The sequence below is a fragment of the Pollachius pollachius genome (assembly GCF_949987615.1).
Source record: "Pollachius pollachius genome assembly, chromosome: 1".
Lineage (NCBI taxonomy): Eukaryota > Metazoa > Chordata > Actinopteri > Gadiformes > Gadidae > Pollachius > Pollachius pollachius.
Window position 1 is genome coordinate 6562020 of NC_136934.1, and position 141229 is coordinate 6703248.

The following is a 141229-nucleotide window of genomic DNA, read 5'->3' on the forward strand; positions in this document are numbered from 1 at the left end:
GCTTGACGTTAAGAATAGGAAACAACGTTTGATAAAACATGAAAATGTAAAATCAGTGTCCTTCTGTAATGTAAAACGTTTCTTCTCCTTAAGAGCTTTTGGGAGACCTTCCAAAGCTGATTTTGACTTCATTATTTTTTGTTAGTAAGTAACACACCAAAAAGACTGATAAACACATAGGCCCGAGCTACACACTAACGCTACCTCAACTAACTACACAGAGAGGCCAAAAGAACCACATGTTATTACAATACCAGTAGCCTACAGTAACAGCAACGTGACGTTCTCATTTTTAAAGGTGGATATCGTGGCAAACGTTAGAAGAAAATACCTACCATTCGAATGCCAGGCGCTTTTAAATGTTTTATGAGTTATTTTACCTTTTTCTTCCACACGGTGTGTCTTTTGTTAGTGGAGTTGCCAAGCAACCGAACAAGTCGACGTCGACGTGACACGTGGTTTGGTGACGCGTTACGCAGATCTGTGTCTCTATGGCTGCAAAGGACGCGAAGAAGATACTCAGCTTTTCCTAAACGGGTTATCTATCGTAAGCTAACATGGTTTACACACCCGATCATTATCGATTGGTTTGACCATTGTACAGTGAACTTCTGCTTAAGATATCGGTTAGATCCGATCATCTAAGAGCTTGCGTTACCTTATAAATCATGCAGTTGTAGTCGTACATTTTACTTTAACTAGCTTACCGCCCAACCCTCAAATACTGGTTCACCGATGGGTCAAGAAGTGGTGTTTTCATGTATTAAAATATCCCTTATAAAATCCCCATAGTAAGAAGCCAATTGTTCCTGTCTGACTTTGTGTCCTCCAGATCATTGTTCTTCATCAAAGGAACAACAGGTCGCCCGACCCCCTTATCAACAACAACCTAAATGCTCTTCAAGATGTACCGTAAAGAAAAGAGCTTACAGATCAAGAACAGCGCGTCGGCGCTCTACAACAACCTCAGCGTGCTGCGTATCGCCCCGCGAAGCCTCACCTACTTCACGGTGGTGCATGCCAACACGGTGAGCATAGTCAGCGCGTCCTGGGACGGCCTGAACACCTCCCACCGCCAGCTGCAGTCCAAGGAGCCCAATGTCGCCACCAGCAACTCTCTCATCATGCAGGTCAGCCCGTCATTCATAAATTCATTATTTAATTTGTTCACTTATTGGTGTGTGTGTGTGTGTGTGTGTGTGTGTGTCTTCACTGACCCAGTGTGTATGCTTTGCATATTGTGTATATATGTGTCTCTTCTGTTTACTTTTTACCAGAATCACGCAACCAATGTTTTCAACCATCAATGATTCAATTTGTAACAGGCAGCCTGGTGTGTTCTTCCCTCTCGTGACCTGCTGGTGCTCACGTCCCAGAAGGGTATTCAGGTTGTTATGGTTCTCTCTCTCCCCTTGTGTGTGTCTGTGTGTGTGTGTGTTGCATGTGTCTGTGTGTGAGTGTGACTGTGTCTACACTAACCCTAACTAATGGCATTTTCCATGTTGTTGTTTCAGATGTATGAGTCTGATGGCTCCATAATGGTGTACTGGCATGCACTGGATACCCCGGAAACCGCTACAGGTGTTCAAATGAAACAAATACAAATAGTTTTAACATTTGTTTCATTGACAATTGATGTTAAATCATTAAAACCAACTTGTTTTTCATGTTTGCATAATTGTCATGTTGTATTACGCTCAATAGTATGCTAATAGCTGTCTGTTTTAATTTGGCTACCTATAACAAGGGTTTGCTTATGTTATTATAACATTGTATTTTTACAAATCTGCTTTAGCCTTATAAATCATTATTTACTTATTTCTACCCCAGCTCAGGCAGTGTTTGCCAGAGGGATAGCAGCAGTGCGAGAGAATTACATATGTGTGGGTGAGTGTTTACTCATTACTGTGTTATTTCTTCCCTTACTTCGAGAAGCTTTGGATGATGTTTTCTACTCATTCTACCTTCTGGGTCTCCGATCCCCCGCCCAGGTGAAGCGTCTGGTGGAATCCTAGTGTTTGACATCCCCAGTAAAGGCGGGAACATCACCCTGTCTGAGGTGTTGGAGGAACACAAGGAGTCCATCACAGACATGGCATCAGAGTGTTCTGGCAGTCAGGTAGACCATAGCTAAAAGAAACCTCTTATTTACCTTTGGATATGCTAAATATATATATGTGTGTCCATCCAATATGAATGTTGTTTAATATGTTGTAAAACACAATCTTAAAGTTGGTATTTTTTACCTAATTACAATCTTAGATTCTTAGATTAAACAATCTCCTTATTCTCCTATTTACTATGAAGTCATTTAGTACCCTTACCACTGTGCTATCCTGCACAATGACTCCGTTGTTTTTAAATTTAGGAGTGTATTGCTGACATGGTCAGTGCAGATGATACTGGAACGCTCTGTGTGTGGAAGTCTGGGGAGGAATTCCAGCTGCTCAACAAGATCACTGGCTTTGAGTGAGTCGGTTTCACCACCGCTCCATTTTAGAGTCGGTAGATTGTGTCTTTCTGTCCCATTTATTATCAACACTATTCATCACAGGTTTACTTTCATATATATATATTTTTTCCCTTATTATGTTTTAAGTTTCATCATCATTATTTATTCCCGACTAGTCTATGTTATAATCGCATCAGTTGCATCAGTAAAATATCCCTCTTAGTCCTCTACCTTTCCTTCCCGTGCCTGACCTCTTCTTATGATCCACTTCCCTGTCGTCCTCTGTCTCCGTCTGTCCCCTCCCCTCGTCGGGTTATGGTCCACTTCAGCATGAGCTGCTCCTCAGTCAAGCTGTGGAAGGGCACGGTGGTGGCGGGCTACGGCACCGGTCAGATCCGTCTGTACGAGGCTGTGACTGGGATCCTGCATGCAGAGGTCAACGCCCATGCTCGCTGGATCTACTCGCTTGATATCGCCCCTTTCTCTGGGCTGGTAAGCACAACAGACCGTACTGTAATCGTACCTGCCCTTGAGTGGATGCTTTTATCCTGAGCATCTTACAATGCCTTGAGTGTGGAAACTTTTAGCATGGCTGGCCTCAGTGGTTTGATTTCCCACCTTTGACCGGCATCGTGACACTGTAACTCTGAATGTTATTATCACGAAATAACTTCTGTGTGCATTCGTTTAACACTGTTCATGTGCTTCAGCTTTTGTCTGCAGCCGAAGATTCGTTCGTCAGAGTGTGGCACCTGACAATGACGCCAGAGTCCAACACCGTGGAGGTAACATTCCTCCTCCCCTGACTGTGGTTCTCAGGGTTAGGGTTAGAGAACACAAGCCAACGTATAGCTGTGTACAGTTTAGGGCATGGTTCAATAACACTGCGTTTGTATCTCGTTCTAGATTTCCCATATGTACAATGAGTGTGTGACGGACACTCAGATTTGCGGCGCAAAGTTCTGTGACGGCGACGGCTACGCCTTCGGGGTGACCGGCTACGACCTCAGCGAGATCATCCGCTACACGCAGTCATAGGGCGTCGCAGCGAGAACAGGTACATCGTACTCTGATGTCGACACAGGAGGTACTCTGCTCCGGGAGCACTGTGGACCAGTAAGAATGTTTAATAGCTGCTGGTGGTCAGGTTGGGCCTAGGCCGGAGACTTGAGCATAAGGAGTCGCAGAGAATGTATAAACGTTGTGTATGTTTCTTGGTTGTTTTTGTTATGGTGAAGTTGATATTATCCACAAACAAATTTTATTTCATTAATATCAACAATGTTCACAACAAAGTCAGTGTTATTTTATAGTATACCTCCTCATCATATCATAATGCACTTTGTGTCGATGGTGGTTGAGTTTTGTTTGCAAAAAAGGGCATTTTTTTTGAAGTGCTTTGTTTATTCTAGAACAAAGTCAGAAGTGTATTCAGTATGATTGTCTAAACGGCTATAAATCAAGATTAAAATGTATTTATGAAGCATCTCGTTGAATTAATCGTAGATGGAGGTTAGTTTTGTTTTATTCAAAGAATGTGCACTTTTATTGCACATCACATATTTGCCAATAGATGGGGCTCTTGGGAAAGGAAGCGAAAACTTGACATTGTATCAGTCAGAGCATGACCCGTCACATAATATAAAACAACCACATCAATGACATATAAATACACACATACACATAAAATCACTTTCAATTTGATTTTTTGACCATGTGAAGTGATCTTTCATTATTGTGGATCCTTGCTTCTCCTGTGACCTTTACATAACAAGGTAGATAGGGTACGCAGACAAGGTTAAACATAAACAACACATCAAAGCACAGGGACTTTGCTGATTCAAAGAAACGGGATAAAGTGAAACCGGATTTCAAATTAAAGCAATCAATATTATTAATTCACAATATTATTGATACACAAATACATGAATGCAACTAATACAATTACTACTTTATTTTTGCTTGATTCTCTTTAGTTACCGTTTCCCAGCAAAATAAACTTCACCCATTCATCACAACAACAACACCACGGTTAGTTTTTGTTAACATCATCCGTCTCTCACAATATACGCTGCCTGAGTCGGATGAGATCAGTGGTCTCCTTTGGTTCTGTTAGTCAACAGTGGTCACATGACATCAGCTGACAAGGTTGTTTTTGAACCCATATATGTAAAGCTGAACGTTATGTAAGGCAGACGCCTATCGTGACAACAGACAACTCACGGGTAACACGGCAGTTTGTTGACCGTGTCAAATGATGAGTGTTTATTTACCAAAGCACACCTTTTGTACTATTTTTATACTTTTTAAACTCGTATCTCTCTCCCCCTCACCCAAGCATGCATGTAAGCACACACGCGCCCATACACAGACAGACAGACAGACAGACAGACAGACAGACAGACAGACAGACAGACAGACAGACACATGCACACACTCTGTTAATGTCTGACTGAAGAGGGAGAGATCAGGGGCCTATGTTATCAATATGTGGTGTTTATGTGGACATGACTGTTATGTAATGAACTCCATTGAACCTTGAAATACAAAGAAGTCGTACAAAAAACAAAAGGACAGAGGGAATGAAAATGGAAATGGTGGCAGACTCAATTTAAAGAGATTTAACGACAGCTGACAGCTGACATCCAGCTGACATCCAGCTTGAGGTCAGCAGAAGTTCACTGTGCTGAAACGTGAAGCAGATGAAATAAAGTACAGAGAGGACAAATGAAAATGTTTTGTCTTTTGTGATTGGTCAATAATCCACTGTGATGTCCCGGCCTCCCTGGCCCCGGGCCCACTCACTGGGCAGCACAGCTGTCCACTGTAGCAGCACTGTGATAGGCTACTCAAAAGCTGCCACTCATTGCATCATGCATATTTGTTATGAGGATAATAACTTCATCTTTCAATCACATGTGAGTATTGAAGTACTGTCAGGCGGCACTATATAGACCTATCCAAGTGTGACAACCACTTGTATAGTAATAAATAATAATACATTTATTTTGTATAGCACTCTTCAAAATGCTCTGCAGCAAGAATAAAATCACTTAATTCTAGACCAATCTGAAATAGCAGCATGGACATTATTTGGAATAAAAGAGTTATATTGAGACAGACAAACAAGAAAATATGAAAAACATGTAACCTTGTCTCAAACATAGAAGCATCAAACAAGCCAACCAGTTTAACCTGACCTCTAACCTTTCACATGCTTATGGTATGTATCCTCAAGCCATTTTTGAAAAAATGGTACTAGCCTGTTGCATGAAAGCCTAAAACAAATATGAATCGCCTCTTTGCATTTGTAATACACGTGCGTTCAGGTATACGTGTTATTGGACATGAAAATATAGTTATAACAAAAAAGAATTATTGCTATTCATTGGAAACTGAGTCTTAAGAATTGCCTGAGAATTACCATCGTCACTGCAATGCTGAATATTGGGTTTGTAAGCTGAATCACAGCAATGGCTTGTCTACTCTTACAGTTTTTCTTGATTGTATACACACAAAAAATGAAATTATGCACACAATTCTGAAAACTTGAAGCTCATGTATCAACTACAAGACTCCAGACTGCTGAACTCTAAGCACAATTCCACTGTTATCACATTTTTGCTAAACTCTAAGCACAAATCTCATCATTTAGCACACTTGGTTCACCTGGATCACACTGGCCTTCAAAACGCAACAACTGATTACCAATAAGTCTAACTCACTTCTCACCTGTTCAAACTCAACTGGCAAAACACTTTTATGCTCTGACACAATCATGTGTCAGAGCATAAAAGAGGACTTGGTGAGCTCTACTGTGTTGTAGATTTGGTCCTTTGGCCTGATCAGGATTGGAGGTGGGATACATACTGATTTACATGTAGATCTGTTTCACCTCATTTATATTCTTATTTTTATTTTTTGTTGGCCTAGCTTTTTTTGCAGTCAGTTCAGCTGAACATTTGACTCTATTACAGTAAAAAAAAAGAAAATTGCTTTGTTACCTTTTTGTACTTGTACTTGCACTGATTTCATCATTACATCCCTCGAAAGACAGTCTAAACATTTTCTTACTGTAGTATTTTTCATTGTACTTATCAGTGCAATCACTGTACTGTAATTTACCAAAATAGGTAACATTGGTGTATTGTCCGAACAATGTTGCAGTATCAACAATAGGTGTACAGTATGACTCTGGGAAGCTGGGATTGTGAGTTTAGCCCATTGGAGCTCATTGGATAGACAAATATGCATTGTAACCTATTCTGGTACGATTGTGTCAATGCAATATTTATATGATATATTCACAGTATTGTATTACAATATGGCAACAGTCTTTAAACTATATGTACCACCTAATTGTAACTTTAAAAAAGAAAGCTATTTCTAAACAATTTGATACATTGGAATATGGCCTCATAAAGCCAAAACGTGTAAATAGTATTTTGATGGAAGTGTTTTGAATTGATCACACCAGTGTTTAATTGATGCTCTCTAAGAGATATTCATTTGATAGCTGTGTTTACTGTTGGTGGAAAAAATCAGTTTTGAGAAGAATTTGTATAGTTTTGACAAAATGATTAACTCTTCTCAGGTTTGTGTTTAGAGTTTTGAGAAATTGAGCTATAGTTTCAGAAAACATGTTTAAACGATTGAGAAAAACAATAATACTTTATTTGTCTTGCTTATGACATTGATAGAGAGGCCTTCCAAAAAATATATATATTACTCCTCACATGCACGAGCCAACTTCAACAGACTTGAAAGACCTGGCTATGCATGTGAAAAATAACACACATAATCACTTGGCACCATTTATTTTTACCATCACAGAATCGTCCACCAATCAAATTCTTAGGCAAACTCACTTACACATGATTGCAGTTGCATCATCTTGAAGGCATGGGTAGGCATTGGGACTTAAGTGCATTACATTTGAGTAGAATAAACATGATCAGGGCCGGCCATCTGTACTGGGATGGCATGGTTGCTATAGCACCAGCCACTGTTTGGATGGATGAAGTTGTTGCGTGTGTGTGTGTGTGTGTGTGTGTGTGTGTGTGTGTGTGTGTGTGTGTGTGTGTGTGTGTGTGTGTGTGTGTGTGTGTGTGTGTGTGTGTGTGTGTGTGTGTGTGTGTGTGGGATGGCACAGCTCATGGTGATATATTTATAGAGCAAGTTTCCATATTAGACTGTTTTTTGTCCCTGACTAGAACTTGTGTTTCTAGATGTATGTTTTACCCACAAAAGTTGCATAGATAGTTTACTTTAAATTGAAGGAGAAATAAACCTTGAGAAATAAAAGAAAATAAACATTTTATACAGACACACTACCGGTATTCACATCTAATTGAATGGCCACACATGCTATCCATGAGCCATTGATAAATCACACAATTGATGAAAGATAAGCTAACTAAAAAAAAAGACGGATTTCTGAGGCGATTTACCCCATGGGCCTCTCGTCCATAACACAGATAACAACCATTCAATTAAATCGATTTCTCACTCACGAACACCATGCACACAAAACAGCACACCGGTTGCCTAGCAGGCCGGGGCAGCGTGAACGATATGTGATCAAACACATAAGTGATAAATAAGGCGGAAAGACCTACACTGCACTCGGTTAACGTCTGCTCACGGAAAAGCCCCGCTGACCCACGCAGGCTTCCTGGGGCCCAGCTGACCGCAGCCCCTAATTGAGGAGAGGGCAGCAGAAGAGCAGAGGAAGCTAGGGTTCACTGAGCAATCAGACACAGCTCCTCAGTCGTGGTGATGCAGTGTGTATTATTATTGGCTTGTTAGCATGTGTTGGTTCTGTCAGGTGTGGGCAAACCCCTATTGACATTGTTTGATTTATTAAAGCTTTATGAGATGGCTACTTGTTGGTTTATTAGGCGTCATGAATATTCATTTATTAATTAATACTTATTTATTGAGTTGATAAATTTGTACATTGTAATTATGAGTACACTTAAACAATATTTTTGGATGACGGCAAATGCTTCTGAGGTCCCGACTGAATGTTGTGGTTGTATTGTAACTATAGATATAAAGTAAATATTCTGCCTGCTATGGCCATTAGTATGTGATGGAACAAAGTAGTCCTGCAGGTTGATCCAGGTCGAATACATGAAACAGAGGTAGAAGGGATGACAGCTGGGGTTTTCACTCCACTTACACATCATATAAACACATCAACTACCCGGATGGAAACTCTAATCTCATAGTCCGCTCTGACAAGTTCCCATCTAAAGTGTGTTATGTAGCGGATGTGTGTGTGTGTGTGTGTGTGTGTTTATCTGTGTGAGAGAGTTACAGAGAGAGGTGGGAGGGAGAGACAAAGACAAAGACAAACCAGGTGGTGAACAAAAAAAAAAGCAGCGTGCTCGAGAAGAGCTGATATAAGGAGATACAGAAATAGAGGAAAGCACCAAGGAGGGAGATGGAGAGATAAAATAACTATCTTTCTCTCTCTCTTTAGCTCTCTCTCTCTCTGTCTTCAATAAACCCCAACCAATGGTTACGTGGCGTACACAGGGAGCTGTACTCATCCCTGTTTCCATGGCGACCATGCGTGACGCCGGTCGGGAGCCCTGCGCCACTCCTCGTCGAGACCACGTGCCCGCTTGGGCCGACGGCGGCTCGGGACAGAATCAAGCAGCTATTCATAGCGTTTCAGGAGCGCCCAGCAGGAACAGAGAGTTTGGCGTTGGCGGAAACATTGACAGAGCTTGAAAAGTGGGCGGGGGTAAGGCAGCATCCGTTGCCAGGGCGATGCACGGGTGGATGGGCGGCATAGGGGTCATTTGTCCTTTTGATCTTGCTTTCAGACTGACAGCGGGGCACCTGGCCCCACAGAGATCCCACATATGTTCGCTGCGAGCATAAGTGTCCCTAACAGTTAAACACATGCTGCCCTTTAGGGGAGACCATGGCTATTTTTGATTCATAGAAAAGAATGATAATAATATCAAAAGCAAAAAACAACAATTATACACAAAAATAGCAATCATTGTATTAAAAATACACAATATTTAGGGCATTTAGCAGATACTATTATCCAAAGCGACTTACAACTATTCATACACATATACATATATATATATATATACATATATATGTATATATATATATATATATATATATATATATATACATATATATATGGATGAGTAAACCATGCAAGAATTACATACACATATACACAGATACACACACACACACACACTCACACACACATATACAGCTGAGTCAACCATACAAGTATTAAACGCACACGTATACAGCTGAGTCAACCATGCAAGGTGACAACCGGCTAGTCAGGGACAACTCGACAATCAGCTGGGAGGAGCCGGAATCGAACTAGGATATGTAATTTGACCGGTCTACCTCGAGAGCTAATCCGACCTGACACACTAATCAGCTAGACACGCCAATGCACTTATCAAGTATCTGTTATTTTATAACAATAATTTGTCTTTCTTCCCAATTGTGTGACATGAGAGTGATATCATCATAAGTATCGTGTCCTTGATTGGCTGCAGTTCAACCACCTTCCTTGTTGCTTGTAAATCAATGCAGGAAATTCATTAATACTAACTTTTCCGCAGGAGTTACTCATGACAACAAACAACACATATCAAACAGCGGCAGTTTCATCTTAACCTGATGTTCCGGACAGGCTGACTTCCCGGTGACATTCCTGTAGGGGATAGTCTGCCTCTCTGGTTTCCTGAACCGTATCTTCCTGGAGTAAATGTTTCAAGTCCCACTGATCTCCCTGTGTTGGTGACTGTGATGACTCAAACAGGCTGACCTTGTGCTCAGCCATGCCCTTGCTGTGGGGCTGTGATGTCAGAGGGAAAGAGAGGAACACCCAGCAGGGCCAGTGGACTACAGTTGGTAGTCCTGTGCTTTGTGGGATCTGTCCAAGAATGAAGAGGCTTTGAGGCGAAGGGAAAGCTATTGTGGTCGGTTCACACCCACTGTCATAAGTCATTGTGGGCAGTGAACAAAGGGTGTGAACCCACCCTACCAGTGTGGTTAGTTGATGTAGATCAAACAATAACGATATAAATAGTGTGTGTGTGTGTGTTTGTGTTGGTGTACGTACACATGCATGCATGTGTGTGTGTGCGTGTTTGTGTGTATGCAGGTATGTCTGCCAGTGTGTTTATGTCTATGCACTCATGAGTGTGGTTACAATGCATACAACCACTCTTGCACACGCACACAAACAAACACACACACTCACACACACACACACGCACACGCACACGCACACACACACACGCACACACAAACAACCACACACATACACACACAATGCATCTCTTTGTTTTAAAAAAAAAAATCAGCTGACACGGGCCTCTTACACCTCTATGATCAGCATTTCACCTCCCTCAGGAGAGACGGAGGGAGCGAGGGACAGACAGACAGACAGACAGACAGACAGTAGTGTGAACTGTGTGGAGATGCCCATTGTCTTCCTATTGTGGCCCCAGGGCAGCATCAATAGCACTGCGGCAGAGGGCAATGGCGCTGGTGTAAAAAAGTGCTGTAGAACACACATTGAGATAAAAGTTCACCGTCCACCTGTGTGTGAGCAGCATGGAGGTGGGAGGGGACAAAGAGGCTGATGAGTGTGGGTAAATGAACAGACTGTGCACACAATCATATGACCCAGAGTGTGCCGTTTCTAGAGAGCACTGCATGGACACACAGACGCACGCGCACACAGGCACGTGCACACACACGCAAGCACGCACACGCATGCACACGCACGCACAACCACACAGGAACGCGTGCACCTGCCACAAACACACACACACACACCCTGAAAAAAGTCAGTGATCAGCAGCATTTATCAATGATAGGACACAAAGTGTATCTTTAAAAGGGTTTATTTTGTGCAAAAATTGCAATTACCTAGGCTATTTCTAAGTGCAGCACGAAATATATCACGTGAACGTTTTTTAAACAGTATATTTTCTCATGGCCTGCTGGCCATAACCTGAGGTCCAGCCTTTGGGATAAAATATACACACGCCAGATGAAGCAGTAGCAAGTCCCACTGGAGGTTTCTCCTGTCACCACAGTGGTTTAAGGTGATCTCCTGAACAGGTATCTGGAACATAGAGAGACATAGAGAAACATAAAGGTTATTTTTGATGTGCATGGAAGGAGGTAGTGCGTCATGCAAACTGACCTTCTGATAAGATCTAACAGGGTAAGGGCAAGAGATCCATCCATTGTTGAATTTGAATTTAGCCTCCGCTTACATTCAGGGAAATCCAGGAACAAGGTCAAATAGGCCCTATGCATAATCGGTAAGACCGTACACTGTATGTAGGAAAACACAATGGTAGGTTCTTGTCCATAGGATGAATGAGCACAGAATCATCCCGACATCCTGATTGAGTTACAAGTAGGGAAGGTTGATGAAACAGGACTGCAGGTGGATACATTAGAGCAGGGCTGAACACATTTCCTAAATGTCCAGTATATATATATATATATATATATATATATATATATATATATATATATTTATCAAACAAACTTTTAAAGCTACTGAGTATTAAAAGGCATCCAGCCAGGTCCCAATGCATTTGACTCATGCGTCAAATACATTAGTGAATGGACATGTAGGAACAGATAGACAAGTTGAGAACGTGTCTGATGACATCAGAGCCAACTGGGAGTAGTGATGTCCACCGAGGTGGGGGATTGCTGCAAGATTGCATTTTCAGACAGGCAAGTAAAGTATGTTAGATATGTGCAATGATCAGTAAAGCCGATAATCAGTTGTGAATATTTGCATGACTCAGTGTGGAAAATCCTGTTTGTTAGTGTGTGTGTGTGCGTGTGTGTGTGCATGTGTGTGAGATATAAAAATAGATATAACAGAGAGGGAAAGAGACAGAGAAAGAAAGAGTGAGAGGGTTAATTATTGAAGAAGCGATGGGGGGTCCCGATTATATTGTTTTAGATTAATGCCGACAAGTCAGATTTTTAAAAGTTCAAGTTAAAACATTTCAATTCTGACCCACGTTACATTTCACGGCTCCAAATTCAACCAGCTGCTTTCTGTACAGCTCCCCATCATTTAAATGCACAGCCTTGTCTCGAGGCCGGCCTCTCCAATTTATGAATGAAAGGAGGGGGCTGGAGGGGGATGCTCGTAAGAGTGACTGGCAATGAGCTGTCGTCACAGTGCTCGTTGATAGGCAGCGGTGGCGTTGGTCGATGTCTGGTCCAGAGTGGTGCATAAGTGGCTCTGCCACCACACAGACAGAGACGGAGAGCGACAGAAAGAGAGACAGCGACCCCTCCAGCGAGGACTAAACTTCTGGCGAGGATTTGGTGAGAAGCGCTCGTAAAGGCACACGCTGAACACACGCGTCAAAGTGCGACTGAAATAAGGGCGGAATCTAAAACACAAACAAAGGATTTTTTTTATTTTTTATAAAGTAGGACTAGCCTACAATACAGGCTCATTAAAGCACGAAAATAGGAATGCTTTTCTCGAACCTCCGTGGGTATGCAAGTGAATACATTGTCTTTGAGTGACAGCATATTAGGCTTCAGATATGGCAAGTCAATATTCTTTTTTTTTTAAATTGAGGCGCAGAGGTCAGCATTGCTGGGGAACGGGTAAGACGACAGTCCGGGGCAAGGATTCTCAAAGCTCCCGTCTAGGTGTGACAGCAACAACAAAGGGAAGGGAAAGGAAAAAAATAACTCCCATCAGCACCACAGGCTACCAAGACATTCAGAGTCCGAGACCGGCAGCGGGACAGACACGATCATTAGGGTTCTATCGTTTAATGCCGTTTACGGTTTTAGTAAAGTCTTTCCCAGACAATTTGGCGTCTCTTTTGATAAAAGTCGTAAGTGTTTTCGAGTTTCTTTTTTTAATTTATTAGTTTCTTTCTTTAAAAAGGGGCGATCGTTTAAGGTCGTCCCCGTTCCTACGGCGCAACTTTAAAAAAAGGATCTTCTAAGGTGATGCCATCCAGAGAAATCCTCTGACTTTGTGTGTGTTTGTGTGCATGTTTGCCCGTGCGTGTGTGCGCGTGTGTGTTGTGTCGTCTAGTTCAATGGGGAGAGCAATGAACGAGCGTTAAACCCAAAGTGAAATTAAAGACAGAAGGTGTGACCAGCCGACGACTTAAAGAGATATCCCACGCGCATTTAAGTGAGACTGCATGCTTTTTGAAGGTGAGTAACTTTTCATATTCATATTCCATGTCGATATGTCATTGTATTTTAGCGGTTGGTGCGCTGACCAGAACTACACTTGGTTTGAGATTGTATTATATAAAGTTGATGTGGAAAAGCATAGGCTCCACAAGTTTACTGTGGAGATGAAGCACATGCACGATGTGCCTTGTTAGCTTATAAAAACGACAGAGATGGTAGGGTAACCCATAAGTGAGGCCAAAGCTTTCTTACAGAACATGAGGAAAGTGTTATTTTTGCTGTTGCCAATCTCCAAACTGTCTATTAACAGAAAATAATATGTTCCAATATATTAGTATCAATATAAGTGTGTTAACCACAGTCAATTTAGGAAAGTTGCGATACTTTCAAAAAACAACCTCATCTTTGAACAACAATTTCACAAACTATTAAACTTTTATTTTGAAAGACGTTTTCGAGTAAAGTGTACAAACTAAACACGTGCCTTCAAAGAAAACCCCCTCCAGCGTTGTTTCCTGAAGTATTATAACACGGTTCATTAAATTGTCAGTCTGTAGTCTGTGCGAGTCTGCAGCCTCACAAATGCAATTTGTAAAGTCCATGACACTTTGTCCTTCGAAGTTGACAGCATAACAGAAAAGTTGCGTCACTCGGACAATTCATTCCCCTGACTCAAAACAATAGCCCACTGCACAGCAAGCACATAAACCACATAGCAGGAAACGTCGGATCAATCATTTTATCAGCTGTTCTGACAATCAGTCAAACAGTTTTATTTTTCCTGTTTCCCCTTCCCTTACTTGTGCGTTTGCTCCGTGTGTGCTTAAGAACTGGTGCGGTTGTACGAGTGTGAGGCGGGACAGGGTGGTCTTAAGCGGGTGACATCAGTTCCTCCTCCACACTGTCCCCCTTTGTGTGTTTTTCTGTAATCTGCGGAATTCAAACCATTCTGTGTCTGCGCTGGCCCTTCCCTATTATTTCATTACGTTTATTTAGCAGACGCATTCTGGAAAAGCGACTTACAATAAGTGTATTCAACAATGAATCCAGAATCATGCGAGTACAGACAATTCAACAAATAAACAAACTGCTCCAAGTGCTACGTTTTAGAAACAGCGGATGGATAAGGGTGATTTTTCCTGGGTCAAGATGCAACCTTTCCTCTGCCCTCTGGTTCCCTAGATGCAAGGTGGGCTCCAGTGATTGGTGGGGTCCAGTGAGTGATGGGCTCCAGTGAGTGGTGAGGTCCAGTGAGTGGTGGGGTCCAATGAGTGTTTGGGTGGAGAGTGGTGGGGTGTAGAGTAATAGACTGGGACAGAGGTGTTGAGTAATAGACTGGGACAGAGGTGTAGAGTAATAGACTGGGACAGAGGTGTAGAGTAATAGACTGGGACAGAGGTGTCGAGTAATAGACTGGGATAGTGGTGTAGAGTAATAGACTGGGATAGAGGTGTAGAGTAATGGACTGGGATAGAGGTGTAGAGTAATAGGCTGAGATAGAGGTGTAGAGTGGACTGGGATAGGGGACTTTCCAGCCGAGTTGTACACCAGACATTCCTAGCTGCTGTATAGGAGACGGTGGTCTAACGCTGCACAGCTGGGAAGCAGCTCATTTGAGACTACGTGCTGCTGTGTGTTACAACAATCACACACATGTGTGCAGGCAGACAAACACACACACACACACACACACACACACACACACACACGTGCATAAATGCAAGCAGGCAGAGACACACACACACACACACACACACACACACACACACACACACACACACACACACACACAAATAGAACAAGGCAAACAATGAACACACACTGTACATACAGACCTATAAACACAAACATAGACGCACACACACACACACACACACACACACACACACACACACATACAGTCACATGCACTGTTCCGACACACGCACTGTACAGGCACAAAGACCCAGACAAACAAAAACACCTACACTCTAGACAATACACAATCTTAAACACGAGCACACACACGCAGACACACATATAATCATCGTACTTTAGATAGAGAGAGGGGCCCGTTGTTTGGAGGTGATTATACATCTTTTTCTTTGTGTCTCCTGTCCTTCCTTTGGCTCTCTCTGGCTGCCTCCATGGTTGTTTTTGAACAGGGTGTCCGTGTGCAAAGAATGCGTTTGCGGAGAGCAGAGGGAGAGCTGTGAAAGTTCAAGGAGGCAAAGTTGGCCTCTTCTCCCGTAACAAGAAGAAAAGAGGGAGAAAGAGAGGTAGCAGAGAACAACAGAGGGGGGCACTAGGGCGTAGAGAGAGAGAGAGAGAGAGAGAGAGAGAGAGAGAGAGAGAGAGGGGAGAGAGAGAGAGAGAGAGAGAGAGAGAGAGGGAGAGAGAGAGGGAGAGAGAGAGAGAGGGAGAAAGAGAGGGAGAAAGAGAGGGAGCGAGAGAGAGAGAGACAAAGAGAGAGAGAGAGCGAGAGGGAGAAAGAGAGGGAGCGAGAGAGAGAGAGAGATCGAGAGCGAGAGGGAGAAAGCGAGGGAGCGAGAGAGAGAGAGAGAGAGAGAGAGAGAGAGAGAGAGAGGGAGAAAGAGAGGGAGAAAGAGAGGGACCGAGAGAGAGAGAGACAAAGAGAGAGAGAGAGAGAGAGAGAGAGAGAGAGAGAGAGAGGGAGAGAGAGAGAGGGCGAAAGAGAGGGAGAAAGAGAGGGAGAAAGAGAGGGAGCGAGAGAGAGAGAGACAAAGAGAGAGAGAGAGAGAGAGAGAGAGAGCGAGAGGGAGAAAGAGAGGGAGCGAGAGAGAGAGAGAGAGATAGCGAGCAGAGAAATCAGGCTGAAAAGGACCAATTTTGGGAGAAAAACAAATGCCAAAAGAGGGGTGGAGTGTGGATAAGAGAGAGAGAGGGAAAGAGGAGTGTGCTAAGGAAGAGGGACACAAAGGGGTTTTGGCTGAAACCAAATGCAAACAGAGAGACGGAGGGAGAGAAAGAGAGAGAGAGAGAGAGAGAGAGAGAGAGAGAGAGAGAGAGAGAGAGAGAGCACTGGAGAAGATATCAGAACTGACTGGTAAACAGAGGAACCATATTGCTTCCAATATTTCGCAACTTCCTTCAGCTCAATGAGGTTGAAGGAAGTCATGGAGGGATGACTTGAGTGCAACGTGATAATGCATGATAATGTACCACACACAACACCACTCCCTTCAATTTCTGAGCTTCAACACCTTCCATAGTGTCAGTTGTTACAGTTTGTAAAGTAGGACCAGGTCTTATCATGGGATACAACCACGACTCTAGACACTGACCAACCTGCATATTTGAATACTAAATAATACATTAATTTTAAAACACATGAGACATTGTTGCCACATACTGTAGTTTTCTCCGTGTGCTTATACAACTGCTTACAAGCCCTATGTTGAGTCGCTGTTGTCTGTCAATGTAAAACTGCTGTTCCTTGCAACCTTGACGATGAAAAAACAAATACACACACAGACACACACACACACGTATGCATGCACATAGAATTGGGCAGAAAATGTAGGCTACACTGATCTCCAGTGTATCTCTGGACAACCTGCCTGGACATATTGATATGAAACACCAATTACTGTGTCAGGTCATAGCTCATAGACAGAGACAGATAGCAATGTTTGTAAAGCAACCTCATTGGTGACAGAACACACCTAAGGACTTAAAGTCTAGGGCGGAAGAGGTTTCACGGCCTAAAGATTATCTTTTGCCCCATCAGAGATTTCGATTTCCTCACAGCGTAAGAATCCCATCGCATGCATCCCATCCTATCGACCAACAAGACAGAAACATAGTTGTATAAGGCCCTTGTTGAATATAATAAGAATAGCTTTAATTGACTTACATTAAAAAAAATATAATACCCCAACTGTTATGAATGTATCATTAACTATTATTTCTTTAGAATATTTTGCTTTTCTCTGTAAACATTCACTGACCTTTTAACAAGCCATCTTTTAGACCCTGTAAATATTTTCCCTAACTAATAGCTTCAGCTGACAGTGCCTGGGGCCTGCAGTAAGATAGATGCCTGGGTCAAAGTCAGGGTTGCTCAAGCATACCAAATATACAGCAGCTGCTTCGGGGAAACACAGATCTTACTGAACCCTCTTGGAGATGAGAGTTGATGGATTGAAATCTATCTCTCCTCATGAATTACTCTGCTAGTCCCTAATTATGTTTGTGTTTTTGTGTGTGTGTTTGTGTGTGTGTGTGTGTCTATGATTGCTCTCAGTTTAACTTAAGATCCAAGATCCAAAACAATTGTCAAGGGGGGGTAAACAACAAGGAACTAACAAGCAGAAAAATCAGTCAGCGATATTGACAGAGTCTTTTTTTCGGTTTTGCAGAGTCACAGAATATTAAGCTCAGGAGAGTTCCCTATTGTAGCATGCATAAAAGTATGTGTGTTAGCCGCTGAACAGTCCAACCCAGACCAGGTTTGGCTCATCCAGGCCAACCCTGTCTTGTGTATCTATGGATGTTACAAGCCATATTCCAGGCCTCTTAGGCAACCTCGTGGCAATGCGCTCTAACCATCTTGTTTTTCTTTTACTCTTTAGACCAATCTCCCGCCCACTAATTACCCATCTGCTAGCTCCTTGTCCCTGTCTGTCTGTCCCGCCGTCTGTCCGTCCCACTCTCTGTCTGTACCGCTGTCTGTCCCCTCCCCCGGCCCCCAAACGTATTTTGGGGGGTGAATCATGGCAAGCCACCAGCTTGCCATGATCACTCGTCTCCAGTGACGGTGGTTTTCATTAAATCTGAATTAAGAAATGCCATTAGCATGTCTTCCGTCACCACAGAGAGTGTGGCTGTGTGTGTGACTGTGTGAGTGTGTTGGGGGTAGATGTAGATTTAGATGCATGTTGTGTGAAATGTCTGCCTGGCTTATGTCTGGGCTCCAGTAAACCTCTGCTGCTTCCCCCGGGGCTCTGATGCACATGTTGAGACTGGGATAGGAAGGGTTGGGGGGGGGGGGGGGAAGCTAGAGATAGATACTCATTGATTTGGTGTTTCTTTGTACTGCTGTTTAGATTCCATTTGACAAGTGGACTTGACCGGTCTGTTAGTGTGCGATTGGTAATATGTCCCTGCCTATATATCTACCTCGCTCTCTGTCTCTCTCTGTCTCTTTGTCTCTCTCATGGTCTCTCTTTGTCTCTCTCTTCTCCTCCCTCTCTTTCTATGCCCTCCTTCCTGTTCTTCCTGTCTTAAACTATTACTTGTGTGTGTGTGTGTGTGTGTGTGTGTGTGTGTGTGTGTGTGTGTGGTTTTCTTTCAATCCCAATATTGTTGCAGGTATGTGGAATTGTGAGTTGATTGAAACTTTATAACCGCATATGACAAATCGTGATGGTATTCAAGGTGACTTCAGAAGGCATAAAGTATGTAAAGGAACTCCAATGGGTTTGCATCAGGAATGACACTCTTCGGTGTTTCCACCACCCATGAAACCAACAAACTCCAATGTCATCATATGCGTCTATTTTTAGCTTTTGCCAGTATTAGTGTGGCTGCAATTCCTGCGGACACAAAGCTTTTGCCGGTATTAGTGTGACTGCAATTCCTGCGGACACATGCTCAATTGAGAAAAAGTTTCCCAATCCATTCGTTTGTGTACAAGGGTTGGCGCTTGGACACCACTGGCTTACCAGAGCAACGAAAAACAGACACGTACACTCATTCACACATAGGGAAGATGAGTCGAGTTTTGCCAGAGTTTCCATTGCATTGTCCCTCCTCTCTGCTAGGCTGGGTGCTTGTCACTACGGTAAAACCCGCTTCAATTCCAAAATGCCTGCCTTCACAGACAAGCAGACATGCAGCAAAGACAATTCTTTTTTCATAAGCAATAACATTTAGGGTTGGGTTGAAAAAAGAGTTTGCCCATGGATTGTGGCAGTATTACACGTCTGACTTGATTCAGGCCACCTAGTTGTTGTGTCATTGTATTTATTGGCCCTGTTATGTGAGTAATATGATTGTGAGTAAGTAATTAAAACAGCAGAAGAATCATGCGGACGTCCATCGACAGACATTGGTGTTAATCTACCTTCAGCATTTATAAAATACTTTTTTAAAATCAATGAAACCCCAAAGATATTGCAATACACAACCTTATGAAATAATTATATTGCAATATATTGTATCATTATCCTTGATTCTTGATGTGTTTGATTCCACCAGATTATGCCAATAATCACCCCTAATATTACATTGGTTGGCAGTTAAAAATAATAATATATTAATAATCAAATAATATAAAAATAAATAATAATTTTTGAATCATGTGGCTTCTACTGATAGCCCTTCCCCCCCAGAGGTGCTTTGCCCTGGTTCTGAAGGTGAAAGTCTGTGTGTGGGAGCTGTCTCCCCACAGGTGAATGACATGGGGCTAGTGACTAGTGCTGGTCTACTGGGGGCGTTGAACCACAGTGCAGCGATGTAGAAATAATCCCATGTCCCACTATAGATTTTTCCATCTCTCTATTTTTGGAGGCCTCGATCTGAGCATAGCATATAATATAATTAATTGAGTGGAGTTGTCTGTGTGTGTGTGTGTGTGTGTGTGTGTGTGTGTGTGTGTGTGTGTGTGTATGTGTGCCCATGGATTTGTCTGCGTACATGCACACATTCACAACAGATGTGTTTGTCTTTTATTGGATTTGGATTGATTGTAATGGTATGTGTGTATTGTTGTTGCGGTGACCTGTGGTGTTTATGTTAGTATGGACACAATACTTGGAGCAATGACAAACTCAGCATGATAAACAGACAAACAACAAGAGGCTATTTGAGACAACAATCACAACAAAGACCTTCCTGTTATGCATTGGCTGCAGTTGGGGTTATGTAGTCAGCTTCTACCTCTTTCTGGTCATTTAACTGTCTATTTCTGTGTCTCCTCTCTCTCTCTCTCTCTCTCTCTCTCTCTCTCTCTCTCTCACTCTCTCTCTCTCTCTCTCTCTCTCTCTCTCTCTCCCTCTCTCTCTCTCCCTCTCTCTCTCTTTCTCCCTCTCTCCACTCCATTAATTTGACAGTATTCGTGTCCTGCAGGTTTAGACTGGGCCTGTGTGTGTCTGTTTGTGTGTGTGTTCAGCGTAGAGTGTGTTCTGTGTGAACAGGGCAGACCAACCGTTCAGCTCCCCTCATCCAACAGGCTGAAGTCCAGAGGTGTTTGCCTTGGCCGAGCTCGCTATTTGATCAGGCTGTTTTCTGGAATACACACTGACCTAGGTTAAGGCCGTATCACACTCTCACTCTCCCCCCCTCTCCTCTGTCTCTCTTCCTCTGAGTTCCTCACCTGTGCTTACTTTGTATCCACAGCTTAATAGCTCAGCTCAATCTGTTTTCATTGTCTTAGTAATATATGTCCTTGAGTATTAAAAGGGTTTTCTTTATGAAAGGCATGGAGCATTGAAGTGCAGGATAAAGATGTGATATCTTGAGTTTCCTGTGTCTAAACGCCTGGGGTCTCAGTGTAAGGCCGAAGGAGAATTAGGTTTGGCCTTGTCAGACCGCCGGCTTGACGTCTGAACTCATTGAGTTCAGACACACACACACACACACACACACACACACACACACACACACACACACACATACACAATCACGTACACACACGCACACACACACTTCTCTGTTTGGCCTCCACTCGCGAGATAAGCTCTCTATTGTTTATGTCATCATGCTAACAATGCTCCACCACGGCCTCTTGTTTCATGTCAACAGCTTTAATAGACGGTTTCACGGAATAATATCGATGACTTCCAATGTAAATAAATGTCAGTACGTAACTTTCATGGAATGAGGTTACACAATGGTTAGAAAGCACACGGACCACTGATGAAAGCACTTGCATCTGCGGTATTATGGTTCTTACGATGCCGCTGGTGAAATTCCAGGAGAAGATCACAAGCAGCACACATTTTGTGCAAGAGAACAAAACGAAAAATCTGCAAGACGACCATTTTAATGCACTTAAAAAAGTTAAAAGTGTTTTATCCAGCTGCATGAAATCTATTCAGGCAGGGGATCTTGGTTAATTTTTAAAAAATTGAAATTCCCTCTTGCTTACTTCCTCGTGACGTGTTGGAACTAGATCCCTCCGAGTTGAATTATGATATGTTGTTTTGGGGTTCTGGAAATAGGTTTGGCTTCAACAGGGGATAGTTGGGGGAGGAAATAGATAGCTTGAAGGGGCTGCAGAAGAGATCCTTAATAGGATTAAACTTCCCACTGACCTCTGTTGACTTGCAGGTCCCTATCCAACATAGATAGGATGTGTGTGTGTGTGTGTGTGTGTGTGTGTGTGTGTGTGTGTGTGTTCACGTGCACACACTTGCATTTATTTTTGCATTGATGATGCGTGATAATGTGTGGCCTTTTGCAATCATGACTCCTGCTTTAGGACATGCCCGAGCAACGTAGCTGCCTTCCAGCGAAGGGGTGACTGCTCACAAACTAGAACATTATCTGTGTGCACTTTTTCTCCATCAAAGCACCTGATGTCACTGAAAAATGCCATTCATCCATGCAACCTATCAACCTGAACACAAATCTACCTGAACCCCTGGCCCCAACCCCCTTTCAAACCGCCTCCATACATGACGTGCATCCCAGCTCTATTCTCTGTAGACCAAATAGGCTTGTTATTACATGAACAGATAACGAGAAGCATTGCACCACCAACGACTCCCAGAATGAGTAAAATCTACGTGTGTGTGCGTGGGGGTGTTTGTGTATGCGTACATGCATGTGTGTCTGTGTGTGTGCATGTGTGTGTGTGTGTTTTTATACGTGTGTGCAAGTTTGTGTATTTGTGTGTGTGTGTGGGTGGGTTGGTGTGCGTACGTGTGCAGGTGCATGCTTGTGTGTGTGTGCTGGTGTGCATGCACATGTGTGTGTGTGTGTGTGTGTGTTCACCTCTTTCAGCCCAGTCATGTCTGTTAGGGGCTCGATGGCGGCAACAGAGTCAATCAGGGAAGGCCAGGATGGCCGTGGCGCTGCACAGACGGGACACCGGGCCGTTGGATGGCTATGGGATTTGGAAAGAAGAGAGCACCGATAAGCCAGAGGGCATGGTGCTCTAAATGGACGACCGGGGCATGGTGGTGGGGCTGGGGAAGGGAAAGAGGGGGGAAGGGGGCTGCTGGGTGGTGTTTGCCTATCAAGATGCAGGCACTGCTTTGCAAAAGCCAGACACCTCTCTGAGAACGTTAACATTGGCACTAATGCCATAATTAGTGTCTGTGTATTCTCACACAGACAGGACTCACTTAAACAAAAAGGACAAAAAAGACTCACACGGACACACACAACACACATATGCACAACCAGACACACACACAAACACATACACACATTCCACGTGTACACAAAACACACATACACACAAACCAACAACACAAAAACTCACATACGCACACACACACACACACACACACACGCACACACACACACACACACCCAAGCGCGCGCACACACACACACACACACACACACACACATACATACACGCACACACACACACACACACACACACACAAACAGGCCTCTCTATGTGTAGGTTCCCCTTCAATCCCAAGTGCTCTGTCTCCATTCCGACTTGTTCCTTGAGAGCCAAACCACTCCGTCCTTGCGGTCCCACGGCCACTCCACATTCCCTGCATACCCCACCATGGCTGGCCCTCATCACCACCAGTGACTTGCAGCCCATCTCTCACCAGCACTGTGGAGCGTTATCTGCAACCCAAGGGTCGGTCTGCCCTGCCAAACGTCGGCTTACATTAATTTCACAAGATATGAGCGATGAATGAGGCACAGACGACAAATCATTGTTTTTTTTATAAGTCAATCACCAAGTCATCCGCTTTGGATCTAAAAGTGCAGTCCCACGGCCCTATGGATTGACATGTCAAAGTGACTTCCAGAATTTGAGTGTGACAGGCTGACTTTCTACAGACTTGGTTGAGCAGGCTTAGCAGCGTGCTCGGTTCTCGTTCTTCTAAGCGCTGGAGAGACTTTGTGTATCGCTTGTTTAGTCGGTGCACTCTGTCACCAGGCAGCAACAGCTGGCCGCACGCAGAGATCTTCAACAGCCTTTTGATTAGGCAGTGTAACAAGTCAACATCCCCCGTCGGCTGCTCGCCGCCTCTGTCTCCCAGCATTCATTACTTACCCGGCGTCCTCCCTGCGCCAACACCGTATCCATCATTTACATGTTCTCTCTAGCCTGCCCCTCCCTCCCTGCCCCTGACCACAACCCAGTCGGGTAAGAGTTATAATAACACACATTGTTTCACGTACCAGCTCTGCCAACACATCTCAGCCACTTCGGTGTGTCAACTGTGTGTGTGTGTTAAAGAGACAGTGAGTAAGAGTCTGAGAGTGACAGAGAATGTATTAACATGTGTGTGTGTTTGTGCATGCATGTGTGTTTGTGTGTTTTTGCGTGTGTGTGTGTGTTAGTGTGTGCGTTCCAGTGCGTTTTCAAGGACCTCTCCGGCCATCCCACTGAAACCATCTTTGCCCTTTGATTGGTTCATCCCTCTGCCTTATTCAACATCAAAAAAGATCTGCCCCATAATAACCCACAAGCACACAAATACACACACATACACACACACACACAAACACACACACGTGGCCTCTGTGTGTGTTTGCGTATGCGTATGTCTGAGTGAGAGAATGTCAGAGAGTTAAAGTGCGAAATGAATCTGTGATATTGTTATCTCTTCCGTGGTGCTGGAGGACTGAAGACCCACTGCAGCTCTGACCTACTTGCGTCAGTGTACAGGGCAGCGTCTAACTGATGCTGGGAGTGTGTGTGTGTGTGTGTGTTTGTGTGTTTGAACCCGCATGCTGAGGAGAGTTAGAAGCTGGGTGTTTTGACAGCTTTCGCACAGCTTGGGACAGGAGGTGTGTGTGTGTGTGTGTGTGGGGGGGGGAGATCCACGAGATTTTGAATTAATTCAAGCATCTTGATTTGAGTGCATTATCTCAATAACAAGGGAGACTAACATCATTACCATCCCTTTTTTAAATGATATAACAAAAAACATTTGTTATACACCCATATTGAAAATAATTTGTAAGGATTTGAGATTTGATATTGGCAGAAAGGCCTTCTGTCCAGAATGAAGTGAAGGCGACGGTTGGTTTATCTAAAAATGGCGGCCTGGAACTCTGTGAAGTTGATTCGTTGTCCAAACAGAGTGTGGGAGAGCTCCTCCTCCTTCTCCATCCCTCCATAACCAGCCAACAAGAAACGATCTCAGAGCATTCCCCCTTCTCCCCAACTCTGCTCTAAGCCGGGGGGGTGGGGGATGTGTGGGTGGGTGTGTGCGGGGTTGGGGGGAGTGAACTTCTCACAGAGTGAATCAAAGAGCGTTAAAGCAGTGGGTGATTCGTCTCCTCCTTCACTAGCGACGCTGAGAAGGACCCACAGTACCTCTCTGTGCAAGGTCCGTCAGCGCGGCTCTGTACACATCCATCACAAACCCCGCTACCAGGCCCTAGCCTTTGCCAACGTCAATGACCCCCCCCCCCCCCCCACTGCAGACTGTTATTCAATCTGAATCATTATGTGCCTGCCAGAAAGGGTCAGGGTTCATGGGTTTCTCAGGACATTGTGTGTGTGTGTGTGTGTCTGTGTGTGTGTGTGTGTGTGTGTGTGTGTGTGTGTGTGTGTGTGTGTGTGTGTGTGTGTGTGTGTGTGTGGGGGGGGGGGGGGGGTTGGGGTTGCTGACCAGCAAGAAAACATCAACATGACATCTGCAAAGCTTGGCTGTCTTCTGTTGTTGTTGTTGTGTTATTTGTGATTACAAGCGTTTTGATAACATCTATTTCCCTCTATGGATTCGTCCACACGGGACTTTAGTGGTAAATAATGCATGGCAGCTGCTGCTTTATGACGCTGTCAGGGGATTGTCAATACAGGCAAAGGGCAAAGGGCGGATACGTTGATTCCAGTAGCTTTCAGTTGCATCATTCTATGCATGTGGTCAATCTTGATCTATGCAGCCAGCTAATTAGGACAATGTTAATTTTATTTTTAACGACATTAATTAGATGTTATTTTTCCTTCCCACAACTCCGCAATCACCTGTGGCTTTACACCAATAGCCTAGCCCCCCTGGATTCGCACGCAAGATTGATCTAGCCTCATTAGAAAGCCTTTGTTTACGGAACAATCAGTACCGCACTCGACCAGTAGATGTCTGTCTTCTTTCGGCCATGGTCACTCTTTGAAATTGGATAGCAGTTTTTTCTGGGTTGCATAAGAACGACGGCCTATGTAATGCATGTCGTTAACTATGACTAAAAGTGAAAGCAACACACAAAAGGGGCTGATGCATTTACACTTAGTTAAAAATAAACTGCATTGACGTCAGGTTGAGTGGCTTCTAAAGGGCAATATTGACCAAGCTAAAAGGCCTAAATAGATTTCTCCCTCTCACTTAAATAACATGTTAACTGTGGCTAAAACTAATAAGTGTGTCTATTTCTGTCATGTGCATAATACAATTAGTAAATATTGGGAAAAGGCAAACCTGTTGCTGTGCCAGCACATACACATATAGTGACTCAATACAACAAACCATGGGTCAACAATTCTCTGAATAAAGCACTTTTAAGCACAACGAAGAGTAGGACTACCTTACATTATTATCTATTACACTGTTATAATCTGTTGCTAAAACTACTTATACTGAATAGTATAGACCCCACTGTTAGTGTTGCTCTCATGTGTCAATGTAATATCTTATTCTTCAATTGAATATGCTGCTTAATATATTAAGTTATATTAAGCCGCTCTAGTGACCGTTGATTTAGGTTTAGAAATAACACCTGTCGAGGTACCATTTCTTTATATTAACGTTGAACCGTGTTATCAGGCATGACGGAGTTAACGGGGCGGGAGGACGCGGTATCAGGGCCGGTCCAGTCGCACCAACTGTCCTGTGATTGGCCCGCCTCTCCCCAACTCCAGCACTTGCTCGCAGAGTTGTCTCTGACGCGCATTGTTGTGGGCGTGTCGCGGAGGCGGAGAAACAACAATAGAAAAGATGTGGCTTGGACTATTAACGCCTGTGCCTGGTCTGTGTTTCGATTCTGCTCCAAACGAAGGGATGTGACAATTATAGGTTCACGTCTGTAGCGAAAGGTCCAACCTACCACGTTTGGAGAAGTATAGGTCAGCCTAGCCGGGCGATTTATGCAATAGGAATATGTTGCCACTGTGACAAGTAGCCTACTTGTTCTGCGACATCCGCAAAAAGTCTATTTCCTCGCATCTGCACCAACGGTCTGCAACCTCTTTTTATTTCGAAAGTCCGTTTTCTTTCCGGTGCGGGACGCAGTTTGGCATGTGGGTCAATACTGGAACCGTCGGCAGGTAGGGCAACTCCTTCAAGACTCCCTGATGGGTCACATGCTCGACTTGTTATTCTATAGTGCACAAAGCAATAACGGGCAGATATCATGATGGCAATTAGTCTCTTCATTGAGACATCAGAGAAAGGCTGCCCCATATGTTGAGAATGCCACAATGTACACCCCACGTGGGCTCCCTCACAGGCGTAATGTATTATCGACTTGTTTTTGCTGTTGGGTGTGTGTGTGTGTATAACCGTACGGGCTTTGCGCCTTAGGCAAGGCGTCTGTCAATCTTATTGTGCATTGGACCACTTGGTGTTTTTGGTTCTTCTTATCTCTCTTCGACTTCCAGGCAGTTGATGCCTCGTTGGACGGACTTTATCTCGGTTATCGCCAGTTAGTTTTTTTGTTTTTCACTGAATCGCTCCACAACCCAATGAATGAGTCAGGTGGTTATGAATGGCTGCGGACAGACGAGGATTAGTTCATTGATACGCAGTGATTCTAGCAGTGTGTCAGCAGAGGTCTCAGCTGTGGGCACTTGGTATCATACTGACTAAGATTTAATTGTGGATGATTTAATACAAGATTGCATGCAATGGCTCAGCGTGTGTCATTACACGGTTGTTAATCAGATCCCCAAAGACCAGAAACAACTAATGGAATTGATGTTGCATAACCTTTCGTTTTTTTTTATTTGACTCTATCAAGTTGTATTTTCTCCTTGGCCTATATTGATTTGCAAGCAACTACATCTTTGTTATGCACAGGTTGGTCCGATTTATCTCTGCTTTTAAATCCTGGGTTGTATGTATTATTCTACATTATTTTGTTATTGAACCCAAAATCTTTAATTATGATATCAATGAAGGCGTGTAACATTATTCCTCATATGGATATCAAATGTAGAATAAACACAAGAATAGCCGCCCAGTCCTGGTACAAAACCCATCAATAGGTGGGCTTGTGCCAGTTGTTTAATTTTAAATGCACAAGAAGTGGTTTCTATGATTTAGAAATGAAAGAAGAAGTAATAAATGTGTTTACAAATGATATACCTACACGTTGGTACCCGGACGCTGCACTGTCTTGCACTTTATCGTGTTATTCTATTCTGCAGGCTTATGTTGGCCTTGAATGAGCACAGTGATATCAGAACACTAGTCGATTTGTCTTTGGAGTTGAGTGGTGTATCGTCGAGGAGGTAAATCAAATGCTTAGTCTTTGACCTGTTTCAACTGCCCAGGGAGATAGCCTGGGACGGACCCACATGGAATCGTTAGCCAAGATCACATGACTGACGAGAATGTTGTGATCTAAGGCACCTGTCCGTGTTGGACTGCAGCCGTAAGACATTTATGAGCTTGTTTATTTTCCACACCAGTGATTTTTAGAGTTGGTGGTGTGGGTAGGTGTGTTGTCTCTGTTCAGCCTTAAGACTGGTTTGTGTCCTTTTAACTATTTGTGGTTTATGATTATCAGCTTCAAAGCTCTTCATCTTTTTTTTGGGGTGTTTGGGAAAGGTTTTGAAGCCTTTCGAGGATGGTTAATACTGTAACGCACATCTTGGTTTATAACAACATGTGTAAAGATAACAATACAATTATAACTTAAGTTGGAAGACTTGAAAGTTGGAAGAGTTTTAAAGGAATGGGAAGAGCGATCTTAGGATGGTGAGTTGGAGATATATATGGACCCAGGGAGTTGGGTGGGGCAGGGATGATGGAAATGAGGTCAGCTGTTTGTGGAGCTGAGTTGCTATTCATTGAAGAGAGGAGTATGGGCGAAGTGGTATGAGATAATCTTCATTAACTGTGATCCATGTGTGGATCAACACATCAATATATAAGACTCTTTTACTCTTGGCATATCGTTAAGGTTGGTCCATACATGGTCTACCTAACTTAACTGATAAGGTAATTTAAAGCACACTAAGGTAATTGTAATGATTTACATATTATAAAATGGTGTATAGACCCAATGCTAGTCCATCCATCATGTGTCACTCCTCTTATCAGAATTTCCTATGCAGTGCTACTGTGTCGAATGCAAAAATGGAAGCTGTTACCAACTAGTTAGATGCATGGTCCTTAAACTTCTCTGCAACCGACCAAAGTGTGTGTTTGTGTGTGTATGCGTGCGCAACTGCACATCTGGTGCGTGAGACCTGAGGCCCTACACCAGACCAGAGAGGCTGAAGTTGACTGTCAGCCGCACAGGATGACAAGGCAACAGACAGATAAGTTATGTAACCAGTCTGAGCCAGCTGGGCCCCTGGCAGCTACTGTCCTGCGCACGCACACGCGCGCACACACACACACACACACACACACACACACACACACACACACACACACACACACACACACACACACACACACACACACACACACACACACACACACACACACACACTGTATATCAATCTGGAAATATCCATTCATTGGCTTGCCTTAAGTAGGGCAAGTTGTCATTGAAACCAGTATGGAATACGGTCCGAGTAGCAGTATGAAATTGAACTGTGTCTATGTCTGGCAAATCTGCGAGAGGAGAAACAATGGCCAGTGGTGGGGGGAGGGAGGGGTGTGGACAGAGAGAGACATGAAGCGAAGGGTGAAATAGTGTTGTGTCGGAGCGGGCGGGACGGAAAGGCTGAGTGAACAAGAGGAAGGGAGGGTATTGGTCAGTGGGTCAGACGGTGTGGGAGACTATTTAGCCAACAAACCAGACATAGCACAATAAAACAGGATTAAATGGAACTTAAAGCAAATGTTCAGTGACAGAATTATGGTTCTGAATGTAATGAATTGCCCCCTCTGGCTTGAGGCAAAGCACTCCTGAGACACACGCACACAAAACCCAAATTATGCATGAGTCTCTGTGTCTGTCTGGATCTCCTGTACCATATTCCCTCTGCAAACCAAACACATGCACGCACGCTCGCACACCAACCTAATTCAACACTCATGTCATAGCCTTTGCTTTTGCACCCGTTTTACCGTGTGGGTTATGTGAATAACTTGCACAGGCACATGCATGAATCTGCATGTACCCACAACCAGCCTTTGATGGGCCACCACACACACACACACACACACACACACACACACACACACACACACTCAAACAACCACAGATGTAAACAGGAAGAGCGTGTTTCATCACCGTTGTATTATTCTTTGTGAGAACGTGCTGTAATTAAACAGCTGCGGTCTTGACATCTGTGAGCTCTAGACCGAACTGATTTAAAATAAACCTGAGCTTCCTGCTACTTTCTGCGCCCTGGGCACCCTAGGCGGCCCTGGTGATGTCTGGTCGTCACAACGGCTGCCATCGGAAAGATGGGCGCATGTAAATGAACGTGCACGCCCGCTGTGTATGCACATTCATTTCCGCACGCACATCTTTCCTGCTGTGCGTCTGTTTGTTTCTGTGTATTTGTAATATGCATGTGTATGCAGTTCACATTGGTGTGCTGTATGTGTGCTCGTGTACAAGCTTGAGCCAGTGCTTATGTGTGCATTGTGTAAGTTCTTGGCCTACCACATGATCCATCAAACAATAGCCTGGGGGGGAGGGAGGGTGGCTGTTTCCTCTAAAGCCTGTTCTCTCAGAGCACTGGAGCCCTCGATCCCCCTCAGAAAGTTTCCAGACATCTTACTCTACTCTCTGTTACATAACTGCTCCCACATCCTACCAAGACTCATTGATTGGCCCTGAGCTAATTAACACGCATGTAGGCAGGCACATACGCACACACGCACGTTTAGCTGAAACCAGTCAATGATAGTTGATGCCTCCCTGACCTTTCACTGCACTCACTCTTTTCTCTTTTTCTGCATAGCTTCCTTTTTTGTCGAGTGCATGAACTGTGTGCAATTGCACAAACCAGAAATGACGTAATCACGGCCCTCGCTCACGGTGCATGTGGTGGTATGTCGCTTGCTGCACACCCCTGAAATGTTGAAGCTTGTAAAGCATCAGAAATCCTCCAATCATATCCACGATCTCGGCGACCGAACTGTGCGTCAGATGAAGACGTGATGCATGCTGTTACTACTTCTTACACTCCTGTTGTGATCGTTCTTGTTGTTGTTGTTATTTACTCAATAGGGACACATTTGAGCTGAGGTTGTGTCAAAGGCCTCCTATAAAAGATGACAATGACAAATTATTTCCTCCTCCGCATCAAGGAAGCGCAGCTCAGCATCAGCAATGATTGACGTAAAAAAACAGAGAACCGCTCCTACCATCTGCATGAGTTGACTTCCGTGTCCAGTGCCCTCTGTCGTCCACAAGAACATAGACTACGACCAAACGGCTACTGTGAAATGCCATGGCCGTCCGTGGACAGTAAGCACACTTCACACACACAGTGCTTCAAGGCAAACTGTACTGGAGCATTTAAGGTAGAGGAGCTGTCAGCAGGAAAGAAAACTGTGATTTCCCCTGAGCTGCCCAGTTACTGCTTGTACCAACTCTGTGGGTCCCAGCAGTACAACCGTCTCGTCCCAAACAAGACATGGCTTTGTACAAAGCCATCTGGTATACATCTTTGGCTATCTGGTATACCTGACGCACAGCGCACTGCCTTGTGTGTGTGTGTGTGTGTGTGTGTGTGTGTGTGGTTGGGTCGTCCCTGGAGATGTTGCATTGGTAGATGGGTAGTGACAGGTGGTGGTGGTGGTGCTGGTGTGTAGTGGACATATTATTCATAACTTTGGAAAGACACAGGCAAGACCATTGCACCTCCACATTGAGCACACTGACTGAACACAGACACAGTTTATTCCGATTGGCAGTCGCCTACAGGTCAGACAAATGAATGTAGGTGTGCTCCTTCTTTTTACACCTGTATTTGATTGTTCTTCTTCTTTAAGATGGCAGCTTTATTTTTTGGTTGTATTTTTCATGGAAATGTATATCCATGTATATGTATTTGTGATCAAATATTTAAGGGGCTTCCTCGAGCTTCAGCAACAGGCATCGTATTAGACAGGATGAAAGATGTGTTTGGGAGAAACTGTGGTTTGTGGTCACAGCGATTCATGGCTGGCTGGATTCTACAGCAGTGCACATGGCTTGCTGGTTTAATGAATAGATGCCATTTATAGACACTGGTGTCTGTCAATGCAGGCCTACACTAGCATCCACATCAATGGAGTAACACGCCACAGCCTTTATGAATGTTTCAGGGGCTCCATTTATGGGGATTTGGGTCTTTGTACAGTTGGCAAGAGCCAATGGGTTGGTTTGACTGGACTCTCGGTGCTGCAGTGTCAATATCACCTAAATAAATTAGCCTTCCCAAGGAATATGCTTGTATATGGGTCGTGAGCCTATTGTTGTGGCATGTAATGAATGCATGTAATCTGTTTAGGGCGATGGGGATTTGAAGTTGAGCTTTTCATAAGTTATGGTTTTGGTTCTCTAGCTCTTTTCTATTTCAATAGGAAAACTTGGTGTGACTTGGTGTGTGATGCCTGGTTCATTCTAGAAGACGATGATAGAACGGGATGAAAGCAAATCTTGCCATTGTCTTTGAGTCCACTAGGTCATTCAATAATTAATAAGTCACTCGGATTCATTCAAGTATCCTGTCCCTTTTTATTCAGCAGACATTATTTGCTGATTGCAGGGTTCCAGGAAAGATTAATCGTTACCATTTTTATTTTTATTTTTTTACCATAATTGAATACCATTAAATGGAAACAATGTAGTCTTGCATGTATGCAAAAACGCATGTATCGCATTTTGAGGAAACCATGCAAATGAAAAAGGATGTTTCACACCATGGAGGAAGTAGATGATACCAGGTGCAGAGGTATTTTATTCTAAAGTAGAAAAGATTTGCTTCAAGATAGCTTTCTCTCCCTGCTGCAAAGAGGCCAAGATATGTTTTTCGTTTGCCAAAGTACTGTAGATGCTTTATCACATACCAGTCTTTCGTTTATATATTTAAATCACTATGAGGGTGATGCTATCTTCTCTCTCTCTCTCTCTGTATGTCTCTCTCTCTCTCTCTCTCTTCCTGTGCTGGTACATAAATAGCACTGCTGTCTCCCCACTGCTCAGCCTGAAAACCTCCGTCTGTTCTGTGGAGGAGTTTGGCAGCAGCCTGGGTACACTGGTCAGTACAGCCATGGGGGCTTTGAGCCTTGGCAAAACCTGCAGAGCCAGGACTTGTTTGACCCCATGCGGGTCAGAGCAACCTCCTATATTTCGGGCTGTCGTTTAATAAAAACTGTAACTCCAACTCTGCAACCATCTAAATAAATGTTTTATTTCATTCTTTATTCAGTTTGAACTAAATGTGTGTACTCTCTCTCTCTCTCTCTCTCTCCCCTCTCCCTCTCCCTCTCTCTCTCTCTCTCTCTCTCTCTCTCTCTCTCTCTCTCTCTCTCTCTCTCTCTCTCTCTCTCTCTCTCTCTCTCTCTCTCTCTCTCTGCACAGGGCACTCTCCATGGATATAGACACTGACTATGAGCGGCCCAATGTGGAAACCATTAAATGTGTGGTGGTGGGAGACAATGCAGTCGGCAAAACAAGGCTCATCTGTGCCCGGGCCTGCAATGCCACCCTCACACAGTATCAGCTCCTTGCCACCCACGTGCCAACCGTTTGGGCCATCGACCAATACCGTGTATGCCAGGAGGTGGGCACACACACACACACACACACACACAGTCCTGTACATACACACACACAATATGGACACCACTTACATACACCTACACATACGCACACACACTCTCACACTAACATACACACACACACAAATCAATAAAATACACACATGCATGCTCACATACACCTACCCATGCGCACGCACACACAAACACGCACACACCCCAACACATCTCGCTATCATGACGTCTATGCTATTAGCATGCAGAATGGCACCACGGCAGAGTAAACATAATGATGACGGCTGTGTGAATGTAGGTGCTGGAGAGATCCCGCGATGTGGTGGACGAGGTGAGCGTGTCCCTGAGACTATGGGACACCTTTGGAGATCATCACAAAGACAGGCGGTTTGCATATGGCAGGTAAGAATGCACATGCAGGCACATACACATGCAAGCAAGCAGGAATGCAGACCGGGAGACATACGCATGCATGCACACACAAACACACACACAGACACAGGCACGTAGTCACGCAGTCATGCGCGCACACACACACACACACACACACACGCAGGCACGCAGTCATGCGTACACGCACATGCACACACACAGAAACACACATGCAGACATACAATCTGTCGCTCCCTGTCTAGTTCACCAAAGCTAAAATAAGGTTGTTGACCTAAAAACGTAATTTCTGGCTATCACACTTGGTTGACCCTATGAATAATCACACACAGACACATACACACTTACACATACAAACAAACTGCACTATTTAAAGTTTTTGGGGAACAAGAATGTGACACAGACAGAATGATTGTCTCGGCTTGTGTTGTGGAATTGATCTCACCTGAGCAAATTCAGGGAACTTTCAAGGAACTACCACACACACACACACACACACACACACACACACACACACACACACACACACACACACACACACACACACACACACACACACACACACACACAAGGCAGGCTCTTTGCAACGTAGCGCTTGCTATATTGGATCATTTCTCTCTACCCATTTATTCATCTGCCTGAGTGATCACCTCCTGATCCCCTTTTGTGGCTTCATCCAACTTACTAAGATCCTATGGGGTCAGAACAGTCTCATTAATAATGAATGCACAGAGAAGGATTCACAAATGTATTTTTTTGATTTATATATAAATGACTCTCTTCTCACCAATACAATGCACACACAAATGGATATCGGTATGTATAAATGTAAAATAAACAAAAATAAGTTTGTCTTGTTTTAAATAAATGTAATATAAATCCATAAATATATTAATTAAAAAATTATTTGCAATTTTCATAAAAAAATTATTTGGATGTTGTTACATTTATATACAAACTGTTACACTTGAATTTACAAGACACTTGTTTGCAATTGTGTGTGAACTGGCCTGTATTTATATGTGGATTTTTGAGACTCTCCTGACGTGGCTGGATTCACAAATGCATTTTTTTCAACAAGGAACTCTCTGTAGCCAATCAGATGCCTCCCTCGTTTTCAGCCAATCACATGACTGCAGTCCCGAACTCTGAAGAATAAGTTCAGCCTCCGAGCCCCCCGGTTCCCTCGGTCAAATGTCTATGGGAAATAACGTTTTTTTTGAGTGATCGTACAAAACAATCTCTTGGTGGCGAGAAGTAAAAGCTGCGTCACGTTTTGAACTACACACTTTTTACCATCTAGTTTCGACTGGGTTTGGGATTGTCGGTGCCTTTAAAGTAGTAAACGGCACCGACAATCTAAAAACCCAGTCACTGCAGTCATGTGATTGGCTGAAAACGCGGGAGGCATCTGATTGGCTACAGATAGTTCCTTGTTGAAAAAAATGCATTTGTGAATCCAGCCACGTCAGAAGAGTCTCAAAAATCCACATATAAATACAGACCAGTTCACACACAAATGACAACAAGTTCACAAATGAAAAGCGGCTTGTAATTTCAAGTTGTAAAACAGTTTGTATATAAATGTAACAACATCCAAATACATTTAGATGAAAATTGCAAATATTCTTTAATTCATATATTTATGGATTTATATTACACTTATTTAAAACCAGACACATTTGTGTGTGGATCAGAAATGTGTTTGTGAAACTTATTTTTGTTTATGGATTTATTTTGCATTTATACATACCAATATCCATGTGTGTGTGCATTGAAATGTATTTGTGAGAAGAGAGTAATTTATATATAAATCACAAAATACAATTGTGAATCCTTCTCTGTGGATTCATTATTAATGAGACTGTTCTGACCCCATAAGATCCATCCGTCCTATAAAAACCTTTTTAAGTAATCCTGACGCACAGCAAACACACACACCATGTGCACACAAATGAGACAGCAAGATTCCCTGCACAATTTCTATACAACTTACCCCGTCAATGTTTGAACATAACTGTGTGCTTACTCTATCTTTGGTTGTTTGCGTATGCTTATCAGTATGTCACCCAAAGCGTCCTGCCCTGTTTGTCCCCTTAAGTTCACTGTGTGTGTGTGTTTTTATCTGTGTCTGCTAGAGTGCTGTATGCCTAATCACTCTGCAGTCAGCTGATTGAGGAACGGGGCCAACTCAGCTGTTCGCTGCTCTTACCACGCTTCACCTAACCTTTGATGAACGAACACACACACACACACGCACACACGCGCGCGCGCACACACACACACACACATACAGTCAAAGACCCTCTGTACGCCTGTCTCAGTCTCCCTTTCACAACACACACACACACACACACACACACACACACACACACACACACACACACAGAGACCCTCTGTACGTCTCTGTCTCAGTCTCCCTTTCACACACACACACACACACACACACACACACACACACACACACACACACACACACACACAAACACAGGCGCGTTTGCTGGGCTCAGACGTCTGACCTCCTTCTGTGTGGCTAACATGCTCAGACAGGCCCACCTCCCCACCATATTATTCAGCCCTCATCTTCACAGCCCTTTCCTCCTAGATTCTATTACCCCTTCTTACCCTCTACCCCTCATTTCGGTATTTGGTATTTGGTATTTTGTTAATAGCAAACTCTAAAACAAGTTTTTTTTAGATAAAAGGCAAGTTAGTTCAAATGCTCTCAGCTCAATACGGGAAAGATCAGACTTTCCGTTCCCCTGATCCCGAAACGTGCGGCCTGTTTGCTCCGTGCTCACTTCCCATTCACTTCAAATGGAAAATCGGACTCATTTGTGTTTGCGTGCTGGTTACCTTACATAATCTTGTACATGAAATGACCTTTGTAATTTGAATCCACCGAGAAACACAGAAACACTTAATCACACACACACGCATGCACAAACACACATACACACACACAAACCCTACATTGTATTTTTCACAAGGTGTGGTTAATTATTGCACGATGACTTACCAATGTCTTGGCCATTAGGAAGATCTCTTGGGGACACCCATACACACGCACACCATACCAGCCCTATCTTCAGACTTCAGAACATGTCTATGTGTCGCTGTGTTCGTTCTACAACACAGTAACTGAAGAAAGAAGAATTTGTGTGTGTGTGTGTGTGTGTGTGTGTGTGTGTGTGTGTGTGTGTGTGTGTGTGTGTGTGTGTGTGTGTGTGTGTGTGTGTGTGTGTACTAGTCTATTCTTAGCCTGGTCTTTGTGCGCAGGGCCTTAGGGTTCTTATGTTAGGTTAGGCTTGGCTTTATGTAAGTAAGAGCAACAGGGGCTTCACCAGCCTTCAAGGGCCAAACACACACACGCGCACCCACACACAAATCGTGATTTGGGAACACCATTGTCATCATAAATTGCCCTAAAGCACATGGATTAGATCGTGTCATAAAAAATAAAACATTAAACATGAACATTCCTTCCTTACTCAATGTTTACAATTCTGGATGGTGTTAGATAAGAACAATTATATTTCCTAACATAGCCTTTACTATATACAAGCCTGCACATTGGTCAAACACAGATTGATTATATAAAGTGTAGCTCTACTTTCCTTCTTAAGTTTGTAAGTGCTTCCACACTTTGGATTTCAACTGCTAAACCCTCAGCTCTAAAAGGGTTCAACAGGTTTACCATGGTGTTCAATGATATTTTCTGTATACTTAAAGTGACAACAACACTAGTGGTTGTGTTTGCACGTATACACTCCCTCTGCAGGGCTCTAGGGCTGATGGCAGCTGACTCTACAAAGATACAAATATGTTTACAGCTGAAACTAAAATGTGTGAATTAAAAATTAATGAACTGTTATGAGCGCTCGACCCTCCCTTCACTCCTCGCTATGTATTCATGTTGCTTCTGAATTCTGAACAGCACCCACAAGAATATCAACAGGAAAATGACTCTAGTTCTTGACTGGAACAGGATCTTGCTTGTTGCCACTGTCCCTCCTACCTCGTCCCTCCTACTAGCCTTGGCAGTACATTTTTTAAAACAGTATATTTAGTTATTTTTCACGAGTACATGCATCTCACATGAAGCAACAGGAATTATTGCTGACTAACTTCTCTTCCATTTTACTTGAATTGTCTGTGTATACCTGACCCCCCCCACCTATCGAGTGCCCCTGTACCCCTTTATCCACAGGAAGTTATCAGTTTTCCAGTCGTCCAAATGCACTGCAGTCTCTGCATGATGAATTCTTATCGATCTCCTCCTTCCTTAAAAAGGTCTGACGTGGTGGTGCTGTGTTTCTCGCTGGCCAACCCCAACTCCCTCCGCCACGTGCGCACCATGTGGTTCCCGGAGATCAAGCACTTCTGCCCGCGCACCCCGATCATCCTGGTGGGCTGCCAGCTGGATCTGCGCTACGCCGACCTGGACGCCGTGAACCGTGCACGCCGACCTCTGGCCAAGTGAGACCCATTCGCTTTTCTGGAATGATTGCCCACTGTCTGTAGAACATGCAGGCGAAACACATGGACGATCAATACAGTGCTGTGAGGTATTTTTGCCGGGTCTCTAGACCCATTAAACCAACAGATATCCTTCCTCCGGAGCGGGGTCACGAGGTGGCCAAGGAGCTGGGCATCCCCTACTACGAGACCAGCATCGTGGCCCAGTTCGGGGTCAAAGACGTGTTCGACAACGCCATACGGGCCGCCCTCATCTCGCGCCGCCACCTGCAGTTCTGGAAGTCCCACCTGAAGAAGGTGCAGAGGCCCCTCCTCCAGGCTCCCTTCCTGCCGCCCCGCCCCCCGCGGCCCATCGTGGGCATCCCGGACCCCCCTCCCCGGGACGGCGAGGCCCCAGACACCCTCTTCTGCCAGCCTCTGTGCGCCGACGTCCTGTTCCTCCTGCAGGGCGGCGCCGCCCGCGTCTTCGCCCACAAGGTCTACCTGGCCACCTCCTGCTCCAAGTTCAACGACCTCTTCACCCTGGACCTCAGCGCCTCGTCTCTGGCCGACGGGGGTGGCGACTGCGACGACGACGACGACGACGAAGACGATGGCGGCAGCCCCGGGCCGGAGAGCGAGGAGCGGTCGGAGAGCGCCGACGAAGACGAGCAGAACCGGAGGGGAGCCAAGGAGCAGGCGGGCCGCACCAAGAGCCTGGACATCGACAAGGACGCGGCGGAGGGCGGAGTGCGCGGCCTGAAGCGCCCCCCGCTGCCCCTGCTCGGCCCCCTCAGGACGTCCCAGAGCGACAACGCGCTGCCCTGCCGCGCCCCCTGCGGCCAGGCAGCCCCGGGCAACAGCCACGCCCTGTCCGGCTGGGGGAGGGGCTTCCTGAGCGTGGGCGTGGAGCACGTGGATGACCCGGTGACCGGCCGGCCCCGGCTCATGACGGTCGTCGCCATGGACGCGCTCATACAGGAAGAGCCCTTCCAGGTGACCATGACTCCAGGACGCGTCCACAAACACCTGCACACGTTAGGGTTAGGGCTAGGGTTAGTCCTAACCCTAACCCTAACCAGGTCAATGTCTCTTTGAGGTTTAAAATCTGTCCCAATGCTTCCATATTCTAGGTCCATAATAGCACTTCTCAAACAGAATGCTCTTGGGTCATTTCAGCTGCAAAGAACACGCTGTTTTCTTGCTTTCCACTGTTGCACTGAACACAGAGACTGCACTGGTGTTGGCATCATCTTCTGCTTTTGTTTCCCCCTGGTTCCAGGCTGTGCTTCAATACCTCTACACCGGCAGTCTGGATGAGGGGCGAGGGGACCTGATGCAGGTGGCCACCATTGCTGAGCTGTTGGAGGTGTTTGACCTGCGGATGATGGTGGCCAACATCCTGAACAGAGAGAGCTTCATGAATCAGGAGATCACCAAGGCCTTCCACGTGCGGAGGGCCAACCGCATCAAGGAGTGCCTGAATAAGGGCACCTTCTCCGGTAAACCATTATGCTGGTACTTCTCCTTGTTTCGGTTCTTTATGATGGGACTTTGTAGGTCCAATCTTCTTGAACTGTGTATATAAACATATGTGTGTCAGTGGCAATAGGCATGGGGTATCATTTATGATATTCCATTGCATTGATGATGACGTTTACATAGAGCTGTCACTAAGGTTTGACGTTCCTTCAGAAGTAGTTTAAATGTTACTACTTCTACAAAAGATTGCTGTTCCTCCATTTCAAGCATTTCCACATAATAATTTCTTTAAATGTGCACCTAGCATACATTTAGTCATGTATTCAACGTTGTGCATTTGAAAGAAAATCTGCACATTCTCGTGATGAACATGTATTCATAACATGTATTTTGAAGTGTGTGAATAATCATCAAACGATGATTTGTTAGATTATTTGTTCAGTGAATCCTGTTTGGTGTTATCCTTTGTCCATGCACGGCTGTGTCCCTCGTCAGTGTGTTCATGTCTTACCCTCTGTCCTCTAGCTTCTGTGTCTTCATGTTTAATAACGTCTGCAGTCAAAGACCACCCTGTCCAGACTCCATCCCATTTCAGACAACAGGGAGCCACGCTTTTTCAGTTGCCTCTCTGGTTTTGTGTAATCTAGCATCAGGTTGCCCTTTTAATGTTGTGAAATCATACTATAAATGTAGCCTTCATTATTACATGCTGTTTAATTACTAGTAGCGGAGAATACTTTTTGAAGGTTTCAAACATTTGACCTAAAAGCTGATTAAATCTGTGCTTTTAACCGTAGCTTTGAGCTTATATAGGGCAGTTGTTATGTAAGTGAGGTAGCTGTAGCATTATATCCACTCCCCAGACCAGACCAATCAAACACATTTGAGTAGATCTGGACGAAAATACTCAATGACCTATAATGGCATGTCTTCTTTGTAGAGTCCACAACTCTCCTTCTCTTACCTTGACAAACAAAGTGCTGTCTTCCTTCCGTCAATTTATCTCTTTGTCTGTCTACCTCTGTCTATGTCTTTGTGTGTGTCCGTCTGTCCTTTTGCTTTCTCCTGTTTCTTTGTATGGATCTTTTTTGTCTGTCTGTCTGTCTGTCTGTCTGTCGGTCTTCCCCCCGTAGCCTCGGCTTCTGTGGCACAGCAAGAGATGAATGCTCTTTTCCCACCCCGGTTTTAGATGTGATGTTCAGATTGGACAATGGCAACCTTCCGGCCCACAAGCCCCTGCTCATCTCGAGCTGTGATTGGATGGCTGCGATGTTCCGTGGTTCCTTCATGGAGAGTTACATTGAGGAGGTGAGAAAGAGACACACAGATGAAAGTAACGCACACACAGTAAGATGTGCGATGGAGAGAGGCACACACTGATGAGATAGAGAGATACATGTCGAGGTGAGATGGAGAGAGACATACAGATAGATGAGATAGAGACATATAGAGGTGAGACAGAGTGATAACCACCTATAGGGGCGAGATAGAGACACCCACAGATAGAGTTGAGAGAGAGACACACACACGCACACACACACACACACACACACACACACACACACACACACACACACACACACACACACACACACACACACACACACACACATACTGATAGAGGTGAGAGGGAGACCCACACTTAGATAGAGGTGAGAGAGAGACGCACACACACAAACACAGATAGAGGTGAGATGGAGACACACACAGCTTTGACAGACGTTATTGTTGAGGTTGGATGAATACATGCAGGTTACTGACTAATGTATTAGCTGGAAAACTAGATGTGGATCTCTGTTGAATTGCATAACCTTGAGGGCAGGTTTCCTGCAAGCATGTGTTTGGCATCTGATCCTGTATAAATTACTGCCTGCCCTATAATGCATAATACATCATCTGTTCTGTTCTATAATAACAAAAGAAAGATGGCCGCCTTTTGTTCGGAGTATTTTAGGGCTGTCGGACCGATCTCATTTATCGATGACCTTCTCCACTCGGGGTTTGATTTCCCGTGCTGCTGCCGCTGGGTTGTCGCCTAATAGAGTCGGAAACGCTTGGCCAGAGAGAGGGTGTTCCTGTGTCTGACTGCGCCGTGACGAGGGTTTTCTAGGTGGCGTTGGAGAATCGGATCCTCTGGGGTACGGTTACTTCCTGGCTCGCCGTGGATTTGGGTCAGATAGATTCAAGCCTTGAGCTTGGAAAGAGAGAGAGTCTAGGTGGCGGGTGTCGAAGGAGCTCTCAGGGAGCCAACAGGGCAGAGCGGCAGAAGGGACCGACGGAGCAGGAACAAACCCTCACGGGTTATAATGCTTTGTCATTAAAGCGTTTTTTTCCTTCGGAGGTTGAGGTTAGGGGAGGGTTTGTGTTTTAATCGCACCTGGTAAAAAAGGCAGATCAAGACGGATAAACCGTTTTCTTTAAATTCCACCCCAAATATGTGTGTGTCCACTTCACAACATCCGCAAATAATCAGCCACTTTCCTGGAGACCTGCAAGCGCGTCCAGGTTACCCTGAACGCTGTGTGTTTCGGTCTGCCACCGTCGCGGGCATCCATTTGGCACGATACGGTGGGCAGGTGTCTCCGTCACAAAGCCTCAACGACCCAGCAGGCCGGCCAGGCCAGCTTATGACGTCAGCCTTCCACTGACATCTGAGCGCCATTGACTGGAGCTTTTTTTGTTGCGTTTGTTCATGGATTTGCATTTTTATGCCCTCCTCGAAAAGGGTGAGCTTCATTCAGTGAAGATCTTGAACCAAAACCTCGGCGGTTGCCTCCTGCTCTGCTGTTGCTCTCCAAACATAATGTCTTTTCAGAGGCACAGATGTAGCTTTAATCACGCCTGTTGCAAACGTCACCGGTGAGCTCTTAGCGAGATGCAATTGCCGTGCCGTCGGTTCGCGTTTCCGTCTTTCTCCGGGGCATACAAAGTCCTGGCTATTTTGAGATGCCGTCTGAATGGAAGTGAGCCGCACACTCTCTTGATGAGGCACTTGACACTGGTGGTTCCCAGAAAAGCCATGTTTCAAAGTCTGCCACAGTCGTGTGACCCTGAGGAAGCTTTGTCTCTTCCTCTCACTCTCGGGTAAGAGGCTGTACAGACGAGAAATGCATTGAAGAAATTGTGAGACTGGATGATTGAAAGATATAGAACTAAGCTCCAAGACCGAAACTCCTTTAAATACTGAAGGGGTATTTTGTCTCTTTTTTAAACTTTTCTTAAGGAAAATAGAATATTAAAGTATATTGTCAATAAATCTCTATTTGAGAGGTGTGAAATAATATATCGTTGGTTGAGGGCTTGTTTTTAACCTTTACAAAATACTTCACTACTATCGCCTGTTTCACCGATACTTTGTACGGAGTGAATAATGTCAAAATGCTAACAAAATAACCAATGACTTTCCATTAGGTTAATTATACTGATATTTGTTGAGACAGCCCAATCAAATATTCTGTCTCAACCAATGGCAGCCCCCTGCAGTCAGAAACGTTTGGAGTTTAAATAGCTCCTTTCAAAGCTCCTGTGGTTTGCTTTTCCCTCACTGACGATTTCCCTGAAAATTTGAATGCTAAATATGCCCCCCCTCCCATACCCATTGCACACAAAAACCCATTAATTCATGGCGGTGTTAGGAGAGGGGTGTCATCCACATTGAACCGGAAGGACGCACTACAAGACACTACAATTAAACCATGTCATTTGAATGTTAATATTAGGACTTCCCTATCATTCACCCCCTCCTTGTGTGTGTCAGCATCGTGACATTTCAGCCATAGCGAGAGGAGGTCACCGGCGGGCTGACATTCTTCTAATTGGTTGTGGATCTGTGTGGTGAAGGGCACCTCAGTGGGTACTGTTGTCGAACCCCTGCTAGCCTATCACGTGCTTACCTTGTTCCGGTCACCTGACTTTTTATCTTTGACTTGGATTCAAGTCTCCCCAATACCAATTAAATAGTGCCATTAAGGATTTCTTATTCATTACAAACATCATTATTATTTTCTCTTTTTAACACCCAGGCCCTGCTGGGATCAACTTAATAGCATAGTGACCCCTAGGGGTTTCCACTGGTACTGATATTTCACAATATCCTCAAATGATAGGTGATGCATCTCAAAACAACTATATTGGTTTAGAGGCCCTATCTACTGTTCAAGTCCAGTTGTAACTTTATGGTAATATTTCATTGAGTTGGTTCGATTCCCGAGTCTGCAACCTCCCTGCAGGCGGCCTTGAGCTATCCACATCCTCTCCACCTCCTACCTCCTAAATCACAAACAGAGTTCGTCCCCCCTGACGTGGATTTGCTCTCCCCCTGTCCCGCCCCCCCCCCAGGTCTCCATTCCTGACACCAGCAGTGCCTGCATGCATGGGGTGCTGGAGTTCCTGTACTGCGGCCAGCTGACGCCAAGCCCCGGCCTGGAGCCCATCGACCTGATCGTCCTGGCCAACAGGCTGTGTCTGCCCCGCCTCGTGGCTCTCACAGGTACGCTCGGTCCTCGCTGCACTGTTGTTCTTCACTTTCGTGGTTTTTAGTTAGGTCTTTTCCGTACTTGACATAGGGTATACTCAGTAGGAGCAAAGTAAGGTTGTGGCTTTTCAGAAGCAACTACAGATGGTCAATGTAGCTGGAAATAAGACGCCAAGTTGTGTTTTTGAGACAGGCATCACTCAGTGTGTGTGCTTCTTTGCTTACTTATGAAGCTAAAGCTGAAGCAAAAATAAATATAAACCAACAACATTTGATTGCATTGCCGTTACTTAACACATGTGTTTGTTAGCATGTCCACCACTGGTAGTTTTTTTTAACAGATATTATTGGTTTGGTACACAATCGTATTTCAGTAGTGAAAATATGTTGTCACATGGGCTATTCAAAAGATATATGGCAGCAGCATTGTATGCAAAGGGGATAAGGAAGGCTTGCTTGTCTCCGTATTCTGCAGAACAACATGCTGTTGATGAGCTGCTCCAACTGGCTGTGAAGGGAACAGACATTGACGGACAGGTGTTGGCTTACCTCGAGTTGGCTCAGGTGTGTGTCGCTAAAAATAGACCAATGCCTGAAGATGTGGCTCATTAGCATACGTCATGAGTAGTCCAAAGTCAAAGATAAAAAACACGTAGAAAGTACCTGTTTCGTTAGATGTTCATTTCGATTCGACCGCTGATATGAATCTATCTTTAATGTGTCGTTAATCTCGTGTTATCTCTAAATCACTTTGTTGTGTTCCCTCCATCTGCAGTTCCATAACGCTCAGCAGCTATCGGCCTGGTGTCTGCACCATATATGCACTAATTACAACAGCATCTGCCGCAAGTTTCCTAAAGACATGAAAGCCATGTCTCAAGGTACAGACATTTCTCCTGCAATTATTTATTAGTTGGACGCTGATCCATTTGCTAGCTCATATGACCCCAGACTAGTGTTTCTTTAGTGATTCAACACTATGCAACAACTACGCTGTTGTGCAATTGTTGTGTAAATAAATGTATAGTATGCATTTTGTCAAAGTGCATTTAAATGATTGTATGAAACATTTAATATCTCTCTTGCTCCCTGTCTCTCTGGCTCGTATCCCTCTCTCTTTGTCTCATGTCTCTGTATTTCCTTCTCTTTGTCTCATGTCTCTGTATTTCCTTCTCTTTGTCTCATGTCTCTGTATTTCCTTCTCTTTCTCTCATGTCTCTGTATTTCCTTCTCTTTCTCTCATGTCTCTGTATTTCCCTCTCTCTTTCTCTCATGTCTCTGTATTTCCTTCTCTTTCTCTCATGTCTCTGTATTTCCTTCTCTTTGTCTCATGTCTCTGTATTTCCTTCTCTTTGTCTCATGTCTCTGTATTTCCTTCTCTTTCTCTCATGTCTCTGTATTTCCCTCTCTCTTTCTCTCATGTCTCTGTATTTCCTTATCTTTCTCTCATGTCTCTGTATTTCCTTCTCTTTCTCTCATGTCTCTGTATTTACCTCTCTCTTTCTCTCATGTCTCTGTATTTCCTTGTCTTTCTCTCATGTCTCTGTATTTCCTTCTCTTTTTCTCATGTCTCTGTACTTCCCTCTCTCTTTCTCTCATGTCTCTGTTTCCCTCTCTCTCTATCCCTGTCTCTCTCGCTCCCCCTCCTTGTATTTCCCTCTATCTCTCCCTGTCTCTCTCGCTCCCCCTCCTTGTATTTCCCTCTCTCTCTCCCTGTCTCTCTCGCTCCCGCTCCTTGTTCTTCTCTCTCTCTCTCTCTGTAGTTAACCAGAGGCACTTTGAGAAGCAGCGCTGGCCTCCCGTGTGGTTCCTGAAGGAGGAGGACCGCTACCTGCGTTCTCAGAAGGAGCGCGAGCGCGAGGAGGAGATCCTGCGCAAGCAGAACACCAAGCGGGGTTGGTGCTTCTGGAGGCACCAGCCGTCCTCCTCGCCCCACGTCTCCTGAGCCCCCCCCCCCCGGCTCCTGACTCCGTTCCAGAATGTCCCCAGTGCTCAGTGGTATGGATGTGCTGGTTTGCCTGCTCCCCCCACCTATGTGCATGGGATTTGTAGTTGAATGCGAGGATTATTTTACTTTATTTTTTAGGCTTGTGTGACAGAGCAGAGAGTGAGTGAGTGAATGAGTGAGTGAGAGAGAGAGAGCGCCTTTGTGGCTGTGAGCATGTGTGTGTGTGCCACCGAGCCACTTCAGTACCATACGGTCTCCCTTCACAAGACCTCCTCCTCCTCTTCCACCTCCTCCCCCCCCCCTCCTCCACCTCCTCCTCCTCCTCCTCCTCCTCCACCTCCACCTCCCCTCGACTCAGAACGACCCCACCCGGAGTGACCTCCTGAGCTATTGGGGCTTTTGATTCCACTTCCCATCCTGCTTATTGACTTGATTATCACGTTGACCACATGCTGATCCATGTAGGTCCAACCCTCAGAGCCACTTTAATACACCAACACCGGATCACCCATCCCATCACTTGGATAAGGTTTTTATTAGTTTTGGTGGATATTTTCCATTTTCTTTGTTGTCTACGGTGATAACTGTGGTTATTAGTTATCAGTTATCACCCTTATAACCTCCTTCCATTGACTTGATGAACTATTTTACAAGCCCACACACATCCACTCTCCCTGGAGAGATGGATTCAAAGAACTAATTCCACAAAAGTGTTGCTCGATGTGAAGAGTCGACATAAACAGTCCCTCAACGTGACATGAACAGTCCCCGTTTGAATACCACTGCCAGGGATTCATGATGGATGCAATTTCTTTGAACAGATTCTAAGAACAGCTGTGTTCTTCTCAATGTCCTTCCTTGACCACTAGGTTGTGTTGAAGCGCCTAAGCCAGCCTGCCTTTCCACCCCTGTACCACTAGGGGCAGCACTGCTCAGGGCACAAGCACCAACCTTCACATAAGGAACTCATTTGTTATTTTGCTATTTTTTTTAATTAACTTTTAAGGTGACAAGGAGCCTTTTTTATTACTATAATCTTAACAGTGTTGAAAGAACACAAAGCACACACACACACACACATTATTTTGCTCGCAAGAAAAAAAAAACTTTTGAGTTTGCCTTTACTGAAAACCAAAGCTGTGATTTGCTTTTACTTATTTTATTTTGGGACCGCCCCAAAAGAAATAAGCAAAAGAAGGGAGAAATAGAGACCAGACTTACAGACTAGCAGACAGCGGGAGAGGGGGCTCAGTGTGTAGTGATTGTGGTGTCTGTTAAAAGTCTCAACACACAATGACATAGCCTTCCATTCTACCTGCTGGGATTGAAAATGGTGCATATGGCTTTTCCATGGTTACACACATGCAAGCAACCACACACAAATGTACATGTTTGTATCCACACACACTAATATGTTTATATTAATTATAGTGTCCATGCACATGATTTCACACAAGGTGATGCACACATTATTCTGTCATGTTTAGTTATTTTTCAATATTATTCAATAACAGGCCTATTCCAAATACCGTTTTGCAATATTTGTTGAATGGTCATTCATTTCTGAATATATTTTAAATCACTTGAATATAATATCATTTTAACAACCCATTTCATTAGGCTGTGTTTGAATCATCCTAAAATAGGTCTGTAGTTTTTCACTGTATATCAGGATGTTTTTGGTATGAAATTGCAATTTGGATATAGCTTTAAATGCCAAGAATTGTAATAGTATCTCTATGATAACCTCTTACTATTATTGTAGTCATTATTTTTATTATTATTATTTGGCTCTTTGGTAGTGATTGTGAAAGCTTGGATTCTTGTGGTTGCATTGATTCTTCTCTATGAGCCCTCTTTTCCTTTATTCCCTCCTTCTGTGCTCCGCTCTGATGGGGAGGGCTAGGAGACCCAGGGCAGGAGACACAGTGTATAGGAGACGGATGGGGTGGTGTGAAACATGTGGCGAGATCCACCAGCTATCAACAGCTCCCAAAAATAGACGTTAGATAGCATCTCATGAGACCTGGTGAAAATTGAGCTGCTTTCTTCTTAAAGGAAAGAATAGAAAGAGAGAGAGAAAGAGAGTGAGATCCGAGGCACCTTGGCCCGCACTCGCTTCCCATCGACCTACAGTATTTTAAATATGTTTGACGTCCGTAAAATGTACAGTATCCAATACTTTTGGATTCAGACATTTATATTACAAGGAGGAGAAGATGTCAGACTAATACATTTTCATTTTATTTCCCCATAGACTTGATAGCCTCAGCCATGACTTTCTTGGCTTTGTGTGCCTTCTAAAGGACACACCAAATCAGAACACCTTTTTATGGAGGGTGATTTGGGTTCAGTATTGGGGAATTTGGCTGAGATGTTCTTCTGCGTTGGTCAACATCATTGCTTCGACATGTAGTGATCATTCAATCAATATTATAGCGTACAGATCTAGACTTTTTGAACAATGCCATCCTCACAGGGGGTTATGAGCTTTACAAACTGGGGCCTGAGTAGCAGAATCCTTCCAGGAACCTTCTAGATAGGGGTCTAATCAAAAGGGCCACTGATCTGTACGTCTCCTCTACTGCATGGTTTGTGGCTTGAGACCATGCTTGGTTGGGGGCCCGAATGAACTGAGCAATAATACGATGGTGGTGCTCTCTAGGATGCTGTCAGACCGCTTCTCATACCCAGAGAAGGCTGGAGCATTATTTTTATTTCCTTATTTTTTGAGCTGAGCACTAGCTGGCCTGTGTGTTCAGAGCAGAAACCACTTTTGGAACGTGGTTTTATTTGGAATGGGTTTTTCTGAGTTTTTATTTTTTATTTTTGGTGGAACTCTGATCATGCGTCACTTTTACTGTGTTTGGTATTGGAATGCACTTTTTATCTTTACTTAATGGACTCTGCCTTTTATATGTGACGGCATGACTTGTTACTCCTTCAAACTTGTGAAAGGGTCGCTCTTGGGAGAACTCTTTCATTGAGATCCGCGCTTTGTCGACGTTAAGTTGTGTAAAGAATTAGCTTGATGTGTATACTTTCTTTACGTTTGCTCTCCAGGATACACACAGCACAGTATTATCCACTTGAGATAACCCCATACACTTAACCACTCTAAAGTGTTCTCTTAATTGCACAATAATTTGAGTGTACAAGAATACACTCAAATTGGAGAAAGAACTGGTGTATACCTGTCCGCTTACAAAATAATAATTATTTTTAATTTAAAGATAATGGTTGAATGCTATTGTAAGCTAATGAAATCCTCCAAAAATTTAAATGACTGGAAAATCCAAATTCAAATATTATGCAGAAGAAATATTTAAAAATGCATTCGATGTCGGTATGTGGTTTAGCTCGGTCTAGAATCAGACGTATATAGCACAAATAGAACTAATTGGTCATGATGCATGTCTCTGCTAGAGGTTCGACGTTTATGTAAAGAGGAATGGAGTTCCGTCAAAGCTTCCCTCAAACCGTAATACTTGCATTACACTGACCCCTACTGGTTGAATGGGTTTATGATTGTTCACTCTTTCAACCATTGTTACTCGCAGTACCTGTATTTTATTTAAAAAATAATTCGATTTTTTATGTGTACAGTAAATGTCATTGTTTCTTTCAATCCCTGCTGTGCCTTTAAAGGAATTCCATATAGTTGGGTCTCCACAGGGTTACAATAACACCGAAACTATTGCCTTCGAGTTGGAAGTGAAATGTGTTGCTGGACAGGCTTTTAGAGACATTCCTATGTGCAAGTTGGGGAATTCTAGAATCCTGTCACCGGAGGATGGGCAGACACTTCCTTGATATTCCGATGTAATGTTTCCACCAATGAGCCACATGTAGCTACAAGGGGGAAACTTCCGATCTCTTTCCCCAACACAGCTTTTTAAACCACTTTGAAAATACAAATTCACCTTTTGCACACATTTCAACGCCCGCACTTTCTATTATGTAGCCTTCTGTAAAATGCCTTTTATACCATGTTGCTTCTACGACCACGGGCGGTTAGACAACTAAAATGTTCTCCTTTTTCATCCAACTCAAGTATATTTTCCCCATAGTTTTTGCAATTATTTAATACAATTTGTATAACAATCCTGCATAACGTCATATATGTTAAGTTTAAATACAGGAAGAGCTCCACCCTTTGAACTACTGTGTCGAGTAAGATTAAATATTCACTAGGAAAAATAAACGTTATTTAAACTTTATTCATCATGCTATATTCAAGATGTGATGCAACATGCATTTGATATGCTATACTCTATATGTATGGTATATATGGGCTAACTATAAAGATTTATAAAGAACATTGTTTGATTAATCCCTGCTCTGTACTGTAATTTTTCTGAAGTTATAAACTTTATATTGTTTTGCACTTTTGTCTTTTATTTTGTTTTATTATTAACCCTTCATGTGTTGCAGTTTTGACTAGGTTTTTGAAGATATCGAAAAGAGCACAGACCACCTTCACTCTATTAAGGGCTTATATACAACAATCAGAATGTTTTGCTTCAAAATAATATTTGAATGGTCTTTTGTATTATTTTTGAACCAATGTGATTTTTAGAAAATTATAACAAAATGTTAAGGAAAAAAAGTTTTGCCATTTCAGTATTCTAATGTTTGACCTTTTAATAAAGTCTGGTAATCTTTTGAAATGGTATACTGTCTTACATTATGTGTACAGCTGTGTCTTCATTTTTTAATGGTATATGATATGATTTTTTTGTTGTTTTGTTCAATGTCAAAGATGGAAGTGAAGTGAAGTGATTGAGTGAGTAGTTAGTTACGCCACACCCATGATGTATTAAGGGTTGGATCATTGTCAAGGTTAGATCATTCGATCATAATCTCACATTAGTTATTTCTGATCAGGATTGGAATCATCCCTTCTCTAATACTGTTTCAATAAGTTTCCTTACTAAATGTGAAGGAACAAATATGTTTATAAAGGACCAATGAGGTGACAGAAGATGGTGGACTCAAGGTAACCAAGATGAGGCTAAAAAGCATCAGGGGTTCTTCAAAATCTCAGGTCGAATTCCTGCAAGGGTGAAGGTTGTGATGATTATAGTGATCTTAAACCAGCATGACATCATGTTTATGCTGTACACACTATTCAAACCAAGGCCAGCATCCAATGGTGATAAATACACTCACAGTACACAATATCTATAAGTGAGACAACTAGGGTTCAGGATTCAGAGTCGGCAAATAATATATTATAATTCAATAAACTCCTAAATCCCAGCATCCTCCTATAACACATTGCAGCTTGCTGCATGTATTTCTTGGCCTGGCCTTGTGTCCTGGCCTAGAGGGGTGGGGCCACAACCCTATGGTCAGGCCCATTGCGGGAGGCTGCATTCCGTGCGGATGTTCTACGGTTGGAACATGGGTGTGGGCGTGAGTGCGCTGATACTGGCACCAGCCAAGCGTATACCATCTCATTAAACATATAATACCGGCAAGACAGCCCCCTTAAACTCTTACCAAGCAATGACGTACCACAGTTTTTTCCTCTCATTTTCTAGTAAACGGGTGACTTTACTGCTGTGTTTCCCATGGCAGTGACCACAGAGCACCCGGCTTGACGTGTGTACACGGGGCGACGTTCAGAAAAGCTCTGATTACAGGCCGTGACGCTGTGTGTCAGCTGCTCTGTCCATCCCTTTCACACACACACACATACACACACGTACATGCACGTGTACACACACACACACACACACACACACACACACACACACACACACACATGCGCACAGACACAGACACACACACACACACACACACACACACACACACACGCACACACGCATGCACACACACACACACTCACAAGCAAGCACACAGAGACACAAAGACACACGCAGACACACGCATACACACGCAGCATGGCCTTAAACGCCGCAACCTCCTTGAGCAGCGGCTGGGATACCATGACAGGGCCATGACATCACCACATGTGGATCCAATTTCCCCACCCCCCCTTCCCCCCAGTGAGATGGTTCAAAGACAAGAGCCAAAGAACAACACAGCCGTGTAGGACGATGTAGGTGGACTGCACAGGTTGAGCGTTTATTTGTTTATCCAATTTAACCGAGCGTGTCGAGCGAACACAGATAACTCCTGGATTAGATCCTCCTCGATGACGGGCAGGAAGGACGTCTCCAGTGAGAGGGAGGCGGCCTCCATGTGGATGGCTGTTCCTCTACTGGGTTGGTTCCTGGCATTGACTCTTTTGAATGTAAGGTTGAGCCTCAGTGGGACGCGTGAATGGATCTCTTCCAGAGTCAACAGAACCCTGGGGAACGCCACACGCACATGGGAGTAGACCCTGTCCCCGGGACACAAGCACCTCTTGTGAGCAGGGCCAACTCTGCTGCACTGTTTCTGTCTGAACTAATCTCATAGTGCATACATTTAGCACGCACACACACACACACACACACACACACACACACACACACACACACACACACACACACACACACACAATAACCCAAGCACACACAAACACGCACTGACGCATGCACATACACAGGCACACAGGTACAAACCGCACACAATGCACACACACACACAGGCACACCAAGCACACGCTTATACACATGAATACACACATGCAAGCACACAGACACACACACACACACACACGCACGCACACACACACACGCACGCACACACACACACACACACACACACACACACACACACACACACACACACACGTCATCCTTCATATGTGTATTGTGTGCACAGTCCACTGGTTAAATGATTTCAGCTCATTTCTTTACATTTCTGTTCCGCCAAAAGCAACAGTAAAATAATGTTTTTCATGTTTCTCTGTAAAGATATCAACATGCCAATTTGAATGAAGTGCGTAGAAACACTCACACAAAAACACATTGAGCTCCACCAGACACACCTACACACACACACACACACACACACACACACACACACACACACCTAAAGACACATAAATACACACGTTGGAGTGTGCGCTAACACACTGACTCTCCCGGGTAAGATATGTCTGGCAGGGCTGGGATGAGGTTGCATAGCTAAGCAGTGACCTCACCTCAGAGCTTAGCCAGCAGACTCCCGCATTCACACAGAGCCCACTCCCTCTCTCCCACTCTCCTTTTCTCTGCTGCTATGGTCACTTACAGCAGGAGAAATGAATGTGTGTGTATGTGATGTGTATCGTGTGTTTAGCTCACAACAAACCCGTTTAGTGTAATGCATGGAAACCCCGTAGTCTCTTCTTCTCCTTCTTTCTGTTGGCTCTTTCTTTGAGACTTGTGGGCACAATCTGTTTATGTCTCTGATGGTTTAGGTTCTTGTCCGTCTGTCTGTTTGTAGGTCTTTCTCTGTGTGTTTATGCTATATCTCTGGCTCGGGACATTTATTTATTTGTTGATTTGACAGGGACAGAGCCCGTCAATTAACATCAGTAAAAATGTAAGATGTAAAAGATGTGGGATGTAAAGATGTAAGATGTTAACATGCCGGAGTTGAGCAAATATGCTCATTTACATCCATACTCAAGGATAGACAAGGAACGAAAACAGAGGCATTAGAGACAATATATATAAAAACAATAAGGAGAAAAAAATTTAATACATATTAGGTTAGAAGAGATCACAGTTCTGGATGGGTCAGAGCAAGGGCGTAGGAACCGGGGGGGACGGAGGGGACATGTCCTCTCCAATATTGGAGACAGCCGCATTTGTCCCACCTAAAAATTATACCGGAACTGTCAGGTTTCCGATATGTTTCCCCCCCAATGTTAAACTCATTCCTACGCCCCTGGTTCAGAGTGTCATACTCCGCCCTTGCTTATGTACCAAATGGTACCATCCCCATTATATCTAGTATTTCAAGCATGGTGGATGGTATCATCCAACAGAGATACAATAAACTTACCCCTACCACCCAGGTGAGGTAGTTGTGATCTAGTAACACATTGTAGTGCAGGCCCTCTGCATATGATTGACCTCCTGTGGATGCTTCAACAAAAGCTAGCAGTATTAGCCTCCTAGCTACTGTACAGCATCAGCTTCCTAGTTTCTATCCAAAATGAGCTTCCTCGGGCTGATTCTTCCCTGGCCGTATCGTACATTACTAGAGACATTCTACGTGTCACAGCAAGGTCTGACATGTTTTAAAATGTGGCCTGCTTGGATGACCTTCAAAAGTCAGCACACATTCCAGCAGTTAATCATAACAAATTCTAAATGTACATGACAGCTACAGGGTAATACTTAGTTAATGGCTAATGTTGAATATAAGTCGTAAAACCCAATAAAACGACTTCAAGTGACTGTGTGTGTTACCTGAGTGTGTGTGTTTGTGTGTGTGTGTGTGTGTGTGTGTGTGTGTGTGTGTGTGTGTGTGTGTGTGTGTGTGTGTGTGTGTGTTTGTGTGGGTGAATGGTCATGTGTTTGGGTGTTTCAATCAGCGTGTGCATAGGCATGCATTCATGTGTGTGTGTGTGTGTGTGCCTGCGCGTGTGCGTGTCTTGTCGCCTTCCCGATAATCAAAAACACACTTGCAAAGCATAATGATCACTGGAGGACAAAGAACAACCTGTGACCTCTGAACCAGAACACTTATACCAGCCCTTTATCACCATCTGTCAGCTCTGGACCCACACATAAAACTGCCATGCAAGCCTGGATGTGCCCCATGGAACCACGCACCATGTAGGCAAATTTGTTTAAACAAGGAACTCGAACTGCTTCGAGTTGCAGTGGCGGGCCGCCGTGCTGTGTTTGTCTTGTCACGTTTGTCTCAGTCTCCTTATAATTTGTGATTTGAGCTTCAATAATGGACAGACAGAGCTGCAGTGAGTCAAAGAGGAAGCCGGGGTCCGGGGTCAACATACCCCCCGACGCTCTATCACCCTTGCTTGTGTTTATTCAGGCTATTCTTAGACGACAAGAAGCCGGGCAGAGAGTTAGTTACGTTTTGAGTTTTCTTAAGTAATCTCCAGAATGTCCAGAATCCCATAAATATGCCCACAAACGCATACACGCACACAGACACATACACACACACTCTCACACAGACACAGACACACATACACACACACACACACATACACACACACTCTCACACAGACACAGACACACATACACACACACACACATACACACTCCCACGCACACAAACACACATACCCACACACACACACACTCTAAATCTCTCGGATCTGGTCCCCCCCCTCCTTGTAGAACAACGGACGCTGCCACCCACCCCACCCCCAGCAGAGGAAATGCCGGAGTCCTCAGAAGTGAAGCAGAGCAGCACAACAGTCTGCAGCCATGTCCAGGGCCCAGGGACAGACGCTTATAGCAGGAAGTTGAAAGAATAATAGAAGAATGGGGGTTATGTCAAACCCCCTGTTCCTCCAAATGCTTGTTTGGTATGCTGGTGTCTGGGTCTATGCGTGTTTGTTTGTGTGTGTGTGTGTGTGTGTGTGTGTGTGTGTGTGTGTGTGTGTGTGTGTGTGTGTGTGTGTCTTAGTCCTTTTGACTTTAGGGTTGTGTTGACCTATGGTTTGCTGTAAAACGGTGTTAGTGTCACATGCTTGGCACTTTAACGTAATCCATCACACCGGAGATCATCTGAAAACACATGTTCACTAAACCAGCAGTGGCAGTTGACGCAATCGTAGCGCGGTCACTTCTCCTACCTCCTCATCACAATACAGTACTATAGTAGTATAGTACAATACTCGGAATCCGGAAATAATCTACAAAGGGCCAAGACAGAGGATTTTTGCCTTATAAGGAAGTGTTTTCGCCGGGCTCGTTTGATGCCGACATGGCCTGGGAGGACTGGCCACTGGCCAGCCGCTGCCCACCGTGTCGGCTCGTCACACAGTCAGCCCTCAGTGGCTTGTCATGTCAGAGATCACCATGGAGGCGCTGTGGGAACAACACACTCTCTACCTGCTGCCTCGTCCTAGTTTGGCTCGTCTGATCGATTGGCTCCGAGCTCTGACATGTCAGGGAATAAAAGGATCACACTTGAATCATTCACCACCCCCATCTGTCCTGGATTAGAGAAGAACTAATGCTAAGTAAATGACAGAGTTCAGCAACTGTGCCGCCTCCACTCCACCGACCAAGTGGGCGTGTTGGTGCCTGTGTGTGTTTAAGCGCATGCAGTGTCAATAGTGACAATTACACATGTTTGTGTGTATGTGTGCGTACATGTATTTCGCTGTGTATGTGTATGCATGTTTGAGTTCATAAATGTGTCCACCATAGTGTGTATGATTGTGTGTGTGTGTGTGTGTGTGTGTGTGTGTGTGTGTGTGTGTGTAATTGTGCATGTGTGATGGTGGGTGTGTATTTTAGTTCATAAATCTATCCTAGAGCGTGTGTGTGTGTGTGTATAAGTTCATAAATATGGCCATGAGTGTGTGTGTCTGTGTGCGTGTGCGTACATGTTTGGTGGTATGTCTGTGTGTGTCTGTGTGTGCGTGCATGTATACTGTAATGTCTGTGTGCATGAGTGTGTGTGTGTGTGTGTGTGTTTAAGCGAATGCAGTGTCAATAGTTACAATTATATACGTGTGTATATGTGTGTGCGTGTGTGCATGTATGGCGGTGTGTGTGCGTATGTGTGTTTGAGTTCATAAATCTGTCCATCATAGTGTGTATGTGTGTGTGAGCAATTGTGCATGTGTGATGGTGAGTGTGTATTTGAGTTCATAAATGTATCCTAGAGTGTGTATAAGTTCATAAACATGGCCATGAGATTGTGTGTGTGTGTGTGTGTGTGTGTGTGTGTGTGTTTGTGTGTGTGTTTGCATGTTTGGTGGTATGTATGTGTGTCTGTGTGTGCGTGCATGTATGCTGTAATGTTTGTGTGCATGTGCGTGTGCGTGTGTGTGTGTGTGTGTGTGTGTGTGTGTGTGTGTGTGTATGTGTGTCGCAATACTGGGCCACTGCGGTTCTTAATCACTGAGAAAGAGCCTCCCTTATCTTATTTTTTTTAGTTCCCATGAACTTGTCTCTGCTTGGGCTCCGGCCGCACTATACAATACGTGCAATTCTGCTCTCTGACTCTATGAGCTAAGAACTATGACAAAAAGACGAATATAAACAGACCAATTCAGACATCGTCTTCACCCATACGCTGTATGCGCAACACCAAACATTCGAATACATTGTAACGTTGCTTCTTTACTAAAACATGAATATTATATTATTTGGAATAGGGCTCATTGAACACGTATAACTGAACAGACACTTAAAGTAAAGAAAGACGTAACCTCGCTCGCAACACAGTGAGTTTGCAGACTGTCATTACACGAAGTTCTTCTGGTGCCCCAGCAGCTCGGAGAAGTTATTGTGCTTTGCTCTCCAGAAGAGGGGGTGGGGCTCTTCGGTCAAAACTGCTTCCATCTCTCTCCACTGTGTTCCCTGTTTCCATCCCAGTCTCTCCTCCTCCCCGCGCTGAGCGTGCAGCGCCTGCATACATAGCTGGCGTCCCGTGGCAATTCCTCTCTATTTGGAACTTAAACTTTCAACTCTTTGCATGCTATTGCAAAACAGACCTGTGGTAGGCGTGGACGTGTGTGCGTCAGTTTGTATTTGTATTTACCTTGTTCTACGGGTGGCGGTCAACTCCCCCGCAGACAGCCTCACCTTAAAACGGACTGGACCAGTGAAGATAGACCGCATCGGGAGTTAGTGTCTGGAAACTTTTGTCATCATGACCATGCAAGCAGCGGTCAACCTCGATACCTACAACCTTTCTCTGCTCACCGCCAAGGAGGATATTCTCAATCCCCGCTCGTCCACCAACTGGTAATTACTCTAATTATGGCATATAATGTGGACTTGTGGAAAAAATAAAAACATCGATGTTTAAATGTTTTTTTTTTTTTTACTATTTAGACATAGGCCTACGTTTCGGGGGACAGTGTACCAACATACATGGAAAGAGGCGAACCGTCCCCCAGTAGAACTGGTCCATATATCTCACTTTAGAAACTGGAACTCGTGTTGTGTAACTGGAGCCTCTTTTTTAATTAATCTAACGAGGAAGAAAAGGACAGCGTCAGGCCATCTGTGGATTTCGTTTGCAGGTCTTCCGTGACTAAACGAAATACAACCGGTGGATGAGTCCTCATCTCTCACGATAGAAACTTTAGGAGAGGTGGAGGAGAGCTTTCAGAGGTGGCTGCGTCTTGGCCCACCATGCGCCTCCATGACGCGTGCCAGGTTCCTGTCCACCTGTGGAACGGCGCGCAGAGCACCTGGGTGACAGCCGGTTAACTGCTCGCTGGCACGGCATGGCTGTTGGTCTGAGAGATGGGCGGACTGCTGCCTAGATTGAACCTTTCAAGCTTGACATAGGAGTGTGTGATCCTCACTTTTTACTATTGAGAAGTAGGCCTAGGCCAGACTAAATAGTGTAATACGAACGTATTCCCATGTGATGTGTTAAGATAGAGGCCAGATGGTTTGAAAAGACACCGGTCATCACGATGGCGACAATCTCTAACAGCTCCTTTGAAAAAAATCTCTCTCTCTCTAGTCTCTCTCCCTAGTCTCTAGTCTCTCTCTCTCTCTCTCTCTCTCTCTCTCTCTCTCTCTCTCTCTCTCTCCCCTCCCTCTCTCTCTCTCTCTCTCTCTCTCGTCTCCTTCTCCATAATCATGCAAACTGTTCCTTCCAGTGAATCAGCTCGCTTGTATAAACCCAACAATGCTCTGAACACACTCCTTCCAATCGACTCCTCCGTCCATGGGTGATTGACTGGTCTATCAACAAAGTGATGACAAATTACAAGTTATATCTGAACGAGCCGGGTCAAGGGGGACCTACATGATGGCTGCTTATCTGGAGATAAATGCCCCCCGCTCCCCCTCCCTTGCATTTCTAAACTGTTTGGAGTCCCGGGGGCGTGGAGTGCTGATTAGGTTTAGGAAAAAAAATGAAGAGATATGCTGCAATTATGTTGCCCATTTCAAAGAGCAATTATTGTGGAAATGCCTCCTATATGATCATGGTCACTGTCAAATGACTATTTCATTGCATTTATTGTTTGTTGCTGAAGCAATACCCACACACTAGATTTGTCTTTTACTGTGGTCACACATGAAAAGACACACACACACACACACACACACACACACACACACACACACACACACACACACACACACACACACACACACACACAAACACACACACACACACATACACACCCACATATGTACAAACACACACAAATATGTACAAACACACACACACACACACACACACACACACAAAGTGAACAAGAGTTCACCCCATGTGAAATCTCCCAGCGACGATGCAAGGAACTGTGACTAACCAGAGAGGTTGCAGGGCAAGATGATGTCATGGAGCACGCTGTTTCTGCAACAGCGTGCTCTTGAGTATGTGCAAGTTTCACTCTATAGTACAAGTTTACTCAAGGGTGTTCATGTTTGCATGTGAATTACATATTGCCTTACATATACATTTACATTTAGGGCATTTAGCAGACGCTTTTATCCAAAGCGACTTACAATAAGTGCATTTGTTACAGTAAGTACATTTTGCCTTGCCTATATGCAGAATCGATTTTCACCCGCAGTGTTTACATTTAAAGTGAGTGTCGGGGGGGGGGGAGGGGGGAGGGGGGGAGGGGGGAGGGGGGAGGGGGGGTATTTTGACGAGGGTGGAGAAGTATTTGTGGAAATGATCCCACACCACCCATGTGTCCCTGGGGGTGTGTGTGTGTGCGTGCATTATCTAATGACCTTCCTTGTGTCGTGAATGGGAAACAGGCGCTTTGTTGGGGAGCCCTGAAGAACAGCAGAGTGATCTCAATGCATGGCTCTCTCACAGCCCCTCTATTCACAGAGCTGCGGAGGTCTGTCCTCACTCTCCCGGACCTCTGAGGACTGGCTCTGCCTAAACACACAGTCGCACAAGGCGCGCGCACACAGATGTGTGTATCCTTAAAAGAGCTAGAGAGACAGAGAGAGAGAGAGAGACAGATAGAGACAGAAAGCCACAGAGTCTAAAGCCTCAGAGAGAGAATAAATGGTCCCGAGAACGTTAAACAATGCTGTCCAACAGGAAATACTTTTCATTCAGCAACAAAAGTCGTGAACATCCCTGCCAAAAATATCTTGCATAAAAATCCCCATTTATGGAAAAGTGCATGCAGGCCCTTTGCTTCTTAAGTCCAAATCAACAATAGGTACAGTGTCCTGGGCTGGTTTGACTAAAAGCTCAACAACTATTTCAACAGAGTAGGGATACACTCAAACCACTTTTTAATAGTCCTTAAATGCCAAGCAATAATCCTGTGGGTATTTATTCGAAGATAGGTCTGTTGATATTTGTAAGGTGAAAAGAGAAAGGAAATGGATGGTTTGATGGCATTGTTTGGTTTCTAACAACATATGGGAATTTTGGAATTTAAATCAGTGTGTAGGAGCTGGTCCTCTATTCATTAGGATTCGGTGTGGGCTGTTTGCAGACATCTGTGGTTCCCTGATGAACCCCCACACTGCCAAATACAGCTTATTTTTTAAACAGCTTTTACAAACATACTCCTGACTCATTGATTCTGGAGAGACACTGACAAATTTAAATAAATCTCAGACTGCGCGGGATAGTGTAGTATTCACCATTGGTCGTCAGGCTCACGAAGAGATGTCATGGGCACCAGCAGATTTCATAGTGATAACTTGTGTCTGCTCTTCCTGTAATGACAATCATTATTGTAATGTATTACTCAATGTTTGAAATGTTGATAACCAAGACCTGAATGTCTGCTGCCTGTAAGATAATATGACTTGGCATGTTAAGCCAGCAAGTCAAGTTGTAGTATTTTCAATGCATCATGTACACACATCCTTGCCGCAGTGATCATAGTCATAACTCTCTTTCTTTCTTTCTCTCCCTTTTTCTCTCTCTAAAAAAACAACTACAACTTGTTGAAGACATCAACCTCTATTAGGTTTTTATTTCTGTCTACGTGGTTGGGATCTAAACGAGTAAATTCATATTCTCCGATTAAATTAATGGTTTCATCCCAAATGTAATGTCTTTGGCACAGGCAATTCATAAACATTGGTTAAATGTAAAAAAAAAATGAACAACCAAAAACAAACTAAGTACCAGTCAGAAGCCTGTGCCTTCGTTTAAAAATGCCCCCCCCCCCCCCCCCCCCCCATTATAATGATTGCCACATGTCTAATTGAAGATAAGTTGGGACTCTCAGGTTCCTATAAATATTGATTTCAGTGTTGTGTCAGCTTCAGAAGTCCAAAAGAATAATAATACTGTTACCTAAAAAAATATCAAGCAAACGGAAAATGCATAGTTTGTAAATTAATTACTTTCTACCCCCTCTTGATAGTCATCAATCTAATTTGACTGGCTGTGGGAGATCAAGTTATCAACCTGCCTCATTCCTCTTAAATGAGCACTATTAATGTCTCAGTATCACCTCTCTTGTTGCCATCAGGGCTTTTCAAAGCTCCTGTGAAAGAACGCGACTTGCACAGACAAATTATGTGGGCTTTTATTCCACATTGCGTACAGGCCTGGGGTGTTTGCGTCCCGGCTCTGCCTGCCAAAGTCTCCACAGCCTCATGCATGATTAAGAGTAACCCAAAAGGTTCCACGTTCTAGAGTTACAGCAAAACCGTTGGATGGAACACACCTGGGCGGTTGGGGGTGTGGGAAGGGCGGAGCGAGGGTGTGTTTTGGTGTGTTAGAGTGTGTAGACTCTGTCTAAGGAGGTGTGTGTGTGTTGGTGTTTGAGAGTGTGTAGTCTCTGTCAGGAGTCTACCCTCTGTCTTACCTTTAGTCGGGCATGGCCTTTCCCTCACCTGATCGCCTGCATTTTACTGTTAATAAATAATAATACCAAAAGTACTAATAATAATGTTACATTCAACTCCTATAGCATTTCTCAAAGCACATCGATTTCTAGCATTAGTAGAGACATATCATTTCTCTACGCAAATACACCAGACCATGGGAAGCCTTTCCAGTGGTCTAGATCTTGAAATAGCTTCTTCCTAGCCTATTGGTTAGGGTTAGCCTATTGCGGTTTTGCTGATCATTAAAAAGGTATTTTTTCCCCTCTGCCGCTATTGTTGGCGAGGAAACAACAGAGACGACAAGCAGAGATAGAGGGACGGCTTCCTCACACTCTGCCTTTGGCACAGCCCGCTGGTGGGAAGGCTGGCCGTGGCTCCTTTGGTGCTGCGGGATAAGGCTTCAGAAAGCCAGGCACTGCTCTGTCACACAGATGAAGGATCACAAAGGCGTGTCTGATTGCCCTTTGATATATCCGTCAATGCCAGTGAGAAAGGGACAGGGTCAAAGGGACATTTAGACTGTATCACTGCTCCGTCTCTGTCTCCCTGTCTTTCTCTCTCTGTCTTTCTCCCAAGTATCTGGTCGGCAGTCGGTTTGCTATGATGACAACAGCGGGTAATGGCTGTTTTACAGGGTTCTAACTTTAGAGAGGAGTAATCTCTCAACGACCGCCTATCGCTCCTTTAAACGTTGTTCGGATTCACGTGGGTCTAATATGATGCTTCTGGGTAATAGCAGCCAACAGACATGATGCGACGTGGCTGCCTCCTTCTCTCTTTGTCGAGCTCGCTCCCCCTCTTTCTCGCTATCTCTCTGTGGGTGGGTCTGAACATGTCAATTGTTTAGGAGTCCAAATGGATCCCAAATTGCTTTGAGTTTAGGCTATAACTACCGGTATCATCGGCATGATGCAATGGTAAATACTATTGACTTATCGAACAGTATTTACAATTTGGAATTTTTGCTTTCTGTGCTACGAGGTGCAGCCCGAATGAGCAAGCCTAGGCCCAGGAAAGAAAGAGGTCAGACAGTTTTTTTTTTTTTTTATGAATTCAATTTTGTGTAGAGTTCTAGACAAAGATCCCTGAAATCGTACAGTCAGCGTTTTCAATGTGTGACCTTTCAGCAAGCCCAGCTTTCGTTCATAACAATGTGCCAGAAGAGTTGACCTCCTTCCAAATATCCTCTGCACATTGTTTCTGCTGGAATTCTGCCCTTTCATTGCCCAATGGCATTGAACACAATAAATAAGTGATTGTTTTCGCAAGTCCTCCAAGATAAAGACCATTAACCTCTCTCCCCCTGGAAACTTTGACTCTGTCCCTTTTGTGCCAGAGACATTTCTCCATGCAAACGCTTTGAAAGGATGGAAATTGGCACGATGGGGAAGCCTTGTTCCGTTCTACATACTTAACCCAGAGACAGCAAGATATTACACACAGGGCGTGTCCTGCAGCTGTCGAAAAACATCTGTAGCGCTGTGGTTCTTCGAACAAGGAGAGGGGAGAAAATATCGTCTGGTTATTATGCTGAGATTCTTGCACAGAAACACATGAGCTCACACACACTCATGCAGGAAATACATGGTGTCTAAAGAAGTGAATAACACATATCCGTATAATAGCGTACAATTAAGCCTCAAAGAAGTGCTCATGATTGAAATTATTGGAGAAAAGTATAGTTTAGGAGAGTGAGTCGAACGCTGATGGGGTCGAATCCAATGTTAACATGGATAGTCCATGCTGGCACCTTATCCTGACCTGCTCCTGAATATCTCTGAAATGACTGAAATGTATCTGAGATGACTGTAGGACACTGTGGATGGGAACACTGTCTGCTAAATAGGACCAATGAAGTGCCTGCTGGCTGGAGGTAGGCCTTCCTGTCCCGGGTGACAGAGTGCTGATGGCCGCTGATCAAGCGGATAGGGTGACCCCGGGTTCGCTGTTGTTGTTGTTGCCGTGACATCATGACATCACCTCCAGCAGCTACACCACACGGCAGGCTCACGCCTCGACCAAGAGGTGGGGCCGGAGGTGGAGGATGGACACACACACACACACACACACACACACACACACACACACACACACACACACACACACACACACACACACGCACACGCACACGCACACACACACACACACACACACACACGCACACGCACACGCACGCAAGCGCGAATGCACACACAACCACACACACACATGCCCACACACACGTACACAGTCTCAAAGGCTATACTTTAGGGTAATGGTTAGACTTCTGAGTGACATCAGCGGTGTCCATTTCTGTCCTAAAAAATAAAAAAGGTTTTGATGTACGACATCAGTGGTTTCTGGAACACATCAACAAATCAGCCTTATCTTGATAATGCTAACTTGTTCACGGTTGTGACAAGAATCCTATTTTGAGTCATCTCAGAACTTATTTCACCTCTCTAACAGTTAACTCCAGAACATGGTTTTGGCTTTCAACGTCAGCACCAGGATGTATGAATCCGTCCATATGCAGTGACAAATAGCTTTTATTGCTCCCAATTAAAATACCCTTTCTCTCTCTCTGGCTCTAGTCTCTGCACACGCACACACACACACACACACACACACACACACACACACACACACACACACAGGCAAACTGCCATCTTTAACACACTTTTTTGGTTTCCCAGACCTGTAAAGTTTCCAGTATCATCAGCTGTATTTGTAAAGTATGCTGGGTGTTTTAGTCACCGCACCACGGTAACAATGGCAGATAACGCTATCTCGGACAGTTCAACGTTTTACTGTTTGAACTTGCTAAAATTGAGCACTGGTTATTCAGTTCAGGCATGGGCTCTGTTCTCCTTTTTCTTTGTTCTGTATTTTTTTTGCCTTGTTTGTTCATCACTAGTGGTGAGATTAAGCTGCAAGTTCAGGCGGAGCGAGTGTGTGTTCGTGTGTGTGTTTGTGTTTGTGTGTGTGTGTGTGTGTATGTTGGGGGAGGGGGAAGCTCTCTGTAGCCCATGACAACCCTTGGTGGGAAAGCGGAGATGGATGTTTGTGAAGACTTAATTGGAGGGAGGTGGACGAGAAGGAGGGAGTGTGTGCTGATGATGATGATGATGATGATGATGATGATGATGATGATGATGAGGGACAAGAAGGGATGAAGAGGATAAGGGGCATTGGCCGAGATAAAGGAAACACACTGTTGTGATGGAGAACAAGTTAACATCGAGTGGCTAAATGAAGTGTCGTTAGTGGGAATGTGGATAACAGGAAAAGATACGTGGACAGGTGGTGTGGGGAAAGAAATACTGAAGAAAGCCAAATTAGTATTGTTTTGACACTTGGGAGTTTGTTGTGTTTATTTGATGGAACTGGCACAAGAGGGCGGGCATTTTTTTCCCGCCCCATAACTGTGTTATTGGGAAGGGAGGTCATATCTTCAGTATGAATTTGTGTGTGTGTGTGTGTGTGTGTGTGTGTTTGTGTGTGTGTGTGTGTGTGTGTGTGTGTGTGTGTGCATTTAGCAGTGTAGGACAACATGCACAGGAAATGCCAGAGCATTCCCAGAGGGCCGCTACTTTAGAGGGGGCCCATTTGTCATCTCCGCTCCTCTCATTCTTTCTCCTCTCCTCGGATCTCTCCTTCACACTGCTCTCCTCTCCTCTCCGCTCCTCTCCTCCTCTCCTCTCTTATCCTCTCCTCCTCTCCTCTTCTCCTCAACTTTCCTCTCCTCCCACCTCCATACATATGTGTATAGTATATATTACTAGGTACAATCAGTATAATTATGGCACCCTGTAGCCTTTTCCTTCCTCCCTTTACTTCATTTCCGTATACTTTCTGGGTGATCTCCTAAAGTGCCGTAACAATCTACCCCATGGCAGATCCTTTGTTATCCCCCCATAGGGACACCACCAGACCCCCATAAACACATAGTCCCCTGGCCCCATGGCATGCCTCTAAAACACACTAGCTGTCTCCCCTCATTGTGTGTGGCCCTGAAACCCTCTCCGCCCCCCTACACTATAGAATCTCCCCCCCCTCCAATGTCTCCTCGTTTCTCCCCCAGTTTGAGCCCATGGAACAGTGTGGAGCTGTCATTTTTTCCACCTCCTGAATGCATTCATCTTCACCATCTCAAAAAGTCCCCACTACGAGAACTACTCCAGGCACCTTTTCCCTCAATGTTGGTCCTCACATGGCCCACTTTTATAACAACCCCAGTCCTACCCCGTCAGTGCTGAATACCCCCCCCCTCTGGTGAGCGCTGCAGACTGATCAGAAGCCAAAGTATTGTTTTACGGTTCCGTTTGGTCTTTTTGTTCACAGCTGCACTTGGATCAAACGTGAGCATTAGCGCAAGTATCGCATTTATTTATTTTTTTCACTACATGGGAGATTCATACTTTCATCGACCTCTAAATGGTCAATTTGCTACATTTTATATGAGTAAGGAGTGAATTTATAATTGCATTTTTCTAATTAAAGTACCATTAAGTTCTGCAAAGTTTAAATTTTGAGCGATCAAATCCAACTGGAACTACCATTTTGCTGTGTAAAACACCTTACGAGCACAGAGACACACACACACACACACACTTACAGTCTAGACCATTTCCTTTCTTTTCACTGAAATACCCCATTACCTTTTTAATGACAGGATATCGTATTTGTCATTCTGTTTGAAAACAGCACTTACTCACTTACTGGTTGTTATTATTAGACACTATGGTACATTCGGAATGCTATTAAAGGTCATTGCATGCTGTTGAATATTGCATACTTTTGTCATCAGAGAGTGAATACACAAACACACACGTTCGCCACAAACACAAACACACACACACACACACGCACACACACACACACAGTTAGTGTTATGTTGCAAGGAGTGAAATGATTGGGACACGTTCAGTCCTGCTCATCCAGATGGAGACTGAGGTCATCTGTGAAGCAGCCCATCCTTGTAACACGAGACTGACAGTTGTCCAGCCTGCTCACATCCTCATTGGCACTTAAACTGACCGCCGGATGGTTCCTGCTGAACTAACGGTGCAACACTTATCACTTACTTCAAATGTTCAATAGTTGTCTTTTTAATCATAGTAAGGCTTCTCCTGTCAAATTCTCTCTCTCTCTCTCGCTCTCTCTCTCTCTCTCTCTCTCACTCTCACACTCACACACACACACATACACACACACACACACACACACACACACACACACACACACACACACACACACACACACACACACACCGGGTCCTTGGTACACATTTAATGAACCATTTGTTTACTTTGTCATTCTCTAATTAGCTGGGTGTTTTTTTTCATCCCCCCCATCATGCATTCCAGACACTGTTCCTCCTCCTCCTCCTCCTCCTCCTACTTGTTAACACATCCCCCCCCCCACATCCACCCAACTATGCAAGCCTCATTGCGTTTGATTTATGGTGAAGTTATGTTGGTTATGTTGGCTCCAGTGACGTCCAATCTCTTTGTCATGTTGCTATCGGATCCGGCTACAGCCAGTAAAGGGCTGATTAGGAAATGGGAAACACCTGTGGGTTATTGACTGAGTCAATTAGCGCAGCAGAAACTTGCAAATGAAATGACTACCTCCAATGATATCATATTTCATATCTGTGTGATATGCAAAAAAAACAACATTATCATAAATCATGTCATTAATCATAAATGAAAGAAATAATCGTATGTTGATGTTGCACTGAACTGTACTGAAACATGTCACAAAGCAAAGGAAAGCCTGTCTAGCATCATCCACTCCAGGACCAATCCTGTGCCAAATGCTCGTCAGAGGCTTTGCTTCTGGAGCAAACCAATTATTACTTACAAGTTAAGGCTTTATTGATTGATTGGTTTACTGACCCAAATTAAATATACTGGCTCTTAATGTGTGTGTATAAGTATGTTATCCGTGTGTGTGTGTGTGTGTGTGTGTGTGTGTGTGTGTGTGTGTGTGTGTGTGTGCGTTTATGTGTAGTTGCTTGCTTATGCCAGCCGGCCTCTGTGTCCAGTAGGGCCAGTTCTGGTCCAGCCTTTACTAAGTATGTGTTTGGTCAGTATAAACATGTCAATGAGGACTTGGCAGGGCTCTCTATTAGGCCCAGCATCGGCATCACGCCAACACTACAGCAAGGATACTCTGCCAAAGGTTTACTGAAGGTATTACCGTAAGCCAGCTCTTCCACCATCTCCTCCACCACTGTCCCTGTAGAACATATTGGGTCGTCGGACACCGTTTCCTAGCCATGCGCTTTGTACCATGAGCTTATAGGTTATGATGAGATCACATTTTCGTGTTTATTTACCTTGACCTACCGTTTTTTGGGAGATTCAGCGATTGAGTGATTGGAAGATAAATCGTGATCACCTTAATAGTGATAATAAACTTGTGTGTCCTTTAAATGGTTTTCATATAACATGCAGTAGCTTCCCCAGTGGGATGCATCTGGAACAGCCCTTTGCTCTCTTGACTGTGGTCAAAATGACAACAAAACAAGCCTTCTATTGACTCATTGCTCCGTGTGCTGTGTTAAAGAGCCCCATCATCCTCCCTGTTGATATTCTACTCATCACTATAGTCTCTTAATAATAGGTAATATAAGCCAGAATCGATGAAGTTAACATTGTTTGGATCATTTAATCATGTATTTCCATTGGCAGTTGAAATGTGTGTCAAATGTAATGAGTGTTAAACGAAAAGACAGCCGATTCCCACGTTTCATCTTCCTATTGATTTATTTAATTTGAGGATTGGGACTTTTCAGAAGTTCAAAGAGGAGTAATTGTTGCATTTGGTTATGTGAACACAGGTGTGTTAAAACAGGTGTATTCCTTTGTGTGTGTGTGTGAGAGAGAGAGAGAGAGAGAGAGAGAGAGAGAGAGAGAGAGTGTGTGAACAGGTGTGGTTCTTTGTCATAATGCTACAAAAGAAAGAAGGACTGAGTCAGGTGCATAAGTAAACATATTTGATTAGTCATTCAAATTATTTGACCTAACAAGCATTGATAATCTACCCTGCTTAAGCTCTTATCTGTGTTGTCTTGGTACACAATGGTGAACAGCTGTCGTCTAAGAAACCCCTTTGGATTTCAAATGTGTTGTCGTGTTGGCAGGTCTGCAGGTTAACTCATATTCCATAATAAGTATTGTACAATATGGACGGAGAGTTTCAGGGTATCTCCTCTCAATCGATTGACAAAGTTTCCTTGAAACAATGGTCTTCTTTTTGACCATGAACCCCGACTACACCATTACCATGAGCGCTATCACCACTCACTCTGTCCCTGTTTCCTTCTTGCTATCACTCTCCATCAGCACAGCTCCAACGTGCAGATCTGCTCCTGGTTCTCTGCTCTGTAATGAGCGCAGAAAGGTTTTCATGTAAACACAGCCTACATCCCCTCCACATCCACCTCTCATCACCTACTTAGGGAGCGACACAAAGGAAGAAATGGTACCGGCGGTGATCTGTGGTTGGCTATGGGAACCTGCTGACTCTTACTGAGAAGGTCTCAGGCTCCCGCCAAACCAATGTGTCCGTATTTTAGGTTCTCAAAGTTTGAACTCAAGCGACGGGTAAACAGGTGGAAGAGTGTTTTTAAGTAGGTTCCCACCATCGGCTGTGATGGCTCTTATGGTTCATGTGGAGGCTCTTCAGTAGTGGGTATGTCTCCAGGGACTAGGGTCAGTGCTTATAAGGAAATTTAAGGGAAAGCATGTACTTGCTTTCCTCAACTGACAGATTGTCAGGGGTTCTATGGGTAGGAGGAGACAATCGGGTGTTTTAGGGATGTCTCTGCCATCCCTGGCCCATCCCAGCCTGTCAAGGGAGAAGCAGATATGCATTCAATGTAGCACCTGTCAGAGAGAGAGAGAGAGAGGGAGAGAGAGAGAGAGAGAGAGAGAGAGAGAGAGAGAGAGAGAGAGGAAGAGAGAGAGAGAGAGCGAGAGAGCCCAGAAAAGAAAAAACAGAAAAAGGAACCCCCAACTAAATAGGTAACAGAGGAAGAAATGATGGGGAGAGGGAAGATAAAACGATGACCAGTCATAGCAAAAGCCCAAGCAAAGAGAAAGAGAGTCAGACAGAGAGGGAGAAAGACTCCAGGGTTCTGTCTGGGGGGATCTGTGTTCTGTGCCTGTGGAGTGATCAGCCCAGTCTCACCATATATTCCGGTGTACATTTCCCAGACGCCATCCATTTTCCGATCCCACTCTGTGTGTGTGTGCACATTTTATCTGCAGCATGTGTTTAAATCTCTCTCTCCTCCCCTGCTGGCAACAAATGACTAAATCCCGGACCTATGGCCCGCAAGGTGTTTCTGTCAAGAAGACAGACTGGGTAGGTAGAGAGAGTACATCCAGACACAGTGTAGTAGACTAATGGGAAACAGAAAGGTGAGATATCGCTTGTGTGCGTGAAAGGTTGAGGAAACATATATATATATGTGTGTGTTTTTATACATGTTTCCTGAGACAGGTGCCTAAGTGAACTCAGATGTGGACATGCAGAAAAAGTTACTTTACTAAGCTACTGTACGAGGACACACTAACAATGCTCTGCTTTAGCTAATCTCTGTGTTGTTTTGGTACATGCTGGTGAACAGCTGTCGTATTGGCAACTTTGGATTTCATGTGTTGTCATGTGTGAAGGTTAACTAATTTTTACTAAAGTTTTGTCGAATATGGACAGCAGCACACATAGATCTCTTCTTCATGTTTGAAGAAAAAAAGTGTTCATATATTAAAGTTCATAAAGGCATGAAGTGATATCACCACTGCATTCCTCTTTGGCTGGAACTAAAAGGATGGTAGCCATGGATTGTATCTGTAAGAATAAACGTCAAGGAAAAAAAGGTTAGCACAAAAAGGATGGTGCAATAAACTTGGCCTGTGCAGTAAAACAGTGTAACACGTCAAGGTGAGACTTCAAAGACAAGTTAATCCACTGCACAGGGGGAAGCTAAGCAAGATCCTTATCATCTGAAGAGAGAGAGCGAGAGAGAGAGAGAGAGAGAGAGAGAGAGAGAGAGAGAGAGAGAGAGAGAGAGAGAGAGAGAGAGAGAGAGTTAAATGGCTTGTCTCTGTCTGGCACGGGGACCTGTTTAGTTTACATTTATCATAGGAAAGGTTCTTGGCTTCAGGTGTCCTTTAGTCCAAAGTAAACCCACCCTGCTGTTATTGGCTTGGTCCTGTCTGTGCAATGCATTTGCATTACCCTGTGTGTTCTATCTATGTATGCAGTATCTATGTGTGTGTGGTAGTGGACACACACACAATGTTTCAGGCCTTGATGTCTGTTTTTCTCTCTGCATGGTGTTTCTCTTCTCTGCCCTTTTCTCTCCTTGTCTTTATTCCATTATTCTTTCTTTGTTAAGGCTTAAACATACAAGGACCACATGTACAAACTGCACACCTAAAGCACATTCACTTTTATCCCACTCGTACGTTGGTCAATGAACCTTCCTAACCACAGTCAGAGCTGAAAACCATTGTGGAGTGCAAGGCGTATATTTATTCCGCTTCCGCCTACCGTTTTAAATGCGTGTTGTTGATCTCTCATCTGGATGAGATTGGATGGGATTTAATGTGCCTTCTATTTGAAAGCAAAAGTTCTGCTACTGCTTGCCCTCTTCGCTTGAGCATTGGTTGTTTGGAGCACTTTACTCTTACCTTCACTCTTCTTTCTCTCCTCTTCCCTCCCCTCCCCTCTCCTTCCATCTCCTCTCTCCTCTCTCCTCCTTTCCTCTCCTCTCCTCTCCCATCTCCTCTCCTCTTTTCCTTTCCTTTCCTTTCCTCTCCTCTTCCCTCCCCTCCCCTCATCTCCTCCCCCTCACCTCCTCTCCTCTCCTATCCCCTTCCCTCTCCTCCACGACTCCCTGGCCTGGTTGGAGGGTGGCCTGTAGAGAGACAAGGAGTCTGTTTTCCTCATCAGTGCATACTTCAGGAAACCTACATGTGTGAAGGAGAAACGCTCTTTCTGCCCTCCCCTTTCTGTCCTCTGACTCACCCACAGCAACGTTTAAATTCCCTACTTTTCTTTTTATATGATTTGTAATTCCCAGAAAACGTTTAAGTATTTATAAGTTTCTTGTTGGTAACAACAACAAAATTAACAACAAGAGCAACAGCACAGCAATCTATTCACTATTTTAAAGGTGATATTGCACACAGATATGATACCTTCAGCAAGAAATGAATAGTATGTTTGTCAGCGTACTGGCCCAACGTATTACTACAAACTAAAAAATAACAACATACATTTATCCTTGCGCTCATTCTTTCGTTGGATGACAGTTCATGCTTTATTTTGCACGTGATGACGTTTTCTAATCTTGAAAAGTATATTCAGGCATTTAGGCTGAATCATGGCCACAATATCATCTTATTACATCACGCAAACCCACTTCCTATGATGCTATCTGTGGAACAAAGAGGCCACACAGCTCCAGCCGTGGGCTGCCCAGCCCGAGGAGCTGGGGAATATGCGCATGCAATTAAGCCTCCTTCAGTGGCCCTGCGACCTTTGACCCTGACCTTCAGGAATGCCACCAGGACTAATCACAGTATAACATAAGCTCCTTCCTCAGGTCCGGATATGGGCTCCACTGATGCCAGCAGACTATGTGGTGTGAATGATCAGGAGGAGAGAACCCAGAATCATGCTACTACTGCATGTGGCTAGGTATCGTAATGGCATGTAGCTATGGTTCAAAATAACATGTCATGTATATGGTGGTCATGATCAACACACGGATGGTAATACACTAAAGTCTGCTTAACAGACTCACATATGTATATGATAAGCAAGACCACATTTATATAGTGCTTTTACCCAAAGTGCTTTTCTATATTGCCTAACATTCTCCCATGGCGGTGTCAGCCATGTAAGGCGACAGCCAGCTCGTCGGGAGCAGTTAGAGTTAGGTGCCTTGCTTAGAGACACCTTGACAATCTGGGATCGAACTAGCAACCTTTTGGTTACCAGCAAACCAGCTCTACCTCCTGAGCTACTGCCGCCCCATCATAAAGACACACACTCATACTCTGCCAGTCTTTCTTTTCCTGCACTGTTAATACAGCATGCTCATTGTGCCCCTGCTTATGTGTGTTAGTGTGTGTGTGTGGATCTCGCACACACACACTCTCAGGCACGCCTGGATGCAGACACACAGACACATACACACATCTAGATGTGATCCCCCCTCCCACTAGCCAACACAGACACACTGGGACTGATTTATGTTGCTCTCTGGCCTTTAGAAAGACAGAGCGTAATTGTAGAACAAATAATAACAGAGTGATTCAGAAAGGCTATTCAGACGTGCTGTCAGCCTTTGTTCATGGTTGCACGTGTTTGTATAGATGCCTTTGAGAGGTCATTGCCCTTGGAAATGTTATTTTGTAGGAAAAATCTTCCCTCTCTCTCTCCCCCTCTCTCTCTCCTTTCTTTCCCTCTGTTCCTCACTCTCTCCCTCTCAGTCATCTAATGATGGCGTCACAGTACAGTGGTACAGACATGCATGGAGAATGTGCTTGAGTATAGGAACACATGCACTCAGATGAAACTACAGACAGCTCACCTTTGGCCCGTTGTAAAAGGGACTTATGACCTTCTGCGCTGATGCTTTGTTCCAGATGTTGTCGACACACACCTGACTGCTCTTCAGAGAGGAACTCAATCATGATTCAAGCCAAAAGAGCAGTCGAGAGGTGACAATGTTACCTTCTATAGGTCACTTGAAGACAGGATTCAACCCCAACTGCTTGGAAATTAGGATTGAATAAGGATCACGTTGGCTGTCTGGTCCGTGTGTTGCTTTGCTTGCTGGTAAATGCTCAAAGCTGATCAGGGGAAGAAAGTAGAACAAAGATGTTATGTTCACGTTTTTTTTTAATTGGGTTTCTCAACACAAAACATTTCGGAAGGGAGTCCAAAGGTTCAGGACTTGAAATCCCTATCTGCTCAAGAATGACCTGTAAAAAAATAATCATTGTTTATAGCTTTGAATTACAGCATCTCCTAAATAGCTCAATAGTTATAGTAGACATTGCATTACAGGGCATAGGTGGGTCTTTGCTTTACAATGCTCAATAGCATTCATTCATCCGATTTACTTTCTTCTTTTTTTTATCTAAAATAACCCTTGAAAAAGCAGCTCCGTGGTGTTGTTGCACGGTTGCTATGTTACAAAGCCTGATTGACTCTGAAGAGCAGGGGGGACAGGTTTCTTCCTGTCACATGTCGGAAACGGTAGCGCAGAACAGCCCTGACTGAACACTCAGGTGCGAGCCCACGGACCGAGAGGCCAACACCATGAATGGGCCTTACTGTGTCTCCATGCCCCGTGGACGTACAAGGGTTGAAGGAGAGAGAGAGAGAGAGAGAGAGAGAGAGAGAGAGAGAGATTAATGGAAGAACAAGAGAGAAAGAGAAGGAGGAGGCTAAATGCCCTAAATGTAAGGAGCAAATGAAATGAGTGCATGCGTCACAAATGAAGAGATATTTTTTCCTGAATAATTAAGACTGCTTTGTATGGACAAAGTGTGTGTGTGTGTTTGTGTGTGTGTGCGTGCGTGCGTGCGTGTGTGCGTGCGTGCGTGCGTGCGTGCGTGCGTGCGTGCGTGGATATGATGCAGAGACCATGTGTATTTGAAGAACAAACACGTCTATGCAAACGTACGTGAGACACACAAATGTTTGTGTGGGGGGAGGTTTGCACATGTGTCTATGGTTTTGTGTGTTTGAGCATGTGCGTGCATCTTTGTGTGGGTAATTATGATCACAATGATTGAAGAAACACATGGTGAATGCAGCTGTCAACCTGCCGGGGTCTTTGGATTTTCCTTAAAGATACAGTATGTTACAATTTATATTGTTGTTGTTTTAGATTCACAGTGAGCAAAGCTTATCCAGGCTCCACACACACACACACACACACACACACACACACACACACACACACACACACACACACACACACACACACACACACACACACACACACAATTTCTCCTGTGCTCTTTTTTGTTGAGTGACGTCGACTCATCTGCCTCTCTGTCCACAGGGCTTTGTTCACATATGAAGGCATCAGCAACAAGCTCAAACTGGCAGACTCTGGAGGTAAGGGAGCTCAGACTAGAACACAGGAATCGTGTTCCTCATAAGCAAGTTTAGACGCAGACTATCTGGAAGCGAAGACACAAATAATAAATCACTCTCACTTTGATCTGAGTTTTATGGATCTGTCTCCTAATGGTTATTGAATATTGTATATGGTTTCAGTATATTTCAGTTTTCCTTTTTATTTTGATACCATCTTCTGCCCTGCCCTTCCTATAAATACCCCTGTGGCTCTCTGATTGCTCCAGCGGGTGGTGTGGCAGAGCTGGCAGGAAAGTTTCACATGGCCAAGCCCCAGTATGGTCTTTGCAGAGTCGGGACGGCGGAGACGGGAGGCCCGTGCATCGCTATGATCAGCTGGGTGAGTTCAAGCAATAGGGACCTCCCACATTAATCACGTGCTCATCAAACTTCAAGTCAATCAGTCAATATTGATTCATACTTATAACTTTTTAACTATTGTGAAATATCAGTACACGGTCAAAGAAAACAACACTAAAAGGATAAGAAATGTGTACCAAAAGGGTTGAAGATTTTGGCCAATTCACATAAGCAAACGTGCTCAATGAAGTATGCAAACAAATCTATGGCCTTGCATATGGATTAATGCATTCTTCCTGCAGCTCTGAAATGATGTGTTTTAAATGTTGTGGAGTGTGTGTGGATGATGGCTGGTTTAAGCAGCCTCACCTGACCCGAGTCTGATTGGACTCTGGGTCTGGTTGAGGCTGCACGCCTATTGCACATTGAATGCACAGGTTGAGCCAGCCATCTCCACACACACTTTTAGATTTGGTATAGATTGGAACAGTTTGACATTTTTTGAAAGTTCTTGTATCTTTACTTCACTTTTCAGCAGTACTACGGTAGTGCTGAAAAAGAGGCTATGGAATATGTGTGAAGGGGTCTGATGTGGTTCTGCGTGTGTCTGTAGATGGGTCAAAATGTGGATGAATACCGCAGGACGGAATGTTCCAGCCACATGGCCGCCATCAGGAACTTCTTCAAGGTAGGTTTGATATTCAGCCGCCGACTCACTGATTGATCAGATAGCCCTGCGTTACTCACCTTGGGGTTGTGGTGAAACCATCTCCACAGCAACGGATAACACAGAATAACACAGGTAGGTTCAGCGTTGGAGATGGAAATTTGCACACACGCACAATCCCTCCAGTGTATACCGTATAGACTTGTTACCCCCAGCCCGTTCTGCCGGCGATTTGAATCCGCCTTGCAGAATGGTCTGGAGAAGAGCAATACATTTCTATCTGCTTCCGATAGGTTTTTGCGGGAGCCAATCACCAAGCTGGCTTCTCCCCTTGGCACGCTATTGGTTGGTTTAACACAATGACGACAGGGAAGCGATGGCAAGCAGCCAATTGTGTACAGAGTCAGTTGAACTAGGCCCGTTGATCACGCCTCTTGTGCTGAAGAAAATGACAGCAGCCTCCCCTGACCAACGTGCAATCTACGATTGAGCTTGGTCTGGCAATAGCCAGGCTGTATGCCGTAACTACTACACGCCACCTGGCCACTCCTATTTCCATTCCTTCTCATCGCTCCATATTTTTCACGACACTTCCAATTCTGACTTAAAGAGGGAGACACACAGACACACATTCACTATATTTACACACGGAAGTTTACCTTGCATTGTCTCCAGAGTGTTTCCTGTCCTGCTCTGCGCTTCCTGTTGTGTCGGTTGTGTCAGTGTGTGGTTATTCTTGTCCGCCGTGCTTTCATCCCGACCGTGGGGCTGAGGGGGACTGGGCCCTGGTGGAAGCGCCATTGTGTCTTTTGCGTTGCCCCCGGCGACAGACGAATCCCCAATTCAGAGCTGCCACACTGGTTGTGACAGCCGCGGCGGGAAGTGGGAGAAAGAAACGATTCCGGGGAAATGTTGGCAATGGAGTGGAATGGAAACAATCAAACAAAACACGAAGCCTCAAAAAATGCACGCTTCATGTTGTGTTAGTAGATGTGTGAATCGAGCTCAAGCTGTGAGAGTAGCAGTAAAACGCGATTGACGTCAAGAGGCGCTTGTTGGCTGCCTCTGATTTAGCATTGGCTTCATATTTAACCTGGGGTTGGTTCAGGGGTTAAGCCTAACCTTCGGGTCAACCTCCCTGGTTCACCCGTTTCCATATAAAGGCAAGACCCCAGGCGGTGGAGCGTTCCCGAGAGAGCGGAGTGGATTTTTGGACCTGGATTGTGACACACTGCACTCTGGAATCCGGTATCTTCCCATGCATTTTTAAATATGTCCAAGAAAAAAACTAAAGCCATGAATAGGACTTGAGGCTTTGTGTGCTGAATAAAAAAACCTATGCATTTTGTGTGCGTGTGTGTGTGTGTGTGTGTGTGTGTGTGTGTTTGTGTGTGTGTGTGAAACATATTAATTAATTAAATTTTGCTTAGGTGGGTTGGTTCACAATAGGCTGATAATAGAAACACACGCACACACACATGCACACACACACACCCAACTTGACTATTCTTGTCTTTTATTAGCTGAGGCTGATTCAAATTGATAGAACACACATTCCCCCGTGCAGGCATCACGGCCGCAGCATGTGTTGAGCATTAGCGGGACTGTGTAACCCCATGGTTATGCTGACTTGAAGATCCTCTCCTCATCCTGTGAAGTTTGGGCCGCCTCTCAGACACAAACGTGACGGCGATAAAGCGTTCTGAGCACTCGGCACTTAACCCACCGTTATCGTTCTGTTTCAAAGTTATTTTCAGACATCAAGGAATGCTGGTGAAATAGGATGCGAGGCGATGTGTCATACCCCTGTCTGCAAACACCATCTGGTAGCAATGAAAATAAATCGCTTACTGTTCCCCAGATAACATTTGATTCCAGAAATCGCCTTTCAAAACCAGCAGCCAGTCAGACCAGGAATCGTGCTAACCTCTCGCATTTAGGAATCTCCCCAAATACGTTCTGTTGGTTACATGTGTATGTGTATGTATGTTGATAAATCAACCAACGTTTGTACTCACAGCATCCTGTACATGATGCCGCCAGATAACATTGTGCATGTTTACTTCTGTTTTGGGAGTTTATAGTAGCAGTCGACGAGTAGTCTCTAGCACCCTTTCCAAATGAAATAGAAAACCATCATTCTAGCATATTCACAGCGACTACATCGCAGAGGAACCAGAGAATAAAGTCGTAGACGGCCCAGAGTGGATATTTCAACTATTCTGTCAGTAGTGGGAGAACGTACACAACATTGGTGAAGGTTCATAGAACTTTCAGAACACAGAGTTCACATTATTCATATTTCGGGGAAGAGCAGGATAACAGCGTGGTGAGTGTGTGGCTTTAGGCCGCTCTTGTGTTGCCTTATGAAGACAGGAGATCACCCAACAAAATATTATACTATTAATATTCTCAGAAAAGTACAAGTTCTCTTACGAGGGATCAGCATGGAATGTTTTTAATAAAAGGACAACCCCCTGTGTGAGGGGAACTTTTGGTATTTTATTTTTAACCCTAACCGTAACCCTTTTTTCTGAGTTTGTTTGTCAATTCTTCTTTCTGTCTTACTTTCTTCCATCCATCCATCCCTCCTACAACACAAGTCTCAGCTGGTAGTGAGTGGGGTGTGTCAAGACTAGCTCCCAGCTGTTTGTACCTGTGTGTGTGATGCTTTGGATGTGAATCTGGATTTGCGTCTGTGTGTCAGCGCGATTGATCTGATCTATCTCCACTAAGATGCGGTCGCTTTAGGCCACTGAAGGACAAAGAAGAAACATATCAAGGATCTGTCTTTGTTTATATGAGTTCTGAATCATTCAGTCAACCGGGACTATCGGTTACAAACGCACCTTTGTTTGTTGATCTCAGAGCCTGGCAACCGACCGATGAATGAGCCGCTTGAGTTTAAAGCGTTGGATTAAATTCAGACAAATGAAAACAAGCCTAAAAACCCTCGATTGTCGAGAAGGTGCCTCACTTTCGACACTCTGTGAGTGATGATGAGGACAGAGCAGGGTTAAGGTGAGGTCAAACGACAGACCAATAAGATGAACAGGCATTAACAACCGCTTAACCACGCCCACCACCACCACCACCACCACCATCCACTGGGCACCTTCTCCTGTCAGGGCAGTCCCCCACATCCTTATTAGCAGAAATCGAAGAAAGTGGGAGAAGTTTAGGAGACAAATAGAGGAGAGGGGAGAACGGACAGGGGTGTACAGTATTTATTTTATCTCCAGGATGTATGACTTGCAGATGGACGTTTTTGATGAATGCACCTGAACACGTTTGAAGTGGGTTAAATAGTCCTGTTTTCTGGGTCAACCGTTACTTTCAGAACAGCCCGGGCCTCTCCACATCACGCTGTGCTCACTCAGTTTCCTCCTGTGATGGTGTCTTAGTTTGCTCCTATGCTTTTGTTTACAGTGCCTTCAGGTTCAATACACAGTGGATGATGCCCCAATGAAATCAACACTGTATGCCTCACAATAAAGGAAAAAAAGATAGAGCATAAAGAGAAACAAACCATCCATTCCTTCATATAAAATAGATGTACTCATACACCAAATACATTTGTCTCACAGCTCCCCATGTTCTTCTGTTCCTAGGAGTCCCATGTGTTTATCAGTGCAGAGAAGGTGGACGATGTCACAGAGGAGTTGATCGCAGCCGAGCACAGTAAATTTCAAGCTCGAGCGCCCATGGAGCGAGTCAGAAGGAGCTCCCGGTCTGCAGAGAAAGAAGAGACAGTGGTGGGTTTTTTGCAATGTCCTTTTTGTCCATTAGAGGGAGACAGAGGACCATAGTAAAATCACACATGTTTCGTTTTTTCAGGGCACCAACTACAGAAAAACAAACGCTGCTATGGAGATGAGGAGAATCAACAGAGACTCCTTCTGGGCACGTGCAGAGGTGAAAGGAAACGCCTAATATGTACTCTTCAATTGGAATCATTGAAATGTGATCCGGCAGGAAGGATGCTACCCATTGAGGTCAGCAAACTACTGACTACCGGTTTAAAGTTCATGAGTCATATTTTCCCCCCCTCTTTTCTCCGACCGTTTGTCTCAGCGCGAGGAGGAGCAGCGAAAGGAGGAGGAGAGGAGGCGTATGTTGGAGGACAGAAGGCGTCTAGAGAGGGAAAGAGTTCAGAACGAACGCAGGGAAGCCGATGAGAGAGATAGGAAGATGAACGAAAAGCTCCAGATGATTGAAGAGCAGAGGTTTGAAAAGCTACTGAGTTGACATGAGTTCATACTGTTGTTCATTTAGCACCCTCTACTGGCTGCCCTGCGTAATACATTAAGTGAGCACAATAAAAAGGTCAGCAAAAATAACAAAAGGTGACGAATCAAAGAGTAAATCCACTGCAATTATAAAACTTATTGATATACATTACCAATGATTAAATGTTTAATTCTCAGGAGAAAAGAGGCACAGAAAGAAGAAGAGTTACGCGGGCATGAGAAATCAAGATGGGTGAGTTCATAGTTTAGATTCCCAAGACAATGTGGTGGATATGTGTTTTTTGTGTGTGTGTGTGTGTCTGTGTCTGTTTGTGCGTGTGCCTGCACACTAATGCGTGTACGTGGGTTTATGTGAAGGATTGAGAAACTCTGTTGGTGTACCCGTGTCCTTGTTACATACAACATATATGCGGCTGTTAGTTGTGCGTACGTTGAGTGTGTGGTCCCCTGCTGGCAGGTGCAGCAGCAGAGAGAGCACGAGGACGACATGAGGGCTCGTCTGAAGAGGAGTGAGTCCATAGAGATGGCGGCGGTACGTCCTCATGATGACAGCGCTGTCCAATGTGCTTCCACTTAAAGCCCCTTTTTCTCCTTATCACATGTCCTCTGATTGCAAAAAGACTGAACTTGTTTTTATGATTTGATTTAAATTATTTTACTAGGAGAACCCCTTGAGATGTACCATCTCGTTTTCGAGGGGTCCCGAACAAAATGCCCCAAAAAACATTACACACATACAGGGGCGTAGGAATGAGTTTAACATTGGGGGAGGACAGATATCAGAAACCTGACAGATCCGTTAATGGTTGAAAATACAGAAATATGTCATAAATTAACTACACTGAAAAAATTCACGAATATATTTTATTCTACTAAAAAGATACATTTGTAAATGTAAAGGAAAACACATTTTGAATGGCAGTAATGAACTGATAAATATCAAATCAATTCTTTAATTGCACGCTCAATCATCCAGTTTTTTAGAATAAGAAGCGGTGACAAGACGCTGTGTTGCGCTTTCAAAATAAAATAAAATATTTTTCTCCCCCTGGTATAATTTTTAGGTGGGACAAATGTGCCTGTCTCCAATATTGGAGGGGACACGTCCCCTCCGTCCCCCCCGGTTCCTACGCCCTTGCACAAATACAAACAAGATAAAGAGAACAGAACAAGACAGAAGCAAACAACCAGACAACTAAAGACTCAAAGAGCATACAATAACTACACAATACATAACAGGGAATAATGTTCATTACTGTAATGTCAGTGAAAATGGGTGTTTCAGGAAAATGCTAAGAATGAGAAATCAGATAAAAAAATAATAATAATTGAGAGTGATTGTTTTCCTTGTTGGCTTGATGAAATGGTATTGCTAACAGACACAAGACAAAGCTGCCAGCAATTATTTGGCAAAATACCAAAAAAGTAAAGTGAATGATTGCTGTGAAGAGGATTACATTAAGCATAATGAGGTAGCCTGACATCGTCAGTAGGGCTGAACGATTTTGGAAAATAATCAAATTGCGATTATTTCAACCAATATTGTGATTGCGATTTAGCATGCGATTTTTCTTTGAAAGTTCCTAATGTCCTGTATTATAAACCATTCTATAGTCTGACCAACACAACATTGGAAGAAGTCAAAATATTAACTGCTTTTTCCTTTAGGCCAGGCCTATATGTTTTGAGATGAATTGATCGAACATCGTTATTTAACTATTGAATAGTAAAAGAGAAATAAATACGAATCTTGCTGAATTCGATATTTGCATATCACGTTCTATTACATCACGATGTCGGTTTGAATTCGATTAATCGTTCAGCCCTAATCACCAGACCAATTCACAAATCCCTATTAGGCTGGAACCTCTCAGATCAGTCCTACAACTGTCAGAGCTGCGAAACAAGTGACCAATCAGCGGCAGCCATCTGGGTTGTTTTAGAAAATGCCCCAGTGGCGTTCTGACCGTACGCTGCCACTCACCAAATCAAACCCCCCCATATTAGATACGATGACTGTGACAATGACCAGTCACATATGCCAGGGCAAATATAAACATCTCACACATTCGTCTGCTTCCCAGGCAAATAATTAGGATTAGTTATAAAGTAATGTTTTAATATCTTCTCATATATCGTGCAACATGAATGACTGAATTAAGTAGTAATAACAGTCGACCATACTGTAGAGAATTGTATCCCTTATTGTTCTATGATATACCTTGAAACTGCAGGAGGCAGCAGTCCTGGTGTCCCAGCGCTCCATGAACCCCCGGGAGTTCTTCAGACAGCTCTCCTCCTCGTCCAAGAGCCCCCTCAGCCCCACATCTCCCCGCACTGGTACAGGTGTGTATGTGTGTGTGTGTGTGTGTGGTCAATCATCCTTAAAGGTGAAATATGATACCACCTGGTGTGAGTGTGATTAGCCATTGCAAGCCGTTTTGAAAATCGGCCTCTTCTGACATCACAAGTGGGCGTGTCCACCTAGATGTGCGCTGGATAGATCAGTCTACCAGCCTAGCCAGTGGACTGTAGCAAACGTTGCTCATCCATCCGTCAAACATCCAGGCGGACACGCCCACTTGTGATGTCAGAAGAGGCCGGTTTTCAAAACGACTTGTGACAGCCAATCACACTCGCACCTGGTGGTATAGTACGCCACCCTTAGATTGCTGTGTTGAACATCATCACGGTACTGACGCCTCTCTTTCCTCTGGGCCCGCTGTGTGCAGGCAGACCCCCGGCGCGGCGCTACCAGCGCAGCCTGACAGACACGGCCTTCATCTTCTCCAAGGCCTCCGAGGACAACTCCCCTCACAGCCCCCCGTTCGTCTCCCCCTTCTCCCGGGGGCCCGGCTCTCCGATGCTCCGCTCCCCCCCGCCCACCAGCCCCGACTTCCGTCCTTCGCCCCAGAGAGGCCCGCCCCCGGCCAAGTCCCCGCCCCCTTCCCCCGCGCACCCCGGTCCCCCGGACTCGGCCCCGCCCAGCCTCCCGTCTCCCGGGGTTACCCCGCGCCCCCACAACCAGCGCCGTCGCCACAGTGCGTCGGACGACCCCGCCACCGCTACGTCCGCCGCCCCACTGCAACCGTCCGCGCCCCCCGCCTCGCTCCTGGCGTCCTGTCCCCCGGGAGACGACAGCGCCTCAACTGCCCAAGCAGGGGAGACCACAGGGGAGACCACGCCGCCACCCTCCCCTCCGATGACACCCCCCGGGAGCCAGGCCTCCCAGGCCCTCGGCCCGGGTCAGGGGTGGGCGGTCCGGGCCTTCTCCCCAGTCCAGGTTGAGGTGGACCCAGTGCCACAGGCACCCAGTGCGCCGCTTCCCGTCAGTCCACAGCCCAACAGAGGTGGGGAACATGAATGTTGATCAGGATAACGGATTGGTTTAGCTTCAAGCCGCTTTCATACGTACTTTCAAACTTCCAACATGTACTGAATTCATTTCTCTCTCTCTGTGTCCCCCCGTCCAGACCTCCAAGCCGCCACTACGGTGCACACTGAGCTGGACTCATGCTACATAGCACAGGCTGTGTTGGTGGAGGAAGAAGAGGAAGAAGAGGAGGATGAAGCAAGGAAGGGCGAAGATGAACCCGTGCCAGAGCCCCGACCCCCTCCTACCGCCCCGCTGCACTGTCAGCCCGTCGCAGTGAAGAGAGAGGAGCCGACGGCCCAGGAGTCGGACACAGAACCAGAGGCTGCTGTGGAAGAACCAATAGTGATGGAGGCGGAAGAGGGTGGGGCGGAGGATGAAGAACTGGTCAACGACCAACTGCAAGAGTCAAGCATGTCGGTCAACTTGGAGGAAGAGCCGGAGCTAGAAGTGGCCGGTACAGTGTTTTCTTCATGTTCTCATCTTGTATAAATTTAAATGTAACTGTAAGGTGCTTTTTATAAGGATATAGAATTGCAAAAAAAAGCATATTATACATTCAATTTTTTTATTGCAGATACGGAAACGAATGGAAAGCAAATCACACAGGCTACGGTGATTGTATCAACCAATGGCTTCACAAACGGGGACACTGTGGAAGAAAACGGCATAGGTCTGCCTCTAAATTATATTTTTAAACGGACCTTTGATACTATCATTTATTATACTATGATATACTGTAGTACACCACACTACATTATCAAAATACCTTACATCCAGCTATGTTTTCAATGCACACGTTAAGTATTATAGATATGAGATATAGGGTTCCAACATTCAGAAAGGTTAGACTAAAGCACTCTTTTGTTCACCAGTCAATCCTCGAACTGAATCAGGCACTTAATCCCAGACCAAATGCATGCTGATGGGCCTTAACGTTGTCGTCTGTTGTAATGCTATGATGAATGTATGTATTTTAAATTGTATTTGTTGGTCCTGTCTGATGTTTGTAAAAAGAGCTGCTGGGATGCAAGACAAATTTCAGAATTGCTCTGAAAATAAAGTGCTATCGTATTGGGATATTATTACAACAACCAATCTACCGTCCTAAGCTTGAACGTTTTGATGCACTTTCTCCAGAACGATCCCTGAGTTCATCGGACACCGAGTTCAGCTCCCCAGAGCTGTCTGGGTGCTACCACCTCGAACCCGTCAAGGGAGAATACATTCAAGTGGAGGAGAAGGAAGAGGAAGTTGAGGAGGAGGAGGAGGAGGAGGAGGAGGAGAAGGAGGAGAAAGAGAAAGTGAAAGTGGAGTTTTATGAGAATGGACAAGAGGTAGAGTTACAACAGCACACTTCCTGTTTGGTGACATGGGGGGAAAAAAAGCTTTTAGCGCACAGAACGCTTTTTATTTTAACATTAATTTGTACTGTTCAGAGAACTTTGATAAACGCAACTTTGATACTCCCGCTCATAGTTCCCTTTGTTGCCATTCAGGAAATTATGGCGACACAAATGTGCGTGAAGGCCCTCTACGACTACCAAGCGGGTACGTTTTCATTTCATTATTTCTTTCATGCATTTTATTTGTCCCACAAATATACCTACTTTGTAAATGTCCGTCAGACTTTTTATGTATCAGCATAATTATTTTCACAGCAGACGAATCTGAGATCTCCTTCGAACCCGGCGACATCATCAGTGATGTGGAGACGGTGGACGAAGCCTGGTGGAGTGGCTGCAGCAAAGATGGCCAACAAGGCCTGTTCCCTGCCAACTATGTGGAACATATTTAGGAAAATATTCACATGGTCGCAACACGACACACACACACACACAATTCATTTATCATAACATACACCTTTTTTTATTTACATTATTCCAGCACTGTAATGTTGTTATATATGTTCCAAGATGTATTTGCAGAGCAATACATATTTTACATTCGTAAGACAGTCCCACACAGCCCTAAAGTAATATAGAGCACAGTTTGTGTGGCTTTAACTTTTCATATATTCAATAAACTATGTATAATTCACTCTCCGATGCAAACAATAATTTGTTTTAATCCAATGTGTAGTGGTCTGAATCCAATTGTAAGTCTCTTTGGATAAAAGCGTCTGCTAAATGCCTTAAATGTAAATGTGTGGAGGTTAAGATTTTGATTCCTGCTCGGAAATATTCTAAATTAATTTACTTTTTTTTTTTGTCTTTATTAAATAATAGGATGCCTATATTTAAGACCGCTAAAGAGGGGCTATGTTACAGTATTGTGGTTGCTTTTTGTATAGGGTATGAAATAACATCTGTTGTCTGTTCAGATTCTCTAAATGCTTCACAGTAGTGTTCAGAGCCTGCATCACAACATGACAAAGGACAAAAGATTGACGTATATGAGCACTGATTTTAGAATCTGCTTTTCTCCACTCTCTCAAATGTAATTCCGGGGAAAATTGAACCCAGGCTCACTGTTTTGGTATGTAAACACATCAAATAAGCCCTCCGGATACTTTTTCAAGCATAGAGTTTGCCCGGCGCAATTTTTGGCTTCCACGTTATTGGCTAGGGGCACAGTAAAAGCTTCCATATCTGCATTTTTTTAACCACTAATATAGCTCAAAATAGCACCGAACCGCTGCAGTAGCATTATTAGGGTTGCTACACATAAAACTACTACAATCAACAACTTAGTAGGCGTAACGGGAGTTTATTAAAAAAGAGTGTTTTCCAAGTCTGTGCATTACCGGTAGGTCCACGTTTCCAGGAAGTCCACACAAGTCGATTACTGGCTACCGTAAATTATATAAAAGAGACGCCAACAAATTTAACTTAACAGTCTCCCCTCTTGAACCTTGGCTGTTTTATATTTGTTTGCGTCTTTTTTGGAACATTGACCTACCGGTAAGGCACAGACTTGGAAAACCCGCTACGCTAACTAAGTTGTTGACGCTTCGTTTTATGTGTAGGGACCCTAATCATGCTACTGCAGAGGTTTGGTGCTATTTTGAGTTATATTAGTGCTTAAAAAATGCCGATTTTAAAGCGTTCGCTGTGCCCCTAGCCAATAACATGGGAGCCAAACATTGCGCCGGGCAAACTCTATACTCGATTTTCAATGAAAAAAGTATCTGGAGGGCTTATTTGATGGGTTTACATGCCAAAACAAAGACCCTGGGTTCAATTTTTGCCGGAATTACACTTTAATAATAGCTTGCATTTTGTTCATGAATGTGATTTGTTCATTATAACATTACGTTTGTTATCTCATTCTTCTTCTTGACATATAGTAATAGATCATGTTTTATCTCATACCTATCATGATGGATTGTTTTGGATGTTGATAAACAGTTAATATTGTTTGTTGTCGTTTTTCCTTGCAGGAAACTAATTGTGCATCATTTGGTTAAAGCGTGTGCAGGAGGCTAATTTTATAATCTCTTCTACTTTTGAGATTCAAAAACAAACTTGAATCAAATGTTCATTGGTTTAACTTAAAGGAGACATATTATACCACCAGGTGTGAGTGGTGGTATAGATCTGTGCTGGATAGATCAGTCTACCAGCCTACCCAGTGGACTGAAGTAAACGTTGAGAAAATGTCCTTTGAAAACCTCACGTGCATACTTGGTCCTATGAAAACCCTTGTTTGTTGTGGACGTTTTCACCCCGATCTGTTAGCGATTGCAGCTATCCACACAAACACACAACCGTAGGAGAAAGCTTTTAGTTTGAAAATGTTGCGAGATACCACACAAAGGCTGTTTAGAGTATGAGCGCACAACCATTTGTGCGACGGCTGGCTTAATTGCGGATGAACGAATGACGGCTGACTTGACAGCCGTCATTCAGTGGCAGCGCAGCGTGTTTGGAACTATACAGGCTTACATGAACCACGTGACCACTCCGCCGGCGAGATCTCAGAGTGTCGCAACTCTTCTCTCTCTACGGCTCTGCTCAAAACTATCAAAGTTTGTCAGGAGTAGTAAAAGACTGTGTGCTCTCTCAGCATTCACTGATTGTAACTGTTAGCACACCTGCATAAAATTACTGACCTGATTATAAGGCTTTCATCACTACCACTGTTCAACACCAGATGAGGGGATTCCTCATGCATTTAAATGAGTGCAGGCTAACTAAATAAAGGCAAATGAGGGAATCCCAGTGGGGTGTACTACGAACCTCGATTAGTTGGTTGGCGAGGTATGTTGCGCTCAAAGCCTTGGTTAGCAGTGAAATGAAAGTCATCTTTTAGCGTAGCTGTATCACCATGGTGACTTAAGGCACATTCACACCCTACGGTAAATACGGATAGGAACCCTTTCGTCTGGTCCCGGAGGTCTTTTCGTCCGTCAGTGGGTCCATCGCCTCTGAGCTTACGAATCCGGAGTGCTCCGGGAGAACCGGAGCATACCAACGGAAATCGAGGTGGCAGTATAGAGACAGAAGTCCAACCATTCGCGAAAATAGAGAGAGTAGTATGATATCTGATATGTATATACATATTGTATTTAACGTTTTATACTTATATTAAACTATATACCTGACCTTTTTATTTTATTGTGCCCCTGCTTTGGCAATGAGTTGTAACTGGTTATTTAAAAATGGCGCAAAATTTTGAGGAGAATCTGCGGGTTGGTGAGGGGTGTCACATGCCACGTCGCCTGGGCCTACACTTTTTGCACCTTTTTTGGATGACACAGAGCAAAATCATCGCCTGTACAGATGCCATGTTTGCGATTGTCGATGCCGGTAATTTGTGACATGTGACACGACAGTCACTGCCCTGTAGAGGATGTATTGCGTAACATCCATAACAACGCTGAAACCGGACAGAGGTATGAAGGGTAGTCCCGGAGACAACATTTGGTACGGATGGACGAATTTTGTCCGGATCCGTAGGTATGAATCGGCCCCTATGCTGCCAACCAAATCTGGTCGGGAGCAGGTTATCAGCTAAGTCTATCGGAAGATTGGCTACTTAAAGCTATGCACAGCTTCCTAGCCCCTCCTTTGACAATGTCATCACCATTTGTGTGTGTTCCCGTTAGGGATGGGTCAGAATATTAGTTTATTCGTTCCCGAGGATCAAAGCCGATTTTTAACATTTGGACCATTAACATTTTTCCCCATTCAAATAAAAAAGAATTAACGGATGGAACAAATGTTGGTTCTGTAACACTATTCGTTTTTTTTATTATTATTAATCATGTACAGAAAAACAATATATACCCCGAGCTCTCGCGTGTCGGGAAGGCTTACCTCCCTGTCCCTGCCACGTCTGTCCCTGCTGAGCGGGTTTTTTTCGCTGCAGGTGTTTTGGGCAATAGGCTCCGCACTCGTCTCCTCCCAGCACATGTTGACATGCTGTTGTTCCTTAATAAAAACTTGGTTTGATGAGATTGCCTTTTGGCTCTCTTGATGCATCTGTTGATAGCTAGGAGCAATTTTATATGCCTATCTAAAGGTAAGAAAGGCTATCTTAATTTTCCGTTCCACAAGCCCACACCTGCTTTGTCAAAATGTTGCTCGGCTACTAAGTAATTTCGTTGTTATCCTCCTTTATTATAAAGGGCGATTATTTTCGTTCCTGCATGTGGCCTAAAGGCTATTTATTTGTTTGCACTAGCGCCTGTCTTTTAGGTAGCCCTATGCTTTTTCATGTTTTGGGTTGATGACCATTAGGCCTTTGCAGTTTTACAAGTTGTGTCAAAGAAAAAGGCGCTTGATTGTGTTCTGTTCATTTAATCTTCATCCATTGTATTTTATTTTTAGTGTATTTAGCCGTTTTGATGTCGGGTAGGCTATAGCTAGAATTGGTAATGGCTTGGATCGCTTTCATTTTAATTGGCTATACAAAATGCGCGCACCGCTCTAATATGGGTGTACATTTTTTTTTCTGCTCTGCATCATTGTTACACACGTGGAAAAAATTGTTGGTACCCCTCTGTTAATGAAAGAAAAACCCACAATGGTCACTGAAATAACCGGAAACTGACAAAAGTAATAATAAATAAAAATTTACTGAAAATTAACCAATGAAAATCAGACATTGCTTTTGAATTGTGGTTCAACAGAATCATTTTAAAAAACAAACTAATGAAACAGGCCTGGACAAAAATGATGGTACCCCTAGAAAAGATTGAAAATAATTTGACCATAGGGAAATGTTAAACTAAGGTGTGTCCTCTAATTAGCATCACAGTTGTCTTCAAACTTGTAATCAGTCTGCCTATTTTAAGGGTGAAAAGTAGTCACTGTGCTGTTTGGTGACATGGTGTGTACCACACTGAACATGGACCACAGGAAGCGAAGGAGAGAGTTGTCTCAGGCGATTAGAAAGAAAGTTATAGACAAGCATGTAAAAGGTAAAGGCTATAAGACCATCTCCAAGCAGCTTGATGTTCCTGTGACTACAGTTGCACATATTATTCAAAAGTTTAAGGTCCATGGGACTGTAGCCAACCTCACTGGACGTGGCCGCAGGAGGAAAATTGATGACAAAATGAAGAGACGGATAATAAGAATGGTAACCAAAGAGCCCAGAACAACCTCCAAAGAAATTAAAGGTGAACTCCAAGGTCAAGGTACATCAGTGTCAGATCGCACCATCCGTCTTTGTTGGAGCCAAAGTGGACTTCATGGGAGACGACCAAGGAGGACACCACTGTTGAAAGCAAATCATAAAAAGCGAGACTGGAATTTGCCAAAATGCATATTGACAAGCCACAAAGCTTCTGGGAGAATGTGCTATGAACAGATGAGACAAAACTGGAGCTTTTTGGCAAGGCACATCAGCTCTATGTTCACAGACGCAAAAATGAAGCATACCAAGAAAAGAACACTGTCCCTACTGTGAAACATGGAGGAGGCTCAGTTATGTTCTGGGGCTGCTTTGCTGCATCTGGCACAGGGTGTCTTGAATCTGTGCAGGGTACAATGAAATCTCAAGACTATCAAGGCATTCTGGAGAAAAATGTGCTGCCTAGTGTCAGAAAGCTTGGTCTCAGTCGCAGGTCATGGGTCCTCCAACAAGATAATGACCCAAAACACACAGCTAAAAACACCCAAGAATGGCTAAGAGCAAGACATTGGACTATACTGAAGTGGCCTTCTATGAGCCCTGATCTAAATCCTATTGAACATCTGTGGAAGGAGCTGAAACATGCCATCTGGAGAAGGCACCCTTCAAACCTGAGACAACTGGAGCAGTTTGCTTATGAAGAGTGGGCCAAAACACCTGTTGACAGGTGCAAAAGTCTCATTGACAGTTACAAAACTCGTTTGATTACAGTGATTGCCTCAAGGCTGTGCAACAAAATATTAAGTTAAAGGTACCATCATTTTTGTCCAGGCCTGTTTCATTAGTTTGTTTTTTAAAATGATTCGGTTGAACCACAATTCAAAAGCAATGTCTGATTTTCATTGGTTAATTTTCAATAAATTTTTATTTATTATTACTTTTGTCAGTTTCAAGTTATTTCAGTGACCATTGTGGGTTTTTCTTTCATTAACAGGGGTACCAACAATTTTGTCCACGTGTGTATGTTAGCCTAATTGAAGAATTTACAAGAAGAAATTCATGAGGATTAATTTAGATTTTTCACTGTTAAAGTTAGTTTTTTTGCGTTAAAGATATTAAGTGATTTCTTGCCGATGATCCATGGCTGCCTTTGTGAATGTCGGCACACATCAAATAATCGATTATTCGTTCATACCACCCACTGATTATTCGTCCATGAAAAATTTGAGTTATTCACATCCCTAGTTTTCGTGGACCTCAGAGCCCGTATTGTACAGGGGTCTCTCCGGAGACAGGGGGTCTTTCGGGACAGATTCAACCCCCTGGCATTGCCTGAGATTATTCATGAGATATACGGTACAGGTTCTCATCAGAGGGTATTCACTTTTTGGACCTTGTTGGACCTTTTGTAGGCAATGCATACTGTGACACTACTTGGACTCTGTCCAATAAAATCACCTTTGTGATACAACCCGGGAAAACACTTGGATATGTCAAAAAGCTGGCCAGCAGCGGGGGGTTTAAAATGGAGGAGAAAGTTATCATTGCTGTGGGCAATCGCCCAATTCTGTTTGACCAGTTCCTGTACACGTACAGGGACAACACTCTCCGGAACCAGGCGTGGGGAGCAATGTCACTAGAGGTGGGGTTACCAGTGGGGTAGAACAAACCTCGATGAACCTACCCAGGCATTCTAGTGAAGTCATGCAAAGTAATGACACCAGTCTGACGGTTGATGCACTAGAGTTGGTTGTTACGGGTGTCAATAATAAAAGAGGGGGAGTACGGCTAAAGTTAAAAAACATCCCCTATAACGATATCATTCACAGGAAAAAATTAAGTCTCTACGCCCCCAGCAACTGTGATGCCCACTTATGTGTGCCCACATTTGTATATATTAAGTTTTTAGATACTGCACCATTTTATATTAAGACACTTTATTTCCCACTAAATTGATCTTATTTTGTATGAGCAATATCTTTTATAGTTTTACATTTTTACAATGCAATTGCAGTATCCTGCCAGTAGGAGGCACAGTAATATTGTGGTTTGCCTGAATCCCCGTGAGCTCCTCATAGCTAATGAGGATTTGAAAAGACAAGCCACGTCTCCCGTGTCAGCATTCTGTTCTTGTGTTTCAGATGGGTCATGTGTTTAAAATGTAAAACAAGTCGATGTTAGTGATTGGAGAATGTGTAGTGTAATGACTTAGTAAAGTATGAGTGTGAAAATGAGCACATGTGTAGCTAGTAAGGTCCGACGCTCGCCGAGAGATTTGTAATGGCGGCGCCATTTGAAGTCTTACTGTTAAGCTAGTAGCTTTAAGCTAGTACAGACCACGCTCGTCTCTACCTTTTTGTTTTATTTAAATTACACCACACGTGGCTCACTTCTTGACGTTTTGTAAAGTGTTAAAACGTTTATTGATTGTTGTAAAGTACGTGGTTAAGAAAAACGGGTTAAGAAAAGTTGTCTGAAGTTCATTAATAAGAAAATGTGTATGTTTAAAAGTAAAGGTAAATGTTTGATATAGTTTACAAGGTACTGTTAAAAATGCTAGTCCAGTAAAACTTAAGGGGTTTTAAGAGCATTAAAGATGCACTTTTTACAAACTGTTTATTGTATCAGAGACAAGAGAGATGAAAGAACACTGAGAAAATGTGTGTTTTGAATTAATAGTATTTTTTTTGAGTATTTTGGTTTGTTTTAAGAACATGTAAAATATGTCTAATTAGACAACATATGTAGTAATATGATGAGTTTAAAATGCATGGACAATGTGAAGATAAACAGTAACCTTCAGTAAGTCATGTTAAATGAATAAATATAACTAATGAGGATTTGAAAAGACAAGCCACGTCTCCCGTGTCAGCATTCTTTTCTTGTGTTTGTTAATAATCTGTCCACGGGTGCTCCCACTTGGGACCCGTTACAAAACACACATGACAATTTGTGTTTCTCACTATGCGTGGCACATTTTCTGCAAGAGGGCATGCCTGTGGGTAACACTGTGTCCGAAGAGACTAATTTGTTGGCAGCCCTTAGATTACACAAGGTCCTGGGGTATGACCCCAATCACCCTGTGGGGTTCTCGGATGTTTCCAAATTTGAGAGGCATTTAGATGTTAATATTTTGATTTTCCATCACAACTCTACTCTCAAGAAGTTGGAAGTGTTTCAGACACATCCTGAGCAACATCCAAAAACAATATGGATGTACCTACATGACAACCACTATCACAACATAGAAAACCGGTCAGCTTTCTTTGGCGAGCAATATGCGTGTGTATATTGTTACAAGACCCTCTCGGATATCCTATTCCACAAATGCCCCTTCCACTGCAATGTATGTTTAACGGTATGTGATAGACAAGCAGGTAGGACGATAAAGTGCAAGGATTGCAATCGTATTTGCCGCTCACAGGTCTGCTACGACACACACAAGCAATATTCAGATGCACATGGTGTCGAACCCTGTAAAAAGGTCAAATATTGTGATCGCTGTTGTGACCCGGGCTTTGTTAAATGGGAAGGTGGGTGACGTCCATGGTCATGTCTGTAGTGTTGCAAAGTGTTTTCACTGTGGGGAAGTGAAACTCAGTGGCATAGAGCATGAATGGTACATCCAGCCGCACGCACGTGTACGAAAGCGTGGGGGTAAGCGTAACGACCCTGGTGATGACAGCCATTCGGCAGCTACACCTACAGACATGATATCATAATGACAGACACGAGCCAAACTTTGTGGCGGCCATGACATTTGACGACAAGGAATGGCATGCTAGTGGTGCTGATTGTGTTGAAGTTTGTCAGACGCAACAGATTCCCAAGGTATGCGTCTTTCACATTCAAAGCTCACAATGCTTCAGGCTTTGACAGTTACCTCATTCTGGATTACTTGACCCGACAGGGTATTACTCCCTTCATGGTCATGGAGGGTAGTAGAGTCGTTCTGCTGAGTGATGCTGCCTACAATCAGAGGTGGATCGACTCATTTAGCTTTCTACCCATACGTCTGGCTAAAGCACCGTCTGCTCTTGGTTTTTGGTCTGTTGAAAGGCAATTTTCCTCATAAATTTAACACAAGGGCAAACAAGTTTTATGTGGGTGCATACCCCGAGATGTTATGTTATGGATATGATTCTATGACTTCTGATGAAAAGACAGATTTCGTGCTGTGGTACAGATCTGTACGACCCAGTAAATTTAACTTTCAGAAAGAGGTGTGTCATTATGGCATCAACAATGTGAAGATCCTGCACAAAGCATGCAAAATCTACAGGGAGACTTTCATGGAGTGCTCCTCTATAGCTCCTTTTGCCTATACCACTCTGGCATCGGCGTGCACGCAAAAAGTCGTACTTGAAAAAGGACACCCTAGCATTGACCTATGAGGGGATCTATCAGAAACAGCAAAAGTCGTACTCGTGTGCATCCATCCAGTGGCTTCAATATCTTTCCCACATCAACAACCTGGAGATTCATCACGCTCTCAGTCACGGTGAGGCTCAATATGGGCCATTCTTCCTAGATGGATTTGCCGCCGTGCCCCCCCTAGCGGTCATTAATGCCCCTCCTACCACAGCTCATGGCGTGGCCAAAAAAAAAATCCCTTTTAGTTATTCTTTTAATATTAAATGTGCAAACTGTAACTTAAATATAATAAATGAACGGGGAAATCACATCATTTTGGTTGTGCATGCATAGCAGGTTAGGCTGCTTGGTCAATGCTCATTGGTTGCTGAGTAAACTTGTTACATTTGATTCAACATAACGTTGAGCTGCAGCGCACAGAATCCTGGTTTGAATTGAAAATAATATGGTAGACAGTTCGTCCGCCTATATCATAGACAGCCTAATTATCAACAAAAAATGTTTTTAAGAAAATTGCTTAGCCTTGACACGCAAATGGGCAAGCGAATGGATAGACACAGTTCTTAGACGTTCATTTCACTTCTTGAAGCCAGCCCTGGCTTTCTGCATATGGCCTTGTGCGTGGCTTGTCCAATAGGCTAATTGTTGCCCGAATGCGTGCCTAGCGTCAGCGGACCAGGGCCCAGTTTCCCGATAACGATGGAGCTTTGCTCGTACGATAATTTCTTTAGAGCGTTTCCCGAAACTCCTCTTAATATGAATGCGCGTTCACTGCACTCACAATGTAGGATTGTAATTGTCCACTGACAAGGTGCTGAAACGGGCTATGTAGAAGAGGGAGACGCAGGAATGTCGCAGGAAAATGGGGTTAAAAAGGGTTAAAATATCTCCCCATCAATACCAACAGCAGAGTAGCCTACCAAAAGAATAGACTGCAATAATATGAATGCTAAATATGTTAAAACACAATTTATTAGGCCTAGGCCGACATATGCTATATCAGTCCTAATCCTGAACGCACTATGCATACATTTTTTCACGGCATTTCCCCCCCTGAAATTTTTCCATGTTACACAAATCCAAAATAGCTTGTGTGACAACTACATTTATCTTAATGTGCTGATTTCTGAAACATTGCGCAGCAAAGAGAGCCGACTTTTTCTGATTCCGCAATTCATTGATTGAAATGACGTGAAATGACACACCTATAAAACACCCTCCGGAAAAAGGGTAGGGCTTCTGCAAAATGGCGGACAAGGCGCGAAAGAGGAGAGCATTGTTCCAACCTGAAGAACCTAATGTTCTGCTTGAGGAGGTGGAGGCAAACAAAGGCCTCTTATTTGATCGCTTCAAAGGTGCCCACACCAACAAGCAAAAAGTTAAGTGGGGAGAAATAGCTGAGAGAATGACTGCACTGGCATCACTAGGTCCGATGTGGACGTCCGGAAAAAATGGCAAGACTTTGTCGGTCTTACCAAAAAGAAAGCGTCGGAATTTCGACATCAATCCAATTTGACTGGTACGGGGGTGCACCAGTCACTCTGTGATACCCTTAACAAATTCGCGTCCTCGGAGACGCCTTGTTGCAATTACTGCCCGAATCCGGGAAAACTTTGACCACCTCGAGGTCTGCAATGACGCGGCAGTCATCCAGCGCTACAGGCTGCCCAGGAAGCCCATCAGACAGCTGCTTGGGACGATCAGCCAAGACCTGAGACGCGCAACCAGGAAGAGCTTTGCGCTCACACCGCAAGTACAGCTGTTGGCCGCCCTCAGGTTCTACGACACAGGGAGCTTTCTGCAGGTCGTCGGAGATGGCCAGGGCCCGTCCAAGGCGTCAGTATGCAGGTCGGTACAGGCAGTGACGTACAGCCTCCTCCGACTGGTTCCGCAGCACGTCCGTTTCCAGCTGGCTGCAGCCTCCAGGGGAGAGTGGCGGCTCCTCTGAGACAGTGGCTATCCTCACCACTTCACACCAGTGGCTAACCCGGGAGACGTCCATGACGAGGACTACAACGAAGCCCATTGTCTGGCCCGGTGCATCGTTGAGCGCACAATCGGGAGGTGGAAGTTGCGCTTCAGAGGCCTCCACAAGTCCAGCGGAGGGCTCCAGTTTTGGCCAGGCAAGTCATGCTCTGTGATATGTGTGACAGCCATGTTGCATAACATTGCAGCTAAGGCTGGGGTAGCGTTAGGTGAACCAGAGGGAGGACAATGAAGACGAAGATTGGTTTGAGGACGGCCTCCCTCATAACTACGTGGCTGGTTTTCAAGAGTAATTGAGACTTTTTTTTAACCCCCCCCCCCCTCCCACATGTCACTAATCATTCCCATCAACGTGACCAATCCCCACCAATATCGCAGCCTTTTGCCTGCTCCTTTGCTCTTTTTATTTTTCTTTATTTTTTACGTTATTTTAGGCTATGTTTTATGAGTAGCCTATGTCACAGTCTGCACAAATCCCCCCCACTTTCTCTCACATATTGAGTGCCCTGCCTGCTCAAACATTTTCTGGACTGTCTCTTTATCAATCACCAAACTAAGAACATAAAGGCCCACAATAGGCTCAGACGTGACACACCATTACCAATGTGTTATAATAAAACGAATCCAATACTAGGAATGTCCGGTGGTTGTGATGTATTGTACATTAGTTGTAGTTCACCTCCTTACCACTGGGTGGCGTCCGTGTCAGTTGAAACCTAAGTCAAGTACAGTTGTACAAGTGAATCTGGGTGGTGTTGAAGACTACCAGTAAACAGACAGTCATGCTACATCGGTCTCCGTGATTTATTAATATTACATGGTGTCAGAAGTGAACTAGAAGAAATGGAGCAACTGAAACCTCCAAATAGTCTGAGCTTCGAGGGGAACGTCGCTGAAAACTGGAGAACATGGGTTCAGAAATTCGACCTCTATCTCATCGCATCTGGGTTGGCGGAGAAGAGTGAAGAAAGACAGTGTGCAACGTTTCTACATGTGGCGGGAGATGAAGCCTTGAAGGTATATAACACAATGGAGTTTGGTGAGGGAGAATTGGATATGACTATATTGAAAGAAAGCTTTAGGAAACTGTGAACCAAGGAAGAATGTAACTTACCTGAGACATATCTTCTTCACGAGAGCGCAAGGAAAAAATGAAACCATTGACGCATACGTGACAGATCTGAAAAATAAAGCTAAGGATTGTGGATTTGGAGCGTTGAATGATGAACTGATAAAAGACCGCATAGTGTGTGGAGTTAACAATGACACAGTGAGGGCAAGACTCTTGCGAGAAGATGAGGTGGATTTGAAAAAAGCATTAGACATTTGTCGAGCTAATGAAATTACACAAAGTCACATGAAGGCTCTGCAAGAGGAATCAGACATTTCCGTGAATAAAATAACCAGAACAAAGCCCAGAGCTAAGCAAGATAGCATGCGTGTGCAACGTGACAGGAAAGACGGTGAGGAATGCACTAGATGTGGATACACACACGAGCCAAAGAAATGTCCTGCATTCGGGAAAGTTTGCAACGAGTGTTCAGGGAAGAATCACTTTGGTCGGATGTGCAAAACACCGAAACGAAAGGGATACGTAAAGAAAACAGAGAGAAAAGTTCATGAATTAGAACAGGAACAAAATGCTGAAATGTTTCTAGGTTGCATTGAGATGGAAGAAAATGTGCCAATCAAGCATCTGGATACAGTCTCTGCAAATGAAAAAGAAAATCAGAAATGGACACAAGCACTGAAAATAAATAACCATGCATTGACATTTAAGCTAGACACAGGAGCAGAGTGCAATGTATTGCCGTACAAAGAATATGAGAGAGTAGTTAACAAGAAAGCACTGCTGAAATCCAATTGTAGGCTTGTTACCTATTCTGGCCACACGATGGAGCCAAAAGGCAAGGCAAAGCTGAAGTGCTACCACAAAGACAAGGAATATGAGCTTGAATTCCAAGTTGTTGATGGCAATTCACCTGCAATTATTGGCAGAGATGCATGCACAGAGCTAGGCCTGATCAAAAGAGTGTTCAAAATAGGAAATGAAGAAAATGACGACATCTTAGGTGAATATGAAGATTTATTCAAAGGCTTAGGATGTGTTCCAGGATTACACCATATCCAACTGGACAAAGAGGTTCCACCAGTCATCCATGCACCACGCAAAATACCTGTAGCATTGAAAAACAGAGTGGAAGACATTGGGGTCATTGAGAGACAAACAGAGCCCACTGACTGGGTAAATAGCATGGTGACTGTAGTCAAACCAAACAAACTCAGGATTTGTATTGACCCACAAGATCTCAACAAAGCGATACGCCGAGAGCATTATCCATTACGCACAGTTGAAGAGATAGTCGCAGAAATGCCAAATGCCAAAGTGTTCTCTGTACTGGATGCCAACCATGGCTTCTGGCAGGTGCAACTCGACGACGAAAGCTCCAAACTGTGTACCTTCAACACTCCGTATGGAAGGTATCGGTTCCTGAGATTACCTTTCGGCATCTCGTCCGCTCCAGAGGTGTTTCAAAAGTGCATCTCGCAGCGTCTAGAAGGCCTGGAGGGAGTCGTGAACATTGTTGATGACATTCTTGTTTGGGGAGAAAATAAGGAGCAGCATGACAAAAGACTGAGACAGCTGTTAGACAGAATCAGAAGCATCAAACTGAAGCTGAATCGAGCTAAGTGCAAGATCAGAATGACTGAAGTCAGCTATGTTGGACATGTCTTGTCAGCAGACGGATTGAAACCCGACCCAGAAAAGGTCAGAGCGATACAGGACATGCCTGAACCAGAGGATAAAGCAGCTCTGATGAGGTTCCTGGGAATGCTGCAGTATCTGGCGAAATTCATACCGAATCTGGCAGAGGTGAGTGCACCTGTGAGAAAACTGCTAGAAAGTGACATAGCATGGCATTGGGACTTTGAACAACAAGAGAGCTTCCGAAAGCTGAAGTCACTGGTGAGTAACACCCCAGTGTTGAGATACTTTGATGTCAGCAAAGACATTACGCTGTCAGTAGACGCAAGTTCTGAAGGATTAGGAGCAGTGATACTGCAAGAGGGACACCCCATAGCATTTGGATCGAGGTCGCTCACTGAGTGTCAGAAAAGATACGCTCAGATAGAGAAAGAGCTTTTCGCTATTGTCTTTGGCTGTGAGAAGTTCAACCAGTACCTTTATGGGAAATCTGTGCACGTTGAATCAGACCATAAGCCCTTAGAGACAGTGTTCAAAAAGTCACTACAGAAAGCCCCTCCTTGACTACAAAGAATGCTCATGAGACTGCAACCATATGACTTGCAAGTGAAATACAAACCTGGCAAAGAGTTGTATATAGCAGACACACTGAGCCGTGCCTTTCTCAAAGAGCACACAGAACCACTGTTGGAAGATGAATTACAAGTTCATGTTTTGTCATCTTACCTGCCAATCACACCCGAAAAGCTGAATGCCTTCAAGACAGCAACAGCAGCAGATGAGGAGATGCAACTGGTGATGAAATGCGTTCAGACAGGATGGCCTGCAGAAATCAGACATGTTTCACCAGAGGCCAGGAAGTATTGGACTTTCAGAGAAGAGCTCACATGCTCTGATGGCCTACTCTTCAAACGCTCACGAATTGTCGTACCGCACAGCATGAGGACAGACATGATGGAGAGAGTTCATGAGTCTCACCTAGGCATCGTGAAGTGCAAAGAAAGAGCCAGAGATGTCATGTACTGGCCAGGAATGGCAAAAGAGATTGAGGATGTTGTTATGAAGTGTACAGTCTGCGATAAGTTCAAACGCAATAACACCAAAGAACCACTCATCAGCCATGAAATACCAGACAGGGCATGGGCAAAAGTTGGCGTTGATCTGTTTCACTACAATCAAGGTGATTATCTGATGTGTGTGGATTACTTCTCCAAGTTCCCAGAGATCGCCAAGCTCACACAGACAACTAGTGGACATGTAGTGACAGCGCTCAAGTCAATCTTTGCAAGACATGGAATTCCGGATGAAGTCGTGTCGGACAATGGTCCACAATTCTCAAGTGCAGAATTCAGAACATTCACACAGAACTGGGAATTCATACACACTACGTCCAGTCCAGGATTTCCACAGTCTAATGGACAGAGTGAAAGAGCAATTCAGACAGTGAAAAATCTGTTAAAGAAAGCTGCAGAAAGCCAGAACGAACCATACATTGCTTTGATGGAGTACAGAAATGCACCACTAGATGGCGTTAAGCTGTCTCCTGCTCAGTTGTTAATGGGACGTAGACTGAAAACAAAACTGCCTACATCAAAACAGCTCCTGAAACCACAAATACACAAGAACGCACACAAGAACATCAAAGACAGGCAGCTAAAACAGAAACACTACTTTGATCGTGGAGCAAAACATCTACCAACTCTTGAGGAAGGAGAAAAGATCAGAGTAAAAGTGAAAGACAACTGGCAACCAGCAACTGTGTTGAAAAGTCATGATATGCCAAGATCCTTCCTCATCAAAACACCTGATGGAAATACCTACAGGAGAAACCGTCGACACCTGCTGAAAACCAGAGAAAAGACTTTCACAACAAACAGTCCTCCACAACTGGAAGACTACGATCCAGGAGAAAGACAACCTGCAGAAAGTGATGCATCATTCCAGACACCAGCGTCATCACCTATGAAAACATCTGCAACACCTACCGTGAATGAAGGAGTGGTGAAGAGCTCACGAGTCGGCAGAGAGATCAAACCACCGTCTCGTTACTCTCCATGAACTTGAGTATTGAAAGAAAGAAAAAAAAACTTAGGGTTTTTGCTATTTTCTGTTTCTATATAAGGCATTGTTTAAGTTGTGAATTTTAAGTAATAGAAATACTGCCAAGGAACATTTAGTTTGTAAGGTTAAACTATGAAGTAAGAGTTTTATTTAGTATAAGAAATGATATGTTTTAATTTGCAAAGACAACTCAGGAATTTAACAGAAGTTACTACAGGATAGAACTGTTGAGAGAATATCTATCTTAAGGAGAGAGATGTGATGTATTGTACATTAGTTGTAGTTCACCTCCTTACCACTGGGTGGCGTCCGTGTCAGTTGAAACCTAAGTCAAGTACAGTTGTACAAGTGAATCTGGGTGGTGTTGAAGACTACCAGTAAACAGACAGTCATGCTACATCGGTCTCCGTGATTTATTAATATTACAGTGGTGACGCCACTTAGGCGTCACGACGTTCGTTACCAACGATGCTTTCGACGTTACCAATGGTGTGAAAACTGTACGATGCTCGTACGACGCACTTCACGATCCACTTAGGCTAACGATGCTTTCCGGAAACTGGGCCCTGTTCTGTTGTCCAGGGTGATTTTGTTGATTGTGGAGGCTGTCGTCTAAGGTTTATAACCAGTGGTGTTGTGTTCTTGAAGAAAGTAGTTCAATCTGGGTCGCTTTTAACTCACTTTATTTGTTAAAGTATTTCGGTATGGTAACTATGAAGCAAAAGGAGGGAATTGTATTTAACACGCGTGGAGAGAAATACCGCAGAGCTATCTTACAGCCCCGGGGGGCTTTCCCCGGGGCTGTCAACGGATCTGCCATATGTCTTTGACCTCATCTGACTCCCGCTCCCCGTTTGTATCAAGTAGGCGTGGCCTATGTGACGTATTGGCTCCGGCTTCCTCACCTGTCTAAAGGTGCTGCCATCTGTGGCTCGAGTATTTATTGCAGCTTATATGTTGGTCCTGCTCCCCTTGTGGCTATGTATAGTAATTACTGCTTATATGTTTGATCCTGCTTCCTTGTGGCTATGTGGAGGTAATGCAGCTTGTGTGTTCGATCCTGCTTCCTTGTGGCTATGTTGGGGCAGCTTATGTGCTTAAAATACGTAACAATTGACAATCAAGTGCCACCCCAAAAAAAAGACTGGCCCGATCTGGCTTCACCAGAAATAATGTCCTGGCTATGCCCCTTTTTGGATAAGAAAAAGAAAAGCTGGGTTTGATTGAAGCTCATTTCTGGGAAAACATTGCTACAAATAAGCTGTTTAAGCTAAATGACAGCTAGGTTGTATGAATAAAGTGAATCAGGGCTCAAATGGCACCAAGTGGGCTGATAAAGGCAAATCAAATGCCAGAAAGGGTGCTCAAATAATGCTAAGAGGCCTGGGATGTAGCCAGGCTACAAGGAACCCGAATTGGGCTTGGAAGTCAGGGTTGTGGCAATGTTAGATCCCGGGATTTGATGACATGCTATAGGATTTTCTTGAAAGGGATTGCTGGGTTTGGGGAAACCTTAGGCCCTGTCACGACGTTTAGGATTGTTTATCCTTCTCCAGGCTGGTGCTTATGGAGGGGGATTCCCGTATGGAACCTGAGGGGATCAGCATGGAGATGTTCTCTTGAACATGCTGTGTGGGGGGACAGCAGGGAGATCCTCTCTTACCATGCTACTCACCCCAATGAGGTTTGTGTTAACCTTCTTCAGGCTAAGTCTAAAGGGAGGTGGGAGAGGGACACCCATCTAATACCAGGGCACTGAGGGGGGGGGGACTCTCTCTGTTGCATGCTGGGAGCGAGTTGTGTGAGTAAGTCAGGAGCGTGTGCGTTTCAATCTTGATTCCTTTTTGTTTGTAATTTAATGAGAGTGCACTGGTGATAGTTACTTTATTGACACTTGTTTTCTGGGGGGTTTGGGGTTTTGTGTGTGGGGTTGTGCCGACCGGCGTAATCGCCGGTCGGCGTCTTGTGTGGACGCCATGGTAAATGGCGAGTTCGCTCAGCTCACGAGGAAACATGGCATCAAAGTTGGTGCTGGTTTCCCGTGTAGCGTGGAGGACATCGGGCTGGCTGTGGGAGAGGTAGTCGGGCATGGCAGCGTGAAATCAGCCGCTCGGATGAATAGTGCCGTAGTCCTCGTCCTGAACCAGGTGGAGAAGGTGAACCGCGTCGTCAAGACGGGTCTCACAGTGAATGGAATGTTTGTGCAGGTGCTACCGTTGACGCAGCCGGCAACAAAAACAACCTTGTCCAATGTCCCTCCTTTTATTAGTGACGAATTTCTCAGTAGAGAGTTATCCAGGCATGGAAAAATCGTCTCACCGATGAAAAAGATCATGTCTGGGTTAAAGTCTCCTTTGATGAAACACGTTGTGTCTCACCGGAGACACATATGTATGATACTTAACAATCGGGATGCGGAGCTCAACCTCCGCTTTCATGTTAAAGTAGATGATTATGACTACGTGATCTTTGCTTCCTCGTCGGTAATGAAATGCTTTGGTTGTGGTGTGGAGGGACACACCATGAGGGCCTGTCCAGGGCGCGGGGAGCCGGCTCCGCCTGGCCCGGGGGGGGAAGGGGTGACCTCCGCCGCTCCGCCGGTTGGAGCGGGGCAGGGGGGATCTCTGCGGAGCTCGGTTCCGCGGCTGCGGTTACGCCAACGGAGGGAGTTGCAGTTGCGGGGCCGAGTGCGGTTTTCGGGGGGCCGATCGCCGCACCGCGCACAACAGTCAGCAGGACTGCCGTGTGCGACACTGAGCACGGTGTAGGAGTGCACATTGGTGAGTTGGAGGTGGGTGAGAGTGAGGTGAGTGTGGAAAAACTAACTAAAAAATGGAAGAAAAGGGGATGGGTGAGGAAAATATAGAGACAATAAGAAGTGGTGGGGAGAAGAATGTGAAAGAGGTGAGTGACATCAGCAAGGCACAGGGTAAACCAGCTGAGTTTCAAGTGGGCGAGAGTGAGGTCAGTGGGGAAAAACTAAGTGAAAAACACAAAAAGGTGGGAGAAAATGGGATGGGTGAGGAAATTATAGAGACAATAGGAGGAAGTGGTGGGGAGGAAAATATGAAAGTGGTGAGTGATATCAGCGAATCACAGGGTAAACCAGCTGAATCTGGGGAAACGGTAGAAGGTAAGGCAGGTGAAGCCAGTGGGATGCAGGGGCAAGAAGAGGGCAGCTCATGGGCGGAACGGGTAGAAGAAGAGGAGATGATGGTGGAGGAGGAAGCAGCAGAAGGAAGGCCAAAGCCTGCAACAAAATGCAGAGGGAAGGCTAAAAACAAAAGCAGTGATTCAAAGGCAAGCAAGTTGGGGAAAGACAGGCAGACTGGGAAAAAACAAACTGCACAGACAGACAGTGACAGTGGAGAGGAATGTCTCTCAGATGACAGTGACATATTGCACATAAAAAAGCTAAGTTGCAGTCAGCAAAAGAAAATATATTAATCGGAGAGAATTAAGTCCTTTCTTCAGGAAACCAAAAATGTAAAAGGAGTTAAGCTTGAGGAATATTTCCCAGATATTTCAGCATTTTATGTTTCTGCCAGATTTTATGCTAACAACAGACTTGAATCTGGCATTACAGACCAAGAAATGTACAGACTTAGGAAACTGGTGCTGAAAGTAAGAAGGCAGATGAACAGCAATGAGCGTAGAAACTCTGATGTGTGTCTTAACTAAGTTAATGGTTCCATTACTTTTATTTTTTCATTTCGTTTTAAATATCCCACTCATGACTGAGCTTTTTAGCAAGGGAGACAAAAAAAAGGGCACTCATTTATGAGACTTTTAAAACAAAACAAATTGATGTCCTTTTTTTACAAGAGACCCATAGTTGTGCTCAAAATGAGGTAGATTGGAGAAGGGAATGGGATGTAGATGTAGTCCTGAGTCACAACACTAGCCTCAGTGGAGGAGTGGGCTTCCTTTTCTCTAAGAGTTTCTCTCCAGTTTCCATGGAGGTCAAGAATGTCGTCATGGGGAGGTTGCTTTTAATTAAAGCTTGGTTTGAACGATTTAATGTGGTTTTTATAAATGTTTATGCCGCAACCAATGGTACAGAGAGGAAGCTGTTAGAAAAAATAGCAGATGAATTAAATAGTTGCAACTCTGAGGATTATTTATTCTTGGGTGGGGATTTTAATTGTACAGAAAATGCAACGTTAGATCGCAACCATGCAGAGCCGCATCCAGTTTCCCAACATGTTCTGAGGCAGCTGGTCTACTCTCATGGCCTAGTGGACTTGTGGAGGAGGACGCATGCGGACTGCCGTCAGTACACCTGGTCCCACCTCAGAGAGAGTAGGATCTCCTCAGCTAGGCTGGACCGCATTTATTGTTTTAAGCATCATTTTAATATTTTTAAAATGTGCAGCATTGTCCCTTCTGGTTTTAGTGATCATTCTTTAGTTTTGTGATTTTAGCAGTATTAGGCAGTGGTGGGACCATGGTAAGACTCAGATTAAACTTTTATGTCAACAGCACACCCTCAACGTCACCAGAGACATCACCAGATCTATGAAAGACCTGGAGATTGATATAGTGGAACTAGAAAGTTTGAGTGAGTCCACAGCAGATCGAGGATATATTGAAATCCTCAAGATCAAAAAGCTAGCATTAGCCGACCTGTTGGATGTTAAAGTACAGGTTGCACTGGTCAGGTCCCGGTTTCAAGCCAGTGCGGAGATGGATGCTCCCACTGGTTACTTTTTCGGCCTGGAGAAGAGGAGTGGGCAGAGGCGGGTAGTCCACTCACTTTTAGCAGACACAGGGCAAACACTAACAGAACCCAGACAGATACGAAGGCGAGCTGTGCAATTTTACTCATCACTGTACAGCAGTGAGTATGAGGAGCAGGAAGCTTAGGTGGAGGGGTTTTGCACCGAACTGCCTCAGGTCTCTGAGGAGACAAATGCGCAGCTCAACAGGCCATTAGAAATGCAGAAGCTTCTGGCCGCTCTGCAGGGCATGCAAGGGAGGCGGGCTCCCGGCATAGATGGCCTGAGCGTGGAATTCTGTAAGGCCTTCTGGGATATCTTTGCTAAAGATCTGTTGGATGTGTTTAATGAAAGTCTGGCCGCTGGTTTAATGCCCACATCTTGCAGGAGAGCTGTAATCACGCTGCTCCCAAAAAAAGGTAACCTGCAGGACATTAAAAACTGACGCCCTGTGTCTCTACTGTGTGTGGATTACAAGCTTCTGTCCAAACTCGTTGCCTCCAGGCTGGGGGTAGCTATGGAGCATCTCATCCACCGGGACCAGACCTACTGTGTGCCCGGCAGGTCCATGGTGGACAATGTCCACCTCATTCAGGATGTTTTGGACATCTCCGGCTCATTGGGGTATGGCACTGGTCTGATTTCTCTAGACCAGGAAAAGGCATTTGACCGCGTTGAACACAACTTCCTCTGGAAGGTTACGGAGAAATTCGGGTTCAGCGCTGGTTTCATAGCCAAGATCAAGGTGCTGTACAGTGATGTTGAGTGTGCTGAAATTTAACGGCGGTCTGTGTGCTCCTTTCAGGGTGTGTAGGGGCGTCAGGCAGGGCTGTGCTCTGTCCGGCATGCTCTACACACTCTCCCTGGAACCCCTCCTTAACAGTTTACAAAACAATTTACAGGGTTTGCTTTTACCGGGTTTTAATAGTGGCATTGTTTTAAGCGCTTATGCCGATGACATTGTTGTTTTTATCAAACCAGAGGGATGTAGAGTACTGGTTTTAAACAACCTTGTAGCATCCCAACTGTGGCACCGTTTAGCCTGTGTAGACCCACCTCCAAACCTACTAGCACAATTACAGCGGAAAATGGTTGATTTTTTTTGGGATGGCCTACACTGGGTGTCACAAGGGGTGCTGTTTTTAGCCAGAGAGGAGGGGGGACAGGGCCTCGTCCACCTGGCCAGCCGGACAGCCACTTTTAGACTACAGTTCTTACAAAAATATCTCACAGGGCCGGCAGATCTAGTGTGGAGAGATGTGGCTATCTGCATTCTCAGACATGCAGATCACCTGGGGCTGGATGCTGCTTTGTTTTTAACTGATTCTAAACTTTTAAAATTAAGTGGGCTGCCTCTGTTTTATCAGGGTGTTTTTAAGTCTTGGGCCCTTTTTAACTGCAGAAGGTACCCAAAGTCTGACTCTCTGCACTGGTTGTTGAGAGAGACATTGATTCACGGGGCCAAGCTGGATATCAGCAGCAGCGTCACCCCCGGCCTGACGGTGGCACTGATAAAAACCAAGACCCGGTGCCTGCAGCAGCTGGTGGATGCAGTGGGGCCGGCACTGGGTGATGCCCGGGCCCTGGGTTCTCTCCTGGGCCTGCACTCTGTCCGGGTGGCGGGGAGGCTCCTGGAGCTGTGGCGCCAGAGGCTCACTGGGAGAGACAAGAGTCTCCTCATGGACCATGAAAAAAGAAAGGCCATACCGAACCCTGCAGACCCCTTCCCTGACATCTCCCTGAGCCCAGACCTGGGGGAACTCACCGGCCCCCTGCTGGCTACAACGCATCCAGAGGCTGACAATACACAAGGCTGACAAAAAAACCTGGTATTTTAATTGTGTAAAAAACATTCACAAGGCCAGACTGTGCAACCGCTCCCCTACTGTGTGGTCCAACAGACTTGGAGCAAACGGACCCGGCCCACAGTGGAGGACTTTATACAAACCCCCCCTAAAAAAACGGACTTCCGACCTCCAGTGGAGAATTCTTCATGGTGCTGTTGCCTCAAATGCTTTTATTTGTGTTCTTAATCCTTCTGTTCCTAACACCTGTCCATTTTGTTGCCTTCGAGAGACTATTTATCATGTCTTTACAGAGTGCAAGAGGCTCACGAGCTTTTTCTGTCTTTTAACATTGGTTTTTGGTTTCTTTGTTGTTTTTACTGAGAGGGTTTTTATCATGGGAGCTGCCCACAAAAAAGAGGAAAAAGAAAAATATCAGCTCCTTAATTTCCTTTCAGGTGAGGCAAAGATGGCTATTTACATTAGCAGAAAAAACAGAGTGGAGAACAGGGAAGAGCAGGAGGCAAAGGCAGTGTGGATGGTCAATATTAGAGCGAGTCTCTGGCTAGATTTTAGATTTTATAAACACATTGGAGACTTGGACGCTTTTAAACAGCGCTGGTGTTTCAATGACATTGTCTGTTCAGCCTTTGATGAGGAGTTGGTGTTTGCACAAGCTTTCATTAGATAAGCTACTTTACTGAACGTACTAGTGATTTTAAAGCATTAGAACTTTGGTTGAACTGTTGAAATCTCTCTCTCTCTCTCTCTCTCTCTCTCTCTCTCTCTCTCTCTCTCTCTCTCTCTCTCTCTCTCTCTCTCTCTCTCTCTCTCTCTCTCTCTCTCTCTCTCTCTCTCTCTCTCTCTCTCTCTCTCTCTCTCTCTCTCTCTCTCTCTCTCTCTCTCTCTCTCTCTCTCTCTCTCTCTCTCTCTCTCTCTCTCAATAAGGTGGGACTTTTGGTGGCCTCTCTTAAAGGGAGGTGGTTGATTGGCCATGGGTTGCAGGTGGTTCTTGTTGGATAACGATAATGTGTTTTGCAGGTGTGAGCTGAGGTAAGTGGAAAATGTAAGCAGGAATGTGGATGTTCCTTTTTTAGGTTTCAAGAAATACTCCATGTTTATGGTAGTATTTTTTCTTCTTCCCAGGTGTAGGTAAGTGATTAAATGCTTTTGCCAGGTGAATATTGTTATAGTTTGTTGTCCGGCTTTTGTTGGTCATACGACCCTGGGTGCACTAGCGCATATTAACACCTGCCATTCCCTTCATTCAATTGTTTTGATTGGTGTGTGTGTATGCATTTATATATGTGGAGGAAATTGGTGAAATAAAGAAAATTTAAAAAATGAGGGATGGGAGTTGATGATTGCCCACTGCCCAGGGTGCTTGGTGGAGTGGGACAGTGATGATGGGGCCCACGACGGCCCTAACAGAGACCTTTGTCGCTCCACCCATGAGCCCGGCAGCTGACTGGATTACCCCGATCCCTGGCCATGGGTGCTGGGACTTATGGTCACAAATAGCTCGCCCTGTCAAGCCCTGGCCGACCCACTTGTTATGCTTGTGAAGCGTGGGTTGGGGCTTGAAGGGGGCTGGGAAGCTATGACTAGGGCTATCACTTTTGAGAAAAATCAAGTTCGAACGGATATCGAAAATCAATTAATGTATTAGAATATATTAGAATATCTACAAGCCCAAAAAAGAACAACACCGTAACGGAGATTCAATCACAAAACGTTTTTACACTGCCAAATATGCCCGTCTTATGCACGCCTTTCCCCCAGAATGGTCCGCTCGTTTACACTGTGTGGCATCCCGCCGCTGGACCTCGGACCGGACGGGTCCGAGGAGACGCAGTAGACCTGGTTTACCGTCGCCACCCTACAGCCGGCGACAGAGAGCACCACGTCTCTCCCCCCAATCAGCGTGATCGGGGACACCTGGCCGGAGGAAGGGAAAGGACCAGGAGCCGGGCTTAAAAGGAGCACCAAACCGGGCAAACGAGAGAGTGCCACGGAGAGAGTCCGCACCACATGGAGAGTGACACGGGGGGAGTCCGCCCCACGGAGCGAGCGCCACGGAGGGAGTAAGCACCAGGCCGGGCGAACGGCGAAGCGACACGGAGGGATTCCGCACCACGCCGGCGAACTAGAGGCTCCCGGAGACCCTAGCACGAGGATGCCAACCAATAATTCTTGTGAAATAAACGCCGACTGCGGCTTTAACCCCTGCTTTCTGTGTAATTCCTACCGGGTTTCTGACACTTGGGGAGACGGGTTGCCACAACTGCCCGAGGTAAATTGCCGGATGAGCTAGCACCCCAATTTACACTCCCGGACCCTACACACATTGGCGGCTTCATTCTGCGAATATACGGCTCAGTGGTTAATTGCGTTTGTAGCCTACACTCAGATGTATACTCATTCTTGCATGCGAGTCTCTTGAATCATGAAAAAACAAAAACATTCGTAGTATGCAAATTATAAAAGCCTTTACCATTGAACCAAGAAACCCCGCTCCGTGACGACGGGGGATTTTCCCCCTCGGTTTTACACTGTAGGCTACACTGTAGGGTGGTTACTGCTGCAATTTTGTCCCGCCCACGGACGCTCTGCCTCATACGGATACAAATCACTTTTGCTCCACATGTACCACCTAGACGTGTTGCAAAACTACCTGTGCTGTTCTGATGTTTATTTGGAGAAAGGGAGACCTCTAGTGGTCAACTTGTAACGCAATGTCTTTGTAATAGCAGTCTTGCCCTAGTTCGACGATGCATGGTGAAGCAACAGTCACGTATTTTTCTCTTTTGTATTGGTTGGCCAGAAAACACGTTTGCCTGTAAGTACATGTCATAGTTATCTTGACATTGAATACTAGTAATGAAAACCCTTGTTAATGGAATTAAGTTAGTTCAGAATGTATATTTTGATCCTGTATGCTAATCGCGAGCACCTTAATGTAATTTCCCATAGACGTTAGCCCTAAGCTAACGCATGTGTTATTTGTTTGTTATGAAACGATTTAAACAGACAATATATGAATATTGTTCTTGAACAACGTCTGTATGAGATACTGAAAGATGTATTTTGTATCTGTCCAGTTTTGCAGTGCTTCCTGAGTAAAGTTTGGAAAGGAAACGAGCTGCTTCATTCTTTATGAGGGAGAACTGTTAGCTATCTGCCGAGCTGATGTACCAGGCTAGACCGCGCCACACACACAAAGAAGCGGGGGCAGAACACTACCTGTAAAACAACCCACAGCTGTGACTTGCAGGAGCAGATTCGAGCAGTTGTAACGATGGACTTGTGCTCGCTCATTAAAATGCTCATTTTGGGCATGTTCTCAGATTATGAAACTCGGGTGTGCGAATGTGTTTAGCACCAATTTAGCTGCAATGATTGTAGCAAAAGGATTTGTGCACCTGTAACCCAGACTTGTGAACTCGTAGACCCTATTTTGTGTTTGCAATGGTAGAAAAAATATTTTCTTCAAATGTACTGTTACAGATTTGTGACTTTAGAGTACAAGTACAAAATAAATATTTACAACTTCAAATTTACTGTGACTTTAGTGTACGCATTCAAAATCTGCAGTTACAGATGCTTAAGACTTTTTCTACAATAGTACCTTCATACAGCAGACTCTAGCTATCAGTCCAAGCAGCAGCAGCAGCAGACTCAAAGCTATCAGTCCCAGCAGAAGCAGACTCCCCCCTCTGCTGGCTGAGAAGGGAAATACCATTGGTTTCACCTTAACACCCCCCTCTGCTGGCCGAGAAGGGGAACTACCACTAGCTCCCAGCTGTTATAGGGATGAGGACGACGTTCCGTTTTGAGTTAGATTTAGATCCAATCTGACGAAGAACGACTTTAGAAGATTATTCCAATCGTATTATTGATTACCAAGAAGATTTCCTGCTGTTGAAGTATTATTATCCTTTCAACAATGAAAACGATAACTATATATTTATTTATTTATATATTTATATATATATAATTATATATTTATATATAATTATATCCTTATATAACTAAAGGTGTCTTGCAAAAGTTAAAATTTCTGGATTACATGTAAGAAGACATGTCTAAGAAGATGTGTTAGGTTAAGGGTTTCGGGTTCAGGTTAAAGCTACCTTTGGCACCATGAATTATAGTCCCTGGCAAAATAACTTTCGAACGGAAAGTCCTATCGACAGAACAACGATACTTTTGAACACACTTGAGGTAGAGCTTTCCAACGGTACGATCGCTGTTTCCGGCATTTCAGTGGTCACATCCGGTCATGTCTGGTACAGTTGTTAGCGGGTTAGCGTTCCTATGTACCCATATAAAATGAATTGGACTTGGGTGAGTGAAAATTAGGATTAGGGTTGCAGTTGGGGTTGGGGTTGGGGTGGGGGTGAGGCTAGGGTTGGGGTTAGGGTTAGGTATAGAAAGATGAGGGTGGGGGGGGGGGTTGGCAATGGGGTTGGGTTAAGGGTTGGGGTTAGGGTACGTTTGGGGTTGGGGTCAGGGTTGGTGTCGGGGTTAGGGTTTAGATTAGGTAGAGAAAAATGAGGGTTAGGGTAAGGGCAAAAGAGAATATTAATGGAGGGGGGGAGGAAGGAGGTATACAAAAATGATGGATAGAATAAAAAATCGAAAAGATGGAAGTAGAGAAAAGTAATAGGGTTAGGTTAGTGTTAGATTTTCCCATTTTTTATTCCCTCCATATTTTCTCTGCCTCCATTTTCCCTAAAAAAATATTTTCTCCATATTATTTTATTCTCTCTATCATTTTTCTTTACCTCCTTTTTCAAGCGATCTGATTTGCTCAATTCGTCAAATTATTTGTATGTGTTTTTCTAGTTGGCCATATGTAAGGTGACTTGAACCTTTACCTACAGAGTGTTAATCAACAGCCATTACCTCTGCACCATCAAGACACCTGCAACACATTTCTCTGAGGTTGACTTTAGAATTCACACGATATAGTGGCAAACGTGCACAGTGCGATGCGGTGCCTTGTGAAAGGTCAGTGTTGATGCAGACAGCACATGTTCCAACACCATAGCAACTAAATATTATTGGCCTATACCCTGAATATACCTAATATAAACAGTATAATGTTGCACTAAAATGGTTTTATTTTATTTTAAACCCCAGATAGTGTCATTCCCCGTTCCCCGATAAGGTAGGCCAAATTGCCCTTGATTAGTGCCTAGTAAGTCCCATAGTTGTATAAAGTTTAATATCCTGATGTGTAGTCTGTTAATGCAGGCTACATTGTTTGTGCACTTTATTGGGAATTTAATAGTCCTATCGCCTACTTCTATATCATCTAAACTTTGGGTTCATTTTCATAAGACCCGGCATGGGCTAAGGTTAGCTGGACACTGTAATTTAGTTAACACATGCTGTTAACTGAATTTTATTTTATTTTTGTGCATGGTAGGGATACATTGTTTGATAGTAAGCCACCCTGGCTGGAGGCTATATTGTGTTTGATAGCCTTTTATTTGTGTTACAGTCCTGTCTGGATTATGGTTGGATCTGTGCTTGCTGACTTTATTGGGCTATAACCTATTGTGAGCGAAAACCAATTCAGTTTTCATCATGCAGACTGCGCCTTTTCAACTTCAAATGAAGTTAAACTTGTGTTTGTATGGTTAGACATCAGATAGCCTACATTTAAGAAAAAATGTAAGCTATCTAATGTGTCTAATTTTTCTTGGGGTGCGGGTCGGGCATCGGTATCAATTTATAGCGGGCTGCGGAATGTAAATCGTGCTAGTTTCGGTAGACGAGTCGGAAGCGGTTTTAAATATGGCAAAGAAAGGCGGCTGCGGGTTTGCAAAATAAGACCCTTGCAGGACTGACCAAAGAAGGGGTGGAATATTAATAATAATAACGATTTGAATATCTAGAGCGTGAATGCTGATACAGCCTTCACACTAATTATTTGGTGCATTTTTTAGGGAAGCAAAGAATATTTACGATCAACTGTTAGTGTTTGCCAATTTAAGTAGCATTTTATCTTTTTCAACATTTAATAGTAATATTCCATTATGAAAGTTTTGTTGGCTGTAGTACTCACTGGTAACCTATAGAGGGAGACATTGCCTTACCCGTCGAGCCGCAGCCAGAACGAACCCACCGGAATCAACAGACACCTCGGGACACGAGGCAAAATATTTTGGCAGGCAAAGAGGAGGCTTATTGTTACACACATTTCAGAAGGAGCATATCCAGACATTTCCAAAGCTAAAAATTGCTAATACCGCTACACCTCAAACACGATTATGCCCCAAGGCATATGAGTGATTAAATGTGACATTAAGATCGCTTAACTAAACACCTTTAATAGCCCACCTTTTCTTGGTGGGCTAGCTTACATTTCTGTGTTGCCAGTTAAAAAGCAGTGTTTGGCAGCTCGCTCCCCTGTCTGAAAGACAGAGGTAACATTTGACATGCCTCTCGCTCCATCTGATTGATGCCTGTTGACTGCAGACTGATTTAATTCCATCCAACAGAGTATTTTGTCTAGGTTTTCCCAGAAGGCTAATCACCAGTGATATTTTTATAGAGTTGATGTGCTTGTAATGAAACTGCTATAAAGTTGCCTTAAGAAGCCAGTCAGGGAAATCCAAGCCTCAAATCATAGACAAAAATATATATTCCAATTTTGACCGCATCAATCCAAACTTCCTCCTTTGTCCATGCTCAACCTTATTTACACAATATTAACAACCTTCTGTGAGTGTGTGTGTCAGAGTCTGTGTCAGAGTGTGTGTGCTTCTGTGTTTTTGACTTGTATCCGATTGCGCGCAGTATACATTAGGGTGTGCAATAGAAGAGATATCTGTTCCTGTTTAGGACTTGTATCCGATTGCGCGCAGTATACATTAGAGTGTGCAATAGAAGAGATATCTGTTCCTGTTTAGGACAGCTGTGGGACCAAAAGTGTGAAGGCAAACAAGTCCTGACAGTGCGGACCCCCGCACCATTCTGTTCCCTCCGTCCTGGTGGTCATCCCCTGCAGAACGCTACAGATCTGATGTCTCCTGTGATTAGGCTGAGTGATAGGGAGACCCCGGATTCATTGGCAGTGGTCTCTGTCAACTTCCTCTCCTTCTTCTCCTTCTACGTTGTCGGGGTGGGTGGGGGGTGCTGGGATTAGGTGATGGGTGACGGGGGAGGGGGGGTTGTTTCCCTCAACCTCCCGGGAACGCAGCGGAAATCGGAACGGAATCTCACACACAGTGGAGGAAAACAAAGAGCATGTCTATAACCACTGTTATCCCTGACACATGTGCACACACACACACACGCACACACACACACACACACACACACACACACACACACACACACACACACACGCCCGCACTATCTGTTAGCTAATTGACAGGCCCTATCTGGCTGGTGGTTGGGTGGACTGGCATGTGAGGTGCAGTGTGGTGGGGAAACGCCACTCATTGCGGGGTTATCAACACAAAGGCCAACGACAGCCAGCTAATCTGCCCTGGCTGACAATGGCTGCAGGCCCACAGACGCCGTGTCTGTACCAAGCATACCCCGGGCGCCGCTTTTTATCCAGATGCACAGACCACAGACATGGACGTGCACACTTGCTACACACGTATGTGCGACACAGGGCCATGCAGACACACACAGGCGTGTATGCTATTCCTTGTCTTTTAATTCTTTAACAATCATTCATCCCTTCATTTACCATGCTGTCAATGTCTGTGTTGTGCCTCAACGCTGTGATTAATTATGTTTGCCTGAAGTGTCCCTTTTTTTTTAAGGCGGCACATTTACAAGATCAGCATCTTTTCTATTTTTGTGTTGTATTTCTTTCTTCAGTTTGTTGTCTTAAAAATTCTTGGAGAGGTGGAGGCCTATTTTTTGACACACACACACACACACACACACACACACACACACACACACACACACACACACATGCATAAACAGACACACAAACACATACATGCAAAAAGTAAAGATATCCTGTCCTTGCTCAAGGGTTCATGGTTGTCATGTGTCCTTCTGGTTATCCTAGAGTGCGGGGAGGGCTACTGTCATGTCTTAAGTGCTGTGAAATGTAGGCCCAGCGCTGTTTCCAGCGTGCAAGGTTAACCTAGCTTAGGCACACAACAGGCTGCTCTAAATAGACACGCAGCCCTTCCCAGCCCTGCGTCCATCTCACGGCACCTGTGTGAGTGAGTGCATGTTTGTGCATGTCTTCAACAATACAGTGGCTGTGCACTGGGGGTTTTGTATCACTCAGATTAATGAAGATATTTATGGAATCATTTCAATAAGAGAGAGTATCATTCGGAATCAGTGCTTTTTTAAAAGAGCCGGATAACAACAGATCTACTGAACGGGCATGAACCAAAGTGTTATTGTGCCTCAGCGTACATCAGCTTTGGTTCAAAGATTATTTTGGTGAAAGACTGAATAAAACATTTGCTTAACTGTGGTTCATGTTTTTGATGATATAATTTCCTGTTTTCCCTTTGGAGCTAATCCAAAAAAAGAAAAGATAAACGCTGTATAAGAACTGCCCAAGATTTTACTGTCAACAGTGAAACTGCCCCATTAACTTCTGAGGCCCTTGCTGGTAAATCTCTCTCTCTCTCGCTCACTCGCTCGCTCCCCTCCTCTGTCATCATAAAGCCATTTCCCTCGGCCAGTTGCTCACAAGCTTAACAATGTAATGGGGATTAGAACATCTCTGTATCTGGGAGTATGAAAAAAAGCAGAAGAATAAAACAATGAGAAAACAGACGTTGGTGAAGACGAGTTGGCACCATCCTCCTCCTTGAGATCACTCCTGACATGATTCCCCAGAGGATTTGGAGTTTTTTCCTTTTTTCTACGCTAGCATCTCCGTGCAATCAGCCAACATGTGGCATTGTGATCCAATCACAGATTTTTCCCCCCCTTTCTTCTGTAGTTGGTGAATGGGTAAATCTCTTGGTTCTATTGTGGAGAAATCTTCAAAGTGGTTGGAAAACCACGGGGGAACATTGGTTGTTAATTAATGCAACAGACGGATTGGAAATGCTTTATTTTTCTATGTTTTATTGTTTTTTTTCCTCAAAGATGAAAACAAGACTAGGGCTTTGAATTCACCAGCAGTCTTGTCCAAATCTCATCTTCAACATGTTTTCCTTGAAAACTGGAACTAGCAAAGTAGATATTTAGTTGTTCTCTTGAAAACTACTGATCTTAATTAAATAGGCTACGGTTCCAAAGTGACTTTTCTTTGAGGGGTAAATATCTCTTGTCCTCAGTCCCTCTCTCTTTGCCTTATCTTTGTTGATTTTGCATATAATACTTTCTGTTTCCTTCCAGTTAATAAACTTAAATCGTTATATTACATATTTTTCCCTGTCAAATGCAAAGTTCAAACCTTGCAGATCTACTGAAAGGAAAACAGAGTAATTTTAATTTTATTTGATTAATTATAAAAACAAGTGTTCAAAACTTGTAAAACACATACAAACTCACGCACACACACTCAAATGATGCACGCATGCACACACACAAGTCGCACACCATCCACCAATCTCTACACACTGCCTGGAGAACCATTTTCACCACTCTTTTGTGTTTTTTCTCTCCAACCATTACGCAAGTGGCCACTCTCGGGGAGACGCCAGGGGTGAATGCATATATGTGCACGCGCGCATGTGTGTCTGGCTATGTGTGCATGTGTGCAAAAGGGTGCCTGTGTATCCATTGCCTACGTGTGCGTGTTTGTTACAAGGGGCATTGGCTGTGTGAAAAAGGCCTGCTTAATGTGCAGCCGGGCCCAGAGACAGCGAACCGCGATAATGTGAGACATCTTCTCTGGGCTATGGCGTCTCCCAGCAAGGCCCTTTGGGGAAACATTGTTTGTTTCTTGGCACCGCTGCATGCGATTAAGCCACCGGTATAATTCAGAGGCGAACCTAGAAACGAAGGCTGTAAATTAAATTCATCCGCAAAAAAAAAAGGGAAAAAAACAAACAATGCTGTAAAATAAATGAATATAAGAGGAATTCCATATCGCCTGCGTTTTCCCCTAACAAGACAGCGAGCACAGGATGGGGCGTAGTGCTGTGGAAAGCGCGGAGTGTCGACGCTGATTGGTTTGCAAAGCAGGTACATATATCTTACGTGAGACAATCAGAGACAGCCCCTGGCGCTCTGCCCGTCCCGGGGAGAAGCGTATGAGATGGAGAGCAAACAACTAATAATTAATATCGTGATTACACAGGCTGCCACAACACAGGCGCGGGTACACCTTCAGGCACCCGAACGGAGCCCTGAACAAGACCGATAGCAGGGGAACACAGGGGCCCATTAGTCCCCTGAGGTTCTACACCTGTCCATGCACAAACACATAAATGCACACACGCACACAGACGCGCACGTGCTGGAAAACACACACACATGCACACATACACACACAGAACTACACTTTTACACAACCATACACAATCATGCATACATGCACACAGAAACACACACACACACACACACACACAAATACACACACACACACACACACACACACACACACACACACACACACACACACACACACACACAAAGCCAACGTCTGACATTTTCTCTTTCAAAGAACATCACAAAGAGCGCTTTTCCACAAAGGCGTCAGGGCTCTTAAATAAAATTAATTTATAGTTTAATTTCATATTTAACGAGGACAATACAAAGGTATTCAACCATCTAATCTTCTACAAGAGCTTAGCACATGTGTTTACCATTTGTAGCGGACCACACACAGAAAAGTTCTTGGCAGTAAAATGAACTCATACTAGGGCAAACTGAGGGAATGGCGGATTTGTACTATTTTATTATTTGGTCGACGACATTAGAATACAATTAGTATTGTTTATTGTATTACATTTTATTATATTATTTTCCAATGTGTCTGTGTTTTCAGCACCCTTGAGCAAGACCGTACTGTCACCAATGCATCCATTTAGCCATGGAAAGGATCTCACTCCAGCGATGAGTTCGGTACCATCCTGCCTTGTGTCGATTGGGCGAACGTTATCTGTGTGTAAAAAAACATTTACACTTTTTAAATTATTTTGCAATGCTGCCGGGCTGTCCGCTATACGCGAGCGGTTTAAGCGTGCATATAGCGGACACACCCATTACCTAATCTACACAGGGACCAAACAATGCAATCGTCATGGTCACCCCCCTCATTAGCAGCAAGGCGCTAGCTCCCCGCTCCGCGCGCTCCCGGAGGTATGCCATGCCTTCCATATGAAGCCTCCCTTTGACTTTAAATACGACCAGCGTCACCTTTCATCGGGCCAGATCAGGGCACCACAATTAACACGTCTTCTTCTGAATGTTGCTATGCTGGGTATGCTGTTGTGTACAATCTCCTTCCGTTAAAAGTGTGTGTGTGTGTGTGTGTGTGTGTGTGTGTGTGTGTGTGTGTGTGTGTGTGTGTGTGTGTGTGTGTGTGTGTGTGTGTGTGTGTGTGTGGGTCGGGCGAGGTTATGCATTCATGTTTTTCTTAATGTGGGTCCATGTTGTGAGTAGGTGTGTGTGTTTGTAGGGATCGGGGGGAAGGATGTGTGTGTCCGTGCATATTTGTGTGTGCGTGTGAGTGTGTGTGAGTCTGTGTTTGTGTTAGTGAGTGTGTGTTTGTGTGTGTGTGCGAGAGTATGTTTGTGAGTGTGTGTGTACCTGAATGTGTTTGTGTGCGTGTGTGTGTGTCTGTGTGCGCTCGTGAATTATGTGTGAGTGTGTGTTTATGCGCGTGCATTGTGAGCTCTGTGTGTCATACGGGCAGGTTGTATCATGATTGTTCTACACAGCGACAGCTTGTCAGACACAGAGGAGCTGTTGCAATGTGGGCTCAGCCAATCTGGCTCTCATTTCACCCATTTCATTTCACCACCGGGTCCCTCTGAACCGCTAACAATGGAGTTTGGCTCTCCAACTCGCTTTCTTTGTAATGCTCTACCTGTATCTCACCTATTTGTTTCAGCTTAGATACAAGTCATAAAGTAAAAATGGTAGGAACAGGATAATTGGGGTTTTGTCTTCACATCACCTGTATTGCCAGGCTCAACACAACACATATTTATAATCGTTATTTTTTCCTGCACTCAAAAAACACACCAAAAAAGATAAAGATATACCCGTACGAAAAACATAGACTTTTAATTCCATCCTTCAAAACACTTTTCCCGGTGCCGAAACACACCACGCCGTATCGAACGGCATCTTCGAATCGTAATGAAAAAAAACATAACATTACACATAATATATAAAAACATTATTTGTTGATAACATCCTCTCTTAGAGATGACAAACGCGAACCAGGTGCTGTGAAGCGGGGAGAAAGGCTCCTCCATTGCTTGTTCACGTTTCATTCATCTGTTTATTTATACGGCTGTATAGACTTCCCGAGCGCTGATGACACATCTGATCCCGGCTCGCAGCAATGCGTGCGTCGGGCCTCCTCGCTCCCCGTCGCCATGACAGCCTCACAGCACCGGGGGGCTGAGGATCATGGGTGCCCGTGTCACACTCTGCGGGGAGGTCGGGGCGAGCTGTATGCATAATGCCTCTGTGATGTGTGTGTGTGTTGTTGTGATGTGTGTGTGTTGGAGAGAGAGAGACGAGTGTGATTTTGCATGTTTGTGTGGCTGTATACAAGTAGGTTTCTTTGTGTGCTTGTGTGTGTATATGTGTGTCTGTTGAGTGTGCGTACGTGCATGTATGTGTGTGTGTGTGAGCGTACATTGGTGTGTGTGTGTGTGTGTGTGTGTGTGTTAGTATGCGGTCGTGCGTGCGTGTATGCCTGTCTGTATGTATGTATGTGTTTGTACGTGTGTGTGTGTGTGTGTGTGTGAGTCTGTGCATTGTTGTGTGTTTGTGTGTGTTTATGTGCATGCCTGCTTATGTGGGTGTGTGTGTGTGTGTGTGTGGGGGGGGGGGTATTTCTCAGTCCAAGGAGATGGGTGTGTGCCGCTAGCGATAGCAACACCAGTGCTTGCAGATGCTGCCCATTCCTGGTACACTAATCTGAATCGTCAGCTCAGCCATTAAACCTTTCCCACCCCTGGGTTCATCTCTCCTCCCCCTTTGCCCCATTCTTTTGCCTCAATGCCCAGTCATTGGCTTGCCTGACCACTTCTCTCTCTCTCTCTCTCTCTCTCTCTCTCTCTAATTTGCCCTTTAGGTTTTGCTTTCTGTCCCACCATCTTTTTTTATTTTTCTTCCCTTCTCTTTTCTCTCTCTGTCTTTCCATCTCTCTCTGTCTATCTCTCTCTGCCTCTCTCCATCCCTCTCCGTCTCTCGGCTTCCCTATGTCTCTCACTCCTTCCAGCCCTAGCAGTGATTGTAAAGCCCCCTTAGTGGTTAATCCCTCATAAATACCGGTCATCAGGGTCACAGTCAGATAAGGTGACGGGGCAAATTATAGCTTGTGGAAAAACACCTGGAGAGCTTTTAGCATCTGTATTTGTGAGCGTGTGTGTGTGACAAATTCAATTGCATTGAAAAAAACGTTAATTAATGGCACTGAAGTGAAACTAATGAAACAGTCAATCCATCAAAGAACAGGGCACTACCTGTCACCTTGATGTGTGCACCGTGTCATTCAGCGCAGTCTCTGTCTCTCCACTGTCACTCAGTTCAAGTTCCTTCCATGGACGTTTTAGTAAGCAGACATTATTCAGAGACCCAAGATATACTCACTTGAAACAAATCTTTACATGCCTTCATTTTTAATGTTAATTTATTTGTGTGCGTTTGTGTGTGTGTGTGTGGTGTGTGTCAGGTGTGTTATCTGTTATGTGTCGTGCACCCAAACAGGTCAGACCACACCACTGTTTGTGAGTCTCCAAACTGCTTCAAGAATAATTTCTCGGGGTGAATCAGAACAGTGGAATAGGCTTCACATAAGGACCCCACGCCAGCATGACCGGAGCGAAGTGCCACTGCTCTGGACGCCATGATATTAAATAAATAAATGACCAGGCCTATATTGTAATTACCCATTAGAGGCTGGAACATTGCACACTATGGGAGCTGTCCAACAAAGATCCATTCTGCAGTTCAGCCCAAAGAGCAATACTATTATACAGAACGAGTATGGAAATTGTGATGGCTTCATGCAAAGATATGAATAGTAGGGTCATAATAGCTGTGGTTTTTCCCGAATGATCCCCTTTGAACCGACCATCAGTGGGTTATGGCACTGCATCTGAATTGCTTTAACTGTCCACAAATGAATTTGAGGAATAACTAAAGACACAGAAAAGAGGAGTAGAAATGGAGAAGGAATACAGCCTTCTGTCTGTGTTTAGGAGGAGAAATAATGTGTTTTACAGGTGTGATGGTTCTGGGGGAGTAGCAATATTGGTTTTAGGGTAATGGACAGGATCAGGCCAGGTTCTCTGTATGCCACCTGGAAATGAATGTAATTATACTACACAGAAACACACTTTTACACAGATACACACTACGCGCGCACACACACACACACACACACAGACGCAGAAGGGAAACACCACATACACACACACACACACACACAAACACACACCCAGGAGCACACACACTAGTAAAAAATAAGGATGTTCTTTGGAAGCGGGGACAGAGAAAACTGGCGTGCCCGATGGACTTATAAATACTCATCACACTGAACAACATGTTCTGTTTTGATGTAATTGCGGTGCTGGAAGAGCCTGCTTTAGCGGCAGGCTCTTGGGCAAGCATCGCCGGGTCTTTAGCGAGGGATTTAGTGAGGAAAACGCTCGCACCTGGCAGATCTTGGCATGTGGAGGAGGAGAGGTGGGAAGGTAATAAAGACGAACCAGCACAGAGAGAGAGAGAGAGAGAGAGAGAGAGAGAGAGAGAGAGAGAGAGAGAGAGAGAGAGAGAGAGAGAGAGAGAGAGAGAGAGAGAGAGACACACACACACAGAGGAAGTCATATAGAAGGCAAATATTTAAAAATAAAAGTGTGTAAGAGAGAGAGAGAGAGATAGTTAAGATCCATGCCTACGTGTGCCTCCAACAGCACGCACATTTGCGTTGTGAAAGACACACACACAAACAGATAGACACACACACATATACAAGGGGCACACACACACAATGCAGCGTGTCGAGAACAGAACACCTGGACTTGATGAGTGCCAGATGTTGTGGCCTGTTAAGCCTGTTAAGCCTGGATAAATGGAAAACAAGCTGGGCACCAAGGAAGACACCACATCGATAATCTCAACCCAGCAGATCCTTTACAGCCACCCCCCCCATCTCCCCTCCACCTCCTCCCACTTCCCCCACAACGACTTACTTAGGGGTACTTCTGGAATCATTGTAATTTACCAAATCCCCCCGAGAACCAACATCTTGTTAGTAAAAGTTCAGGAAACAAGTCGCCTTGGCAGGGGTTGGCCATTTACTTTTACTTTTTTTACTTTTGTAAATCAAGCTAATTGTGCACCGAGACAAAATGTGATGTTTTGCGCGATTCTTCTTTTCTTTTCCTTTTTCCATCTTGAAGTGTATCCATACGTACAAGGCATGAATGACACCTTGGAAAACAGAAGAAGAGCATCCATCACGCGCGGAGGACAGGGAACACGTTTTTCACACGACTCGACACCGCGCCGTCCCAAGGGGAACGGGACACAGCTCAACGTCAAAGAAAAAAGAAAAACAGACCTACAGACACAAGCCAGCCACCGCGGCAGTTGTTGCCGAGAAATGTGAATCTTATCTGTTGAACACAAGGGGGTGCACTTATCCTTTCCCCGTGTGCCCCCCACACACCATCCCCAGTACCCCCCCCCCCCCCCCCCCCCCCCACACACACACACACACACACACACACACACACACACACACACACCCGCCACACCCCCACCCCGCACGCCGCCCATGCCTAACAAAGTCCACTGGGAGCAATCGTATAAAAGCCATTGTTCTTTAAGAAGATTCAAGATACAGTACGCTACCCTTCCCTCTTTTTGTGTGCGTGCGTGTTTATTTATGTGTTTGCACGTAATAATGTGACCACGTGTGTGTGCACGGAATGCACTGTCTCACTTTCTCCCCCACAACTCCTCTCTCTCTCTCTCTCTGTCTCTCTGTCTGTCTCTCTCTCTCTCTCTCTCTCTCGCTCTCTCACACAGACACAGCCACACGCGCACACACAGGTAACCCAACAGCATCTTACTTTGCGGTGTGAGCAGATACTTTACGTTTAATCCCACTGTGCAAAAGGGAAAGTAGCACACACACGAAAAGAGGCAACACATGTATTTCTTGCCACAAACACAAACTTTTTCCAAAAATGGATCTCCCACACTGAGAAAAATGTAAACAACCACGACGCAGGAAGAAGCCAAACACGCAATCTTTTTTGGAGAAGAAGTACAAGGGGCGCAGAGTAGCAGAGTACTGCGCCATGCCACGAACGCACACACACACACACACACACACACACACACACACACACACACACACCCTGCACACCCACACACACACAACATCCCCGCAGATCCCCACACATCCCCGCTCTCGTACAGGGCCCGTTGGCAGTGAAGGATTTGGATTCTTACTCTGGTGATTTCCCCCCTCCGTGAATTAATTAGTCTCTGCCAAAGCGGGCCACATTTGTCATTTGAATTTATGCTAATGAGCAGCGAGGTCTCATGGAAGGGGCTGATAGGCCGGGGCAGCTGCTCTGTCCTAGCGGGGACCGACTGTCTCCCCGTTCTCCACTGCTCCACATCCCTGTCTCTCCCCTCTCTCTCTGGCTGCCTCTCCTCTTCCCACCATTTTCTTTCCCTCCTTCCTTCTTTCCTTCCTTCCTTCTTTCCTTCCTTTCTTCCTTCCTTCTTTCTGTCTTTCGTTCATTCTCTCCCACTTTGCATTTTTTGCTCACGGCTGTGATCCACCCCATACACACTCCTCCGTCACCCCTTATTTCCTCCCTTCGCTCTTTCACTTTGGTACTCTCTCTCTCTCTCGCTCTCTCTCGCTCTCTCTCTCTCGTCCCTTCCCCGTTTTCTCCCTCGACCTGTCTCTCTCACCCGTCATACTGCTTCCTCTCCAGCGGTCTTATCTCCCCCCCCCCCGCCCTCTGGGCTCTGTGACCTGTCAGTGAAAGGGAGACCGCCCATGTCCCGGGCTGATAAGGCAGCTAATTATCCAACACTTCGTGAGCGGGATCCGGGGAAAGTGGATGGGGAGAAAAAGGAGACAGCCCCCCCCATGCATTTAAGGCAGCGCACAGGGGCACGCCACCACACAGACGCTGCACACGTACCAGCCCAGCCCACCCCACCCCGACATGATAGGTCGCAAGGATGGGTGCACACACACACACACACACACACACACACACACACACACACACATACAAGATACAAACCATCCCCTGCCCCCTGCTGCTCCTACCTGCTCACACGACAACAGAACAACCAAGACACACACGCATGTATGTATGCACGCGCACACACACACACACATACACCTCCACCCACACATGTGTGAGCACAGACACACACACATACAAAGTGTGACAATTTTGATGGGGATCTCATACATACACACACACACTTGCACACACACCCCGCACACACAAACACACGTAGGACTTCCTACATCCAAATTTTACCCAACTTTATTTTTTTAAATTGCAGCTCTGAGGCTGAAAAATAAGCAACATGAGCAAGAAAAAAAAAGAAAAAGCCCAAACCTAGCAGCAAGAACGGGCACAACATCAACAACAACAACAACAACAACAGGTCAACAACGAACAGTGTGTGTCTTCACCCGCCCACTCGTTCCGCCTGACCAGAGTCCCCCCCCCCCCCCCCCCCCCCCCGCTGTGCGTAGGGTCAAACAAGGAAATTAAGAGCTGCTTTAAGCGCGTGTCAGCAGTTTGAAGGGACCGGGCAGAGCTGCAGGCCTCCTCCAGGCCTCCCAGACTCCCCGATCGGCGGAGCAGACATAAGCGATTTACTGCACACACTGGCTGTAGTTTTTCCAACTCATCATGGGTCAGGGGAGATGACCACATACTGTATTATTTAGTAATGCCTAATACTCCCGCTTGGGCTGTGCTTAAAGTGAATGTCAAATGATGGAGCGAAGTGAAGTAAAGTAAAAGTAAAGTAAGCACTCGTGTTGTTGCTTTTTTTCAGGTATTGTATGCGGTACATAAATACGCCTGATGTTGTTTTGTCAAAGCCATCCATCCCGGTAATGACATTAGCTAAGTTTGCAGCATATGAGCCATATGTTATTTGTTATTTGGTTATTATTTTGAAGATAATCCCGATATGATTGTATTATTTGGCGATATGCTTCAACATGTTAGACAACAGTTGCTGTGCTTCACTCGGTCCTTGCGTAAAATGAGAGAGCAGAAATAGGACACTGGGGAATAATAACTGTTAAAAAGGAACGGGGTAATGTCGATAGCTATTTGTATTTTAATGATGTCAAACTTAATCTCCTAACCATTTCCTTATGATGCCGGTGATCACCTTTTTTTAAACCGAAAGTCTCATAGTTATATTTTAGTTGAATATATATTTTCTATTCATAAAGAATGTCAGCATCTTGTGTGTAACCGGCTTCCCTTGCTAACATTTCTTCAAGTGAAGGAGGGAAATTATCGAATGCACCCAAATTCATTTACTGTAGAGCTCCTAATTGGCTTAGTGTAGAATGCCAACCGGACGCCATATTTATACTTTTGGAGACTTAATCAAATTACATTGGAACTTTATGTGTTTATCGCTACATTTCCAACACCCTAGAGTGTCTTGAGTAATTTGGCTCCGACACAACCCACCTACTCAAAAAGGAGGGTGGGGACTAATGTCATTTCGGAGGGGATTAAAGTGATCTTTCTACACATCTTTAAGGAGTTAAGCATGTTTTTCAGGGAGAGGATGCGGCGGAACAAGAAAAGTGTAAAAAAAACAACCTAACCCATACAGCTTCTGTTTTAACTTTCACCATTTCTAACCCTCCCCGCCTCCTTCTGCTCCAATCTCACTCATTTCTCTCCCTCGGAGCACCGGAAAGCCATATTATGTGCTTGTCAAGATGGATAAACCCCACAGCCAAATGTTCAGATGAAAACAAATAAGTAGGAGACGTTCATGTAATCGCTTCTGCCAGAGAAAGGCTTTAAGAGGAACATAAACACTTTCTGGATGTGTGCCTTGCGTGCGCTAATTCCCTCCTCATGCTTTTGTCTGAGTCTCATTCAACTTCAGGACCATTTCATACCACACCGTGATGAGGTGTCACCAGCGGAGACGCGATTAAAACTACTTTGCGATACGCTCAGCAACACTGAACAAAAAATAAGGGATCTTATTACCTGGTTGCTTATATAAACTGTCACCACGATCCTGCAGCATATTGAGAAGAGAACCCTTTAATTAACCTGGGTTAGATTGCTGGAATCAGAAGAAGAGAAAGGGACCTTTCGTCTTGCGTCGCTGTCGCTGTCTTTAATTAGCACACACATGTGCGGTCGATTGATAGGTCACCAAACGCAATTTTGGGATGTTGTTGTGTTTGTTTTGCACCAAATGGACCAACATGTTTTTCAGTCTGATGAGCAAATTCTAGGCTAACCCTTTTGTTTATGTTCCAGACAACTTTAAGTATATGAAGTGACGATATAAGTACATAGACAGCACCACCATATAACTTTCTAGGGAATACATGTTTTCCTTCCTAGTAACCAACTGGAATTGTGTCCACAAGAATATCCGTCTGGTATATTCTTATTGGCCCAAGTGTGAACAATTGTCTGAAATCGCAACAAACAACAAAACCAACATCCACTTTAAATTCCTCCAGCCGTGACTATTATCATAGTCACTAAATCTCAACTCGCCCTCTATTTCACTAAATAATGAGCAGAGTTATCTCCTGCAACCATCGACACCTTCGTCAAAGTAACGCCACTCGTTTTATTTTTTTAAGCCCAACACCCCACACAATTATTCACCAGGCTACAGTTAAAACTCCATTGATCGGCATCCACCTTTGCAGACACTGCTTATCATCCACAGTGTTTCCACCCGATAACATAGATGTACATGAGTTAGTGATTATAATAATGTATTTATGACCTGTTATTAATGTCACCTCCAAAGCTACAGATCGTCACTACAGTAAGTGATAATAAGTAGGAAGAAGATTGTTCATAGTGGCGAACACACAGGAAGACAGAAAGGAGATGTTTAATGGCGTTTAAGAGCACAGAGTCACACCTCCCGTCTTTTCACATCACTCCACAGCTTTCTTCCTGACTCTGATGGGAAGATATTCTACAGACTACAGACAATCGTCTACTGGGAGGCCAAGGAGAGAATCAAAGTGATATGGAATAAACACAGAGAGACAGAGTAAGAGAGATAAAAAGAGAGAGAGAGAGAGAGAGAGAGAGAGAGAGAGAGAGAGAGAGAGAGAGGGATGCCAGGAAGGAGGGGGATGACAGAATGGATGGATGGCTTGCGTGGCTGGAGTAAGAGAGAAAATAAAATGACCAGGAGAGGTCTGTGGAAAGTAAGAGTGGGGGAACAGATCTACTGTTGTTAAATATTAAAGCGAAAGGTCCTGCAACTTTTCCAACAATTTCCCTCGGTCGGTTTCTCTGGTGTAGGTGCTGCATACAGAGTCCATTAGTCTGCTGAAATGCGGCGTTAAACCAAAACGTCTGCAGGGTTGCCGTGCCTCGGCGCTCCAAATAAAAACCCCTGGAATCAACGTCTCTTTCAGCTAGATGTCACATCCATATGAGCAAATCAGGTAAACCTTACATGACTTTTAACGCTAAATATACAAGCCTGCCGTGTTTATACAGTGAAATGGAGCAGCTCAAGAATCGATTTCTTTTCCAGTGGTCGGACATCTGAGAAGGAGAAAAAAAAAGTGCATGTGATGTGGTTGGAATTTAAAGGAAAAAACCTTTGGAGGTTAGCGGCGGGTAAATCCCAAACACTAACAGCAGCGTTGTTAAAAGGAAGCATTGAGCAGTCACCGCTTCGGACTAGTTTGATTTCAAAGTGATGTAATACACACAGAACGCAAATAGAAACTGGATGGAGGAACGTGGCCATGACCTCTCTGTCTAGGGAGCTCGTTTTCATAGTAACCAAACACCAATGAAATGTCTTCCTTTGGAATGAGCCAAGCCAGAGCACCGGCCAACCAATAAAGGGGGCGGAGGCGGGGGGGGGGCAGGGATATGTAAATACGGAACAGGAAATAATATTATAGATGTAAAACGAAGCTGAACAAACGTGTACTAATGACCCCAATAATTTCCAGTGAATTTTCATTCAATCAAATTGAAACACGGTGGGTAAATCTGCTGAAGTATACCAAAATGCAAAGCAAAACAGGGAAGCCTTTAAAGAGCAAACGAACAAAAACAACCCATGAATCCAGTATTCAGCACTACCAAATCAGAATATTAAACAAGAAACGATGTGGTCGTCGCCACCATCTCGCACGACGACTTCCCCCAGCCGTGGTGTCGATTAGAGCACATGATGAAGCAATACGCGCTAGCGTGCTAGCCCGTGCGCTTCGCTCTGGCCGCTTACCCCGGACTGGCCGGAGTGGCATCCAGCAGCATGTGGCCGTGCGGCGCTGGGCTCGGGCCGGTGGCATGTTGACTGATAAGCAAGCGCTGCATGTCAAGCCTGCAGGCCAGCTGGCGGGGCTCTGCTGTTTGTGTTCTGCTACCAGGGATGTCAGGGCCAGAGCGGGCCGGAGGGTGTGGGGGGGGGCGGGGGAGGGCTGCTGGCGGACCGGGCCTCCCTCAGACTTGGCCGCTCCGACTAAATGGACCAGATCAATCACGCCGGACGGCCCCGTGACAGTGAGTTAAGGGTTTCGGCGGAGCGGCAGCACGGCTTTTTTGGACGCCGGCGAGCGAGCGCCCCTCGGCATGGGCCCGCTCGCCGGCTGGCAGACGTGGCCGGCGTTCCCACACCGCTTTTCCTTGGGCTTTTTGCGGAGCAGATGGCCGTGGCAAGGGCGCGGGCGGCGGGGCCTGCCGGCTCTCCCAGACCGCCATCCGTCCGGAGACGGGCAATGAGTGAGAGATTAGGATGTGAGGAACGTGGGAGAGGAGGGAAGAAAAAGGGCTGAATGCTGAGGAAAAGAGAGGGGTGGATGTATGGGCGGCCCTGAGGTCTGGGCCCCGGTTCCGCTCGGTTCTCTTGGTGGTGCTGGTGGGGGGGTGGATGGTCGGCTGGGGCGTGGCGCTGGATGGTGGCTGGGGATGCCATGGCAATCAGGGGCCCAGACAGTGGTGCAATTTGGTGACTTGTCTGAGGTCTGCCTGGCGAGGCTTCTGTCGGAATGTTTGAGTGGGTGTCAGTGTCTGTCTGTCTGTGTATCTGTTTGTGTGTGTGTGTGTGTGTGTGTGTGTGTGTGTGTGTGTGTGTGTGTGTGTGTGTGTGTGTGTGTGTGTTTGTGTGTGTCCCTGGTGGTGGTAGCCAGCCACAGAGTTTGGTAGCACCAGAGATGGGGCACGGTGATGAGACACTCCAGAGGCAGAGTTAGAGGAAAATATGACCTACATTGCCATAAGGGAGGGTGATTGAAAAACTACTCAAGTACTGTTGCTTGCATACTTTGGGTGAGATCATCTTTAAGCCTATTTGGCCATCTTTTCATTCCAGATATTGTATCGCTACCGCTTGTAAAATCCTGCACCATCGCAGACGTTTATTTTGACATTACTGTTTAGTTAAAAACAACCTGCGCAAAGCCGTGTCAGCATTTGATGATCTCAGTATGAGATGTTAAATGCTGTTTTTGGCTCTCTTGTCACTTCATTAGGTTGCACAACTACGAAGGTGAAATTTGACTTTTGGCATGGCATTTTCTTTCATATTTTCTAGTCAAATATATTAACTAGTTGAACCCTGCGTGGTGGGAAGTGAAGCACTCTATTAAAGACTACTCAAGATGCCTCTGAGTCTTCACTCGATGTGCTATTTGACATCAACCATTACTCAATTGATTGTTATTTTCAAGGATATTCCAAGCCGGGGCGTTGCGTGTCAAGCAGACAAATACAAACAAAGGAAAAATAGAAATGATCCAACGTGCATGCTATCTGCAGAAAAAAACCAATAAGCCCCTCGGGAAATCACCTTCTCCCTGTATTTATAACGGGGTTTAGGACTTCAAACCCAACCACACATTTGCCCCATTTATCCCATAAGAAAACTTTTTTTCATCTCATGCTTTAACTCATCGACTCCAATAACCCCGGATGCTAACCAGCGCGAAACGCCAGCGTTTCTATGGCGCACTCCAAATATTTACCGTCGTCAGGGCCGTCGCCGGGCCCCGCGCCTCGCACCCGGGCTCTGGACACTGTAACTAATTGGGAGCCGGCCCCCTTTTTTTGTGTGTGTTATCTCTCCTCCCTCGGTGGTTAAAATGTAAACAGGGTGTTATGAAAGTGCCCTTATGGCATGGAGGGAAGTGAGCGAGGCCATTCTGGCACTTACACGGCAGGCCTTATAAATAAGTAATGGCACTGGACGTGTAGTGGTTAGTCGTCGCAGAGAGAGAGAGAAAAAAATAGGTCTGCGCATCAAACCCCACCTCTGTTTGCCATGTACATATTTCATAAGATGCCGGTGGGGGTGGGAGGAGGGCTGGAAGGGTGTGTGTGGGGCGGAGGTGGAGGTGATGGTGGTGGTGGTGGAGGAGGTGGAGGTGGAGGTGGTGGTGGTGGTAGGGTGCTGGGGTCGGCGGGCTCTGGGTATATATGGAGGGGTGGTTGAAATAAAAGGTAGCTCACACAGGCTACTCTCTGTTCACTGTAATGGGTCTGTTACTATTAATAAAGCCAAGTGTCCTCTCGCTCTTTCGCTGCTTCTCGCTCCCTTTCTCTCCCTCGGTCGCCCCGCTGATGCAAGTTCATGCTGTTTTTTCTCCTCCACGGCTTCCTGGGTTTGACGATAAAATTGAGCCGACTTCTGTTACGCAAACTCTCCCCCCCTGCCCGGGTTACAGTACAGAATGGGGGGTGTTAGTTTAAACAATTAAAGCTAGCGTTTACCTTGACAGTGGCCATGTGGCCGAAGGGGCGACCGGCTAGACCAGTGACACGCACTGGAAAAGTTTAGTCCAGCTTTTGTGCTTCATATGTTTGATGAACAGCGGATGAACAAAGTTTATATTTTATATTGACTATGTATTTTATGCCATGCCATGAGAATAGTTTTCGAACTGATGACAATCAAGCCGTCTTTCCGTTCGGTTAGTGGACTGAAACATCCCTCTGAAATTCAATCAAAGGTTATGGAAAGGTTATGGATTGTATGGGTGACTGTCTTACTTGCGGTGCTCCTAATAAAACTGGCAGATAGACGTTGAATACATCTCGCTAATCAATGACCTTCAGGGCCGTCGGAACACTACGGTGGAGGTCACGTTATCTAGATATATCGGGATCCTGTTTACTGTTTACATGTCACTCAAAAACACACCATGAATTATTGATAGGATGGAAGGAAGAGTTTCCTAAGAGGACTGCTGTCTGAATGAAAGCCATCAGCCTATAGCCTATATAGGAAAAGGTAGACTCTGTCTCTGCATTAAAGTGCCATAAGCGATCTATAATCTTGGAGTACTGTTTGGATTGGTGCTGTCAGAAGGGTATTTTTGATAGCATCAGGGCAAAGCTGGCACTAAAAAGTTCTCCAGACTTATCATTAATTTAGGACTCAGAGAAAGCCGGAGATGTAGGCCATGTGACCAAATCAGGCATCGGTGTCAATGTCACGACAAAGACTACCACGAACCTAAACATTTTCCCTTCTCCTCTAGACTTTTCTTTACCTATTTCATAATCATCATTTCACATGTTGTATATTGTGTCTGGCTCTGCCAAAAAAATTGAAATGGATGAATCCAACTGCTCTGAATTAGCCTTCAACTCCATTACTTAGGCTTAAGGTGGTTTTGTTACGCCGCTGCATGCGAAGCTAACCTGTTGCCAGGTTACAGGGAAACCGGCAAGTAGCTGCACTCAAGGTGTAACAAAGAGAGAATAGATAGCTACAAGAGCTATCTAAATATAAAGTCCCCGGCTGACGCCTGTTTGCGATCCCCTCACCCCGCTCAGACGAGGTTAATTGGAGGCGAAGGTTGGCCACGCGGTTGGTAGCCACCGGCAACCAGGCCCAGAGCCACTGCATCTGACTTTCCATTGCATGTGTGTGTCTGTGTGCATGTTTGTGTTTCAGAGTGTGTGTTTTTCGTGTGGCTGCGAGTGTGTGTGTGTGTGTGTGTGTGTGTGTGTGTGTTTGTGTGTGTGTGTGTGTGTGTGTGTGTGTGTGTGTGTGCCCAAACCAATGTGAAACCAATATGGACTTTAGCCAAGCTTGAGAATAAAAAGGCCCATTTATGAAGAGCTACGTTACCAAGTTCCCAAATTACACAGATGCCACATAAACAACTAGAATATTCCTGTCCCTTGCCTTCCCAGTATGGTAACAGGTCAGGGGAGGACAGGCCATCTTCCACAAATATTGTAAGGCTATTTTCTTTTGCGCCATTCTGGACTCTGGAACAGTATGAGGACCATTACAACTTATTGAAGCTCGGTCCTAAAACAATGTCAAAGGAAATGGGTATTTGACTACATGTTCTGTGAGCTACAATATAATGTATGCTGTTTCTGGCTCTCTAGCTATGAGTTATGTGGGTCAGACACGTTGCTTCTAGGGGCCAATTCTAGCCTGCAGCTGAGGGACATAGCTGAATCAGCATCTTCCGTCTGCTCATTGGGACCAGAATGCATTGCAGTGTTCCGCTGTGACTAGGCAACCAGTCTCATCTCTGTATGTGCACTTCTCTCCAATTTAACTGGCTGTGTCCCACTTTAACATTATGGATTCTTGGCAAAACCAAAGGTATATCGACTGTCTGCAAATGCCACCTATGGAACCTAAACAAGGGGAGGCCATTCATTTTGTTACCCCTTTCCCTCCTTCTTTTATCTTATTTTTCCTACCAGGTCTCTGAATACTTTTTTTCCAGGTACTTCTTTATCGAGTTGGGTTTATTACTCTTGAAGAAATATAAGGACAATTGTTAAACCCCTTCGTAGTTTGTAGTTGAATTAAGATTTGAAACAAAAAAGTGTACAAAACACAGTAATAACTGAAAATATATACATTAATGTACACTGCAACACACCTCCCTATTGACTCTTTTTCTTAATAAATGCAGTTGAAGACACTTTGGATGCGAATGACGGCGAAAATTAGATGGATGGTTGAGGGGGTGTGGAAAGACCAAGAGATTTAATATGCCATGGTAGGCTGTATATACGTAAAATATACAGCAAATATACGGCTTAATTCTTAATGCCAACGATGACAGAGGCTGGAGTTGTCAGTGTGATGCAAATGGAGAAATTGTGTTCGGTCCTTTTTGCTGCCGACCTTGTAATGAATAATACACCTTTAATTCATTTCACCCTTCTCTTTAGCCTTGTGGTGAAACTACAAGCCTTCAATGCCTGGCTCAAGGATAAACTCGTCGGTCGGGACAGTCACAGCCAGCTCCTGACCAGTATTTCCTCATCAGTACTGAAAGATTCCTTAGATATAAGAGAGATGCCGGAGATTGAACTTTAAATTGGATATCTTCTGGAAAGCATTGTCACCACCACATGAATATTATAGGTACAATAGATAGATAAAATCTATCTGTCTGTCTGTCTGTCTGTCTGTCTGTCTGTCTGTCTGTCTGTCTGTCCGTCTTTCTGTTTGTCTATAAATCTATCTTTCTATTTATCTATCCACTGCTTCCCCCCATCTCCCCTGTCCACAACTGCCATGGTGAGTGTATGAGGACAAATGACAGAGTTAGGATTTTTCCCACAGAAGTGGTTGCCTTGGATACAGGGCTATTACTTAATTGCTTGCAATGTAATATTCACAGCAACTGTTGGCTGGCCTGCTATGAGTCCATGCCGACCATCAGTCCATTCATTGATGCCTGCAGCTATGGCAAGAACTCTCTTAACCTCCCGGGTTACATAAGGAAAGTTTCCTTGTGATACAATTGTACAAAGTAATTGTAGGAGTCTTTTGAATCAATTGAGCTCATGAGTGTTTTATTTGTTTATCTGGCTCGATCCTATTGCTCTGTGTCTGAGATGACCATCTGGAGTAAAGGCTTCTGCTGTCTGGGATGTCCCCCTTCACCCCCTACAGCGGTGCCTTTTCCTGAACCAACGTTGAATGCATTTCACACACACACACACACACACACACACACACACACACACATACACACACACACACACGCACACACACGCACGCACACGCACACACACACACACACACACACACACACACACACAAATACATGCATACATACATACACAAATGCACACGCGCACACGCACACAAACACAAACACACACATAAACACAAACACACACACACACACACAAATACATGCATACATACATATATACATGCAAGCACACACGCATTCACACGCACACTCACACACTTACACCCACACACTCACACATGCACAGTGCGTGTACAATGAGCCCTCCTATCCTTCCACCTTCCCTCCATCCTCGGCTGGGCTCTCCGAAGCTCCAGTCGTCAGCAGCTCCATCAGGCTACAGGGTCCCCCTGTTTCTCTTTCCATGCAGCGCTGCCATCATTTTCATTTGCACGCCAATTGATCTCATTTCCGAAGCCCTCCGCTTTCACGGTAAAAACTGATGACATCGGGCAGAGTACACACATTACAGACACACAAACCCCCCCACATTCCCGCGAACCCCCCATAGGATAACAATTTGCTTTGCCCTCCGTAAACACAATGCCATAATAGGGGCCTCATTACGAGCCAACCAGAATCATTTTGTCGGAAACAGTAGAAAACACATGGGGGATTTCACCTGACAGCTCCTTCATGAGCATACACAGTTGTTTCTCTCCCTTCTCTTTTATGCATTGTTTGAATTTGTATCGTGTACGTGTAATGCATTCCCCTGTCTGTGACACATTTATTGGCTACTGAGTGGCGCGCACGATATAGAGACAGAGAGTGAGATGAACGTGAACCTCATCAACACAACTCTTGCTAATAAACGTTCGCTGTTCACCCAATTGTTTGTTTGCTTATTCTTGAAAAGACTGGAGGGTTTTGCTGTGTGTGCTTGCTCTGTGAAGTCTATACTCTAAGGGTTTGCTAGCAAGCATATATTCATATAGCAGGGACAGGACACAGTGTGTGGTGCCAAAGGAAGGACTCCCAGACCCACAACAGGCTTAAGACCTGACCAAGGGCACAGGGGGTTACGGCTCCTCCTTGCCTGGTATCCGAGAGCGGCCCCAATGAAGCCCGGGTCTGGGGGAACAGCAAGCCGCGTGGCAATCGATTTTACCTCGCGGGAAATGTAACACAGACACTGTTGTCATCCCTCCCTTGTTCCCCGAAGCTAAGTCACACACTCTCTCACTTCTCTCTCTCTCTCTCCCTTCGTTTCGCTCTAGTGTCTCTTGCTTCTCTTTCTACTCTCTCTCTACTCTTTCTCCATCTCTCTCTCTCTCTCTCTCTCTCTCTCTCTCTCTTCTCTGTACTCTCTCTCTCTCTCTTCTCTATACTCTCTTCTCTGTTCTCTCTCTCTGTTCTCTCTTCTCTGTCTCTACTCCATCTTCTCGTCTCTCTCTCTGTCCCCCGATCATTTTCTCTCAATATCTCATCCCTGTTTTCGTTTGAGCCTTGTCTGCCTGCTCTCTGTTCACTTCATCCCTCTTGCGCTCCAACCCAACACATACCCCTACACCCAGCCGGGCCAGCCTGTTCTGGTAGGGGGAGTTCTGTCCAATCCAACCCCCCCCAAGCCATGTGACTCTGGCAGGCTTGACCCAGGCCCAATTAAACACAATTAGAGGAATCCTATGGTCTCCCACATAATCTTCTAGACTGCAGCGGGAGATAGATAGAGAGAGAGAGAGAGAGAGAGAGAGAGAGAGAGAGAGAGAGAGAGAGAGCAGACGGTGGCACAAGCAAGGGGTAGTGACGGGGGTTGGGTCGAGAGAGGCAGAGAGACACCGAGAGATAGTCAAGGGATATAGAGTAAGGCGGGTTTGGGGGGAGTTGGCAGCAGAGAGGGGCAGCACATCCCTGCAGAACAAAGCCGTGCAGTGAGTCTAATGTATCAAACACATGGATTAGTGGTTGGCTGCGAGCGCTAGGGCTGAGCGAGCGCCTGTGGTTTCTAGTTTTCTTGGAGGCTGACTTGGCCCCACCAGAGACCAGGGGGCCCCCAGTTAGTCTTGTGGGAGCCATGGAAATTCATTTCTGAATGTGTAAATTGACAACTGTATAAAGATAAGTAAATATATCATAATTCTGTCCGGGAGGATTTATTTTTGTTTGAAAAGACAGGTGCCCAGATTATTCGTTTTCCACATTTTTGTAACCAGATTCCCAGGATGAAAACGGGGGGGAAAAAAACACAAAGGCCGCAGAAAGAGGAAAAAATCGGTGTGGCTGAAAATTCACTCATGTAGTGTCAGAGTGAGTCGGCACACAAGCCTGTCAGGCAAAGTGATCATTTGGGATATTTCTGCGAGTCTGAGATGTTTCGTTCATCCTTCAGTGTATTTCTAAGGTTTGTATTCCGGTTGTACGCGTCACATTCTTCCCTTGTGTTTATTGTATAACCCGATACAGGTCACTGCCGCTATTCGATGGACGGAGACATACTTTCTCAGCAAGTTTTCAAAAAGGACGACCGCTTTCAGAAGTTTTTAGGTGCCTTTCAGTGCGTTTCGAAGGACAAACCCAGGACGGACAGCTGTGAATGCAGATCTACTGCGTCTGATGGTCTTCTCACCTCTATGCACCATGCCACAAGAAGCTCCCCACCATATTTTCATAACGTGGAAAGATAATCTTTCACTTGACTTCCAGTATTGAGTCATTTCAACAGAGCCACTTTTTGGCCATGTATTATTCACGGGTATTCAAGCCCCACTCTTGCCCAGGGAGGAAGTGCTCCCCCCTCACTCCTCCACCCCCCCAGTCTTCGTCACAGGATATCAGCCTCTTATTCATTATTCAAGAGGCTGGAGCAGGGCCACTCTGTCTCACTCACTGGTGGTGGTGGTTCTGCTGCTGCTGCTGTGGCAGGGCTGGGGCGAGATGATGCTATGATGGGACCACAAAGGTTGTCCAGAGGCCTGCAGTGATTTCTCTTTACTTCTCCCTCTCTCTTTCTCAGTCTCTCCATTCTCTCCATGCTCTCTTAACCTCTCTCAATGTCTCCCTTTCTCTCTCTATCAGACATGTGCATGAACGCATGCATGCACGCAGGCACGCACACACACGAGAACACATGCTCTCTTTCTCTATCTTTTTCTCTCTTCCTCTCCATCTCGCTCTCTCTTTTCCCTGAATGATTGGATCAGTGGATGGATGTAAGGATGAATGGATGGATACATGGACACATTAACAGGTTGCATACATAGTGGATGGTTAAAGTGACCTTAACTTTGGTTTCAAAGTCACAGAACACAGGCCTATTACGGGTTGTACTCTGTGATCCTGTTTGTTCCCTGTCCTATGGTGAACTATACCTCGAGAGTACTCACTTGTGGATCAGCGTTCTGCAAGTTGTATTGTACCCAGACATAATCAAAGGCATCTGTTATGTTCTGGTCACACAGTATGCTTCTCAGAGTGTGTGTTTCCTTTTTCCTTATACAAACTAGTCAGCCAATCAGGCTATTCAGCCTCCAGCTTTTGATTAGACCCTAAAGTGACCCGTTGTATACTTAAGCAAACTGTAGTTATTGTTGTTTGCGCAGTGTTTGTGTGTTTGTGTGTATGTGTGTTTGTGTGCGTGTGTGTGTGTGTGTGTGCATTTGTGTGTGTGTGTTTGTGTGCATGTGTGTGTGTGTGTTGGTGAGTGAGTGTGTGTATGGGTTAATTTGTGTGTGTGTATGTGTGTGTTTCTGTGCGTCATGCTTTTTCGAAATTCCTGTTTGATTTTTCTTCAACACAGACCCAGACACTCAACATTAGGTTCTCTTGGTGAGAGGAATTGGATTGCAATCATAGTCAAATGGAGGTGCCACTGTACACAGGCTGTCATTCCAACTAACTCCCAGCTAAATGACCTCCTTACCTCTACTCTCTATCACAATTGACTCCATTCACTCACTCAGGGCATTTGATGACAATGTGCTTGATTGCTAAACTACAGAGCTTAACCCCCCTAACAAAGATAATACAGCATGTTCTTTAGAAATGCATTGCTTTTCTTAGCAAATCTTGTAGAAGCTAGCAGGTCAAAACCTGATAAGACACATATTTTTTGTAAATGTGTTTCTTTGAACATGCATACATAATGATTTACCAATCAATGATGTAATTTTAAATATCCGATACAAAGTATATAATCATCATGTGTAAAACACAGCAGGCAGATAGACCGACGGACCGGATATTCATACAGGGATATGCAACGTAATGACGGTAATAGCAGGGCGTATACATCCTAAAGCTAACTTAAAGAAAGTTTCCCATCCATACTGCGGTGGCTGTGGTGGGGGAACTAGACTATGGGCTGGTTTATAGGGCTTGGCATTTGATCTATCGGTGCAAATGAGGCCAGGGCTGTGGCATGGCCGTTCAGGGACGAGCACCGCTGGGCTGGCGGGGGTGGTGAGGTCCGGTTTTGGGTCATCTGTGCCCCATTCACAGCTGTGGGACCAGCAGACAGTGAATTAGACCACCAGACTTTTCCCTCCATCCTTTTCCCTTCCCAGACTGAACTTTATTTATTTTTCCTACCATCCCTTCCCTTCCCAGACTCCCAACTTTATTTATTTGTCCCTATTCCTGTTGCTTTACTTTACAATCTGTCACCATTTCCGCTCTCTTGCAAGGATTGCTGTGGTCAAATGTTTATTTAATACCTGTATTGTCTAATCCATTCCATTCACGTTTATCCTTGACATTTTCTTTTTACATGCAAAAATATGACACAATGTAGGACCTAATATCCGGACAACTTTTGCACCTTTTTACCTTGTGGTCTTCCCTGTGTTTACCTGCTGTCTTTCTTGGAATCGGCCACAGATGGTCACATGGGTGAGTATAGTATATATCGCTAAGGTTACGGCGGTAGCCTGCCTTTCTCCACTGAAGCACAGGTGCATGGGAGAAGAGAGAGATGTAGTAGGGGAGGTGGAGGGAGGTAGGGTACCAGATGTGACCCAGCGACAGTGCATCTCTATACTGATGGGCACAGGCATCTCCACTTGCCTCTCATATCATTCATGGCTCATTAAGTCCACACTGTACACTGGACATCTGTTCTGTGCATTTGTGTGTTTGTGTGTGTGTGCTTGCAGGGTTAGGTGTGTGTATGTGTGTGTGTGTGAGAGAGAGAGAGAGAGAGAGAGAGAGAGAGAGAGAGAGAGAGAGAGAGAGAGAGAGAGAGAGAGAGAGAGAGCCTGCACCTGCTGTCATCTCTCTATACCGTTCTAAATTTCTGGTGTCCGTGATACATTAGATGTTTTTGCTGTCTTTGTTCTTCTCTAGTCTCAGGGTCAAATCAGATTCACGTCCTCCCACTCTCTTTTGGTGTGACATGGAGTTATATTTGGGGCCTGTTTTTCCTTTGAGTAGCTGATATCATAACGTGTAAAACAAAGCGATGAACAACGGCTGTGAGAATATTCCCAGTTACCTCACCCTTGGCCCAATTCTACCTCAATGGGTAACACCTCAGCAGGAGTTAGGACTTTTCCTCCAGCAATCACTCCCATTCTTTTGAATCCATCAACCAATTATTTCCATTGATTAAATGTCTTGTTTAAAATAAAAATACAAATGTGTTATCGCTGCCACGATATACTCTAACATTTCGA

General features: G+C 44.7%; 3 protein-coding genes across 7 annotated transcripts; all 3 read left to right on the top strand.

The window, feature by feature from the left end:
- The first annotated feature begins 493 nt into the window (after window positions 1–493).
- wdr54 (WD repeat domain 54) lies at window positions 494–3900 on the top strand. The gene is made up of 10 exons (XM_079735798.1): window positions 494–547; window positions 833–1130; window positions 1326–1388; window positions 1515–1581; window positions 1831–1887; window positions 1992–2119; window positions 2369–2469; window positions 2782–2944; window positions 3163–3237; window positions 3359–3900. The coding sequence occupies exons 2-10, from the start codon at window positions 894–896 to the stop codon at window positions 3488–3490; spliced, it is 1023 nt and encodes a 340-aa protein (XP_079591924.1). The 5' UTR covers window positions 494–547; window positions 833–893; the 3' UTR covers window positions 3491–3900.
- A 9317-nt stretch (window positions 3901–13217) lies between these two features.
- Window positions 13218–51103, top strand: rhobtb4 (Rho related BTB domain containing 4). Of its 2 annotated transcripts, XM_079734622.1 has the most exons (12): window positions 13218–13350; window positions 13557–13681; window positions 33512–33713; window positions 34004–34107; window positions 38389–38574; window positions 38685–39549; window positions 39836–40055; window positions 41225–41343; window positions 44374–44524; window positions 44985–45073; window positions 45285–45390; window positions 46273–51103. In XM_079734622.1, the coding sequence occupies exons 3-12, from the start codon at window positions 33522–33524 to the stop codon at window positions 46452–46454; spliced, it is 2214 nt and encodes a 737-aa protein (XP_079590748.1). In that variant the 5' UTR covers window positions 13218–13350; window positions 13557–13681; window positions 33512–33521; the 3' UTR covers window positions 46455–51103. The 2 variants fall into 2 exon arrangements, with proteins under 2 accessions (XP_079590748.1, XP_079590747.1); XM_079734621.1 differs by lacking the exons at window positions 13218–13350; window positions 13557–13681 and adding an exon at window positions 26720–27077.
- Window positions 51104–57944: 6841 nt separating this feature from the next.
- LOC307084933 (uncharacterized protein) lies at window positions 57945–87457 on the top strand. Of its 4 annotated transcripts, none has more exons than XM_079749461.1 (17): window positions 57945–58303; window positions 75432–75487; window positions 75736–75848; window positions 76422–76496; window positions 80087–80230; window positions 80313–80390; window positions 80550–80701; window positions 80903–80957; window positions 81183–81257; window positions 82960–83071; window positions 83458–84075; window positions 84199–84555; window positions 84676–84771; window positions 85239–85330; window positions 85382–85435; window positions 85598–85649; window positions 85760–87457. In XM_079749461.1, exons 1-17 carry the CDS (start codon window positions 58209–58211, stop codon window positions 85894–85896), a joined length of 2361 nt encoding a protein of 786 aa, XP_079605587.1. In that variant the 5' UTR covers window positions 57945–58208; the 3' UTR covers window positions 85897–87457. The 4 variants fall into 4 exon arrangements, with proteins under 4 accessions (XP_079605587.1, XP_079605588.1, XP_079605585.1 ...); XM_079749462.1 differs by having other exon boundaries at window positions 85385–85435; XM_079749459.1 differs by having other exon boundaries at window positions 85239–85435.
- Window positions 87458–141229: the final 53772 nt, after the last annotated feature.

What these genes read in the sequence shown, in the direction of transcription:
- wdr54 (XM_079735798.1), top strand. Translation starts at nt 894, where the DNA reads ATGCTCTTCAAGATGTACCGTAAAGAAAAGAGCTTACAGATCAAGAAC. An exon ending in CGTCCCAGAAGGGTATTCAG is followed by an intron (nt 1,389 to 1,514) that starts GTTGTTATGGTT and finishes TTGTTGTTTCAG; the next exon opens with ATGTATGAGTCTGATGGCTC. An exon ending in AGAGAATTACATATGTGTGG is followed by an intron (nt 1,888 to 1,991) that starts GTGAGTGTTTAC and finishes TCCCCCGCCCAG; the next exon opens with GTGAAGCGTCTGGTGGAATC.
- rhobtb4 (XM_079734621.1), top strand. Translation starts at nt 27,049, where the DNA reads ATGTGGGTCAATACTGGAACCGTCGGCAG. An exon ending in AGGCGGTTTGCATATGGCAG is followed by an intron (nt 34,108 to 38,388) that starts GTAAGAATGCAC and finishes TTCCTTAAAAAG; the next exon opens with GTCTGACGTGGTGGTGCTGT. An exon ending in GAATAAGGGCACCTTCTCCG is followed by an intron (nt 40,056 to 41,224) that starts GTAAACCATTAT and finishes CCCCGGTTTTAG; the next exon opens with ATGTGATGTTCAGATTGGAC.
- LOC307084933 (XM_079749459.1), top strand. Translation starts at nt 58,209, where the DNA reads ATGACCATGCAAGCAGCGGTCAACCTCGATACCTACAACCTTTCTCTG. An exon ending in CCCCGCTCGTCCACCAACTG is followed by an intron (nt 58,304 to 75,431) that starts GTAATTACTCTA and finishes CTCTGTCCACAG; the next exon opens with GGCTTTGTTCACATATGAAG. An exon ending in CCTCTACGACTACCAAGCGG is followed by an intron (nt 85,650 to 85,759) that starts GTACGTTTTCAT and finishes TTATTTTCACAG; the next exon opens with CAGACGAATCTGAGATCTCC.